General features: G+C 42.1%; 1 protein-coding gene across 5 annotated transcripts; it reads right to left on the bottom strand.

Moving 5' to 3' along the window:
• Positions 1–69,766: 69,766 nt before the first annotated feature.
• ube2q1 (ubiquitin-conjugating enzyme E2Q family member 1) lies at positions 69,767–136,985 on the bottom strand. 5 transcript variants are annotated; one of them, XR_009654870.1, is made up of 14 exons: positions 136,384–136,985; positions 113,337–113,441; positions 106,984–107,106; positions 106,843–106,899; positions 102,474–102,629; positions 95,159–95,243; positions 89,511–89,571; positions 89,306–89,396; positions 84,799–84,857; positions 84,436–84,484; positions 84,126–84,221; positions 80,658–80,724; positions 72,363–73,076; positions 69,767–71,469 (listed from the first exon to the last, which is right to left on the bottom strand). XR_009654870.1 is itself a non-coding variant. In XM_060923330.1 (13 exons), exons 1-13 carry the CDS (start codon positions 136,540–136,542, stop codon positions 73,045–73,047), a joined length of 1,140 nt encoding a protein of 379 aa, XP_060779313.1. In that variant the 5' UTR covers positions 136,543–136,985; the 3' UTR covers positions 69,767–73,044. The 5 variants fall into 5 exon arrangements, 4 of the variants coding, with proteins under 4 accessions (XP_060779313.1, XP_060779311.1, XP_060779314.1 ...); XM_060923330.1 differs by having other exon boundaries at positions 69,767–73,076; XM_060923328.1 differs by lacking the exon at positions 72,363–73,076.
• Between the last annotated feature and the right edge of the window lie 7,194 nt (positions 136,986–144,179).

Raw genomic sequence — 144,179 nt, 5'->3', positions numbered from 1 at the left:
CATTATCTCTAGCCGCTTTATCCTTCTACAGGGTCGCAGACAAGCTGGAGCCTATCCCAGCTGACTACGGGCGAAAGGCGGGGTACACCCTGGACAAGTCGCCAGGTCATCACAGGGCTGACACATAGACACAGACAACCATTCACACTCACATTCACACCTACGGTCAATTTAGAGTCACCAGTTAACCTAACCTGCATGTCTTTGGACTGTGGGGGAAACCGGAGCACCCGGAGGAAACCCACGCGGACACGGGGAGAACATGCAAACTCCGCACAGAAAGGCCCTCGCTGGCCACTGGGCTCGAACCCGGACCTTCTTGCTGTGAGGTGACAGCGCTAACCACTACACCACCGTACCGCCCCCCCCATCTGACATTTTAAAGAAAATTAATTCTTCTCGAACACTGTTTGGTCTCCGAAAATGAAAGTTTGATTTTTGAAAATCTGTAACTACTTTTACTTAAAATAAGTTTGAGAATAAATCCGCTGGAGGATCCCTTCAAGTCAGACTGGTTGATGATTAAGCAAAGGTGGACAGTAACAAAGTACATTTACGGTATTTGAGTACTGTACTTAAGTACACTTTTTGAGTATCTATACTTTGAGTATTCATTTTTTTGGAAACTTATGACTTTAACTTCGCTACATTTAAAAGACAAATATCGTACTTTTTACCCCACTACATTTCTATCAAGGTCCTCGTTACGATGAAGCAGCTTTGAAGATGGATGTTTTTTGTTTTCTTTTATAAAACGTGATTGGTTTTTTTCTGCAGGTGACACGGAGATAGCCGATCAGTAATCACTAGGGTCACGTCACGTCCATAGACTGGATAAAATTTCTCAGCAGCATTATTTGAACATGATCAGTTGACGGCAGAACGGAAGGATGCGGTTCTTCTGGAGAATGCACGCTCTCGTGGCCATACCTAGAACCCATGTTTCAGTTTTCAGAAAGGAATAAAAGATTTGTTTCATTTTAAATATGTTTTTGCTTTGTTCCACCGTCCAACCTGCGGAAGCATATTGAGGTACAGTATGTAAACATTTTATTCCAAGAGAAAGCTTGCAATGAAGTTGTCTGTGCTTTTAGAGCTAGCGATAATGTTGCAATAGCTGTACAGTCCGGTTAGTCAAATGACTTTCTATGGATTTGCCCGCCAAGTTGCCGTAGCCTTGTCCACGGCTAACGTTTACACATAGCTAGTTAACTTGGACACTTAGTTAGCATGTAAAAACAGAGTTGCGTTAACATGAATAACATTAACTTTAGCATAAGCTTGCCAAATAAACAATGTAAAAATCTTTCTTTTCTAGTAACGTTAGCTACCCAATATGATTTCGAGTTTGAAAAGCGTTTGCTAGCATGCCAGGTAGAGCTTCAGCTCTACAGGTTCTACAAACTAGTCAGTAAATCCAGTCAGTTGCTTCAGAGGCATTAGGTTTTGTAAGCGTTATAGCAATAATACAACAATGCACTGACAGGAAATGTACTTTTAATACTAAAGGCCCGGTCCCACTGCACTTACGGATGCAAAGAGGATGTAAAACGTAAAAAAATCTTTGCCATCCGTTGGAAAACGCTATGCATCCGTTGTGTACTCATTGCATACGTGCTTCATACGCTCTATCCATCGAGCATCCGTCCACTGTGATTTCATCCGCGCAAAAAGTTTTGAGCTGCACAAAACTTTTAGAACGGATGAACTTTCCGCCGTGTACGATGTAAATCCGCGACATATACGAGCAACAAACGTTCTATGTCCGTTATCATCCGTTAAACGTCTGCTGTATCCTCTCTGCATCCTCTGGGCATCCTTGCAACTCACATCCGCTGCAGCTGAAAACGGAAAGAGGGAGGAAAGATAAGGTACATGAAACGTCTATTCATCGTTAGTAGCACGGAAATAGAAAGGATGTAAGCGTATGCATCTCGTATATAAAGTATTCAAAACGGACAAAGCGTTTATATCTGGGATGTATCTCGTATATTTAGGATGTCTGGAGTATGTCTAGAGTATGTAGAAGGACACCTAGCGGACAATCGATATTTTGTATAAAAAGGGGGAGAAAATCATCTAGTAGTAGAGATGTATCGATGTAGCCGCCAGCATGTCTTTCCGCTTTATGCTGACGGCGTGCGTGCTGCATCCCTTTATATCCGCGGAGCAGACGCAATTCATACCCCCCGCATGCGCAGTGAACGGTCTGCATCCGATATACATCCGCGCAACATCCCCTTTGTTTCCGTTAGGCGTACGTGATGCATCCCCTTCATCCGCAATGCATCCGCTCTTTCTGCTATGCGTCCGCTTCTCAGTTATCACCGGTAACCCCTTCGGAGCTGTCATCCACTTCCATCTGCTAGGCTTCCTATGAACATGCGTTTAACATCCCCGCTATATACTACCCACGTCCGTTCTTTTCCGTTCTGTTTTCGCAAATTTTTGCCAATTTTGTCCATTTCTGGAGCGGATGAAAACGGATAGAGCCACCCCCGAAATTTTGCTCGTCCGCTGTGTCCTTTTTGCATACGTTTTGTGTCCATCAGCCAGTGGGACCGGGCCTTTAAGTATTTTTAAAAGCAAGTACTTCAGTACTTTAACTCAAGTCAAAATTTGACTGGACAACTTTCACTTGCATCATTTGACCAGTGGGATCTGTACTTTGACTTAAGTAATAAACTTGGGTACTTCGTTCATCTCTGCAATTAGGGAGGAGATGAGGAAGTGGCGTTTGCATGGTGGTCGATTTCATCACTAGTGGAGAAAAAGATGGGAGCAGAAGGGAATTTAGCGAGGTTAAGTAGGAAGAAAATGAAACTGAAGCGTCTAGCTAACTAATTTAACAAACCTGAAGTACCTAATTGAAGCAGCTCATTAGCTAGCAAGAGAAAGAGAAAGCTTCCAACAAAGTTGTGCTTTTAGAGCTCGCGATAATGTTGCAAGAGTTATGCAGTCTGATTAGTCAAATGACTTTCTATGGATTTGCCCACCAAGTTGCCGTCGCCTTGTCTACAGCTAATGTCAACACGTTGCTAGTTAACTTGGACATTGTGATGTGATCCTTCTCAAACTTTGGTGATTTTATAACTATTTATTCAAACACCCATTTTCATGTTCGATACCTTGTAAGTGAGGAAGAATCCAATTCCAGCATGTAGTGGAGCCATTCAGAGTTAAGGTCCTTGCTCAAGGTTTTCAGCTCTGGCTCTTTGACACGTCAGGGATTTCAACTCACAACCTTCTCGCCACCAGGGCAGGACCTTCACCTCCATTTGTGTTACATGCTGTATATAATTTTGTAGAATTTCCCCATCCACATGAGTATTCCCAGCTCTACACACCATTTGCCCATTATAATTCAGAGCTGTGCCTTCAGTCAGTCAGTCAGTCAGTCTCTCTCTCTCTCTCTCTCTCTCTCGTGCATCTATTTTGGTTGCTGGAGGCACACACACAGGTAAGCAGGAACATTAAGTAGGTCAACAGCACAATCAATGAGGTGAGATAGGATCTCAGGCCTGGCGGTCCGGTCCAGCGCTCTAAATTCTCCTAACTATGTTTTCCTCCTCAAGAGAAAGCCAGACAAAGACAGAGAAAGAGAGCGAGCAAGCGAGCGAGCAAACCTTCTCAATCTGGTGTAAGTCATCATATACTGGCTCTGTCATTTCTCCCTCCTCAGAGACACGACAAAGTCACGCTGTAACACTTTCAGAATCAATTTAGAGTTTGGGGCGGCCTGCTCTCTCCATGTTGTTAATCCCAAAGTGACTTTTAAGATTAGACTGCGAGGAAAGTAATCGATTTTATACGCATGGGCTGGAGGATGGGCTCCAAGAGTTACGAGAGCTTCTCAGGGGATCGAACGAGAGATGGAGGGATGACAAAGAAATGTTTTTTCCCAAAAACCAAAACACGACATGGAACACTGACGTGTCCAATTGAAATATATAAATGCTGTGGGATTTTATATATTAGTTAGGATTTATTAAAAAATGACACCGGACACATTCATCTGTGCATGTTTATTGCAACGCGATAAAGCCAATGCTAATCAATAATCAAAGTTGAAATATGAAATTAAAAAAAAAGAAAAAAGAGACGCGTGTATTCATGGAGACGTGTGTAGAGAGACAATAGGGATACATTATCAAAGCTGAGCAGCAGAGCCAAGGGCATTTATTGATCGGCCTGGGAGAAGCTTTATTACCACAGATGGTGTGTGAGAGAAAGAGAGAGAGAAATGCTGTAATGTATTCGTTGGCAGGTGTGATGCCTGACTGATCATGCGCATTCGTCACCACTGTAACGTGGGCCTTATTAACATTAACGCCAGTCCAAACAGTCATGACATCAGGGTTTTTAATCTGACATAAAAGCCCACTCAAAGCACATCAGCCAACTAGCATGATGCCATAAAGAACTGGACAGGACATTAAAATGGCCTTATTCCAGTATTACATGATTATTTCTTGAGTTTAATGCATTAATAATAATAATAATAATAATAATAATAATAATCCTCACTGGAATGAAACATTTCTATCAGTGCCAGCCGAGGGTGTGTTTTATAATCCCACTTCCACCCATTCCCGAAAGACTTCTGACCAATCCTGTCTGCTCCAACAGTTATTTTTATTATACCCACCCTCTATTTTCTCGTAAGATTTGTTAGTTCGGTTTCCTAAAATATACAACAATTTAAGCCAGAGTACATCTGAGCAGGATGAAGCAGTTCCTGGCAATAAATGAATGAATTACTGGAAAGCTTTCTGTTGTTGTATGACTTTCATATCTGACTGCCAGCTCCCGCCTGCATGAAAACTTTAAAAAAATAAATAAATAAATATTACGGGAGAATGAGGAGACTTGGGACAAGTTTTCAGCTTTTGTCGATGGTGTGAAATTCATACTGCATTCGAGAGTAATTACTATACCCTCTTATCACAACATTAGTCTCTTCGCTTGTCACATACAGTGGTGCTTGAAAGTTTGTGAAACCTTTAGAATTTTCTCGATTTCTGCATTTGACTTAAAACAACATCAGATTTTCACACAAGTCCTAAAAGTAGATAAAGAGAACCCAGTTAAACAAATGAGACAAAAATATTATACTTGGTCATTTATTTATTGAGGAAAATGGTCCAATATTACATATCTGTGAGTGGCAAAAGTATGTGAACCTCTAGGATTAGAAATTAATTTGAAGGTGAAATTAGAGTCAGGTGTTTCCAAGCAATGGGATGACGATCAGGTGTGAGTGGGCACCATGTTTTAGTTAAAGAACAGGGATCTATCAAAGTCTGATCTTCACAACACGTGTTTGCAGAAGTGTATCATAGCACAAACAAAGGAGATTTCTGAGGACCTCAGAAAAAGCGTTGTTGATGCTCATCAGGCTGGAAAAGGTTACAAAACCATCTCTAAAGAGTTTGGACTCCACCAATCCACAGTCAGACAGATTGTGTACAAATGGAGGAAATTCAAGACCATTGTTACCCTCCCCAGGAGTGGTCAACCAACAAAGATCACTCCAAGAGCAAGGCGTGTAATAGTCAGCGAGGTCACAAAGGACCCCAGGGTAACTTCTAAGCAACTGAAGGCCTCTCTCACATTGGCTAAATGTTCATGAGCCCACCATCAGGAGAACACTGAACAACAATGGTGTGCATGGCAGGGTTGCAAGGAGAAAGCCACTGCTCTCCAAAAAGAACACTGCTGCTCGTCTGCAGTTTGCTAAAGATGATGTGGACAAGCCAGAAGGCTATTGGAAAAATGTTTTGTGGACAGATGAGACCAAATAGAACTTGTTGGTTTAAATGAGAAGCGTTATGTTTGGAGAAAGGAAAAAAAAACAAAAAAAAAAAACACTGCATTCCAGCAGAAGAACCTTATCCCATCTGTGAAACATGGTGGTGGTAGTATCATGGTTTGGGCCCATTTTGCTGCATCTGGGCCAGGACGGCTTGCCATCATCGATGGAACAATGAATTCTGAATTATACCAGCGAATTCTAAAGGAAAATGTCAGGACATCTGTCCATGAACTGAATCTCAAGAGAAGGTGGGTCATGCAGCAAGACAACGACCCTAAGCACACAAGTCATTCTACCAAAGAATGGTTAAAGAAGAATAAAAAGTTAATGGTTTGGAATGGCCAAGTCAAAGTCCTGACCTTAATCCAATCGAAATGTTGTGGAAGGACCTGAAGCCAACAGTTTATGTGAAGAAACCCACCAACATCCCAGAGTTGAAGCTGTTCTGTACGGAGGAACGGGCTAAAATTCCTCCAAGCCGGTGTGCAGGACTGATCAACAGTTACCAGAAACGTTTAGTTGCAGTTATTGCTGCGCAAGGGAGTCACACCAGATACTGAAAGCAAAGGTTCACATACTTTTGCCACTCACAGATATGTAATATTGGATCATTTTCCTCAATAAATAAATGGCCAAGTATAATATTTTTGTCTCGTTTGTTTAACTGGGTTCTCTTTATCTACTTTTAGGACTTGTGAAAATCTGATATTGTTTTAGGTCATATTTACGCAGAAATATAGAAAATTCTAAAGGGTTCACAAACTTTCAAGCACCACTGTATACTGGCCTTCAGGCTTCACATTTTCTACCATTAATTTTTGCAGGGGGACACGAGACATTGAAGGGAGACGGGACATAGTGATGAGACATGGAACAAAAACAAAATACCTAGCTTTATCCTATGTTTAATATTTATTACCTCGCCCGCTACGAAGTAAGCGAGGTAGGTATTGTTTTCGGTCGGGTTTCTTTGTTTTATTGTAAATGATATTACAGGGAAATGGCTGGACCAATCTTCATGAAACTTTCAGGATCGATGGGCATTGGTCTCAAATAGAACCTCCAACATTTTGAGGGTCATCCGGTCAAGGCCACCAAAAAGGTCAAAATCGTTTTTGTTTTGTCTACTTCCTCATATAGAGGCGCTAGCCACTAGGTTATCATACTGTAAGAATGTAACGATTGCGCATGCACATACACATGTTGCGATTAAAATGGCCGGTGAGTGTATACAATTCAGTTCACCATTCAAAATAAACGGACTAGACTAAAGAAATCGCTTTCAGACACGTTTATGCTTATTACAGAGGGGAAAGTGCATTCCACTAAGCTCTAGCGCCGGGCCATTTCCGGGAAATAAGAGTTTGGGTCATGGCGACAGCGCGCGTATGTCAGCCTTGGTTTGGAGGTTTGTTTCGAAAACTGTAAGAGGCAAGAGTAGAATAATATAAAGTACACACACACACTTGGTATATTTTACTTTTGTGATTTTGAAATTGTTCATTTTTTGGATTACGCATCATTTTTGTCGCTACTGCCTCAAAGAGTAAATATACGTATATGCTATATTTACTGTATGGACATGGTATCAGAAATTTTTTTGTAATTTATAAGCAGTAGCCACATATACCCATAGAGTACCTATTTTTTTCGCGATATCTTCCTTCATATTCATCATAAGTGCTACCGGGCGAGGTTTGTTTTGCCTGGCAGCACTTATTATTAAAACATGTAAGTTATGAACTGTATGAACACAGTGCTGGTACAGTGATAGAAAAATGTCAGTTTACCCAAAACCTGACTCGACAAAACAGTTCCATTCTCAAGAAGGAATGAATCCTCAGAGCTTTACGTTCTTATTGATGCATGAATTTGTCAATTCCATTTACATTATATTACATATTGTACTTTGTTACAGTCCGACAGCAAAATTGGTTTGGTTCCCATCCATCCATCCATCCATCCATCCATTCATCCAGTACCTATAATGTTTATCCATCAGGGTTGTGGGAGAAGCTGGAGCTAGCTGACTTTGGACAAGGGGTGGGGTACATTACAGGCATTTAGCAGATGCTCTTATCCAGAGTGACGTACAACAGGACCCTGACATACCCACAGCAGTGAGCAGCTCAGGGAGCAATTGGGGGCGAGGTGCTTTGCTCAAGAGCACTTCAGCCATTCCTGCTGTTCCAGGGAATCGAACAGGCGACCTTTTGGTCCCAACGTTACTTCTCTACCCTGGGCATCCTGGACACCCTGGACATGGCCTAGACCCTGAGCAGGTATTACATTACATTATATGGCATTTAGCATATGCTTTTATCCAGAGTGATGTACAATGACGTACGGTACATCCTGGGCAGGTCAAAGTAGTTTGGTTTCAGTCCCAAAATGACACTGCTTTAGAACCAAAAACTGGTAATAACTCAAGCAACATGGGTTATATTCATGACTGGCTTAAAAAAAAAAGGAATGTGAAGAGTATTTCTGATAAAAATAGTGACAAAATAGGGGTGACATGGTGGTGTAGTGGTTAGCGCTATCGCCTCACAGCAAGAAGGTCCGGGTTCGAGCCCCGTGACTGGCGAGGGCCTTTCTGTATGGAGTTTGCATGTTCTCTCCGTGTCCGCGTGGGTTTCCTCCGGGTGCTCCGGTTTCCCCCACAGTCCAAAGACATGCAGGTTAGGTTAACTGGTGACTCTAAATTGACCGTAGGTGTGAATGTGAGTGTGAATGGTTGTCTGTGTCTATGTGTCAGCCCTGTGATGACCTGGCGACTTGTCCAGGGTGTACCCCGCCTTTCGCCCGTAGTCAGCTGGGATAGGCTCCAGCTTGCCTGCGACCCTGTAGAACAGGATAAAGCAGCTAGAGATAATGAAATGAGATAGTGACAAAATAAATCTTGTAACTTTGGGGTAGAAGAAAATTGCACTGATCAGATTTGAGCTGCTTCACTGGTTCCCTTGCCAATGGAAAAGGAGGTATATTTTCTAACCTGCCCTGCCCTTGAGGCACCTCACAGTTCTTCTGTCAGCGTCAGAGTTTCTGCATGTTTGTCAGACCCTGTGTGGTTATTTATTTAATTCACTCAAGCACACATACGCTGGTTTCACTGCACCTGATGTAAAGTGACGTGAAATGTAGCTAATTGAAAGGCAGTCTGCCATCTAATCCCACTCGACAGCAAATCTGCTCTTAGCACGCTGTTAACTTAGCTTGCAGCATGACTTGAGACCCGAGCCAAAATATTTCCACCAAACAAGGCTGAAGGTCCTTGTGAATCGATCGCCTTCCACTTGGTTTTGAGAGGGGATATTGTTTTTATGCTGGTCGAATGTAAGCGGAAATCACTTGCATTTTAAGGAAATGACAGCAGTTCCCAGAAGTTTTCATAGATCTGTTTACTCGCATTTCACAGCGTACAAATGATGGATTGTAGATATTTAATTTATAATGGAAAATGGAACTAGAGAGGGAAAAAAAAACAAAAACAAGTGGCTTGAGTTATACTACTGAGACGTACCAACCAGAACATATGAGCCAGGAAAAAATATAAAACTAAACCTATTCGCCATCTTTCAGAAAGTTACGTTTGTTAAAGTTGTGAGAACAATGTTGTAAGGTAACTGAAAAACAAACATCATGCATGAAGGCTGCAAGCTAAAGGCTAAAGACTAGCATGTAGCTGTTAATTCGTTGATAAACTATTGGAAACTATCAAACCATTCAACTAAACTATTGGAAATATCAACATTTCAGGTGGGGTTTACATTAGACCGTATCAGCGGATCATCAGATTAACGTTTTTAAAACGATTAGTGTGCACACAGCAACACCAATACACGATTTGCGTGCACACAGCAACGCCAATACACGGATACGCTCGGCTCCGCAGGCATCCTGCGCTCCAAATCACTCCGCCCTGAACAGCGAGTGCCCTCTGGAGGGTGCGCACTCCGGCCCTGCGCAGCTCACAGAGCGCACGAGTGGAGCGCACGAGCAGTGATTCGGGACTGAGCCGCTGTGTGTGTGATCCCGGCGCATATCACTTACCACTTGCAAGTGGAAGGATGGCAAGCCTAAAGACAATCATAACTACACAATGGGCAGTATTTGCATCAGTATTTGCAGTATTTTCATACTTTTATACTCTTTAATGAAAGGTGATACAAGGCGGAAGTCCGCGCCGTTTTTCAGCAGTCGCGTCACATGACCAGCGCCAGCGAATCAGGAAGGTGGATGTCACAGTGACGTTGGCCAATGACGACGCCAGCTAGAGCTCAGCACAGCGTATCCGTGTATTCTCAATGTTTACACAGCACCGGACCAGACACGATCTGGATTGAATACGTGGACCCTGGCGGATTCCCGTTTCCCGGCGTTTTAATGTAAACGGACAGTGCAGCCGCGAAGAAAACGAGACAGATACGGTCTAATGTAAACTTGGCCTCAGTGAGGTCTGTTGAGAAGTTCTGAAGAACAGCTTCCAGTTTGCTAAAAACGAGACTTCTTTTATGCGAAGCATCAACCGCTAACCTAAATTCCATGGGTTTTTCATACTGAGGAAATGTCAGCATTGCATCACAACCTGTGAACTTCTGTTCAAGCTGTCTGTCAAAAGAAAACCACCATCCTCATGTTTACCTGTCATGTTTTTTTCCCCGTCAATAGTAAAATCAGGCGAGATTAAGTGTGAGAGAGAGGAAAAGATAAGGGAAAAAAAAAAACACAGACACATATGGCCCTTTTCCACTACCCTTTTTCAGCTCACTTCAGCTCGCTTCAGCCCGACACGGCTCGCGTTTCGACTACCAAAAACCAGCACGACTCAGCTCGTTTCAGCCCTGCTTAGCCCCTAAAACTCGCACCGTTTTGGAGTGGGGCTGAAGCGAGCCAAGCCGTGCCGAGTGAGGTTGGGGGCGTGAGCAGACACTCCCCTGTGCACTGATTGGTGAGGAGGAGTGTCCTCACATGCCCACACATGCCCCGCGAGCGCGCTGGGATCTGTAAACACCGCAAACCCGGAAGAAGAAGAATTACGAGAATTTCTGAAGCCTTATGCGCCTCGCCTCATCTATACGCTCTTGCCAGTATCTGTTGGCGTTGTCGGTGACAACAAGCCACAGCACCAAGACCAGCAACACTAACGACTCCATGTCCTCCATGTTTATTGTTTACTATCCGGGTCGTGAGACTACCGCTTAAAAGCTCACTGAATCAGTGACATACAGAGCATCGTGGACGAGTTCGCGGAGCGCAAGGCTCGTCGTATGCCCTTCAAATAATGCGCGCAGTAGGCTATTGATGTTTTATTATGAGCCATGTACAGTATGTCACCTGTTTTTCTGTTTCTGAGTTACATGCTCGTTTGAAGGACTTAATGTACAAAATAACATAGTTGCACCCCGTAGTGTGGAAATTGGTAAACACAGTGCATTCAGTGAGGTTTGCACCGCCCTCCTTTTATTTCTGACTCTTCCTGTCACCGTTGCAACCTCTGAGCGCTCATTCGTATGCCCTTCAAATAATTTGCGCAGTATAGGCTATTGATGTTTTATTATGAGCCATGTACAGTATCCTAATGTTTTTTGTTTCTGAGTTACATTTTCGTTTGAAGGACTTGATGTACTAAATAACATAGTTGCACCCGGTAGTGTTGAAATTGGTAAACACCGCAGTTGCGGACATTTTGTAGCCTAAAATGATGTTATGATAAGCTTTAATAAAGGGCCCGGTCATTTGCCCCGCCCCCGGCCCGGCTCTGACTTGTTCCGCCACTGTCACTGATGTCACTGTTTGCGCTGCTTAACGACATCACGTGACGTCCACCCACTTTCGCTAACTCCACTCAAGGTGTCCACCCACTTCCAGCCAGCACGGTTCAGCGCGGTTGTAGTCGAAATGCAACTCCAACAGCCCCGCTCAGCTCGACTCAGCTCGATTCAGCACGGCACGGCTCAGCCGCGTTTGTAGTGGAAAAGCGGCAATAGTGAAGAACAGATCAACGACTGGTAAAGCGCTTAGGAAGGATGTTTGAAGTTTGGCGTGGTTAATCATCCTTTCTTGTAGCTGAATTACGGTATGAAGGACGCAGCTCAACATGGCCGAGTCGAAGGCATACAAAGGCGCCGCTGGCAGCCGCCATGCTACTCATGTCTGACCAGGGAACACAGCTCAGATAGGGCATGGTGAGAGAAACTGGGAGGGGGGGGAAAAGAGAAATTGAGGCTATTTGAGGATCCATTATCCATTATGAGGACGGGAAGAGAGAAAGTGCCCTCATATCCAGTAATGAAGGGCTGAGGGAAGAAAAAAAAAAAAAAAGAGAGAGGTGGGGGTGGAAGAGGTGACGAAGAGCCTTAATTTGTCTTAATGAAGTCCACTTTTGCTGACAGAGGAACCCTGGTTCTGAGAAAATGAAACAATAGAAGGAAGAGAAGGAAGCGAGAGAGAGAGAGAGAGAGAGAGATGCAGGGAAAGTGGACACAAACACCTGCATAACTTTGGTTTCTACAATAATAGCCCAATCCTATGATTGTATGTCTAGAAAATGACTTTACCATGTGGAATATTTGAGCTGGAGGCTAGATGCTTAACCTGTCTAGCGCTGTTAGCTTTGGGTTTAGTCATTCTATGATTCATGAGTCCCATAAGAAGCAAAGCCTTTATTCGTCTCCTTATAAAAGGAACAGCTCAGCAAAAAAAAAGAAAGAAAAAAATATCAAATAATCAGTCTTGTAAATCACACAGATCCTGTGTCCAGTGTTTGCTTCTTTAGTCCTGCAACAGAGCTACAAGGCTGAGAGAGAGGCGCGCAGGTGCTAAGATGGCGGCCGCGTGTATTTTAATTCTCATCTCATCTCATTATCTCTAGCCGCTTTATCCTGTTCTACAGGGTCGCAGGCAAGCTGGAGCCTATTCCAGCTGACTACGGGCGAAAGGCGGGGTACACCCTGGACAAGTCGCCAGGTCATCACAGGGCTGACACATAGACACAGACAACCATTCACACTCACATTCACACCTACGCTCAATTTAGAGTCACCAGTTAACCTAACCTGCATGTCTTTGGACTGTGGGGGAAACCGGAGCACCCGGAGGAAACCCATGTGGACCCCGGTTGAACATGCAAACTCAGCACAGAAAGGCCCTCACTGGCCACGGGGCTCAAACCTGGACCTTCTTGCTGTGAGGCGACAGCGCTAACCACTACACCACCGTGCCTCCCGTATTTTAATTCTGCTTTTCATATTTTTATTTCTCAGGTTCGAAAGAGTTTTAATTTATCCAAACATTCTTAGCTCTTCATTAAACACCAGAAGAGGCTATTTGTTGGATTCGGGTAGAATTAACGAGTTGCTCAGGACACCGTTTTCTCATTTGACTGGTTGGATTGTACATCATCTTGCTGACTATTGCTTCTACACTGCAAAAAACTGAAGTTGAGGAGAAAATGCCTTAATACTAGTGAAATTATCTTGCCGCATGGACAGACATCTTGGAATAAGTTGGTTACAATCTAGAACTAGTTTTAATAAATGTCAGAGTTGGTGTCGTGTATTCTTCTACACTGCAAAAATAATAGCTTAACAAGTGAGAATATCTTGAATAGAGTTGAAACAATCTCACATTTCCTATTAGAAGAATACAAGACACCAACTCGGAGATTATTAAAACTAGTTCTAGATTGCAACCAACTTATTCCAAGATGTCTTGTCAAGTAAAATTATCTGTCCATGCAGCAAGATAATTTCACTAGCATTAAAGGAGAACTGAAGGCAATTTTTATCATCAAAATTCTATTTCTCATTTTATTAAATATAGGAATGCATTTTCGATCGCTGTTTTGTCACTGCTATAGCAAGTTATGAGTGTTTGAAATATGCTCTGTAATATATCTCAGTCCATATGTCAAAGCAATGGCCGTAAACGAGATTGGTCGAGAGCTGTGCGAGACATCGTAGGACGGAAATAAAACGTACAGCGGAAATCAAAGCGACCAACATCTGCCAACGTTGTCAAAAGACGTGCGCGCCCTCTTTCGAATGCTGACGTAATCAAGCCGGAAGTTTTGTTTGTTTTGACGGCAATCAGGAAAGTTTGAAAAAAAGTAGGCAGTAATCGTCACTTAAACTCGTTTTTGTGCAATATTTCGTTTGGAAAACAGTTTTCAAAATGGCGGCGCTGACACCTGGCTGACGCTTCACGTTTCGAAGTCTCGTACAAGTCTCGTGAAGATCGCGCAGATAAGCGACGCCTGCCCTGGACCGAACGAACTAAGTTCAACACGGCTAAAAACCGAATAGGCCGATAATATAATATTTAATTGTAATTAGTTGCCAATACGAGTCATGATATAAGGTTAATAAAACCGAAAACGTAATTGAATAACACATTAATTAAGAAATAAAGCAAGTTTAAAAATGACTTCAGTTCTCCTTTAAGGAATTTTCTCCTCAAATTCAGTTTTTTGCAGCGGACGCGATAGGAACTGGTCAGATCTGGATCACAGATGCAAAGATGGAATTGCGATCTACACAAGGACTAATTTGGACATCATGGACGTTTATAGATCGAAACTCTAAGAACTGATATGTTTAAGATATGTCTGAGATTACCCTCGGGACATTTGCTATCCGTGTGTGGCGTCTGCCATCCACCTAAGCCTACATACCGTACCAGACCTCAGACTTTTTTGCAATACCTTGTTCATGTGGCGGACAATGTGTTAGATAAACATCCTGGAATGAGCATCGTTACAGGTGGAGATATAAATCAGCTTGACCCAAATGAACTGTGTTTCATGACTGGATGGTATGCTCTGGTGAATTTCCCCAACAAGATGTGACGCATGCTTCGATAATATCTTTACAAATCGACCAAACCCGTTTAGGAAACGCGTTCCGGATACTATAGCGACAAAAACGGATCACGCAGCTGTCATACTAACAGCGGGGACAAAACTGAAACCGGTTTGCCAAAGGGTCCGTATTCGTGATCAGAGGAAACATCGGAAGGAGGATTTTGATCTACAAGGCAAATGCAGCTAACAAGTAACAGGAAGCTGAAGTCACCCAAAAGCTTTCATGTAAACGTCTGCCTCAGTCAAATCACATCCAGTATTTCAGTAAAGCCTTGCAGGCTTGCTGGCATTCTTTAGATAACAGGATGATTTCTAGTAATCATTAAATGTAAACAGAACTTCAAAGTGCTGCTGAATGCTTACGGGGCAGCCATCTTGGACAACCAGAAGCACAATTTGTTATTTTTTTTCCGCAAGAGGCAGAGTTAAATAAAAACACAGGATGATAACAGTTAAGGTGGAATCTGGATGTGATATGGATGGTTAACATTGTTGTTTGACACCAGCTGAGCAAATATTCAGGGAAAACAATTTGGCTACTTGTGCTAATCGTTAGCCACATTAGCCTTGTGGCTCAAGTCCAAAACTGATGAAGCAAACTTTGTTTTGCTCTGAAGGACAGCGGAGGTTAGAAATAAGACTCCAGGGGTCTGTTGTCTGTTTGTGGATTACCGAGTTAGCTGGCTCGGATTGTTGATGATTTGACACAATCCTGGATTTGTCCATTGTTTGAAGCTCTTGTTGGACCAGTACGGAAACTCAGCCCTACTCACGAACAGGCTTATTCAATGTAAACAAGACTGGATTCAAAACAGAGCATAAACAAGTGTTGCCAGGCAAAACAAACCTCGCCCGGTAGCACTTATGATGAATATGAAGGACGATATCGCGAAGAAAATAGGTACCCTATGGATACTGCTTATAAATAAAATTGTTTTCTGATACCATGTCCATACAGTAAATATAGCATATACGTACATTTACTCTATGAGGCAGTAGCCACAAAAATGACGCGTAATCCAAAAATTAACAATTTAAAAATCACAGAAGTAAAATATACCAAGTGTGTACACTTTGTTATTCTACTCTTACGGTTTTCAAAACTGAAACCTCCAAACCGAGGCGGACATACACACGCTGTCGCCATGACCAAAAATCTTATTTCCCGGAAATGGCCCGGCGCTAGAGCTCAGTGGAATGCACTTTCCCTCTGTAATAAGCATAAACATGTCTGAAAGCGATTTCTTTAGTCTAGTCCATTTATTTTGAATGGTGAACCGAATTGTATACACTCACCGGCCATTTTAATCGCAACACATGCATGTGCATGCGCAGTGCGTGATCGTTACACTTACATTCTTACAGCATGATGACATAGTGGCTAGCGCCTCTATACGAGGCAGTAGACACAACAAAAATGATTTTGACCTTTTTGGTGACCTTGACTGGATGACCCTGAAAATGTTGGAGGTTCTATTTGAGACCAATGCCCGTCAATCCTGAAAGTTTCATGAAGATTGGTCCAGCCGTTTTCCCGTAATATTTACAAAAAAACCTGACCGAAAACAATACTTCGCTTTCTCCATAGCGGGTAAGGTAATAAAGTAACCAAATCTTGCACAACCATTCTAATTTCCTGATTCAGCATCCCATAGCCATATTTTAAACCAATCTGTGCATGTCGTTCTATACTGCTTGCAAGAAACAAACCTATTAATGGCCTCTTCAAGCTTGTTAATCATCTGCCAATCTCTGAATCAAGGTTCTTAGTCTGAATATAACTACTCTCTCCAGGCAAAATGAGAGGGTACATTATCTCAAACAACTCAATTACATTTGAATTTACCACGATTAGTCACGCATACGTCATTTTATCTTGGATTTTTGAAGCCAGGAATGGCATAAGCTTAGCGACGGGATGGAAAGGAGTCACTAGTGCAACCTTATCATGAAGCATGGCCACCAGAGTTGAGCATAAACATGCTAACTGAGCGCTATTCATTAAATGTGCTCATTTTTTTTTTGGTGAACATTGAACTAAATGAAGGTTTGAACGATGCCAATACACCAGAAGTACGGATAAGAGGCAAAAATTAAACTTGCGTATTGTGATGTGAAATAAAACTGTCTCAGGATTACACCTTGGAAAATGATTATAAAATATAACCATCTTGATTTTCTTTCACATTCCTTGCCTTGATCAGTGTTGTTTTATGGCGATGTGCTCCTCGTGACATGACTGATTTGCTTTATATCAATAAAGTAGACTCCAAGGGCTTTCTAATGGGAGGTGAAACTTGCTATTTTAATCGCTGAATCACTTAAAATTTTCACTTTGGATTCAAAGCAGCTTGTTAAAAAAAAATTCAGAAGAAATAAACACATTCATTTTAATCTGTGAACTGTAAGCTCACTCTTTTTAAGTGTGAACTTAGACAACATTGATGGACACCTTTCTGGACATTTGATACAATAATCTATGGACACGAGTGTTTTACTGGGAAATACGCCACTTGTATTTTTCATATGAACTCAATCCAGGACATGGAGAACCAAAACCGTGACAAATCTCTGTGCGTCACTTGTGAAGAAATCGATGAATTGTTTTGATAAGTTTGGGGACTTTGTTTATGAAGGTGTCTATATAATAATAATAAAAATCATGTTACATTAATGGCATTTAGCAGACACTCTTATCCAGAGTAGCCTGGGGAGCAGTTGGGGGTTAGGTGCCATGCTCAAGGGCACTTCAGTCATTCCTGCTGGTCCAGGGAATTAAACCAATGACCTTTTGGTCCTAAAGCTGCTTCTCTGACCATTTGGCTTCCCCACATGTTGACTTGAAAACATTTGTGGAAGTGCATCACGGCACAAACAAAGGAGATTTCTGAGGACCTCAGAAAAAGCGTTGTTGATGCTCATCAGGCTGAAAAAGGTTACAAAACCATCTCTAAAGAGTTTGGACTCCACCAATCCACAGTCAGACAGATTGTGTACAAATGGAGGAAATTCAAGACCATTGCTACCCTCCCCAGGAGTGGTTGACCAACAAAGATCACTCTGAGAGCAAGGCGTGTAATAGTTGGTGAGGTCACAAAAGACCCCAGGGTAACTTCTAAGCAACTGAAGGCCTCTCTCACATTGGCTAAATGTTCATGAGTCCACCATCAGGAGAACACTGAACAACAATGGTGTGCATGGCAGGGTCGCAAGGAGAAAGCCACTGCTCTCCAAAAAGAACATTGCTGCTCGTCTGCAGTTTGCTAAAGATCATGTGGACAAGCCAGAAGGCTATTGGCAAAATGTTTTGTGGACGGTTTAAATGAGAAGCATTATGTTTGAAGAAAGGAAAACACTGCATTCCAGCATAAGAACCTTATCCCATCTGTGAAACACGGTGGTGGTAGTATCATGGTTTGGGCCTGTTTTGCTGCATCTGGGCCAGAACGGCTTGCCATCATCGATGGAACAATGAATTCTGAATTATACCAGCAAATTATAAAGGAAAATGTCAGGACGTCTGTCCATGAACTGAATCTCAAGAGAAGGTGGGTCATGCAGCAAGACAATGACCCTAAGCACACAAGTCGTTCTACCGAAGAATGGTTAAAGAAGAATAAAGTTAACATTTTGGAATGGCCAAGTCAAAGTCCTGACCTTAATCTAATCGAAATGTTGTGGAAGGACCTGAAGCGAGCAGTTCATGTGAGGAAACCCACCAACATTCCAGAGTTGAAGCTGTTCTGTACGGAGGAACGGACTAAAATTCCTCCAAGCCGGTGTGCAGGACTGATCAACAGTTACTGGAAACGTTTAGTTGCAGTTATTGCTGCACAAGGCGGTCACACCAGATACTATAAGCAAAGGTTCACATACTTTTGCCACTCACAGATGTGTAATGTTGGATCATTTTCCTCAATAAATAAATGTCCATGGATAATATTTTTGTCTCATTTGTTTAACTGGGTTCTCTTTATCTACTTTTAGGACTTGTGTGAAAATCTGATGTTTTAGGTCATATTTATGCAGAAATATAGAAAATTCTAAAGGGTTCACAAACTTTCAAGCAGCACTGTACATCTAGTCCACTTTTTAGTTTACTCAAGTATACTTTGTAGTATACTGGAAATATACTATTGGTTTACTCGTTACACACTTCTGGTCCACTTTTTAGTTTATAAAAGTATACTTTATAGCATATTGAAAATATATTATTAGTTACTGGTTATACAGGGAGTGCAGAATTATTAGGCAAGTTGTATTTTTGAGGATTAGTTTTATTATTGAAAAACAACTATGTTCTTGATGAACCCAAAAGACTCATAAATATCAAAGCTGAGTATTTTTGGAAGTTGGAGTAGGGCTTTCTTAGTTTTAGCTATCTTAGGAGGATATCTGTGTGTGCAGGTGACTATAACTGTGCATAATTATTAGGCAACTTAACAAAAAACAAACATATACCCATTTCACTCATTTATTTTCACCAGGGAAACCAATATAACAACTCAACATTCACTAATATACATTGCTGGCATTCAAAAAAAACAAAACAAATCAGTGACTAATATAGCCGCCTTTCTTTACAAGGACACTCAAAAGCCTGCCATCCATGGATTCGGTCAGTGTTTTGATCTGTTTGCGATCAACATTGTGTGCAGCAGCAACCACAGCCTCCCAGACACTGTTCAGAGATGTGTACTGTTTCCCCTCCTTGTAGATCTCACATTTGATGAGGGACCACAGGTTTTCTATGGGGTTCAGATCAGGTGAATAAGGAGGCCACGTCATTAATCTTTCTTCCTTTAGACCCTTTCTGGCCAGCCATGCTGTGGAGTACTTGGATGCGTGTGATGGAGCATTGTCCTGCATGAAAATCATGTTTTTCTTGAAGGATGCTGACTTCTTCCTGTACCACTGCTTGAAGGAGGTGTCTTCCAAAAACTGACAATAGGACTGGGAGTTGAGCTTGACGCCATCCTCAACCCGAAAAGGTCCCACAAGCTCATCTTTGATGATACCAGCCCATACCAGTACCCCACCTCCACCTTGCTGGCGTCTGAGTCGGACTGGAGCTCTCTGCCCTTTGCTGATCCAGCCACGAGCCCATCCATCTGGCCCATCAAGACTCACTCTCATTTCATCTGTCCATAAGACCTTAGAAAAATCAGTCTTGTGATACTTCTTGGCCCAGTCTTGACGTTTCATCTTGTGTGTCTTGTTCAGTGGTGGTCGTTTTTCAGCCTTTGTTACCTTGGCCGTGTCCCTGAGTATTGCACACCTTGTGCTTTTTGACACTCCAGTGATGTTGCAGCTCTGAAATATGGCAAAACTGGTGGCGAGTGGTATCTTGGCAGCTTCACGCTTGACTTTCCTCAGTTCACGGGCAGTTAGTTTGCGCCTTTTTTTTTTCAACGCGCTTCTTGCGACCCTGTTGACTATTTTGAATGAAGCGCTTGATTGTTCGATGGTCACGCTTCAAAAGCTGGGCAATTTTAAGAGTGCTCCATCCCTTTGCAATATATGTCACTATTTTTGACTTTTCTGAGTCCGTCAAATCCCTCTTCTGACCCATTTTGCCAAAGGAAAGGAAGTTGCCTAATAATTTTGCACACCTGATATAGGGTGTTGATGTCATTAGACCACACCCCTTTTCATTACAGAGATGCACATCACCTGGTATGCTTAATTGGTAGGAGGCTTTCAAGCCTATGCAGCTTGGAGTAGGCCAACATGCATAGAGAGGGTAATGTGGTCAACATACTCATTTGCCTAATAATTCTGCACTCCCTGTATATATCTAGTCCACCTTTTAGTTTTGAAGTATACTGCAATTACCCTTCTCGGGTTTTTTGATGAAATTGTAAAAAAAATTCACATGTATTTTGGTGATGGCGTATAATGACAGCTGGTATGATTCAAGTCTGTCACAATGTTCTCAGCGTTGTTTTCAAATTTGTTAGCAAATAAAATAAGAGAAATGTTGATCGGTTTCTTTGTGGGTTAATAACACTATGTACATAAAAGAGAAGTTTAAATTCCAACACTGTTAAGCTGTTCCACAAACTTATGGTCCACGTAGGTTCAAGAGATGGGATTTAAAACATGCTGCCGTATATCACAAAGAAGCCATACGTGTGAAAAAGAAGTGTTTTAAAGGCTACTGTCAAAAGGATAAGCACAACTACAGGGCAAGTCCACTTAAAAATAAGGCACAAATGTTTCAATACTTTCGTTAAGTATATCTCTTGATCAAAAGTTTAAGCTTAAAGTGCATATCCTGGACCAAATTTAGCCATCTGTCTACAGCAGAAAAAAATAAAATAAAACGTGTCTGGAAAAATCCCAAGGGAGTCTGGAGCCAGATTCGTGACGTCACCTGCGGAAGCGCCAGCAGGCTGCGAGAGCTTTGCATGGTTTCAGTGCACAGCCTGTGTAGACCAAGCGCTCCCATTTCTCTCTCATTGTCCAGTCTTTTGGGAAATGATGAGTACTAATCCCATCAAGATTGGTGTTGCTACACCCTCCTACGATACATCTGTTAACCATTTTAATAATTACGCGATAACGTTGAAGAAATTTGCAGAAAACCACCAGGTCGTTTTCTCAAACAAACCAGCGCTGACGTAGGATTCAGAAGGCGGCGTCCCGCACGTGACGTCACGAAAATCAATGTTTGCCGGGAAATCCAAACGCCAAGTTTTTTCAAAAGCGGACCAATTCGCCTCAAATGGCTTGATTTCAACTGAATTTTTCTGGTATTGCGCAAGGTAAAAAAATTGCACAGAATGCAGAATGTTACAGATATTTGACCAAAGTTTAATACAAAATAGGAGAATTACATTGATCTTACTCCTGAATTTACCTGTGATATGCACTTTAATATACTTTTCTATATACTTTTCAGTATCTCTATCTCTGATAAGTAAATAAAAAGTAAACTGAAAGCATACTCTTATTTTTTAGTTTAAAAGAAGTATACTAGAAGCACACTTGAATAAACTTCTTTTTTGTAAGGGTAGTTCAGCCTGTTTGGGGATTGTTCCTCCATTTCCTCTTTCCTTACACCTTTGTTTGTATGTCACGTGCCGTGTCGTATTTTTTTCGTATTTATTTTTTTTACACTGACACCTAATTTCCACATACATATGAATTTTATGCCTCCAAATTGAGTTGTCAGGAAGCATCCATGGAACAATGAGATCTGGATGCCTTTAGATCATCAATCAGGAATTTCATTCGCCTCGCAAACGGAGTCCTTCTGACCTTCTCCTTCGCCAAGGATGGTTGATAGAGCATCGTCCCTGCTATTGAAGTGATCCTATTAAGTATACCCCCCACCCCACCCCTCCACAATAGAGTTCATCAGCAAGAAGTACAGGAGCTATCTATCTCTCCACAGGAGGGGACACTGCAGGCCATTTCTCTCACTCTTTCTCTACAGGGTATATATCTTCAGTAGGGTGGATGGCATGCGAATGCTCCAGTGGCTGCCCAAGGAAAGATAGAGTGAGGGAGGTGAAAGCATCACGCTGTGTTGGGGCATGTTAGCAGATTTGACTTCATATGGGTTGTGTGTAACTGGTACTGATTCAAGACAATTGATTTGCCAACAGTGCGGTGTGTTTAATTACGGCTCGTTCTGTGTAATTCCTTGGACGACCATTTCTCCAGGAAACATAGATATATTAGGGATGTAAGTGAAAATGAATACATTACTTGGATTGAAGAGATGGTGTGTTCTAAAGTAAGCACATCTCTTAAACAGTTATTCCACGAAATCGAGTCGGACATGAGCCAATGAGGCGCGTAGCACCAAGTTGGCTATAAACCATGTACGACGAGATTGAGTGGAATAACTTATTCTATCCACATTCAGTGGATTTTGAGAAATGGAGCATTTTTATTTTTTGCAAATTTGATAAATAAAAACTTTACACAAAGCTTCCAACAAAATTGTTTCCGCATAGAAGCACTTTATTGCCAGGTATGTTACACACACGAGGAATTTGACTCCGGTTCGGCTTAGCTTTCATAGTACAGACAGAAAGAAAGAAAGTATAGGAAAAAAACAAACAAACACACAGAGAGAGTCTCACTGCAGTGAACTCCAGGGGGAGAATCACGTTTCTACAATGACAGCCTTGAAGGCAGTGCTGGCTGGGAGAGCCAAGATAAGATTGGAATTTGTTTAGACTTAAGATGGGTAGACGTGTCCTTTTTTGCTTAACCCGCTTGTCCATTCTGGCCACCAAAATGATCCATTTCTCTTTGCAAAGCCATCAACTTCTCCATGATGTTATCAATGTTGCGACTCAAGTTCTAGCCACAGTTTGAGTGCCGACAGCTCTGCCCACCGCCTCAATCATGTCGGGCAGCTTTGTGGGGCTGTGAACAGCTGCCACCGTTAACTGATTTCCTCGATACACCAGGGCAATGCCAAGTCCAATCAGCAAAAATCCTGTGATCATGGTTCCGAATAGGTAAATATCCTCAATTGTCCTCCACGGAAAGAATCGCCAAGCACACCACACGCCACTTCTCCCAGGCATCCATGGTGTATCCGCTGCAAACGTTCCGGCAGGACAGGCAGGTTCCCCCGAACCCAGATTTCTCATCGAGAAGATCGTGTCAATTGCGTGAAGTGACCAGTTGATCAAGTCCATAATTTCGATTCGGAGAACAGTGCAGGAAGGGTCTCTCTCAGACAAGACAAGTCCGCAGAAGCAAAGCAGGAGAGAGGCTTGTCAGGAAGGGAGAGGCTGAGAAATGAGAGATAAGTGGAAAAAACACCCACACATTTCGCTCCTATCAGGACCGGAATGTGTAGGCATTAAAAAAAAAACCCTCAGCGCAGCATTCCGTGAAGCACGGAGAAGAATTAACACAACAATTACACAAAAACATAGAATGTACGAGAGAGCAAAGTCCCATGGCAGCCGTCTGTGGCGCCATCTTGGATGGAATGTAAACAAACCGGTGAAATAACAGTAGCAATTTGTGAAAAATGCAATAATTCTTGGGGAAAAAAAAAAAAAAGATACGTTCTTACCATCAAATACTTTCATTCCATATTTTGTTGCTTTCTTTTTGTATTTTGTTTTCGAGTAGAGTTTTTATTTCATCTTCGGTTGGTTCAGCGACACGGTCCGCCGTTTTCTTTTCTTTTGACAGTTAGCAAACCAACTTAAAGGTGCATTACTGCCACCGACTGGGCTGGAGCATGGAACAGGAGATATTGGGGGGGGAACTATATTGTTTTATTTAGCTATTTCTGTTTCTTTTAAATACTCGATAAACTGATACCTGACTCGATGTGCTCTGCCATTTTGTTTTTCTCTACTCATGATATATGAGCTGATATCCTAGTAGTAGAGTAGCCAAATCAGAGCGTGCGATTGCTCATATCCAGTGATATATTTTGTACGTGGATACAAGTGTTTTACTGGGAAATACACTACTTGTATTTTCCTTTACGAAATTCATCGCGGATATTTTACGCCATTGACGTCACTTCCAGCGTTTTCCTCCCGACGAGATGAGTGTTGTCAAAATGCCGAACTGGTCCAGAATTAAAATTCCTTTGATTAACTTGTGGTTGTTTTTTTTGTCTGGCTGTGTCCATATAATATTAAAAAAAAATTACATATTCTTGCTTTGCTCAGTCTTGATGTATACATTCACCACTCGAAGATGAACTTCATATCTTCGCGCAACTGTGTAATATCCGTTCTCTCTCACACACACACACACAAACATATATACCGTACATTTATATTTTACAAGCTAGCTTGAAAGGGCACCAGTGTGACACTACAGGCCAAAGGGACCGGGACTGGGAGGTGTTTACTTGAGCATGAGCGAAATGAGTGACCATGAAGCTTACGGGACAAATAATAACAAAAACATGTCTGTTCTTATTAACTGCCTTGTCGGATCCATGGTGCACATCGGGAAATATCCATGATGAATTTAGTAAGGAAAAATACAAAGTAGTGTATTTCCCAGTAAAACACTTGTATCCATGTACTCAAAGTCAAAGAGTCCCATATACGTTTTTCGTACGTACGTTGGGGAGTGCCTGTTAGAGAGCACACTCTGTCTAGGCCGTCAGCATGGTGAGGAAGGGTGGCCAGTTCCTTTCCTCGCCGCCTTTAACTTCCCCAGGTCCCCATTCACTGCTGGGTGGACAGGAGGCGAGCCCCAGATCACCGTCCGAGGCGAGGCTCGAACCGGGGACCGTTCACTTAGTGGGCTAGCGCTCTAACCACTTGGCCACTTCGCCTCTCCACGTACTAGACTTGTAATTTTTTTGGCTACCAGAAATACAAAACTATATCATCGGCAGGTACAAACAAAAATATTTTCTGCATGAGTGGGATTAAAAAACAGTTCCTATCAAACGGAGCAGAATTATGAACTCGAGTGATGTAGCTGAGTCTGAGGAATTGTTCTCCAACTGTATTCCCCCCCCAGTGATTCTAGGGCTGTAGGTTCACGTACAATGCTACAAGATGTCTTTGTATGTTGTCGCATAATAATTTCCCTTTCACTGGAATTAAAGAACCCAAAGTTGTTCCAGGATAACAATGCGCTGTGCATAAAGCGAGCTCTGTGACCTCAACCCCACTGAACGCGTCTGGGATGAACTGGAATGTCGATTACCAGGGACGTCACTAGGTTAGAGAGACAGGGGTAGCTTAGCACCCAGAGGAGAAAAGGTATTGTGCGCGCGCAGCGCGCGCCGAACATTTTTCAGAGCACCTACTAAGGCTGTCAATCAATTCATTATTTCAAGAGCATCACACCTTGGGGACACACTTCCCACCATTTCTATTCTATTTTAAAATTGCTTTCATCATTTAATTGCTTGCTGAAGCAACTTCACCAGCTAAACTACAAAAATGTGAAAAAAACAATGGTAGGTGTCATGCATTCCTGCGCAAACTGAAGAGGGCAAGTGCTTCACAAATCATCATGTAAACATTCTACAGAAGACTCAATATAGCCTAGGTAAAGTTAAGCAAATGCAAACCACTGACATCAAATTACAATCTCACCGTGTGTGTCTGCAAATGAAAGCATAGAATTCTGACTCTCTGCAAACCCAACTCAATGGAAGCCCGCACCGCGCCTGCTGCAGAATGCCCGCGTAGTTTTTTAAGTCCTACTAGCCTACCACTCGACGTGACGCTTGACACAGAGCCAATGAGGAGGAATCATAACGATATTAATAATATTGCATTAAACAATAAATAAGCAAGCAGAAACTGTTGTTCGGATTAACTTGCGTTCTTGATGGCTCATGTTCAGTGCTTTACTGCCTTTGTTTTTTTTTGGGAAAAAAAAATATATATATAAATAATTTAAAAAAGGGCAAAAAATATAGGGTGGCTTTGCCATAAGATAGGGTGGCTGGAGCTACCCTAAAATGGGTCTGGCAACATCTATGTCGATTACTGAAATGCCCAGTCCTCCTTGTCCGACATCAGTTCCTATCATCAGTAATACTCTTCCGGCTGAATGGACAAATCCTCACAGCCATGCTCTAAAATCTAGTGAAAAGCCTTCTCAGGAGAGCAGATGTTACTATAACAGCACAGCGGGACTACATCTGGAATGAAATGTTAAACAACAAACCAAAATATGAATGTGATCGGTGGGTGTCTACAAACTTTTGGCCATGTAGTGTATATTTGTAGATTATAATTTTCACAGCAAGTCATGTTACGCAGACCGCTCCTAATCCTGTATTTACAAGATTTGACACATCATAAAGCAGAGAGGCTCTTCGTAATCTGGATATGAACATGTGGCAGGCTGGAATATATTGTGATCTGCACAAAGGACGCTTTTGTAATCATAACAAAAGGCAGCTTGCAAAGAATACCGTGAATAATCGGTCAATTAGAGCACACTGCGTCTTAAAGAAAATGAACGAGGTGGAAAAAGGGACCTAATAATGCAAAGCAGCACGGTGCGGATTTCCATTCTCTGCTATCTGGGGCAAGGATTTCCTGAAGCTTCTCTGTTTTTGCCTGCAGCTAGTGTTAAACATTTCTTCGCATGGATGTGTGTGTGTGTGTGAACGCTGCTTGAAAAGTTAACACCTTGTTATCATCAAAGCTGATCTGTGCTACAGATTCAGATGAAATTCAGTAAGTAGGTGAAGGCTTGCGTTAAAGGAATGTGCAGTAGAGTGGCACTTGATTGAGCTTCAGTGATCGGCGCTGTACCATTTCCACCTCGATGTTAAAATGAATGCTCAAAAAAAAAAATCTAATTTCAACATCAAATGCCAACAAACACGTCAAGGAGAAGCCCTCGGGTGTAGGAGTTTTAAACGTATCATGCTTTCACACGTCAATGAACAAGCACTAGATGCACTGCTGACAGAATTAACAAATCAACTTTGTTATGGATCAGAGCGTAGTGAACAGGCGGGTGGTTAGATAAGAGTGAGACAAATGTCTTTTACTGGATTATAAAAGAGTTTGAATCATTGACAACCATTCAAGTCAATATTTAAATAATATTGGCTGGCTTTGAGTGGTATATCGGATACAGTGGGGCAAAAAAGTATTTAGTCAGCCACCAATTGTGCAAGTTCTCCCACTTAAAAAGATGAGAGAGGCCTGTAATTTTCATCATAGGTACACTTCAACTATGAGAGACAGAATGGGGGAAAGAATCCAGGAAATCACATTGTAGGATTTGTAATGAATTAATTGGTAAATTCCTCGGTAAAATAAGTATTTGGTCACCTACAAACAAGCAAGATTTCTGGCTCTCACAGACCTGTAACAACTTCTTTAAGAGGCTCCTTTGTCCTCCACTCGTTACCTGTATTAATGGCACCTGTTTGAACTCGTTATCAGTATAAAAGACACCTGTCCACAACCTCAAACAGTCACACTCCAAACTCCACTATGGCCAAGACCAAAGAGCTGTCAAAGGACACCAGAAACAAACTTGTAGACCGGCACCAGGCTGGGAAGACTGAATCTGCAATAGGTAAGCAGCTTGATGTGAAGAAATCAATTGTGGGAGCAATTATTAGAAAATGGAAGACATACAAGACCACTGATAATCTACCTCGATCTGGGGCTCCACGCAAGATCTCACCCCATGGGGTCAAAATGATCACAAGAACGGTGATCAAAAATCCCAGAACCACACGGGGGGACCTAGTGAATGACCTGCAGAGAGCTGGGACCAAAGTAACAAAGGCTACCATCAGTAACACACTACGCCACCAGGGACTCAAATCCTGCAGTGCTAGACGTGTCCCCCTGCTTAAGCCAGTACATGTCCAGGCCCGTCTGAAGTTTGCTAGAGAGCATTTGGATGATCCAGAAGAGGATTGGGAGAATGTCATATGGTCAGATGAAACCAAAATAGAACTTTTTGGTAAAAACTCAACTTGTCGTGTTTGGAGGAGAAAGAATGCTGAGTTGCATCCAAAGAACACCATACCTACTGTGAAGCATGGGGGTGGAAACAACATGCTTTGGGGCTGTTTTTCTGCAAAGGGACCAGGACGACTGATCCGTGTAAAGGAAAGAATGAATGGGGCCATGTATCGTGAGATTTTGAGTGAAAACCTCCTTCCATCAGCAAGGGCATTGAAGATGAAACGTGCTGGGTCTTTCAGCATGACAATGATCCCAAACACACTGCCCGGGCAACAAAGGAGTGGCTTCGTAAGAAGCATTTCAAGGTCCTGGAGTGGCCTAGCCAGTCTCCACATCTCAACCCCATAGAAAATCTTTGGAGGCAGTTGAAAGTCCGTGTTGCCCAGCGACAGCCCCAAAACATCAGTGCTCTAGAGGAGATCTGCATGGAGGAATGGGCCAAAATACCAGCAACAGTGTGTGAAAACCTTGTGAAGACTTACAGAAAACGTTTGACCTCCGTCATTGCCAACAAAGGGTATATAACAAAGTATTGAGATGAACTTTTGTTATTGACCAAATACTTATTTTCCACCATAATTTGCAAATAAATTCTTTAAAAATCAGACAGTGTGATTTTCTGGATTTTTTTTCTCATTTTGTATCTCATAGTTGAAGTGTACCTATGATGAAAATTACAGGCCTCTCATCTTTTTAAGTGGGAAAACTTGCACAATTGGTGACTGACTAAATACTTTTTTGCCCCACTGTACATTCCATTCAGCTAGCATGATATTGAACGAGTCGAATACGAGTAGCTGAATGAAATATATCTGATATACCACAAAATAAAGCAAGCCAATATTATTATTATTATTATTATTATTATTATACATACGCACTTGATGGAACAATTATAGATTTTACAAATAATTAACAGGGGGTTACTTACCAATATCGAATGCTGATTCTGATCAAATGTAATTCAATAGTCCGTTGATCCAATGTACAAAGTCAAAATTCTAACAATAAAAATGGTCCAACTCCAAAAACACCTGTTTTTCTCTTGTAAATATGCGCGAAGAATATCTAATGGCATTTTGGTAACCTTTCAGGTGTTCAACGCATCCTTCTCTTTCAAAATTCTCTCAAAATCTTCTGTATTTAACAAAGCAAGCCTGGTTGCCAGGTTTGTTTACAAATCGTCACAGTCGCTCGCTAGCATGGAAGTTCTACATCTCTGATGTGTCTTTTCCAGTTTTTCAGTGTCCGTTGGTTTGTTTTTCTCTTGTAAATAGGCACGAAGTATATCTAATGACGTTTTGGTAGCCTCTCAGGTGTTCAACGTGCCTTTCTCTTTCCCAGCAAACAAAGAAATGCTTCTGTGCATGCGTAGCAGAAAACTCTCATATTGAATATTTGCATAATAGTTATAAAAACATGGGGGAAAATATAAGATTAAAAAAAAATTAGCTTTCTGATCCACACTGAACAAAACTTAGCAAGTATAAATGTATTGAACACAGTCGAATTTATCTAATGTTTCTCATTTTGAGATGCAAAAGTTAGATAAGTATTTATTTCAAGCTTGAAATGATCTTGTGTTATTTACTGTGGATCTGCCTGCTAAATGAGAATTTCAAAAAAAGAAAAAAATAATGAGAAATAGTAGGAAAACTAATATGCGAGGCCTGTCATCTTCTCTTTTTTATCCTCTTAGAAGTGTAAACACCTCATCTGTGACCTTCAGCAAGTGAAGCATGGTATGTAAAAACACCCCCCGGGGTTTCTTTCTCTGTCTCTGCTTAAAAAAAAAAAAAAGGGGGGGGGGGGGGGGGGAGCAATTTTATACCTTAACAAAATAAAAAATAAATAAATTAAAAAAAGATCTCACCATGCAGTCGACAGTTAAGAAATTTGCATTTAAATTTAATGGACTGGTGTTTATTGTCTCCTTGCTGTCTAACAAAAATGGCCCCGAGGTCACACTCAAGTTTAATAATCTCAAAGTCATATTAACTTTTCAGAAAAAAATAAAAACATGCTTGTGGATGTGACAACACCTTATAAAAGACCATACCGAGAGCTCTTGTTTCTGTTAAAAAAGAAAAAGCCCACACAAGTTCATTAATCATCCTTCATTATTAATAATTACAAGACTCGGCTGATGTAAATCGAGAGGGAGGACAAAATCAGTTAATTTCAAAGAGCAGTTTAGAATCGCATCAAAAACCTAGAAGGGCACATGGTAGAGTTCATATCTCTGCCAAGACACACTTTATCAACATCAAAATCAAACTAGATGGAGACTGTGACTAAAGTCACAGTAATTAGCGCTAGCTGTTATAAAATGGGACGTCTGGTCACTGTACCCTATAGATCCGGAACGGTAAGAGATAGAGTGACATTAGTGAGGAAATGTTGCTTCCTGCTATCTATCTATCTATGGGCGGCACGGTGGCATAGTGGTTAGCGCTGTCGCCTCACAGCAAGAAGATCCAGGTTTGAGGGCCTTTCTGTGTGGAGTTTGCATGTTCTCCCCGTGTCCGCGTGGGTTTCCTCCCGGTGCTCCGGTTTCCCCCACAGTCCAAAGACATGCAGGTTAGGTTAACTGGTGACTCTAAATTGACCGTAGGTGTGAATGTGAGTGTGAATGGTTGTCTGTGTCTATGTGTCAGCCCTGTGATGACCTGGCGACTTGTCCAGGGTGTACCCCGCCTTTCGCCCGTAGTCAGCTGGGATAGGCTCCAGCTTGCCTGCGACCCTGTAGAACAGGATAAAGCGGCTACAGATAATGATTTTATATATATATATATGATTGTAAAAAAATGATAAATTGAATTATAAGTGATTGAAAAAAATCCTGTTTCTCCATGGATCATTCCAGATCAGTGATCCAGATCAGCACCAAAAGTCATAGCAAATGTAATTCAGCCCAGAGGTATTCTTCATGTGAAATTTGGTGATGACTGGTTGAAAACTGAGGGAGAAATAGTGTCCTAAAAACATTATAGGAGGATAATAATAATAATAATAATAATAATAAACAATAACAACTAGATAGATGGATATTGTGACAAAGTCACAGTTCTTTGTGCTAGCTCTTACAAACCGGGACGTCTGGTCACCATACCCTATAGATGCGGAACAGTAAGAGACAGGAGAATGACGCTTAGTGAGGAAAAGTTGTGCCTTGAACAACAAAAAAATAATAATAAATCATGAAAATTGACAGTTATAAGTGATTGAAAAAAAAAAAATCCTGTTTTTCATGGATCATTCCGGATCAGTGGTCCGGATCACCACCGGACCACCACCACCAAGGTCATAGCAACGTAATTCAGCCCAGAGGTATTCTTCATGTGAGATTTAGTGATGATTGGTTGAAAACTGAGGGAGAAATTCCATCCAAAAAAAGTTATATAATAATAATAATAATAATAATAATAATAGATAATAAATAATAGAATAACTAGATAGATATTGTGACTAAAGTCACAGTGATTTGTGCTAGCTGTTACAAACTGGGACGTTTGGTCACCGTACCCTATAGATCCAGAATGGCAAGAGATCGAGAATGATGCTTAGTTGGGGCAGAGTTTTTCATGGATCATTCTGGTTCAGTGATCCAGATCAGCACCAAAAGTCAGAACAACTTAATTCAGCCCAGAAGTATGTGAAATTTGGTGACGATTGGTTGAAAACTGAGGGAGAAATAGCATCCTAAAAAACATGAGGAGAATAATAATAAAGTAGAAAGATCGAGTGAGTAACAATTTGCGTGACTGCTGCTAGCGCAAATTAATCACTTGAACCGAGGATAATACTAAAGCTGTACACCAAATTTAATCCAAATCCGTTCACTACTTTTAGAGTTACATTGGGAACAGACATAATAATAATAAATACTGGATGTGCATGCATATCCAGATTTGCATCAAAATCTAAATCAAATCAATTGTTCCTTGGCCCATGGCTCGCTTTTCTTCCAAATGATCAAAATCCATCCACTACTTTTTGAGTTATGTTGGGAACAGACAAACAAACAGAGCTGAAAACATAACCTTCTCCAACACAATTGGCAGAGGAAATGATAGCAGTGGGATCCTGAGTGGTGTAACTAAAAAGGTACGAGACTGAATCCTGACGATGCCACAGCCATCCATTGCGAGGAATCCAAAATCGCAAAACTGTTGATGCTTTCCTGGTGTCATACTCCATCTCCGCAGAATCACGAGCCAATCATGCAAACAAAGGCAGTTAACACTTTCCTCAGAGTCTGAACACCTTTGGGGTGCGTTAGAACGTTGACTGCACTCCAGGATCTCGTCCATCCTCAGTGCCTGACCTTACTAATGCCCACACTAAAGATTGGAGGCTGTTATACAGTAGCAGCAAATGGGGGGCGGGGGGGGGGGGGGGGGGAACTATATTAATGCCCATAGATTTGAAATGGGATGTTGGGAATGATGGTCTGGTCAGGTGTCTATATGTTTTTGTTTTTCAGAAACGGTGTAGAAGAAGAAGCCGCCTTTGTCACACGTACATTCAAGCACAGTGAAATTCCTTCTCTGTATTTAACCCATCTGAAGCAGTAAACACACACATATCCAGAGCAGTGGGCCGCTATGCTACAGCACCTGGGGAGCAGTTGGGAGTTAGGTGCCTCGCCCAAGGGCTGTCCCATATTAACCTAACCGCATGTCTTTGGATTGTGGGGAGAGCATGCAAACTCCACACAGAAAGGCCCTCGCCGGCCGCTAGGTTCAAACCCAGAACCTTCTTGCTGTGAGGAGACCGTGCCACAACCGGGTTAGGGGCCTTGCTCAAGGGCACTTCAGCCATGATACAGAGGGAAGAGAAAGTGCTGTTCATTCATTCACTCAACTCCCTTCACATTTTTCCTGCCAGTCCCGGGAATCAAACCAGCGAGCCTTTGGGCCATGGCTACCCCATTCATTTTTGCTCTTAATAAGCTGTTATGCTGTAGGGTATTACTAGCTAGTGGGTCAGAATTGGAAAATAACCAAATTGGCTGAAAATAGCAGGATTTAAAAATTGTATTTTCTATATTTTAGAATTAAAGGAGGTCAAAGAGGTTCTTTAGATAGCAAATTTGACATTATTTGTAGTTTAACACCCAAGAACACTTTTTCCCCCCCCTCATGTGAATATCACCAGCGGTAATTTTTACGAGTGTTACAGTACAGATCTTACAGCAGCAGATGGATAGGTTTAACTAGAATCTGCCATCAGCGAAAAATTCATTGGCCATGATGGATAGACCATAAATGTCCCCTGTGTTTTAATTTATCTCGCACTTTACAAGCAGCTCACAGTGATTGGGATAATTAGCTGAGTGCTGGTTTACTCAGCTCAGCCTGATCCATGACACCTGCTGCCACATTACCGACTGTACCTCAAGCACTGGTTTCAGGCGCAGTCTGTGAGCTGTCTTCTCATAAGAAACATCGCCTTGTAAGCAGTGACAGCTTTCTGTTATGAAGTGCGCTGGGAATAAGCAAGGAACCCATCAGCAATACATTCTGCACAAGAGCGTTTAGCCATTTCAGCTTTGCATACCATTATGTGAATTACTCATCCATTTCTGCTGACTTCATTCATCTGCCTTCGAAACCTCATCATTTTTCCATTAAGGACAAGTTTGTTGGCATGTCTCACCTCTGCTGGTTGGTTTTCCAGCACTTGCTAGATGGAAGGTGTAAACATGAGACACGTTTGTGATCTGTGAAGACTCGTGCATCCTGAAACTGATTTGTATCTCCAAGTACCAGGAAAAAAACAAACATGAAAAGATAAAGAATGAGCGCGTTGAGAAATTCATGTGAACATTGGAAAAAAGTCAGAGTGCCGCCCTCTCGTCTCGTACAGTTCTGTAATTACCCACAATTCCCTGCAGGTTATGCTAATGACCATTGGACTATTAAGTAGGCTATCTATATGCACAGACTGTAATGGATTTGCTCATTATTTATTGTTAATGTGCAAATGCTCTCTCATGATGAGGGGAACGAGATGGAGCTGAGTCTTGTATGACAGAGAGAGAGAGAGAGAATGAATGAATTCCTCGAGTGCACACTGAATCATGGCTATCATTTCTGAAATCATGGTTGGTTTTCTTCTAGCGTTACCACTGTTTGGATTTAATGGAACATAATATAATTAGAAGATAAAATCCAATTAAGCCAACTGCCATTAGAGCAACAGTACAAAAGACACTTGTTGGACTTTTCACTTGACTTTAAAATAAAATCATTTTTATTATTGAAAATTAAACACTACCTTGAGATGGGCAGTTCTTCAGACCTTCTGTATTTTGTAGACCTTTGTCAGCAATTACAGCCTCAAGTCTTCTTGGGTAAGTCTCTCCAAGCTTAACACTCCTAGATGTGGGCAGTTTCTCACATTCGTCCCGGCATTACATTAACGATGTTTAGTAGACGCTCTTATCCTGAGCGACATACAACATACCCAGAGCAGCCTGGGGAGCAGTTGGGGGTTAAACTGCTCTTGAGCAAGGCACCTAGCCATTTTTGCTAGTCCAGGGAATTGAACTGGCAACCTTTTGGTCCCAAAACTTCTCTAACTACACTGCAAAAAATAAAAATCTTAGGAAGTTTATTTGTCTATTTTCAAGTCAAAACATCTAGCCACCCTTATTAGAAGACATAATTGCCCAACAAGCAAAACCTCATTTAGCTAGAAAAGCTAGTTCTTAGACAGTCCATCTTGAAAATCTTGTATAGACAAAATGTCTTGAAAAAGTCTTATTTGGAGCACCTTTGAAAATAAAACAAGTTTTTTTTTTAAAACAAGTAAGTACATTTTGGACATTTGTCAAATGCGGTTCATCTTGTTTCAAGAAAAAAAAAAAACAAAGTATGCTTGTATTGGGAATAAATGAACTTTACTGAAATCAGGCACCAAACAAAACAAACAAACAAACAAACAAACAAACAAACAAACAAACAAACAAACAAACAAACGTCAGTGCCCCCAAAATGCATTGTTGCTTTGGCGTTGTGTAAGCACCAAGTCAAAATGCGTAGACCAGGGCTTTTCAAAAAGTGTGGGGCGCCAGAGTTCTTCGGGGGGGCGCAACATGAGAGACAAAATGGATCGATTTTTAGTACCTAAAGCTACAGGGCGTGAGGAGACGGCCAAGCAAAAAAAACAGAGCCTCCAGGATGTTGCGATTTGCAACTTCAGCGCAAATTCAACCAATCCCCGCAACTTTCCCGCAAATTTGACCAATCGTTGGCGTCGTCTTGAGGTGACATCGACAAACTACCTTCCACCTTACTTCCGGATGTCTATGTTCAAGAGAAGCAGCATGCGCACAGTGTTGCCAGATTGGGCGGTTTCAAGTGCATTTTGGCAGGTTTTGAATATATTTTGGACTGGAAAACGTCAGCAGTATCTGGCAATATTGCATGATGTGCGAGTCAGTGTTTATGTAGGCTTAAATTCTGTTACTGAAAGTGTGTTATGTTTACAGTGAAGGACTGTGTGCACTTTATTTTTTTACTTAATACAAGAAATTAATGGATGCCAACATTTTTGCCAAAATGGTATTTTATTTTCCATTGTTTAGGCAGCTTCAGCATCATACTGTGAGATTCTGTTCAAATTGTTTTTTCTTCTATGAAGCCTGAGCCATTTATTTTATTAGTTTATAATTAATTGTTTAATTTAGTCTTCAGGAGAGACTGCCTGCACACAGTACTAGTATTAATAGTTTTTTTTTCTTACATGAAAGCTGAGGCATTTATATTATATTTTAAGGTAACTTCATGTTGTGCTGTGAGGTTCTATGCACTTTAACTTTTGAACCAACAGGTGCATTTAGATAAGTACAGCCTATTTTTCTGCATTTTTGTAGTCCTGGTAATCTTTTATATTGGTAAAGTTGTTTATAGGACCATTTCTCAGTGTCTTTTCGTTTTTTTAATCAATAGTTTTTCAGTAATAACTTAATATTTAACATATCACTCAATTTTAATCACAAAAAGAGAAAATCGCAACAATTTCTTGCAACTTTCACTTCCTCCCGCAATGTAATCGCAACAAAAACCTAAACACCGCAACTTTCATCGCAATTTTTTTGGAAACCCCCGCAACATCAGACATTTTAGCCCGCAACAATCACAAAAAAGACCCGCGGAATCCTGGGGGACTGGAAAAAGAAGGAAGTATGACCACGATTATTTAAAGTTTGGATTATCATGGACTGGATCTGAAGATGCTCCACTGCCACAGTGTGTTGTCTGCCAAGAGGTGCTAGCTAACGATGCTATGAGATGTTTAAAATGTGTAAAACAAGATGTTTTAAAAAGCACAGATGTTTAAAATGTGAAAAAGAAAAAAAATAATGTGTACAACAACCTTTTTTTTTTTTTTTTAAATACGAATGGAACATTAAGTATAGCAACAACAAAAATTGTAAGTGGGGGGGGGGGGCGCTGTTGTTTATTTGCTCTCCAAGGAGGGGCTCACTCTCCCACACTTTGAAAACCCCTGGCGTAGACGTTTGGGTCATCTTGCATATCCTTAGTTTACTGCAACTGTTTACTCAGTCATTCAGATTGAGATCCTTCTAGATGCTGTACATACTCTAGACCAGACAAGTGCCTTCAAAAAGTTTGAGTAAGTGGAGGGCGTTTTAGTGAGGTCTTTTTGGAATGCTGTGAGCTAAGTTCAGTGTTTTTTTTTTTGTGTGCCTGATCTTGTAAACCCCTCGTACACTGCACTGTTGCTTTGGCGTTGTGTAAGCACTGTAAGTCAAAATGCATAGACTTTTTTTTTTTTAATTATTATTATTTTGGTGCCTGAGGTCCTGGGGAAGTGGAATCTTCAGAGATGTTTTAACGTTTGAATGTTGAAATGGGGAAAAAAAAAATAAACTTGTTGCAATGCTACACGTGTCGTCAACTTGATTCAAGATAGTCTCTGGTCTCATATCTAGAGTATTTTACTAATTACAGGTCACAAAAGGAGAATCTTTTAAGCTAGCAATGCTTAGTTGTAGAATTTAACAATCCTAATATTAGTATATTTATCTTAAATTCAGTTTTTACTGCTAAGACTTTGTCATGAATTTAAGTGAAATACCCTTAAAATGAAATAAATAAAAATGACTTGAATGGCTAAATGTAAGAAGTACGATCTTGTTATAAGAACTATTTTGAGTGAATCAGATCTCGCATAATAAGTTCCCCAATCTTATTTTGGAATTATTTCATCTAGAAACAGGTTAGATTTTTCATCTTACTTTAAGAAATCTTACCAAGTCAAATTTGACTAGTTCATTGGCAGATTTTTTTCACCTGATTCAAGCAAATATGCTTTGTTTTAATCTTTTATTTCTTATTTGAAAGGCCAGTTTTTGCAGTGTATTAGGCCATGGCTTCCCCTAGCAGTTCCTCTCAGGCTCAATCAGATTGAATGAGGACTATCTGCCATCTTCAGGCCTCTCCATGGTTCTATGGGGTTCAAGTCTGGGCTTTGGTTGGGCCATTCAGAGACATGTCCCAAAGCCACTCCAGCATATGCTGTATGCTTCAGTTATGTGGCATGTTGTTTTGTTGAATGGTGAACCTTCAACCCAGGCTAATGTTCTGTGCACTCTGGAACAGGTTCTCAAAGACTTCGCTGTATTTGGCTGCATTCATCCTTACCTCAGTTGCAGTTGAAGAGCAGGACACTGTAACCCTGCTATAACAAACTCCTTGGGGGACGTCCATATAGTTCATTATACCGAAAAGTTCGTAATACTGAAATGGACACCAAACACTCATGGTGCATGCAGAATTTTAGGCACATTCTCCTTATCATGAATTTCTCTTTCCGAGTCACAGTTCATTGACCGAGTTAAAGGATCATGAACGGAGGCAATGATTTCTTCATCTGTTATGGAAGTGACGGAGGTTAATGGTGTATCGTTGTCAGTGTCCACCCATTGACTCGCTCTGTTTTCTAAGGCTACATCCACACGACAACGGCAACGAGATGTTATTTAAAAAAAATATTGCGTCCACATGGGCAACGATCAGTAAAATATCAGGTCCATATGGCAACGCAACGCTTGCTGAAAATGATGCAATACACATGCCACACCTCTAGGGGCACTGTAAGACGGTCCCTTCGGAGACACCAGAACAATAGAAGTAAGGACGCATGCGCATAAACTATTATGCGCGAGACTTCATATTAGCCACAAAGTCAGAAAAGTCTGTTCGTAAAATTACATTATAATGACCAAATACAATGAAAAGTATTTTCCAGTCTCACCTGTGAAAGGTAATCCCATGTGATCTCGTTTGGACGGTAAACCTGTTGGTACAGTTAAACGCAGCACATGAATGAGGCATCTTTATTCTCCGCTTTGACCCATCCAATATGGCGGCGAGGATGACGTATGATTCTACGCGGAAGGCGGCGTCTTTAATGGTCCGGAATAAATTGAATGCTACACGTTGATGGATTTGTTCTTCTACACCCTTTTTGAGGAATGTATTGTAGGACTTAAACCAACATCTGAAGAGGTGAGATCGCTCCTTTTTTTCCCTATTTTTGCTGGCGGGATTGACTCTGCCCTAAGGGCTATTCTCTCACTCTCACTTTGCACCATTACACAATAAATATTCACAGTGAAAATATTTTGTAAGCGCGTTTCATGAACCAAGTTATAGGATTTGTTGACAACTTGCATCGAGTTCATTACACTTCTACCCGGCGTGAAGCACTCACAGTCATGTGGTTGTGACGTCATCGCAAACAAATCCGTTCTACTCATCCAGATGACTTCGCAACGGCAACGTTGCCAGATCTTTCCACTCTGGAACCCGTTCTCAAAAGATTGCGTTTTGGGGCACCCAAAACGCCGGTGCCGTGTGGACGCCAGGCCGAAACGATAAACAATTGTATCGGATTCACCTGAATCCGTTGCCGTGTGGACAGGGCCTAAATCTTCACCATTCAGTTCATTCATGTACAACAAGTCACCAATGATGTCATTTATGTCGTGCCGCAGGGCTGGGTGGGGCGTAGGGTATAAAGACACCACTAGTCCACTTTAACTAGATGTGGAGTTTAGCAGGATCAGCAGTCATTTCATCCTTTTATCAATCCTTTGATCACCACTCTCGATAATTGTTAGGTGATGGACACCTAAGTGAAGCTTGTTAAGCCTTTATGGCGTTAATGCGTATTGTTAACTTCACTGCGGACTTGATTACTTCTTGTTCATCTCTGGTGGGAAGAGGAACGCATGGCTCAGTGTATCATGTAAACAGGTGAATGACAGATGTAACTGCAGGAAGAGAGTGTGTTTATTTACAAACAGGTAGCCAAACAGTTAAAAAAAAAACATAAGACAAAAGCAAGTGAAATGGGCAACGGTCAAGCAAGGAAGAAAGAGAATGGCGGAGTCAGAGTCCAAATACACAATGTCAAAACCAGAAAGGCAATACACAGACACAAGGCTTGATAATGTGAGACACTAGGTACAGCATGTATACTTTGCCAGGTCTTTGTGTTCAGAAAGTCCCTTTAAAGCGTGCGCTGTGATTGCGCTCTAAACTGGAACAGTGCATAATACTGGAATTAGTCCTAACGGTGCTGCGCACTCCGAGTGCCCATACGCATGGACTTGAGACAGTGATATATTTTTTTTTGAAGATTCCGAATTATCGTCACTAAAGGTGGGGGACATGAACCGAGTTTGTTACATGCGAAAGTTCGTAGTAAGAGAGTTCGTTATAGTGGGGTTACATCGTATCGGGTTTTGCCAGACATAGCACTCAGAGTTCAGCCAAAGGAGATTATTTTTTTGTCTTCTCAGAGCAGAGAATCTTTTCCCCCATGCTCTCAGAGTTGCTGAAGTGCCTCCCCACATGCCTTTTACTCTGGAGTAGATTCTGTCTAGCCTCTCTACCACAAAGGCTTGACTGATGGAGTCTTTCGAAGATGGTCATCTTTGTGGCAGGTTCTTCCATGTCCCTGGAGGACTTCTGAAGGTCTGTTGGAGTGGCCACTGAGCTCTAGCTCTAGTCTAGTATTGATGGTATGCCTTTCTAAATCACGTCCAATCAGTTGAATCTGTCACAGGTGGACTTCAGTCAAGTTCAAGAGCCATCTCAAGATAATCAAACCAAACAGGATGCACCTGAGCTCAGTATGAAGGGCTCAAACACTTTGATTCACAAAACTTGAAAATAAAGTTTTTGCTTTGTCATTATTGTGTAGAATAATGCCAAGAAGTGTATTTATTTCCATTTTAATTGAACTCTATCCCTAAAACCAATGGCGAACAGTTACTGTTAGAGCTGGTACTTCATCTCAGCCAAAACTTGGCCAGACACCAAAAAAAAAGGCAACAGGGCAAAGGATTTTGCAAGGGATTAGTGGCAGGCCACTCCATTGTGTGTAGCAGTTGATGTTGATTTAAAAAAAAAAAAAAAGTACCTAACTAAATTACATCAGGAAATGAATACTTAAAGGAACAGTCCACCGTACTTCCATAATGAAATATGCTCTTATCTGAATTGAGACGAGCTGCTCCGTACCTCTCCGAGCTTTGCGCGACCTCCCAGTCAGTCAGACGCGCTGTTACTCCTGTTAGCAATGTAGCTAGGCTCAGCATGGCCAATGGTATTTTTTGGGGCTGTAGTTAGATGCAACCAAACTCTTCCGCGTTTTTCCTGTTTACATAGGTTTATATGACCAGTGATATGAAACAAGTTCAGTTACACAAATTGAAACGTAGCGATTTTCTATGCTATGGAAAGTCCGCACTATAATGACAGGCGTACTAACACCTTCTGCGCGCTTCGGCAGCACATTGATACAGAGCTCAGATATCAATGCGCTGCCGAAGCGCGCAGAAGGTGTTAGTACGCCTGTCATTATAGTGCGGACTTTCCATAGCATAGAAAATCGCTACGTTTCAATTTGTGTAACTGAACTTGTTTCATATCACTGGTCATATAAACCTATGTAAACAGGAAAAACGCGGAAGAGTTTGGTTGCATCTAACTACAGCCCCAAAAAATACCATTGGCCATGCTGAGCCTAGCTACATTGCTAACAGGAGTAACAGCGCGTCTGACTGACTGGGAGGTCGCGCAAAGCTCGGAGAGGTACGGAGCAGCTCGTCTCAATTCAGATAAGAGCATATTTCATTATGGAAGTACGGTGGACTGTTCCTTTAAGTACGAGTGAAAAATGTGTGGAAGAAGTGTCTGGAGGCAGAAATCTTAGTTTCTCGGTCATTAGCCTGTGCTACTTGCTCTCGATAGCACTGGCTTGACCACTATTAGCATTCACTAACATGACTGATGAACGCTACACCAGCTGGAAGGTGACTTCACTGCTGCGCTGATGGTGCCAACTCATGGGTAAGCTTGCATTGGCCTTCGAGAAGGCCTCGGGTGATCAATTTTTGGTTCCTCTCACTATAAATCAAAATCTGATTGGTTACTTCATCCGTCATTTCCTTCATAAACATACACTGCCATGGCCTTCTGTCCTTGCAATGAAGTCCTCACCAGTGAGTGAGCCAGCTCTAAAACTCTTCTCAGCCTAGAGACAACAAACAAAAATCTCATTGGATAACTCCATTTTAATGTTTTCAGGACAGTAACCCTTTCATTTCTGAAGCAAATTGGATAGAAAATTATGAAAGAATGAAAGCAATTCAACAATGAAAGAAATTAAATACAACATTTGAAATGCTGATATGTTTGGACCTTCTCTGAAGGCCTAGAAGGCCCTGATGGTTCCCCTCTGCCTAAAAATGTGAAAAAAAAGAAGGCATACTTTCTGAACTCAATGTATGAACTACAGCTGGGTGACAAATTCTAAGAACTTCAATGTCCCTTGGCATTGATTCTCCAAGTCCCTGGAACTAAAAATATTCTGATTATGGTGGTGGAGGATGCTGTGCACAACACTGCTTCAAAATCTCCCATTGGTGTTCCATTGGGTTGAGATCTGGTTATTGCGGCCATGGTATATAAATTTACATAATTTTCATCAGTCAGTGAGTCTTTGTGATCTATGAATGGGGCGGGGTCATCCTGGAAGATGCTATCTGGGACTGTTGAGAAGATATTCTTTGGTTGATGGACCACTTTCCATACAGTTTTAACCCTGACACTGGTATTAGTGTATCAGGTAGAGTGTGTTGCTGGTGGGATTCCAGCTAAAGCTGGCCCTGTGGTCAGAAATTGATACTGAGACAGAAGAGAATGAATAGCACACACACAGAGTGCATGAAAAAAAAAGAACTCGTCTTGATTTGTACCCCAGACAAAGTAGACCAACAAGGAAAGTGTAACAAATAAGCACGGTACTGATTCACTTGTATTACTGTAATGAGCCACCATGCAAACATCTATTCAGCAGTGGACATACAATGGGTGCTTTCCATTAAGGGACAGGGTAGATGGTGCAGAGCAATGGATGGGATGGACAACTTTCAGTAGTTATACGTCTACAAAGTGTTTTTCTATCCACATTCACTGGATATGAGCAATCACACACACTCTGATTGGCTACTCTCCGACAAGGATATCGGCTCATATACCACGAGTAGAGAAAAACAAAATGGCGGCACGTGTTGCTGACCCAACTGAGGACTAAATAAAAACTCAAACAACCCCCCCCCCCCCCCCAAAAAAAAAAAAAATGGAATAAAAGTATTTGATAGTAAGAACGTGTCTATTTTTCAAGAATGATCACCACATTTTTCACAAATTGCTCCCATCATTTCACCGGTTTGTTTACATTCTTCATCTTTAAGTATTAAAGCTTGTTGAATTTTTTTTTCTTAGACTGGTTCAAAAGCTCAAAGAAGTTTGAAAATTACAGAACTGAAATGTCCAAGGAAGAATTAAATAAATGTCTAAAGCTCTTCTATACGACGGCATGACAGCAAGACTTTCTACAAAACAAACAAACAAACAAAAAAAACACCACAAGTCAATTTATGCAGCCATCAATAGGTTTTAAAGAAGTCCACCTAAGTGGAAATTATTTTGTATAAAGGTTTTATTTATTGAATTTGCAAAAAAATAAAACTAAAAACGCTCCGTTTCTCAAAATCCACTGAACGTAGATAGAATAAAACAGTTATTCCACTCAATCTCGTCGTACATGGTGCTATGCACCTCACCAGTGTTGGGCAAGTTACATCAAAACTGTTTTTGCATTATTTACTACTTGTTACTGTCATTTTAAAATAGTTACATTACAATATTACTGTATTTAAAAGGTAAAGCATTACATTACTATTGCATTACTTTTAAGTTACGCTCACCAAAATAACTGGAAGTATGGATTTGGCAATCTAAATGTAGCTCAAGACACTCAATTAGCTCATCACACATCCAGTGGAAGGTGATGTGGTATCTGACTGAGCTCGGCTTATGGTTAAAAACACTAGAATATAATAGCCACAGTGACGGCTCATGGCACAATACAAGGAACAATCATCGCAAGAACAGACGAAAGGTGAAAGTCTGGCAAATTGTGATAGAAATACTGGAACTTTAGGCCTATTCATATTAACATTAATTGAACTGTATTGTATTGTAATGTCTAAAGATATGACAGGATACAAAATTAGCATTTCTATGCCTTTATTGTTTTCAAGTTTACAGCATTAAGCATAGTTTATGCTTCATAAAAAAAAAAAAAAAGATTAGCCTTAAGGGATAGGACTCCATTTCAGAAATTTAACAAAAATGAACATATTATGGCAAATCGTAGCCTACAATAAAACTGGCCTGAAAAAAACCCACAAGCCTTTTAAATCACAGCTAGACAACGACTATTAGCTATATGAGGTGGGGTTTACATTAGACCGTATCAGCGGATCATCAGATTAACGTTTTTAAAACGATTAGTGTGCACACAGCAACACCAATACACGATTTGCGTGCACACAGCAACACCAATACACGGATACGCTCGGCTCCGCAGGCATCCTGCGCTCCAAATCACTCCGCCCTGAACAGCGAGTGCCCTCTGGAGGGTGCGCACTCCGGCCCTGCGCAGCTCACAGAGCACACGAGTGAAGTGCACAAGCAGTGATTCGGGACTGAGCCGCTGTGTGTGTGATCCCAGCGCATATCACTTACCACTTGCAAGTGGAAGGATGGCAAGCCTAAAGACCATCATAACTACACAATGGGCAGTATTTGCATCAGTATTTGCAGTATTTTCATACTTTTATACTCTTTAATGAAAGGTGATAAGGCGGAAGTCCGCGCCGTTTTTCAGCAGTCGCGTCACATGACCAACGCCAGCGAATCAGGAAGGTGGATGTCACAGTGACATTGACCAATGACGACGCCAGCTAGAGCTCAGCACAGCGTATTCGCGTATTCTCAATGTTTACACAGCACCGGAGCTGACACGATCTGGATTGAATACGTGGACGCTGGCGGATTCCCGTTTCCCGGCGTTTCCAGGCGGTTTAATGTAAACGGACAGTGCATCCGCGAAGAAAACGAGACAGATACGGTCTAATGTAAACTTGGCCTGAGGCTACCCAGTCACATTTCGAAAAACGGAATTAGAAATAACAAAATCAAAGTGCTTTTAATGATATTGAAGTGCTTAGACCTATTAGCCCTCAAAGGAAAGGCAGCTCAATCACTTTAGTCTGACTTCCGACCAGAAAAAAACAAAAACTCAGTTATACAGGACAAAAATGTAAACAAACTGTCAGCATATCTTCAACAACATACTCCGCCACAAGTCTCCTAACCTCCTGAGGCTGAAGTAGCATCTCAGAGCGGGAAAATGTTAATTTTGGCTGCTTTGTGATTTTATCACCACTCTCATCCTCCGCTTGCCTCCTTGCTAACTTCATGCTACTATGGCACCTCTGGAAATGTTGAGTTAAGTTACTGGTGCTATTTCGGGAAGTGGACAGTTCTTTAGGTTTAGCACACAGTGCATTTGACTACGATGTTCTTCACATCCTTATAGTAATGGGCGTATGCCCATCTGGAGAATGTGCTATCCGCCGTTAGATCAGCTGTAGGTTCACTCATCTTTCTCCTGTCTGACTAGCCTAAAGGAAAAAGAAGTGAAAACATTTTGCACGGACGTTTCGCCTCTGCTGATCTTGCGTGATTTTGGCGAATTTGTATGAAGGAAAAACCCCACCACTTCATTCCGGGTTAAAAATGCATTGTAACGCGCATTACTGACATTTGTACCAAGTAAAATATTACCAAATTTTTCTCTGTAATGCCTTACATTACCGCGTTACTGCAAAAAGCAATGCATTACAGTAATTCGTTACTTTTGTAACGCGTTACTCCCAACACTGCACCTCACGTATGACTCGATTTCATGAATTGTTAAATGGAATGCATTTTTATGTAAAGAATACCGCAATATCAACAACGCAGTGGTTTGATGTAGCCCAAGCCTGAAGATGGAACGTCAGTGAAACAAGTTTGTTTTTTCATCCTAACAAATTAAAAACAGATAAACGAGTGCACGAATATAAACCATACATGTCAACCTATACGGATTGTCCGGAAATTATACGGATTTTAGCTCATTTTGAGGGCGTACAAACAAAGTCTTACGGATTTTCAGTATTTTCTGATCTAAATTTATTTTGTGTATCTTACTTGAACATCGTCAGCTGATCGCCGCAAAAACATACAAAAGCTCGATTTATAGACAAAGAACAGCGTGTATGCAGGGGCAGATAACCTAGACTACGTGAAACCGGATGTTTATTCCTCAAGCCTCGTGCAGTATCGCGACTGCAAGACTTCGCTCGTTCCGGTCATGCGCACAATCTGCATTTAAACGCGCCAAATGGTCATTGTTTGAACGATTTTCTCATTGTGCAGAGCGACATTGTTTCCACCGGAGAGATTTTGAATAGCGTCTGCTGAGTGAAAGAATGGGAACACCGAGAAAGAAAGTGAGATATGGCGGGCGGTAGCTTCCTGAATGGAAGGAGACATTTAATGGTGTCATTGTTCAGGCGAAAAATGAGGAGTACGCGCACTGCACAGTTTGTGTGCGAGATATAAAAGTTGCGGCGTCTGGAGTGTATGACGTGAAGGAACACATGAGGTCCAAACTACATCAGCGAAATTTGCACCAGAAACAGAATCCGCCGCAAATAACGATGTTTGCAAAGCCTAAGACCGATGATCAACCAACAAGTTGATAAAAGTTTGGTGCGATTCGAAGGCTATAAGGATTTTATGGATTTCTTCCTCTGATACTACAGGTGGATGCCCAAAGGGGTTGACATGTATGATAAACTTTGCAGACAAAAACTACTGACAAGATTAGGCTCCACCTCCACAATCCAGGATGGCCTGTAGAGTGTCTATAAAATGATGGACGGAAGGTGCATCCAAACACAAACGTACATTCTGGACTGGAAGTCAGTTCTCCAAAAGGCTTTTCCCTCCCAGCAACTCAAAACAATTTTGCTCAAGCCATGGCTTAAAGCTAGACGGCCTTTCGATTTCATAAAATCAGTGAAATTTACTTCTCTCTGAAATTTCGTCATTATGATACGTTTATTTCTGTAATAGCTCAAAATATCAGGCCATTCTGTGGCTGGGAAGGTATTTAATTTGAGGGGATTCCCGAGCAAATAACGTGCTTGAAATAGCCCAGTTTGCGCAGTCAAGCAGACAGAGGAAATCCGTGTGCTGCGCATGCACAGGTTTACCTTTGACCATGCACTGACGGTTCCATCATTCTGTCGCTAAACGAACAGCTGATCACACCGAGGTGCTCGCTGACTGCAGATATTTATTAGTTTGGTCCTGCGTTTCCTTTCCTTCACAACAATGTCTTTTCTTCTCGTTTTCTGTTACTGTCGGTCTTTCACGTTACATTCGCACGCTCACATCCTCCATTTCTCTCTCCTGTTTGAAATTTGTATCCCACAATTCCTGTGAAGATTCTCAGTCGTCCAGGTTATAGTAACTGTGGGTGGTAAAAGAAAGCAACTGGACTTGCTTGAAGATTCTTGAAGACGTTTCACCTCTCATCCGAAAGGCTTCTTCAGTTCTGTCTGACTAGTAGGGAGTATCAGGTATTTATCCTCTCGTGGATGAAAAGCTCATCTAAGGTGTCGTTGAGTCATCCTAAGAGCAGAAAAAGGAACATAACGGACAAGGAGGATAACAGGAACAAACGCAAGAACATGGTCATTCCCTACATTTCTGGTCTATCTGAGAAACTCAGGAGGATCTTCTACACAAACAACATTCCAGTACATTTCAGACCCAGTAACACCCTGAAGCAGAAACTGGTCCACCCTAAGGACAGAATAGCCAGACACAAACAGGGCAACGTAGTGTATGCAATTCAGTGCAGTGAGGAATGCACGGACTCATATATTGGGGAAACAAAACAACCGCTTCACAGGCGCATGGCTCAACACAGGAGAGCCAGTTCCTCAGGCCAGGACTCTGCTGTCTACCTTCATCTTAACAACAAAGGACACTCATTTCAGGATTGCAACATATGCATTTTAGCCAGAGAGGATCGCTGGTATGAGCGAGGAGTTAAAGGCCCTGTCCACACGGCAACGGATTCAGGTGAATCCGATAAAATTGTTTATCGTTTCGGCCTGGCGTCCACACGGCACCAGCATTTTGGGTGCCCCAAAACGAAATCTTTTGAGAACAGGTTCCAGAGTGGAAAGATCTGGCAACGGTGCCGTTGCAAAGTCGTCTGGATGAGTAGAACAGATTTGTTTACGATGAAGTCACAACCACATGTGCTTCACGCCGGGTAGAAGTGTAACAAACTCAATGCGAGTTGTCAACAAATCCTATAACTTGGTTCATGAAACGCGCTTACAAAATATTTTCACTGTGAATATTTATTGTGTAATGGTGCAAAGTGAGTGAGTGAGTGAGTGAGTGAGTGAGTGAGAGAGAGAGAGAGAGAGAGAGAGAGAGAGAGAGAGAATAGCCCTTACGGCAGAGTCAATCCTGCCAGCAAAAACAGGGAAAAAAAAGGAGCGATCTCACCTCTTCAGATGTTGGTTTAAGTCCTACAATACATTCCTCAAAAAGGGGGTAGAAGAACAAATTAATCCATCAACGTGTAGCATTCAATTTATTCCGGACCATTAAAGACGCCGCCTTCCGCATAGAATCATACGTCATCCTCGCCGCCATATTGGATGAGTCAAAGCGGAGAATAAAGATGCCTCATTCGTGTGCTGCGTTTAACTGTACCAACAGGTTTGCCATCCAAACGAGATCACATGGGATTACCTTTCACAGGTGAGACTGGAAAAATACTTTTCATTGTATTTGGTCATTATAACGTAATTTTACGAACAGATTTTTCTGACCTTGTGGCTAATATGAAGTCTCGCGCATAATAGTTTATGCGCATGCGTCCTTACTTCTATTGTTCTGGCGTCTCTGAAGGGACCGTCTTACAGCGCCCCTAGAGGTGTGGCATGTGTATTGCATCGTTTTCAGCAAGCGTTGCCATATGGACCTGATATTTTACTGATCGTTGCCCATGTGGACACGATATTTTTTTTAATAACATCTCGTTGCCGTTGTCGTGTGGATGTAGCCAAAGAAGCCATTTTTGTCAACCTGGAATGGCCATCACTGAACAGAGGTGGCGGTCTAAGACATCGTTTTTCAGCCACCTACAATGCAGTCCTTGGCACACTTCCCAGACAACTGAATGCACACCAAAACCCAGCTGTTTTCAGCGACTCACAAGAGGACAGAGAGAATCAGCATTCCTTTGATCACCTTAACGGGCAATCCATTGATCACCCTAACGACTCTCGAGGCCGTTCACATCCAGCCACCAGTGACCCACACCAACAGGATGACTCAACGACACCTTAGATGAGCTTTTCATCCATGAGAGGATAAATACCTGATACTCCCTACTAGTCAGACAGAACTTAAGAAGCCTTTTGGATGAGAGGTGAAACGTCTTCTAGAATCTTCAAGCAAGTCCAGTTGCTCTCTTTTACCACCCACAGTTATCCCACAATGCCTTGCGCGAACGGGGAAAGCCCACCACGTGATACATGATATAGTATCTAGAATCGGGTCATGGTGAAGCAGGAAAAAAACAGAGAATTTAGGGCCATGTGGCCCTAAATTCACTCATTGTTCTATTAGGGGGGAAAAAAAAAACCTAAAAATTGGAAGCCTGTGATTCAAATTCAGTAGCTTTCGATCCACTAAACAAAAATAATTGGATGTCGGAAGAAATTCTTTTTATGACCTACACTTGAAAAATCTGAAAGGCAGTCTATCTTTAATCCCTTTTTTTCTGAAAGCATTATTACTCTCACACCCCAAGTATCTTCCAAGTTATTTGTACAAGTAAGAAATAAAAACGAACTACTGCACCTTAAACACTACATTCACACTGCAGGCTGAAGTGACTCAAATCCGATTTTTTCGCCCATATGTGACCTGTATCCGATCTTTTATTGACAATATGAACGACACAGATCCGATTTTTTCAAATCCGACCCAGGCCGTTTGGATATGTGGTCCTAATTCCGATTCCTATCCGATCTTTTCATATGCGACTTCAGTCTGAACCGCCAGGTCGCATTCATCCGACTTACACGTCATCAACAAGCCACAAACGTCACTATTCTGCGCTGAAGTAGGCGGCGGGTCTCTCAAAAAAAGTTACAACAACATTGCTTTGATGTTCCTTTGAACGGAGGTTGCAGTCACTACCCCGCAGAACGCCTGAGCCAAAACCCTTGCCCTCTTCCTTCTCAACCTCCTCCTTAACATCAGGCTATTGTGCATGTTCTGGCTCCGTCGCAACAACAACTGCATCATCGCCAGGTACTCCATGCTGGCTACTGTCATACACAGGAAACTTTAGGTTACTTCCGTAAACACTGGCCATGCTCACTGAGTGCGACGTCGTCGTATCCTGCAGTGCGCATGCGGAACACTTTTAGGTCGCTTTTCGTTCATACTGAGGATCACATACAAGTCGCATATATTTGTTAATGTGAACGACCTCACAAAAAAAAAAAATCGGATTTCACAAAAAAATCGGAATTGAGCATTAAGCCTTGCAGTGTGAACGTAGTGAAAAAGGTACATGATGTAGGACATGTCTTTTTATTCCTTTAAAATGTTCTCCATATCCTACAAGGTATTAGTCCAAGTTGGGGGGGGGGGGGGGGGGGGAAATGGTGCAACCTTGAAAATTCAAGGCCGCTGAGATACAAAAGAATTTCATCCACAGCGCACTTTTGTCCTTTCATACGTCCTACACGCCCTCTATGCTTTCTCCGCCCCTTTTTCTTTTTGCACCCTTTGTTGTAATCCTGTGGTCTCCATCTCACCAGTGCCTCTCAGATTCCTGCCCATTTGTGCTGAAACCAGAGATGCATTGCGGGTAGCGAGCATTCGTAAAATGAAAACATGATCCGCTTCCAAGTCTCTGGAGTCATGATAACAGCACAAACTCTGCCATCCAACCTACTTCCTTTAAAATCGCAGCAGTGGCCTTGTGGCCTTTTTTTTTTTTTTTTTAATTTTCAGGACACACAATATTTGATCACAACTGTACCACATCACTTCCATCCATTAACTATATTTGATTTCCACACACAAGGCACACAAATGGGGGGGGTTGGGTAGATGTGAAAGAGGATGACGGAGATGAAATGGGCACCATTAACACAATTACCAGTAAACTACGACGCAACGGGGCAAAGCTCATTTCAGAAAAAGGGTTTAGGAGTAATCCTATGAGAAGCGTGCACTTTAAATGCACTTTGGTGTCCGATACCAGTCACAGGTTTGCGAAGAATGACTGACTCGATATCTGAAGCCATATTCGTGTTCAGCGGTGTCGCAAAATACTTCGTCGTCTTACATAGATCCATCGATCTGTCAGCTTTTACTATATTGTTTAAGCCACATCTTTAATATTTATCAGCCAGTCAGAAATGCAGAAAACGCAGGCACGATCTGAAGAGCTGCTTGAGTAAGAGATCTGCTTCAAAACTTCTCAGTGCTCTAAACACGCATTGAAATACAGATTGAGACCCCATTAATATTTACACTCACTGCGAAGCTGCAGAAATTGAATTGCCAACCTGGCCTTTTACAGTAATATATGCATCCTATCTTCTGCCCATGACACTGCTGAGCTCGGGGTGGCGAGCCGTGAATACATTTAAAGCAAATTTATGAAAAAGCAACAAGCTGAAATGACCGTGAAGGTCATTCCGTAAGCGCTGTATCCTGCAATTACATGGCTGTGGAAGCGCTGATTTGCGTATTTGTATAGCAGCGAAATGAGGTTCCTTTGTGGAAAGACACTTGTATTAAAAACCTCAACCAGCAGTTAACCATTTGAGAGTGAGCACAACATAGCAATTAGCCGCAAAGAGCCAGGCAGGATTTTCTTGTTGCTCTAAAACACCAGTGTTCACTTTGGCAGCTAAATTGGATTTCGGTTCAGTTATATTTTCCATATTCATCTTTTTAATTGATTTTGTCGATAAAAACTGCAGCAATTAGATTCTAGTCCAGTTAAGCTGAAAAGATTTTAGGATTTTTTTCCCCTCTAATAAGTTTGCCAAAAAAAGCAAAACGCCCCAATTCGTCAAGTTTTAATTTGCTCCTAAATGGAATTACAAACCATTTCACAAAAGTGCATTAACATCACTGCTTTGTGTTACGTAGCATGGCGGTGCAGTAGGTTTCATGGCCGTCTCACAGCTTTTGGGATCCATAGCTCTGCTTACCGTCTCGCAGGTTCTCAGGTTTCCTCCCCAAACGGCGATGCTAAACCGGCCTTAGGAGTGAATGATGCCCCTTTTCCACCAAAGCAGTTCCAGGGCTGGTTCGGGGCCAGTGCTTAGTTTGGAACCGGGTTTTCTGTTTCCACTGAACAAAGAACTGGCTCTGGGCCAGAAGAACCGGTTCCAGGCTAGCACCAACTCTCTGCTGGGCCAGAGGAAAAAACCGCTTACGTCGGGGGGGAGCTGTTAAGACCAACAACAAATCGCAAGACCACGAAAGGTCGCCATTCTTAAGCGACGAGAAGCAGCAGCTGTACAAACGCGAAGTCATCCATTATTATTATTATTGTTGTTGCTGCTTCGATGTTCGCGCCAAGGTTTATGCAAACGCAGCGACGTAACTGACATATACAGCAACATAATGAGGTGGCTCCCCTTAGCACCGCGAGCTATGGAAACGCAAACTGGTTCTCAGCTGGCTCACAAGTTGAATGAGTTGTGAACCAGCACCAGCACTGGCCCCGAACCAGCCCTGGAACCGATTTGGTGGAAAAGGGGTACGAGTGTCCTGAAATGGACTGGTCAATCCTCCTGCCTTGTGTCCAGTGTTACCAGGATAGGCACCTGAAAAGTCTTCCTCAACAGGAATGATTAAGTTTAGGTCATAAAAAGAATTTTCCCCAACATCCAATTATTTTTGTTTAGTGGACCGAAAGCTCCTGAATTCGAATCACTGACTTCCAAATTTTATTCATTTTTTTTAAATAGAACAATTAATAAATTTAGAGCTACATGACCCAAAATTCCCTGTTATTTTTTCCTGCTTCACCATGACCCAATTCAAGATACTACATCATGCATCACGTGGCAGGCTTTCCCCGTTCGCGCAAGGCATTGTGGGATACAAATTTGAAACGACGCGAGTGTGCAAATGAAACGTGAAAGACCGACTACAGTAACGGAAAGAAAGCAAGAAGAAAAGACGTTATGCGGACCAAACTAATAAATATCGGCGCTCAGCGGTTCGTTTAGCGACAGAATGATGGAACCGTCAGTGCACGCTCAAAGGTAAACCTGTAGATGTCAGCTGACGTAAAACCCAAAAGAAGAAGCAGCAGGTAAACCTGCGCATGCACACATGGACTTCCTCTGTCTGCTTGACTGCGTGAAGCGAGCGATTCCATGCACATTATTTGCACGGGAATCCCCTCAAATTAAACAGCTTCCCAGCCACAGGATGGCCTGATATTTTAAGATCTTGCAGAAATAAACATACATCACAATGACCAAATTTCAGAGAGAAGTGAATTACTCGAAAGGCCGTCAAGCTTTAATGAAAGTTTTTCGATGGGTAAAAATGCCATACGTGTAACACCTGTTCTCTACTACATAGCAGCTTTTTCTTTTTCTTATTCATTACTTGGTGTACACTTGATAAAATGAGTCATTTCATTTCATTTCATACTTTGCCATCAGTTATACCAGCTGCTCCAGCTCTCGGGAACAGGGTGGGCCAGGGAGATTCTGTGCAAGGCAAGTTATTATAAATATACAGTATATTCAGCAGAAACACGACATTTCAGACAGAAGACCTTCGTCAGCTGGGACTGTGGCAGTGATGATGCTGTTGGCCCATCAAGCAGTGGTAAAGGTGATCAGCTCATGTGTGATGCTGATAATTGGAAGAGGCAAACTCTAATGCCCCTTTTCCACCAAAGCAGTTCCAGGGCTGGTTCGGGGCCAGTGCTTAGTTTGGAACCGGGTTTTCTGTTTCCACTGACAAAGAACTGGCTCTGGGCCAGAAAAACCGGTTTCAGGGTAGCACCAGCTCTTTGCTGGGCCAGAGGAAAGAACTGCTTACGTCAGCGGAGGGGCGGAGTTGTTAAGACCAACAACAATAAGACCGCGAAAGATCGCCATTTTTAAGTGACGAGAAGCAGCAGCTGTACAAACGCGAAGTCATCCATTATTATTATTATTGTTGCTACTGCTTCTTCCGTGTTGTTTTTGCTTCGATATTCGCGCCAAGGTTTATGCAAACGTAGCGACGTAACTGACGTATACAACGACGTAATGACGTGGCTTCCTTAGCACTGCGAGCTATGGAAAAGCAAACTGGTTCTCAGCTGGCTCGCAAGTTGAACGAGTTGTGAACCAGCACCGGCCCCGAATCAGCCCTGGAACTGATTTGGTGGAAAAGGCGTATATGCCAGCTGGTTTCATAAACCCATCCATGGCAAGGATAAGTTGAAGTATCACAAACAAATCCTCATAACACAAATTTTCTTTCTTGATCCCTTTTGGGCGGGCCTGGGCCAGGCCTATGATTGGGCGGGCCTGGGCCAGGCCTGAATTCCTTCTGTGGAGCTGGGCCTGGTTAATTGTGGCTAGCTAGATGCTACAAAATGTAGTTTTATTTCTAGACACAAAATATGTTACATAAGAAATAAAACATGCTGGTGGTGTGCTGTTAAAGAAAAATGATCACTGATGACGTAGTATAATACTAGTACCACTCAACCACTTATTGTCCAGTGACAGCATTAATAGCGTGTTTTACTCCTCTTATCACACAGCAATTGGGCACCGATTACAATTTTTATTTATTTACTAATGAAATGTCACTTCTTTTTATCAGTTTATAATTACATTTAATGCTGTGGATCATCCACACACCACAAGTTAGTTCCTGTTATTACTTATCTCCCCCCCCGTGATGTTAATAATTATTAATTAGTCGCTGAAGGCGAGGTGAATAATCATGGAGACAAAGTCGAGGTTATTATTCACTGAGCCTGAGGCAGATAATTGTTAGTCTAAATACACAAGCGATTATTTAAAAAAAAACCCCACCCATTTATTTCAAACTTCAAAAGTGGCACGCAAACGTAATAAAGGTGCGGCGCAGATTTGTGTCAACTTACCAACGCTGAGTCACATAAAATACGTTGTTGTGAAATGGATAAAATAAAATCAGAATTCCACTTTACCTTTGAATAGTTTTAGACCAAACTTCGGAGCATCTTTAATGCTTGTAGGAACAGCAATTTCTTTCGTCATTTGTAATTCTTCCTCACTTATGGTGACAAAGCGATAGGCCGCCATTTTGCCGAGTCGCTCGAGGCAATAATCGAGAAATAGTCTCGACCAATCAGTGCACGCGATTTGCTGTGTATTTATACTCAATGCAATAAACTCAGCGAGACCATCAATGACTGCGTAGCTCACTCTAGCCCAGAAGGAATGATCTAAAATGGACCACCTTGCGCAATAAATGTTGCCAGCTATACACACACACTCTAGGAATACCAACCTATTTGCCAGAAAGAATTCAAAACGGCGAGGAATTGACTGGCGATTTTTGTTGAACTGCTCATTAAAAAGTGCATATTCTGGACCAATTTCGTGTTTTTTTTTTTTTTAATTTGAAAGAATGTCCCTTTACGCACTCATCCAGAAGGGTAATTTTGCACAAGGCCATGTGTCTACAGCAGGAAAAATAAAAAACGCGTCTGGAAAAATCCCAAGGGAGTCTGGAGCCAGATTCGTGATGTCACCTGCGGAAGCGCCAGCAGGCTGCGAGAGCTTTGCACGGTTTCAGTGCACAGCCTGTGTAGACCAAGCGCTCCCATTTCTCTCTCGTTGTCCGGTCTTTTGGGAAACGATGAGTACTAATCCCATCAAGATTGGTGTTGCTACACCCTCCTACGATACATCTGTTAACCATTTTAATAATTACGCGATAACGTTGAAGAAATTTGCAAAAACCACCAGGTCGTTTTCTAATAAACAAACCAGCGCTGATGGAGGATTCAGAAGGTGGTGTCCCGCACGCGACGTCATGAAAAATCAATGTTTGCCGGGAAATCCAAACGCAAAGTTTTCAGAGGCGGACCAATTCGCCTCAAATGGCTTGATTTCAACTGAATTTTTCTGGTATTGCACAAGTTTTTTTTTAACACAAAATGCAAAAAATGACCGATATTTGACCAAAGTTTAATATAAAATAGGAGAATTACATTGATCTTGCTCCTGAATTTACCCGTGATTTGGACTTTAAGGCTTAATTAGTCCACTATTAACTTCATTAATAATTGTAATCATGCAAATCTAGGTAGATGCTATATGCACCCCAGGCAGACCTACCTTCCTGTCAAAAAGAATAAAAATCAGTGAAGAATTGAGAGCGAAGAAGCGATTTTCGTGAAATGTGGACGCCGCCGGACGACACGATGGCGCAAGCTCATCGCCTGGCAGCTGGATGAGCTAATAATCTGTTTATTGAGGAAAATGTCCTTCGATTCAAATCAGAGATTTAGAGTACAAGTAAATTTTCATTACGTCTTAGGTCAACAAAATCAACATTGTTAAAAATAATTTTGGATCTGGAATTTTTTCAGCCCGTCAGGAAAAGGCATCTTGAAATTAAGGGACCTTGAAGAAAAATTCTCAAAGAGTTGAGGAAACGTCAAACTTGAAATCCTGAGATTCTGTGCAGATAATTAACGCTTTTAACCGAACAAGAGAAAAAACAGGAATTGATTTGCTGAAATTCTCACCTTTGACCTCATCTATTACTTCTCCAGGAGTCAGCCATTGCTAGATCACTTGGAAAGTTTGAGATTCTCACTTCGGTCTACTGACTACTACACTGAATACTAACTCTCTTAGGACGTCCCCAAACCGATAGGACTCGTAATGAATCTGTACCCAGTCATTCAGAGCAGCAAAGGCTCATTTCTCCATAGGAGATGAAGTGCAGGTCTGGATAAATATATACAGCTGGTCTGGACGAGCGGAAAGGCTCTCGGCACAGGATGCATGACCTGCTGGCTCGCATTCGAGTTTGTCTCACACACGCACCTAAATTGAATTTGATGATATTCAATTCACAAAAGCAAAACAGCAAGCAGGATCTGAGTCATTGCAGTCCGAGCCACCAGGTCCTCATTGCTGTGATAATGCAATCTCTGCGAGTGACGGCCTCGCTGAGACTAAACAGTGCTGTTGGAGCAAATGAGTTCGTACCAGAGCGCTGTTGAACTGTTGATGTAGAATTACGTGGACAGTATTTCTGGCTCTGGACAATAAAACAGGTTTATTTCAACGCACCTGTTCTAGTTAGCTCATCGGACCATAAGGCCCAGGAGTCGTCATGGCGTGGCGTCTGTCCGTCGTCCACAATTCAGTTAAATCTCATCTCCGTCAGTTCTCTACGGATTTCCGTTCCGATCGTTTTGCTTGAAAGAACTCGTCACTCTGCACAAAAACTTGTTCGTTGTTTTGTCTATTTTTTTTTTTGCTAACGAGTTACTAATTAATCCAAATTAACGCATTTTCCAGGCCTCTCACGAGAATTGTAATCTCCCTCATTTCTCATCCGATTCCAGTTCTGATTGATGTTTCGGGTCGATCTTCCGTCGAGGAACAAAACTCGGCTGTTTGTTAATTTTCCTGTCGTAAATAATTTGACAACTTTATTTTCAGTTAAATCGTGTTTCCTCCCTCCCTCAGTTCGCAATGGATTTCAGTTCTGACCGTTTTATTTGAAAGAACTCGACCTTCTGCACAAAACTTGCTCATTGCATTGTCAATTTTCTGCGAACAAATTAGTCATTAGGTCAATGTAACACATTTTCTAACTAGAATTGTATCTCCTCTCTCATTTATCATGCAAATTCAGTTCTGATCGACGTTTTGGGTCGATCTGCCCTCGGGGAACAAAATTTACTTGTTGATTTTCCTGTTGGAAACAAAATGTCGTGGAGGTTGGTCCTCGCTCACATTTCAGTTCTGGTAGTAGAGTTGTTTTGATGGCAGGCCAGATGAGCTACTACGTCCTTGACGTATTTATTTAAGTAACATCTACAGGGGTGGCACGGTGGTGTAGTGGTTAGCGCTGTCGCCTCACAGCAAGAAGGTCCTGGGTTCGAGCCCCGGGCCGGCGAGGGCCTTTCTGTGTGGAGTTTGCATGTTCTCCCCGTGTCCACGTGGGTTTCCTCCGGGTGCTCCGGTTTCCCCCACAGTCCAAAGACATGCAGGTTAGGTTAACTGGTGACTCTAAATTGACCGTAGGTGTGAATGTGAGTGTGAATGGTTGTCTGTGTCTATGTGCCAGCCCTGTGATGACCTGGCGACTTGTCCAGGGTGTACCCCGCCTTTCGCCCGTAGTCAGCTGGGATAGGCTCCAGCTTGCCTGCGACCCTGTAGAAGGATAAAGCGGCTAGAGATAATGAGATGAGATGAACATCTATAGGAACATGTACCATAGCCTCTCCCTCCACATGAACGGATTGAATAACACTTTTTGGAAGGAGTCTCCAGAGTCAGGACTTCATAAACTTGGAGGTAAAGCTGTAACAATGCTTTCCAACACAAGAAAGGCAAGGACGAGGAAGAGGAAAAAAAAAACCCGCAAATGATACCAGGAACTTATTTCACAGACATTCCACATCACGAGAAATGGTTTAAGAAGTAGGACATACACCCATCCACCTGCAGTTTTATGCGGTTCTCTAAATCAGCCGATCCCTTGACAGCAGCACGATACATCAGACCATGCAGATACAAATCTAGAGCTTCAGCTAATGTTCAAACATCAGAAAGGAGAAAAATTGTGATCTCAAAGTGTGACTTTCTTTCCACTGTGGCATGGGTGTTGGTTTGAGCCAGATGGACTGGTTTGAGGATTTCAGAAACTGCTGATCTCCTGGAGTTTCCACACACACACAACAGTCTCAGAATGGTGCGAAAAACAAAAAAACCTTGAGTGAGCAACAGTTCTGTGGGTGGAAACAAATGCCTTGTTGAGAAGAGAGGTCAGAGGAAAATTGCCAAATTGGTTGGATCTTTTTTGCCAGGAAGGATACAGTAACTCATAGCAACTCTTTACAACTGTGGTGAGCAGAAAAGCATCTCAGCATGCAGCACCAGAAGACCACATGGATTTCACTCCTGCGGCCAAGAACGGGAATCTTAGAAATCAACAAGTTCTGATTAAAGTGGCCGGTGAGTGTAGAAAATGCTAGCATTTGGAAATTGCGTTAAAAAAAAAACCCACTTTATTTAGTTGTAGATGTTCCACAACAATAAATACAAGACAAGTTATTTCCTGTGATCACTTAGCAGCGATAAACGGTCATTCCTTCACCAGGTTCTCTTTTAATAGTCTTGAAATTAATAAGACATGAAAAAAACAGAGCTTGTCATGCACTTGAAAACCCATAAGACTTCTCAGAAAACATACTGGCCATGACAGAATACTAAAACTGGAGACTCCTTCCATAAACGTTTCAGAAGCAACTCAAATTACAGAAATAATCAAAATGGAATTACAATCCCATTTCCAGAAAAGTCTGGATATTTTCCCAAAATGCAAATAAATAAATAAAATCTGTGATTTGTTAGTGTGTGAACCTTTATTTCACTGACAAAAGTCAAGATTTTCATAGTTTAACTGACCAACTCAATTGTATTTTGTAAATATAAACAAAGTTCGAATTTGATGCCTGAAAAACACACACAAAAAAAGTTGGGACAGAGGCAAAATAAGACTGAAAAGTTTATAAAATATTTAAGTAACACCATTTCGGAAGATTCCGCAATAAGCAGGTTAATTGGCAACATGATTGTGCAAGAATTGTTAGTCACTTCAAAAAGAACATTTCTCAATGCAAGATTTTAGGTCGTTCAAAATCTACAGGACATAACATCGTGAAATGGTTCAGAGAATTCGGAGACAATCGCAAGTGCATAAAGGATGACGTCAGAAACCACTGTTCAATGTGCATGACCTTTGAGCCCTCAGGTGGCACTGCCTGAGAAACCGTCATGCTAATGTGACAAATATAGCCACATGGGCACGGGAGTACTTCGGAAAACCGTTGTCCCTTAACAGTCCGCTGCTGCATTCAGAAATACAGCCTGAAACTGTATTACGCAAGGAGGAAGCCATTCATCAATTCTATACAAAAAACACAAACCCTGATGTCTCTGGGCCTGAACTCATCTCAGATGGAATGAAACAGTGGAAACGTATGATGTGGTCAGATGAGTCCACATTTCAGCTCGTTTTCGGGAAAACCAGACGTCGAGTTCTCAGTGCCAAAGGTGAACACGACCGTCCAGTTTATCATCAGAAAAAGGTGCAAAAGCCAGCATCCATGTTGGTATGGGTGAGTTGCATGTATGTGAAGGTACTATTGATATATTGGGGCATATGCTGGGATTTTAGAGACATTCAACAAGGTAACATCTCTTCCTGGGAAGTCCATGCTTATTTCAGCAGGACAATGCCAGACTTCATTCTGCACAGGCTACAACAGCATGGCTTCGTAGACAGAGTGCGTGTGCTTGACTGGCCTGCTGGCAGTCCAGATCTGTCTCCTACTGAGAATGTATGTAGCATCATTAAGAGGAGAATCAGACAACCATTACCACAGACTGTTGAGCAGATGAAGTCTTGTATCAAGCAAGAATAGACAAAAAAAAAAAAATCCAATTGCAAAACTGCAACAATTAGTCACCTCAGATCCCATATAATTAAGAAGTGCTATTAAAGGAAAGGTGATGTAATCCAGTGGTAATAATGCCTTTGTCTCAACTTTTTTTGAATGTGTTTCAGGTATCAAATTCTAACTTGGTTTATATTTTTGCAAAATACAATTAAGTTGGTCAGTAAAACTACTGAAAATCTTTTATTTGGACTTTATTTAACTGACAAGGTTCACACCAACAATTCACACTTGTTTCTATTGCTATAGCAAAGGGAGAGAGCAGTCACCCCACCTAGCCTCGAACAAAGAGCCTGGCTCTTTGGCGTCGTGGTCAGGGTGCAGGTTTGCCACCCCACAGACCTGGCTTCAAGGCTGGGTGGGGTGACTGCGCTCCCCCTTTGCTACAGTTGGTGTCAGAAGTGGGATGGCTTGCCGTGAAGCAATTGGAGGTGTGCCTTGTGTGAGAGCCATACAAGGGACCCCCCAGGATGGGTGACCCCTGTGTGAGGGACCCAGAGATGGGTAAAGCACGAGTGTGTGGGGCACCCCGGCATGGGAGAAGTATGGCTGGGGGATGCGGGACGGATGTCTGTGTACGTGAAGCACACGGGTGCGCCTCCCGAAGGGGAGGGCAGTGTGACGGAGTGCCCATCACTACGGTCGAGTATGTGCTCCGAGTGCCATACCAAGGAGCCTGGTTCTTTGGCGTTGTGGTCAGGGTGCAGGTTTGGCACCCTGTCGACCTGGGTTCAAGGCTGGGTGGGATGATTACTCTCTCCCTTTGTTACAGTTGGTGTCAGAAGTGGGATGGCTTGCCATGAGGCCATCGGAGGTGTGTGCGAGCCATACGAGGGACCCCAGAGATGGGTGAAGCACGAGTGTGTGGGCCACCCTGCCATGGGAGAAGTACACCTGTGCGCGTGAAGCGCACTGGTACGTCTCCCGAAGGGGTAGGCAGTGTGACGGAGTGCCCATCGCTACGGTTGAGTATGTGGTCTGACTGCCATACTAATGAACCTGGGTCTTTGGCATCATGGTGCAGGTTTGGCACCCTATAGACCTGGATTCAAGGCTGGGTGGGGTGACTGGTCTCTCCCTTCGCTACAATTGCATTTTGGAAAATACCCCAACTTTTCTGGAAATGGGATTGTATATGGTTTCCTTTGTTCGATAACATTTTTAAATCTAATTTCTATTCATCTTAGGTAATGTGGATCATCTGCCAAAACACCTTCCTGTGACCGAGTCATTTGTTATTATAGCCAGAATGATCATGCAAGCTCCTGTTGTGGAAAATGAATCAAAGACCTCCTGACTCATCGGATTTGAGATTTCAAGAGCGATGTGGTGGAATGGAAAATAATCAGCTTCAGGGTTGATTATTTCCATTTCATTTTAGGCCATGTCACAATCCTGCTATTGATTCTTTTCCCATCACAGCACAACCAAAAAAAAAAAAAAGTTTTATTCCTGCCCCATGGATCAGCAAGAATCAGAAAGTGGTACAGTATTCTCAGAGGAACAAATGTCTCTCTGCATTTTTATTTCTAGAATATTCTCGCATCAGTGAAGCTCCGCTCAGCTCAACTCTTTGGTCTGCTATTTGTTCCATCCACAAATAGAACAGGATAACATGAGGAAAAACCCCAGACATGATTAAAAATTAAGACGAGTCTCAGGCATTTAATGAAGACTCTTTGAAGGCTTTTCCTGCCAGTGGTCAATAACGGTCGCCATCAGCACAACCGTCTCGGCCATAGCCAGGGCTGATTTCAATAATTAGCAATTAACCTCTTTATGCAGCTCTGTGGAGAGTCGTTCCAAACTCCATGGACTCCCCCGACAATGGCGATACACCATGTCTGTCTGGTTTGCTTACAAGATTTGGGGCTCAGAAATACAATTAGCACGATCAGTGTTTTATGGTCTCAAATGTACTTTCATTGTCTCCACGGAGCCGGCAGCATCTGCTGAGGGACTGATGCTTTCCTGCTTGCATCCCCCCCCAAACCAACGTGTGCAAAACACTCAGGGGATTTCTGAAAGGAAAGATACTTGGAGAAGGGCTAGAAGTAATAAAAGCCTGATATTGGTGTGGTAGGAAAAGTAGATGTAATAGGATTTGTAAAAGGATTGCAAGGATTTTCCCAATATGTATCATCTGGTATAGATTCACTGGAATCAAGCATTTCATTCATTCAGCTTCAGGAAATGCTTTATCTTGTTAGGTCGGGGTTGAAGTGGATCTGGGAACACTGAGCATGAGGCTGGAAGAGACCCTGGATGGATCATTTACATACTCCTTCACACAGAGGGGAAACTGGAGAACCTGGAGGAAACCCACTTGGCTCTGGGAAGAAATTATGAAACACCACACAGACAGACAGTAACTCCAGGTCACAATTATTTTAAGTGGTGACTCAGAAGCTGTGAGACAGTAACACCATTTATTTTACTCCACAAATCCAGATCTCGACCTCCCTTAAGCAAGATAGAGGCAACCATATTGAAGAAAAGCTTACTCGATTTGGCATAAAAGAAGAAACCTCAAGAGGAACCGGGCTCAAAAAGGAAGCCATCATCCTCTGCACGTTGTGTCATGGGATTCTGAGGTATTCGAGTGCAACAGTGCTTGGGTTATTCAGACAAAGTGTGAACAATACACTTGGACCCCCCCCCAAAAAAAGGGGTTTGGATTTGAAAGTGGCTGTGCAGGAAACCATCTGCAAAAGAACCCGTCATAGGGTTAGCTCAGACCACCAAAGGCAAAAATGAGCAGAGGATAAAAACATGCAGAATGTTATGACATGAGAATAGTGTAATATTTCATGATGATGAATGTAATTGTACATGCAAGTAGAGCCATTGCAAAGAAGCAAAAGGAACCAGAGCATGAGAGATCTATCAGATTCAAGCACCGGTGGTATATCAAGGAGGTCCAGAATTTAACAAATTAGGTTTGATGTATAGAAATGTGAACTTCTGTAAAACTCGGCGAACGCTATTTCTGGAGATTCGAGCCTGAGCTCAGGTTACCGTCTGTGTGGAGTTTCACATGTTCTCCTTATGTCCATGTGGATTTGCTTTGGGTTCTCCAGTTTCCACCCACCGCCCAAAAACATGCCACATGATACTTGGTGTAAATGTGCGTGTTCATGGTGCCCTGTAAGGAACTGGTGTCCTATTGAGGTATTTCACCCGACGTCACAGGGTCACGTGACGCCCCGGTGTCCGCCATTTTGAACGTCAAGCTACATACTAACGCTGCAGACAGACAGGGAGAACCAGCTTGAAAAAAAACATGTTACAGACACCGAGAATAGATTAATTTGTCAGTAAGCACTCTATAAATAACCATGGTGTTTGCTTGTTGTGCTGTGGGCTGCCACAACAGACAGGGACAGCGTGCAGGACGCTCCTTTTACCCGTTTCTAGTGATGGGAATTTCGGCTCTTTTGGCTCTTCTTACTATAAGGAGCCGGCTCTTTCGGCTCCCAAATGGCTCCTGAGATTTTATTTTTGATTTAATTGCTGCAATTAACTAGTTAATTAATTACATTATTTATATTTTATCAATAGGATGTTTTCCATTTTATTTTTTAGTTTTTGTAGCCATTGTAAAGCTTTGTAAAGTATAGCAGTGTAACAATGTTCTAGCTATAGAAATAAAACTTACTTACCAATTAATAAATTATTTTCTCACAAACATAATGCAAAACTGTTATATTACCAATATAAAATACACAGCTGATTTTCCCCTCCTCAGGTGCCTCACAGACTCCTCTCCCCTGCGCTCCACAGCTTTAAGCATTACACCAATTTTCGTATTTTCGCAGCTGTGAATGACATCAACCCCCCCAACCAAAAAAAGTAGGCGTACACCATGCTACTTTTTTTCCTTTGAATGGTAATAGACAACACAAAGACGCAATCGGACAGCAACTTTTTTTGTGAAAGTCTCTCTCTCTGAGGCACCTAAGGACAAAAAACTAATTCGGCTCCCCAACTCGGCTCCCACCGAAGAGCCGGCTCCCGCCGTTCACTTCAAAGAGCCGGCTCTTTGAACCGGATCGTTCGCGACCGACACATCACTACCGGTTTCCTACTGACCCAGACAAGAGGGCCAAACGGATTGCAGCTGTGAAGAGACAGGATTGGGAGCCAACAGAGTACTCCAGACTTTGCAGTGATCATTTCATTTCAGGTTAGTTTATCAGTTAACGCAATTTTGATAAAATATATAGCAAAAAGTAAATGGGTCAGTGTTTGTTAACCCATCTGAGCAGTGAAACAAGGCAGTGTTAATTTGTCTAGGGTTGCATGTAGCAGACATCAGACATAAAACGCAATAACAGAGGCTAGAAAGAAACGGGACACAGAAATAAATAAACAGGGCTCCATACCAAGGCTGGGTACAGTGTTTGTGATAAAAGACAGATCCAATTTAACACGACTCGCAGCTTACTTTCTTGTTAAAATGTGCAAAGGTCTCCACCATCTCATACCACCTTGCACTGAAGGACTTAAGCGTGCCGTCCAAAATGGCTGCGTCACGTGAGTGAAATACCTCAATTCAGGGTGTGTTCCCAGGACAGGTTCTGGATTCACCAGAATGCTGAATAATTGAGTAATAGCACTTTCAGGAAATGGGTTCTTTGCTCCCTTGAAATATTTAAAAAAAAAAAAAATCCGAGAACACAATATCCCCTGCGACAATATATCGCAAACGAAATTGCAACGTGTATTACTGTCCTAGAACAAAGCCTTTTGCCAAGTTTCATGAAATTCGTCCAAAAATTATGAGAAGTTGATTTCAGAAGGTGAGAACCCTCTCCGGGACGGACAGACGGACTTCACCACGACATAATCCCCCTTCAAGCCTTTCGGCCAGCGGTGGATAATAATGCTGAATAATTGAGTAATAACACTTTCTGGAAATGGGTTCTTTGTTCCGTTTAACAAAAAACCCCAAAAAGTTCTGGCTTGGAACACTTTCTGATCAAAAGCCACACTAATCATAAGGTTCTACGTACAGTAGAACCTTTATGGTGTCCCTTACAGACACAAGCAAAGAATTCCAGCTTCAGTATGCAAATTTCGAACTATATTTTTATTTGTAAATAATTTTGCAATTTATTTCACTCCCCCACACACTTCAGTAGTACGAGCTATTTTGTATGGAGTCGTGATAATCGATTTCAGTTCCAGTACAAAAATGCATAAAAGGTTCACTTGGGGGTGGGGGTTAATACTTGTAGTGCTTTGCATAAAGTTTGCATCCCTAGAAACTAGCATTTTTTTTTTTTTTATTAACATCAGCTTTGGTAATATAACTAAATTTGTTGCTTGGGTTTACCAATACAACAGTTTTGTTTTTTTTTTTATAATAAAGTGGAGCACAAGTTGGACAGTTGGTTGCTCAGTTGTTTCTCGGCCAGCTGTGGGTTTCCTGGGTCATTAGATCATGCAGAAGAAATGTGACATGTGGAACTACTCACTATCCAAAGCGTGTATGAAGCATGGTAATATGGGAATGCAAGCTGCCAGGGGAAGTGGATCATGTACTTTATTTGCAAAAAAATTATTTAAAAAAAATGATTTTCAATTACCATTAAACTCAAGCTAGGGCGGCACGGTGGTGTAGTGGTTAGCGCTGTCGCCTCACAGCAAGAAGGTCCGGGTTCGAGCCCCGTGGCCGGCGAGGGCCTTTCTGTGTGGAGTTTGCATGTTCTCCCCGTGGGTTTCCTCCGGGTGCTCCGGTTTCCCCCACAGTCCAAAGACATGCAGGTTAGGTTAACTGGTGACTCTAAATTGACCGTAGGTGTGAATGTGAGTGTGAATGGTTGTCTGTGTCTATGTGTCAGCCCTGTGATGACCTGGTGACTTGTCCAGGGTGTACCCCGGCTTTCGCCCGTAGTCAGCTGGGATAGGCTCCAGCTTGCCTGCGACCCTGCAGAACAGGATAAAGCGGCTAGAGATAACGAGATGAGATGAGATTAAACTCAAGCTCAGACATCTGAATGGACAGAGTCAACATGTCAGTTGACGTCAGCGTATTGTATAAATGTCTGGTGTATTTTCTTCTCAAGAGTTGAGAGTAAACAACATGTCGAATTTGATGTATTCTCCGACAATTTATAACCATTTTTGCAAGGCCCAAGTCTCGATTAGTCTCAATTACTTCCAAGTGGCTTGTGTTCCTTTTCTACAGAAATCCTCTAATTAAACAATTTTCTTTTTCCTCGAAAGAGTGCTTATAAAGCATCCAGCTAATGTACATGCACTCAGATCTTGGACTGTTCCTTTTTCTTGGAAGGGTCATGAACCATAAAGACAATCTGAAAAAAAAAAACCCCACAAAACTCTTTTTGGCCTTCTTGTGGTGAGTAAGAGAGATCATTTCTAATCTCCTACTTTTTGTCATCACCATGAACATGCAGATAGGAAGCAGTAGTAGAAGATAAATGGACAAGTAAATGCTTTAGATCCTGGTCAGGGTGGATCCAGAGAGTGTATCCTGGGCTGCCCGGTGAAGTGGGATGCCAGTTAATCACCAGGCACTGGATATACATGTGCGCACACACCTAGTGGGACTTTACTGAAGCCAGTTCACCTCCTGACATGTTTTTGAGAGGTGGGAAGAAACCACATGAAAAACTCCACCACAAACCAGAGCTCAGGACTGAACTGGGAAACGTGGAGCTGTAATTGAGCAACTGTACCACTGGAAACTTCTCATAATCCAATCAAATCCTGATGAACCACATTCCAAACAGTAAGTATTTACCAGCCAAAGGAAAAATTCCTTACGGCAGAATAGAGTTAAAATTAACCTAGAACAAGAATCAACAAGAGTGCTCGGAGCACAATATCTCCCGCTGGCAACTGTATCTATGCTCGGAGTCCTTAATACACCCTTGTGAAATTGTCAAAGTACAAGTTTGGTAATCAAATGGCCCTTTTCCACTACCCTTTATCAGCTCACTTCAGCCCGACACGGCTCGCGTTTCGACTACCAAAGAACAGCACGACTCAGCTCGCTTCAGCCCTGCTTAGCCCCTAAAACTCGCACGGTTTTGGAGTGGGGCTGAAGCGAGCCAAACCGAGCCGAGTGAGGCTGGGGGCGTGAGCAGACACTCCCCTGTGCACTGATTGGTGAGGAGGAGTGTCCTCACATGCCCACACACGCCCCGCGAGCACGCTGGGATCTGTAAACACCGTAAACCCGGAAGAAGAATTACGAATTACAAGAATTTCTGAAGCCTTATGCGCCTCGCCTCATCTATACGCTCTTGCCAGTATCTGTTGGCGTTGTCACCGACAACAAGCCACAGCACCAAGACCAGCAACACTAACGACTCCATGTCCTCCATGTTTATTGTTTACTATCCGGGTCGTGAGACTACCGCTTAAAAGCTCACTGATGTCACTGTTTGCGCTGCTTAACGACATTACGTGACGTCCACCCACTTTCGCTAACTCCACCCACTTCCAGCCAGCACGGTTCAGCGCGGTTGTAGTCGAAATGCAACTCCAACAGCCCCACTCAGCTCGACTCAGCCCAACTCAGCACGGCACGACTCAGCCGCGTTTGTAGTGGAAAAGCGGCAAAAGGCTGTAACTCTGGTAAAATGCGACTGAATTGAATGCACCGTGTGTATAACAAAGAATCCTGTCAAGTTTCGTGAAGTTCCTCCAAAAATTGAGAGGAGTTGGTTTGAGAAGGCGAGTACCCTTCCCGGGCCGGACATCGCCACAACATAATCCCCCTTCGGGCCTTTTGATCAGCAGGGGATAAAAACCCAATATTAATAAATCATAAAGTCAACATGCACCAAAAAAAAAAAAAAGCCTGGAAATGGACGCCAGTACGGAAGCCGAGAGGCGCCCTTCATATAATCCCTTTTTTTTTTATTCACATTGTTATCCCGAGATAACGACAATTCATTCAGGATCTCGAGAAAACACCACAACTAATTCAAGATCTCAAGAAAACAGCTGAGAAATGGTTCATTCAGGTGCGCCAAGAGACTTGCGATATGCTGACTTTGGGGCCATTTCTCATTCTGTATAGACGCAACTTTGGTCATTAGAATGTCTGGAATAATCGATCACCGAATAAGGCAATATTTTGATCAGGGGTTGACACAGGGAGAGATTGCGTTAAGTCTTTTAATCAGGGATAATTTCAAAATTAGTCCGCGGCACCTCCGCAGAAGACTGGCCCCCCTCTCTCTCAAGGCATCGTAAAAAGCCATTTCTGCTCTGTTACATGTCTGCCAATTTCTAAGTCTTCGTTGTCTGACCCACAGGGGCCGCAGCTCTGCTACAAATCTCAGCTGTTTTCTCGAGATCTCGAATTAGTTGTGTTGTTTTCTCAAGATCCTGAATTAATTATGTCGTTATCTCAGGGGGATAAGGTGAATTAAAAAAAAAAAAAAAAAAAATTACATGAAGGGCTTCTCGCGGCTTCCGTACGCCAGGAAGTTATTTCAGCTACAACATGATTTAAGCATGTGATGCGGATGTGAAGTATTGTTTAAATGAAAAAGATACTAGTTAGTTTTTTTTTTTTTTTTCTTTTTTATCAGACATCTAATTTATTGGGTTTGTTTACCTGACATGTTTCGACGTACAACTTCCGTCTTCCTCAGAGTGTCACCGGATGTTAATTGGTGACGCATCTTTTATCAGCTGCTGTTTCTGAAGGCGCACAGAAGATAACAAACACCAGCGCTGGATCAGGGAGGCCATGGAGATCCGTAAGCGAAGCCCGAGGACCATCAACCGGGATGAGGGAGCATACATGCTCTCCCACACCTGGAGTGCCATCTTGCAGGGGACAAACAGACAGTAGAAGGCGTGACCGACCTGTCAAACCAGACAGGAAGGCCACGCCTTCAGAAACAGCAGCTGATAAAAGATGCGTCACCAATTAACATCCGGTGACACTCTGAGGAAGACGGAAGTTGTACGTCGAAACATGTCAGGTAAACAAACCCAATAAATTAGATGTCTGATAAAAAAGAAAAAAAAAAAAAACTAACTATATTTAATATAAGACATAATGAACGTAATCGAATGAAAAAGATACTGTTGTGCGTAATCACTGTCCTGTACATGCAGATGTGTTCTATAGCTGCAAACGCAGTAAAACCACTTTAGACAGACACTTGTTTATTAGCAAGAATGCCTCGTTTCGTTTTTTTTTTCTTTCAGATTCCTGCCACTCATTTCCTTTTCTGGCACCCTATCCTATCCTCATGTCCTCTGAAGCAGGAGCTAAGATGCGAGCGAAGGAAACAATGAGACGCATCTCATGTATGTTTCTTTTAAATGAGACCCTACTGCCATCTAGTGGACAAAATGCGATATAGAGAAAGGGGGAGGAAAAAAAAATTCTTAAAATTCTTTATTCATAAACTTGATGCAAGTTTACAAATTGTATGTACAAGGTCAAAATTACACGATGGAAAATGAAAAGCAAAATAAAACCAATGCATGCTAACAGTGCATAACCCCCTCAATTCCCCGACAGAAACCAACCAGAACTGCGCAGAGTGTTTCAGTGAAGATTCAAAAATCACTACACGACTTACACTTAAACAAAGGTAAATCAAAATCACTCTGGACATTTGTATACCTTTCTCCATATAATTCTTAATGAGACATGGGTTACGCTCGGCCATGACGGCGAAATAACATGTCGCTGTAACAAAATGCCCTGTTCGCACTATTGTGCGATTCCCTCGTGAATTTTTTATTTTTTTTTTGGAGTGCACAGATGTAGCTCAGGCTGCTGTAGCACAGTTAAACATGTTGAAGCAAACAAGAGTGTTACAGGAGTTAGGGTTTAAAAGTGTATGGAGGAAGACGAGAGAAAAGAAAAAAATAAAAATAGGAAGGGGGTGGTAGGTGAGGTCAGGTCAGCTCCACCAAAAATCCAACAGCTCGAGTTGTCCTATTATGTGAGGTTTAATTATTATGACATCACCTGCTGTTCTCGATCTCACCGACACACCCGGCGGACAGGAGCAAACACGCCTGCGAGACTGTGGCGATACGGTCGACCGTTAAACTAAAAACCACACTGTGTACAGCCACAAAATCTGCCTTTCCCAAGATCCTTCGCAACTGACTAACGTGTGCGAGATGCCAAGTCTGCGTGCTTAGAATAAAACCACTACAGCGCTGGGAGAGAATCGCATTTCAAATTAATACGTTGGGATGAAAGATCTTCGGGTAAACAGGTCATCGCTCTCCCGGATATTAAAAATCGTGCGAGACGTAAAAGAAAACTCCACCCTGAAACACGTTTCTATTAAAATGCTTAAAGATTCCGGTGCTTGGTGGTGTGTTTTTTGTTATTCCTGCTATTCCGTGGTCGTCTTCGTGCTGAGGTCGTTGCTAGTTGAGTTCCAAACGAGGAAAAAAAAAAACCCTCAAAAACAGGATGGTCTGGTTAGCTACGAAAATCAAAACGAGCTCATTTATTTACTCACTGTTTTCCAGTCATATTAATGAGAAAGCCAGCGGAGACGCAGTACAGACTTCGGTGCAAATGTTGGACTCCAAGTTCAAGAATTCACCGCGACTAGATGACGACGACGGAGGAGTTACGTCAGAGACTCGGCTCGATTCATGACTCATGACGCTCCAAGCTGAAGATCTGTTTGAGCAGAGTGCACAGATACTGAGGCGAGACAACTGGACAGACTACAAGACTAAAGCGCTGCTGCACTGGTCTCTGAAGGGAGAAACGAAACGAGGGCCAAATCCCGCCACATCGCTATCAGCAGAGTCGAACGGCACTGTGGGTCAGAAAACTGTTAATCAAAGTGAAAGAAAGCTGTTTAAACAAAAAACAGACTGTGATTCGAAAATAAACCTTTGGAGGGAAAAAAATATATACATATCACATGTTCATTATTATTATTATTATTATTTTTTTTTTAAAGTCAGTCATTCAGGGTGGATTTTCCCTCCAATAACAGGTTAACGACTTTAGGTTTGGGGATAACACACTACACCTTTGCCATTTCACCTTGCCGCAGAGATCATCAGTATTGTGTCCTCTTCCTGGTGCTGCCTCCTTAAGCCACCTTAAAGAACAAAATGAAATGAGCCACAGCCTTGGTTTAAATTCGATAAGCCACCGATCAACAGTAACAATGAGCTATTTAAATGGTGCAAACAACAATAAGGAAGGCGGCCAAAAAAAAACCAAACCCAAAAACGTCCAGTTGGATCACATGGTGCTGTCTAGCAAGGAAAGAAGAGACGCGAGTCTTAAATAACGTCCCTCAAAGGGGAGCATTTGACGCAAGATGGCAAAATTTTACCCGACACCCATCACCTTGATGAAAACACGTGTTATGAAGCAAGTTGATCAGGAAGCTGAAGATTCGAGCGAGGTCGTAAAATCGGTACGTCTACAGCGGCATTAAAAGGTTTTTTTTTTAAGGCAATAATGGTCATGTTAAAGATTTTCCCCTACAGGATTGGAACAGGGCATCATAAATAACAACTTTGATCATTTTGTGGCTTTCGTTAATCGACTTGGTGTAACCTCACTGACTGCTTAACACTTCAACCTTGCTATGTGCCCGAGTTGACAGGGGGAAAAAAAAAAAAAAAAAGTTATACATAACGATGATGTCATAAACACAGCAGGAATCACACTGGTTAAAGAGGAATGGTCACAATTGCAATTAATGACAGCGTAAGCCACACATTTCCATTCTCATGGGGGGGGGAACCAAAAAAAAACAAAAAACAAAAACAGCAGTAGTCATAATGTGTACATAAAACATGTTTAAGATAATCCTTTCGTCAACATGAGGACATCCATTAAGTAAATTTATCCTTATTCTATTTGCGAGATAAATCTTCAGACGGACGTTCCACGCTATGCAGGCATGTTTTTCAAGCGATCCGGCCCCGTCTGAAAGGCAAAAGTTCAATCTCTGCGATACATCTTTAGAAGTTTACTTACAGGCGCAAAAATCGTTCATTTTGATGACTTTACAGTGAACTAGTCCAAAGTGCCTGGCCAGAGTTTCAGCGCGACCAGGAAAAAGCTCCAAAGAGAACGAAAGGATGGAGTACTGATGGCGTTTTAAACTCCGTCTCTTTCATTTAAAAAAAAAAAAAAAGGGGGGGTTTCTTCATTACCAAGTGTTGATCCTCCACCCAAACCTAGTCTCTCCCTTTCTCCATCACGTTCTCATTTAAACCTTAAGAGAAAATAAGGGAGGTTCGGCTAAGTGCTGAGATCCAAAAGCCTGTTGTGAAGGAACCTTGGCGTTTATGCAGGATGGCTCCGATCGCGGGACGTCCATCCATGAAGCGAGAGGTCACGGGCATCGCTCTAGAAATCTGCCGGATTAAATTCCACTCTGCCAACCAAACAGCCAAAGAGAAAGCAGGAAGAATGGAGAACAAGCGGGAGACAATGACGCGTAGTATTGAGAACGTGGCCGAGGAATACGTTTTACCCGTTAACTCTCCAAGCTCACTCGGTTCAGAAGTCTATAATCCAGACATGGTGGATCTCCAACTAGCAAGACGATGAGAGATGGGGGGGAAAAAAAGGAGGTAAAAAAAAAAAAAATCTAAAAAGAACAGCTGTTGACTCCAATACATTCTGTCCTTGTTGGAACGAGCAGACGTTTTTCTTATCCATCTTCTTTGGGTGGTGTGTACCAGCCTGCAAAGATCAGTCACACACACACACAACACTGAGAAACCAAACAGACTGGTCTGGAAATTTTCAATGCAAAATAAAACATTCGGACATAAACATCAAAACACAGCGTCTCTGTAGTGCTCTAACGAAACCTGGCACGAACTCAAAGCCCTGCGTGGCAACGTACAAGCCCTAACAACCACCTGAAATGATGCTACGCACGCAGCTCCTACTTAGTTACTACAACCCCAAATCACAAAAAGTTGGGATGGTATAGAAAGTACAATTTTAAAGACATCCCCCCCTCCCCAAAAAAAGGGGGGGGGGGCGGGGCGGTGCTCTCAACGTACTTTGTTTCATTGCAGACAGTATGAACCCAAGAGATTTCATGTTTTGTCTGGTCAACTTCATTTCATTTCTTAATACATTTTAAATACACATCTCCGTTCCTGCGTTTCAGGCCTGCTACACATTTCCCCCCCCCCAAAAAAAAAGGTGGGATGGGAGCAATTTAGGGTGAGTAATGAAGTAAAACAATTAAATAACGATGTGATTTGAAAACAGGTAACCGTAGGTCATAATTTGATCCAAAGTCAGCATCCAGGAAAGACCTACCCCGTGTCTGAAATCGCTCCCTACTCACTATGCAGTGAGGACGCCATTTTGTAGTGCTGTCCGAAACGATAGAGACGATTATGACACTTTGAGTGCAGTATCTCAGGCATCCCGCAATGCATCATGAAAAGTAGTGTACAACCCTATCCCATCATGCATTGCGGTCGCACTGAAAGATATCAAATTAAAAGTCTCAAATTTGATTGAATAAAAGGCAGCGGCAAAGTATTCAGCCTTGATTTAAAAGAACTGAAAGATGCAGGTACTTTATTTATTAACGTGAGACATACGCTCAGTATAATATGGATTTTTCGCAAAAATACATGCATACATTAGACCCCGAAGCCGCCGCCAGGCGCCGCTAAAACCGCCATTTAGAATTTGAGCCGCCGCCAGCCAATAATTTTGTAAGCCAATTTGAGCCACTATCTAATAAAATTTGGCTGAGCCACTAAGAATTGTGTACATCAAATAATGGGTTTATCCACATCATGAGCTACAAGAAAAGTGACACAAACATGATCAACTGTACACACTAGTAGTAACACAATAGAGACGTATAGGCATACACTGTAGAGATTTAGAACTGATATCACAGCACAGAGAGCCACCACAAGCTTGCCGTTGTGACTACCTGTCTGGCTTCCCGCCCCTCACACCGTTACCACGATACACTGGGGAACCCGGGAACCCACCCAGAGCATCAATCGACTCCGATATCGACGAGATGGCTGCATTCTTTGCCGCTGCTGAGGGAAAGTGTAAAGGTATTTTTTTGTTTGCACGTCCAGGTTTTTCCGGGATTGTCCCGGTTTTTTTGTGGAAAATGGAAAATGTCCAGGAAAATGGAATAACCTTCCCGGGACACGTTTTGTCCCGGTTTTTTACTTCCTCACATTATCCCCCATTGAAATAAACACAAATCATTAATGTTTCTCGCAGCCACTTAACATATTAATAGTTTTCACGTAAGCGGGCATATTGTAGGCAGCTACTTGTGCGGCCTCACCGAATGTTTGCGCACGCAGCCAGTCGCCGTTGCTAGGTGATCGTGGTCAATACAACGGCGGCCGCGCGAAATCAAAGATACTGGAATACCGTAATACCAAACAATAGGTGAGAGTTCCCTTGGTCGGTGCGCGAGTAGGCTGGCTGTCTACTTCCTATGTTCTGATTCTGATAAAGGCTGGTTCTAAAGCCTGGGCCAATTTCATCAATAAATGAATCATTAAATAAATCATTAAATATATCAAAAAAGAATGCCTGAACACTGGCGTGAGAAATGAATAAATCAGTTGTCCCAATAACATAGCACCTCTCTCTTGTGATTAAAACAAAGGATTAGGGCTATTTGGTATGATACGGTAGTCTAACTTTTAAAGTTCAGTTCTCCAGAGAAAAGGCTAAAACAACAACGAAGCAGACTGAGAGAAATTATATTGATTATATTTGTATTATTTTGATTTGGAAACGGAATGGGAGGAGAGACAGACGATGAGGGAGTCGGACAGAATGAAGTAGAAGATCCGGTACCTGTCAAAAAGAAAAAAAATATATTGTTAAAAAAAAATATTGGCGTCCAAATAAGATCATTCCTATATGAAATTATTTTTTGTAATAATATTTGTGGTAGTGCCCATTTAAGGGTTAAGAAGACAAAATGAATTTTAACTAAACGCCTAACTGCACCAGTTGAACTGTTCTATTTTTAAACGTGAACATTCACATAAGGCATAAGGCATTGTAGATGTGCGTGTCCGCAGCCCTCAACCCCCGCGCTCGTACGTGCGCGCAGGCGCGGCCGCCGACCGATGTGTCCCGGTTTTTTACAACTCAGATGTGGCAACCCTATTCACATACTTCGAGATTGATAAAAAAAAAAAGTACTCCACCACTCTACTTTCATCATAGTAAGATAGCTGCCAGTCCTTCACTGGTCATTGCTAGTGAGAGTAGATAGCTGGATGCCTTCCTCGAACAATCCAGATTAGCTTATTATTAGCATTGAACTACAATCTTGCTAGATTTATATTTACAATGAAGTAAGAGACCAGGGGACCTGTGGTAATTTGCTATTTATTCCCCCCATTTGTTTGATCCGTTCGCCCGGATATATGCCACACAGTGACGTCCAGTATCAGCCATTTGTAGCCATAAACATTTTGGTGGCTGCAGCAGCCATTAAGGTTTTGGCTGAGTCAGCTAGCCAGCCAATAATTTCATCAGCCAGCCATTATCCTGAAAACAAACGGCTTCGGGGTCTAGCATACATGGTATTTACCAGCTGGGAGGTCCGTATGATGAAATACCGTGACCGAAGTCTTGAAAGTACTGAGCGAGGCCTTCTGGGCCGAGGTCAGTATTCAAGGCCGAGGTCACGGTATTTCACCATACAGACCGACCTTAAGCTGGTAAATAATATATATATTTTTTCTTTACCAAATTCTAACAGAAAACGAGAGCGCCTGAAAGGGAAAAACGAGCCGAGCCGCCATTGTGAATCTTCGTTCACGGCTGTAATGCAAATGGCTTCCTCCTCGGTATACAAGTGCACTTCCATGGCAGGAAAAAAAAAAAAAAAAAACTACATTTTGCCACCTATGTAGTCCCCTATTTATACAAAATTGAGTCATTCAGGATTCAGCCATGTTTTTGCTCGACCAAAGTTATACAGTATTATGACCTTTATATTACATAAATAAAAGCCATTTGGTGAAACTTTGAAGAAGAGATTGTACTGATTTAAAGTTCTTACCGAACGTAATATGTATTAGGATAACATGGCCCAAAATGGTTCTCATTAACTGATGAGATCAAACTGTTAGCAAGTTAGGAGGTTTTTAGCTTTCTCCTAAAATGGTTTCTTTAATTTTGTCTTCCTCAGGGTAGTAAAACTCGCTTTCGCTGTGAACACTGTCGTTATCGCTATCCATGCTGTAAAATTAATGCTATTCTCCTGAGAAATGCTGGCAAAAATTTATAAGATTTTTGATAATCTGATAAATAAATCTTATTTTTAAAAAAATGTTGACAAAAAATGCTACTATGTTGTTTGTTGTGAATGAGCGAGTCGCCAGAGGTCCGTAACTGGGGGCCGTACCGTAGGATACGGACCCACTTGCCAGCCAATCAGAGTGCAGGATTTGGACCGCGAAAAAAAAAAAACGTATTTATTTTTGAAAACCCACCAGCTGACTGATCTGGCACGTTTCAATTGTGCGACAGTAATGACGTAAATACCAGCACGATGGACTAGTGTCCGAAAGCGGGTTTTTTTCCATTTTACCAATGAGCTCACTATGGACCCTTTTCACGTGACGTTACGACAAACGCGGCCGCCATTTTGGACATGTACTACCAGTAGTTTACCACAGCCAGCATTGAGGAACGGCAGCAAAGAAAGTTTTTACTTTCAGCAAGACTTCCATCATGCCACTATATTGTTGTGTACCTGGATGTAGTAACCATCAACAAACAAGGCAAGGGTTATCATTTTATCGGATCCCGACGGAGAAGATGGATAGCGGCCAGTAACAGATTGGCAGCCCTCGGCATACCAGCGCTTGTGTAATGACCACTTTGTTGGAGGTAAGATGAATAAAATTAGCCAGAAAAGGCATTACATTGCTGTTAACATTCTGTGGCGGCGAGTGTGTAACCAAATAGGCTAAAATAACCCATTGTAACCTCTTTGTTCTTCTGTAGTAGCTATTAGCTAACGACATTAGCTAGCGTTGTGTTCCTTTGCTGTTGGTAGACTGTAGGACAGATCAGAGGCAGTGTCCTACAAACAGTGCTTAATTTGAGGGGGAGCAAGCCAGAGCGCGCTCCGGAACCTCGGGCGTTGGCTCCGGCAGCTATTTACACTGGATCCAGTGATCCGACACCTCTCTTGACTATGTAACAAAAAAAACAAAAACAAAAAAAAACCACGATTGTCTTTAGGCTTGCCATCCTTCCACTTGCGAGTGGTAAGTGATCTGCGCTGGGATCACACACACAGCGGCTCAGTCCCGAATCGTGGCTCGTGCACTTCACTCGCGCGCTCTGTGAGCTGCGCAGGGCCGGAGTGCGCACCCTCCAGAGGGCACTCGCTGTTCAGGGCGGAGTGATTTGGAGCGCAGGATGCCTGCGGAGCCGAGCGTATCCGTGTATTGGTGTTGCTGTGTGCAGACGAATCGTGTATTGGTGTTGCTGTGTGCACACTAATCGCTTTTAAAGACGTTAATCTGATGATCCGCTGATACGGTCTAATGTAAACATGGGCTAAGTGTTCAAAACAAGAGGTACATGTATTTGTCTCTTAAATCCAGGCCGTTCCCTGTAATCTGTAACACTGGGTTGGAGAAAGTAATGGCAAATAGTGAGTGCTCAAACCATAGAAGGGAAACTGTACACAGCGCCAGGGCAGTGTGATGGTATGTCTACTTTTAGATTGTGTTAGCTTATCAATGAACACACTCGTCACTCGACGAGTTTCACGTCTTTACGACGGATACTTAAATGTGTGTTAGGTATTATTGTTGCAGTCTAAGCAGTCATTGTAGCAGCTAGATGAGCGAGAACCGAAAGGGTCTGTGCCATAAACCGTTATTTCTGTACGCCGTTGCTAATGTGTCGTTACTGTTATTTCTGCCTCTGCTCGCCCTGTAAATGCCCTACGTCGCTGGATAGCGAAGGTGTTTTCTGCATCTCGCTCCTTTTTCTTGTATGTTCTCCGTTTGTCGCCTTCCTCGCATTCAAACCAATTCGAGCCGAAGTCTGCTACATGTCCAAAATGGTGGTCGCGTTTACGAAGGTCACGTGACTGAAAAGGGTCTATATTGTCCTGTATAGAGTAATTCCCTCTATAGGGAGTAGTGAACGAGTGAGCAATTTCAGACACAGGGCTAGTCTTCGAGGAGCAAAGATGGGCTGAGGAGCTCCATTTAGTCAAATGCGTGAGAAAATTATTCAACTGTTAAAAAACAATGTTCCTCAAAAAAAAAAAAAAAAAAAAAAAAAAAAAAGATTTGGATATTTCACTCTCTACATTGCATAATAAAACAATTCAAAGAATCTGGAGGAATCTCAAAGTGTAAAGGGCACAAGCCTAAGCTGAACACCCATCATCTCCAATCACTCAGATGGCACTACCTCAAAAACCATCATTCATCTATAGCTGATATAACCGCATGTATTGTGGTGAGATGAATCAGTATTCCAGGTCTTTTTGGAAGAAATGGATGCCGTGTGGTTTGGACCAAAGACGAAGAAGACCATCCAGACTGTTATGAGCAACAAGTCCAATGTCTGTCAGGGTATGGGGCTGTGTCAATACCCTGAGCAACCTATGCTGCCTTCAAGACCACAGCTTTTCCAGTGATATTTCAACAAGACGATGCAAAACCACATTCTGCACACATTACAAAGGCATGGCTGTGGAAGGAGAGGGTGCCTGTCGCCTCGGTCCCCGATAAAGAATGGGTGACAATGACACCGTACTGTTGCGCAGCTTAAGACTTGTTTGCAGGAAGAATGGGACAAAACACCTGAACACACTCCATTACTTGGTGTCTCCAGTCCCTAAACATCGTTTAAGTGTTGTGAGAAGGAATGGTGACAGAGTGGTAAATGGTTGACTGTCCCAACTATTTTGAAATGTGTTGTAAGAATCAAAACTGAAATGCGTTTATTTCTGGGAATTTAAAAAAAAAAATAGAGGTAAAACATCAAATGTGCTGTTGTATTGCTTTGAGTGGAATACAGATCCAAGATTTGTAAAATCAAAATCAATCATTGTTTTCAGTTTCAATTCCAATATACCATCCCAACCTTTTCTGATTTGGGGTTGTATTTACTTTCAGCCAAGTCAGCACCAGGAGAATTCAAACTGTTGTACAGACTAGTTTAAATGTAAATCACTACTACTACTTTATTATTATGGGCATGTAATTCTATATTGTGTGAAAATAAATCACGATTCAAATGAAAAAAGTGTGTGATCAGGCTGTGTAATCTTAGTTTTTCCTTGCTGCAATTGTGTTTAGACAGCAGAGGGCACAATAACCAAAAAAAAAGGCAGGAATACATGTGACTTCATTACAGGGGGAAGTAACACAGCTCTCACAAAGCTCTCACAAAGCTCCACGAAAATGTGAAAGGGCTGTTGTGTGATTTACTTAGAAATCAGAGCTCTCTTTTTATAAATGGCTGAAAACTAAAGAAAAGAGACGCAAAAGCAGGTAGTACAAATATTCATAAACAATTAAGAAAAGGCCTATTTGTTATTAACTTATTTTTAATAAAAGGAATATTTTTAGTTAATCAGCCATTATATTTTACTCCAACCTTTACAAAATGTGGGTCAATAATTAAAGTAAATGATTTTTTAAAAATAAAATATTTAAGTTGATAAATAGGAAAACATTTCTTTGTTTGGCGATAAGTTTTTTTCCCCTTCTCTAAACATCGTGGGGAAAAATTGAATCGCGAACCCAATATTGTGAATTGAGCCCAATCATTACATGCCTACTAAATTGCTGCATGAAGTTTTAACAAGGGATGCATTGATTGATATTTTCAGAAAGAGTATTGTACAGCGTAGACTTTTTTTTTTTTTAAACTACATGCTTGTGCATACTGATACCAAGATACTACATGCTTGTGCATACTGATACCAAGATACCCGACATGATGAGTATAAAGCAAATCAGGAGCATCGTGGAATATTTTATTTGACTCTGTTCATGCTGGTTGCATGCCATTTAAAAAAATAAAAAACCCACACTCCAACGGGTGAGCTGCACCTTGACTTGTGAGCAAGGTGTGCACGTCTCCGTGCTCGCAGTACTGCACTGCTCCCATAATCATTTTCTTAACAAGACTAATTAAGATTTACAGCAGAAAGAAGATTCCATTCCAGCTAACATTACACCGCACACGCTCACCTCAACCTGAAACTTAAAAAGGATAAAATCTTATTTGAATAACAAAAGAAATAGTTACCATTCTTTTCATGGATCTGTACCAGTGATTTATATGACTGCTGTGCTCTGGCAAGATTGTATTGGTTCTAGAAAAGGGGAAAAAAACAAAAAAAACATCAAAATGACATCACAGGGGAGAGAGGGGGAAAAAAAAAAAAAAAACACTCGTAAGAAAATTAGAGAAACACTGCAATAGAAAATATTCTTTCTGGCTAGAAGGTTTTCTGTAATGGACCAGCAAGCTTTAGATTTTTCAGTCAAATGTTATCTTTAATTTTTTACGAAGGAATTACACACATCAGGACATGCTGTTCTAAGAAAATAATTAAACAAATGGGTTGGTGTGAGCTTGCCTTATGTAAAGCAGAGTCACTGTTACCACCTTGAATTTGATCGTTTTCCAATAACAGCATGTCTCTCTCAATGTTAATTAAAAAAAAAAAAAAAAAAAGTGCTCTGAGAGCACAATATCCCCCGCTGTCAACTCTGGTAAAATGCGACTAAATTGAACAAAATTGCAATATGCGTATTGGCGACATACACTACCGTTCAAAAGTTTGGGGTCACTTTGAAATGTCCTTATTTTTGAAAGAAAAGCACTGTTCTTTTCAATGAAGATCACTTTAAACTAATCAGAAATCCACTCTATACATTGCTAATGTGGTAAATGACTATTCTAGCTGCAAATGTCTGGTTTTTGGTGCAATATCTCCATAGGTGTATAGAGGCCCATTTCCAGCAACTCTCACTCCAGTGTTCTAATGGTACAATGTGTTTGCTCATTGCCTCAGAAGGCTAATGGATGATTAGAAAACCCTTGTACAATCATGTTAGCACAGCTGAAAACAGTTGAGCTCTTTAGAGAAGCTATAAAACTGACCTTCCTTTGAGCAGATTGAGTTTCTGGAGCATCACATTTGTGGGGTCGATTAAATGCTCAAAATGGCCAGAAAAATGTCTTGACTATATTTTCTATTCATTTTACAACTTATGGTGGTAAATAAAAGTGTGACTTTTCATGGAAAACACAAAATTGTCTGGGTGACCCCAAACTTTTGAACGGTAGTGTATAACAAAGAATCCTGTCAAGTTTCGTGAAATTTCTCCAAAAAAATTGAGAGAGGAATTGATTTCAAAAGGTGGACTACCGTTCCCAGGACAGATAGACATTGCCACGATATAATCCCCCTTCGGGCCTTTCGGCAGGGGTAAATTGTGAGGGAAGTTGATTTCAGAAAGCAAGCACATCTTGATGAAAAATTGTCAAAGTTTGTTAATAATCAAGGGCATAACTCTGGTAAAATTTGCCCACATTAAATGAAATTTCAATATGCGTATAACGGTCATATAACAAAGCCTTCTGCCAAGTTTGGTGAAATTCCTCCACAAATTGTGAGAGGAGTTGATTTCAGAAGAACGTACACCCTCATGGAATTGTCAAAGTTATTTAATCGAGGGTCAAAACTTGGGGAAAATCTGCACAAACTAAATTAAAATCGCAATTTGCGTATTAACGTCAAAGAACAAGGCTTTTGGGCAAGCTTCGAGAAAGTCGTCCAAAAATTTGAGAGAGGAGTTGATGTCAGAAGGAGAAAACACTCGTGAAATTGTCAAAGTATAATTTTGTTAATCAAGGGCTGTAACTCTGGTTTTAAAAAAAAAAAAAAAAAGGGACCGAATTGAACGAAATTGCAATATGCGTATTAGCGACATATGACAAAGAATCCTGCCAAGTTTTGTGAAATTCTTCCAAAAAGAGAGAGGAAGTGATTTCAGGAGGTGAGCACCCTTCTCAGGATGGACGGATATCGCCACGACATAATCCCACTTTGGGCCTTTCGGCCAGCGGGGAATAAATAAATAAATAAATAAATACGGGCTGTAATGATATGCGTATCGAAATACGCAGAACCACGATCCGTATCGCGATACAAGAAGGCAGAATCGCGGTACACCCTTTCAAACTTCTCCTCAGCCCAAAAACAGAGGCGCTTCCAAACTTCAATTTATGAATACTTTTTATTTAAATTACATTTTAAACTTACTTAAATTACTTTTATTTTTTTATATCTATTAGTAAGTCGTTTTTTCGCCGACCTGCGACAATCTTCTGCGAGTCACGCAACGTCCACACTCGCCACTGGCAGAGCATTCATTTCTTTTAAGCGGTCGCCATTCTGGTTGCGACGCGGGGAGCGAATCTGTAAACAAGCAGCTCATTGGCTGGCTAGGTGTGCCACAAGCCAATCACAATCACTAGACCGGAAAGGCATGCAGTGTTGCCAGATTGGGCAGGTTTAGGTGCTTTTTGGCTGGTTTTGAACATATTTTGAGGTGGAAAACGTTAGCAATATCTGGCAACACTGAAGGCATGTCTGCTTGGGCGGAAGCCTTCTGCGGCAGTTACATTTTGACACGCGAGCAATGTTTCACCATAAAAATTCCGTAATTTCCATCTGTTTTCCGCGATCACAGAAAATCATTGGCCCTATGAGAGTGAGACAGTGAGAGAGCCACCCCTCCCAAAAAAATCTTAACGGATTTACACGATTTGGAAAAATGACTTTTTCAGAACCGAAAAAAACAGAGCTTCCGGCTCAACAGTATTATTTTGAGAAATAAAACAGTCTTTGGATATACATTTGTTCATTTTTGCATACATATTACTCATTCTCTGCAGTGGTCGGAATTATTTATTAAATAGTTAATGTAAGTAAGTAAATGTTAATAAGCCAAATTTACTACTTTAAATAAAATAAAAAAAAATCGTGGGCGTATCGAATCGTGGGTCAAAAATCGCGATACGAATCGAATCGTGAGTTGGGTGTATCGTTACAGCCCTAATATATATATTAAAAAAAATAAAAATAAAAAACGGCATGTCAGCAAACACAAGGAAACGCGAAGCCTTCTGTCCTGAAGACTCATGTGTCAGAAAACTTACAGCTTTACCTCTGACTACACCACATTATTAAAATTAAAAAAAAAAAAAAAGGGGGGGGGGGGGGGAGGTTCTGATTGGTTAAATAACCTAAATTACAAGAAACATACATCAAAATACCATACATAGCCTACCCGTCATACAATTCCCCATGACTACAGATACAACTTTTGTTCTCTAATACTTTCCAGCAGCTTTGTTGTATAACCTGGGTTCGTCATGAATCGACTTTGAATAAGACCCCTTATTAAAATGCATGCATTAAATGTAAAGCCACGTCACTGTTCCCATACTAGACTTGGAAAGCCGGAGATAGCACCGGGACTGTTGTCGAAATCATGAATAAAGAAGAATCGACAGGTGTTGCTTTTGGTCCTCGGTGCTCCGACTGCTTCTTCCTTGTTCAGTGAGGAAACTCTCGTGGCTGAATAACGTGCTCTAGGCTCCTGAAAGCCCTAGCTCGATGTCTTGGAGACCCAGAAATAGAACAAAAAAAAAAAAAAAACTTGCAGTCCAAGAAAACATGTGTGGAGGAAATATAGCTACCTTATTGGCTCCAAATTGCACTCTGGCTTTTCCTTTGACTAAAGTGGCGTTAATCTGCATGATGACCGACTCGATGGAATAGGCACTGCTCCAGCCCTGTAACGAACAAATCAGTGCACATTTCAAACAGCGACACTATCAGATGATTGAAAGAGCTTGTATCGTTTGGTAAATCTAGACAAGGTGAATGAACAGGCCTGTGAGGAATGCAGTGTGATAATCCAAGAACTCGGGTCATGTAAAGGAAATGAATTGCGGCTTTTTTTTTTTTTTTTGGACAATGACGCCAGAACTTTAAGGTATACCACACCTGCTTGGTGAGTAGCTCCATGCACAGGGCCCCTCCTCCAAGGACATAACTAAAGCAAACGGCAAAACAAACAATCATTCATTCATTCACACTGGACGGCTAAGAAACTCATGCCTGGTTTAACAAACAGTTTTCAAATGTGCACGTTATACAAATACAAAAATCACACAGCATGTGACCTCGTACTGGATTATTTTAACATACCGATTTACAATAGGTATCTATTATGATTCAAGCGTGAACCTCGTAGGCTTTCATAAGACAGGAAAAACCACATCTGTCCTTTACGGTACATGCTAGAAAGCGTTAACCATGCCAGCACATGATAAAGATTATGAAAGCAAAACATTTCTAGTTACTCACCCTCCTGATAGCACAGGAGAAACTACTCGTACAAATGGTGGATCAAAAGGAAAGTTGTCCTGCAGAACAAAAACAAATAAATAATGAACTGTAATATTTTAATATTAAAAAAAAAAAAAAACAGCAACAAATCATAACCAGCAGCCACAAGTTGTATCTCCAGGTCAGAAAGGACAGGTGTAATCAGCGTTCACGCTGGGTTCTGAAAAATATTCCTTCGCTCGGTCTGTGTTATTACCACCTTGCCCGGGACGAGGTATTGTTTTCGGTGGGGTTTCTTTGTTTGTTCGCAACGTTACGGGAAAACAGCTGGACCAATCTTCGTGAAACTTCCAGGATAGATGGCATTGGTCTCAAATACCGGTAGAACCACCAACATTTTGAGGGTCATAGTCACCAAAAAAAAAAAAAGTCAATCATTTTTTTCGTGATATCTTCCTTCATATTCATCATCTTTACTTCAATTCCAAAATGCTCATCTTTCAGTTCTGCTTCCACTGATATGCTACATGGAGTATCTCTTGTAGTTTTCTTCGTGACTGGGGGTCAAGGTGATTGCGAAAATTTGCATATTTTCCATTATAACTCGAAAACATCTCTCCGTCTTTAACCGTTTATCGTTATCAACATATAGACCCCTTTCACATGACGTCACCGCGCCGCGAGATTTTGTTAGGCGCCATATTGGAAGACCAAGTACATGCACTCACAATATAAAACAAAGTACGAGCGAGAGTAAAGTGACACGATGGATGATAATTCGGGTTATGTGAGTACATTACCAGCTGCAGAAAGGGCACGGTATGTGGAGAAACTGGCTGTGATTGATGGGTTTGATAAGACTCGTGGCAAGGGAGAATGGAAACATAAGGAGGACCGGACACCAATTCTGCCATTTGTTTGCTACCCAGACATTGTAAACTATTTGTTGTTTACACCCAGTGCCTACACTCAGTGTTCGAACTATGCCGATATTTTCGGGGGGTCCCTTTTTTTCCCTTGGGGGGGGGGGGGGGGGCGCTTGCGCTTGTCTCGGAGCGCGGATCTCCAAACACATGAGAAGCCTATCTTACGCACATATCACGCGGACTCCACACCTCCACACACGCATCGCGTCTGAAGTCATAACTCATCAGGGGAAATCGTGTCCGCATTGGCATGTTCAAAAAACAACCTCACGTCAACAATGATACCACACGCAAGGAAAAAAAAAAAAAAAAAGTCAGGCTACTCAACAACCAACCTGGCAGCAGCGAGCAAGCCCCAAACAATCCTAAATTATTATTATTATTAAATTGTAGAAGTCTGGGAGGCGGGCGGCACGGTGGTGTAGTGGTTAGCACTGTCGCCTCACAGCAAGAAGGTCCTGGGTTCGAGCCCCAGGGCCGGCGAGGGCCTTTCTGTGTGGAGTTTGCATGTTCTCCCCGTGTCCGCGTGGGTTTCCTCCGGGTGCTCCGGTTTCCCCCACAGTCCAAAGACATGCAGGTTAGGTTAACTGGTGACTCTAAATTGACCGTAGGTGTGAATGTGGGTGTGAATGGTTGTCTGTGTCTATGTGTCGGCCCTGTGATGACCTGGCGACTTGTCCAGGGTGTACCCCGCCTTTCGCCCGTAGTCAGCTGGGATAGGCTCCAGCTTGCCTGCGACCCTGTAGAAGGATAAAGCGGCTAGAGATAATGAGATGAGATGAATGAAGTCTGGGAGGCTTGCTCCTCATACAGTTATCAACTTGGGGACAATTTAGCATGTTTTAAATCTGAATTTCTTGCGTTTGCTTACCTCAAAAAGTGTCCGCAGATCATGCACAGACTTATCCATTATATCCACAGTTTTTTGCCAAGTCTCACACAGGTTTCTTTCAAGTCTACTGCTGGGCCAATAAATCATAAATAAAACAGCTCAGATTTGTTTGTTTAAGTCGTTTGCCACTCCACTTTATTCTCGTGGGTTCACCTACCGCTGCCGTTATTTCCCCCTAATCACGAGTTTGTTGGTCTTCCAAAATGGCGCAGGGTCTGTTTACTTCCGGTTTCGGGTGACGTCAGTGAAAGGGGTCTATAGGAAGTCGTATATGGGCTTTCATTTGGCACCATGACCTTGTTTTTTTTTGTGCGTGTCTGTTAATCTAGCATCTAGACGGTTGCACCGTTTGACTTCAAATTTTCAGGGTAGATGGGCAATGGGCTTTAGGATTACCTGATTAAATTTTGGGGGTAAAATCGGGTCAAGGTCACCGGAAAGGTCAACCTTTCGGTCAAAATAACATTTTCCATTATAACTCAAAAACGGTTGCTGATAGACAAACGTTTACTATTATGAGCGTATAGGAACTCCCATATGGCCTTTCATTTGGCACCATGATCGTTGACCTTTACCCCCTTTTCCACCAAAGCAGTTCCAGGGCTGGTTCGGGGCCAGTGCTTAGTTTAGAACCGGGTTTTCTGTTTCCACTGACAAAGAACTGGCTCTGGGCCAGAAAAACCGGTTCCAGGGTAGCACCAACTCTCTGCTGGGCCAGAGGAAAGAACTGCTTATGTCGGGGGGGGGGGGGGGGGGGGGGGGGGGGGGGGAGTTGTTAAGACCAACAACAATAGCAAGACCGCGAAAGGGCGCCATTTTTAAATAAGCGACGAGATATCATGGATGTAGTAAAGCAGCAGTCATCCATTATTATTATTGTTGCTGCTGCTTCTTCTTCTCCGTGTTGTTGTTGCTTCGATGTTCGTGCCAAGGTTTATGCAAACGCAGCGACGTAACTGACGTATACAGCGACGTAATGACGTGGCTCCCCTTAGCACCCCGAGCTATGGAAAAGCAAACTGGTTCGCAAGTTGAACAAGTTGTGAACCAGCACCAGCACTGGCCCTGAACCAGCCCTGGAACTGATTTGATGGAAAAGGGGTACTTGAAAGGTCAAACTGAAGGTTTTCAAAGGGATAAAACCTGACAGCTGCTGATTAAGAAATATTACCATTATCAACTTACAGGTATAAAATAAGTGCTGCCAGGCGAGGTTTGTTTTGCCTGGCAACACCCGTTTCTTACTTAGTGAGTGACACAAAGTGGACTTAATACAGGTTTATACCAACCAAACTGGCGCAATTCAAATATTTGTACAGATACAGCTAGGCCTCTGCATTTCATATAAAACTTGGACTCCACTCCAGCCTCCAATAAGAAACCCGTGATTTTTGGGCAGCCTGTGCACCATCAAGCTAAAATAAACCTCTTTCGTTGAAGGTTATTTTAGCACGGGATTATTCAAAAGAGCCATTAGGACTCGCTTGAACTTTGTTGAGAAGAATTTTGGAACAACCAACAGTGAAGGAACCTGATTTTCACGTCCATTTACAAACCGAACACAGAATGACACCGCGTTTTACATCATACGTTAGCCACGAGGACTCAACACACCACGCCCCCGTCAGCACTTTCACTTTGGTGTTTTCTTTTTCCTTTTCTTCTTTCTACCGACCCCTGTATGACTGACACGGCCCGATATGCTTGGGGCTCTGAGTGCGCCTCCCCGTAACTGTTTCAGCCCTTAAATCATCTTCCGTGCTTGAAGAAGCTCGCCCAAAAAGCTTGGTCAGCGTCATTTTTGGTTCACGCAGAGATAATTACACCGCCACACCAGGCCGATTAAGCGTCACTGCGATTAGTCAAAAGCTTGGCGCTCATTTGGTCGTTATGTGGAGTCGATTTTTATTGCTCGCAAGCACGTGCTCAGTGTTTACACTCTGGCTTCCCGTCGTCTTCACTGGGGTCAGGTTTCAGCAAACGGAGGGATTTCTACAAAAGATGACAAATACGTTCGTCACCGTGACGACTGCTCACAATTTTCTCTTCGTCGCTGATGGATTATGTTTTGTCGATGACGAGCGCCAGCAGGAGGAACCCTGTGTGATAAAGGATTTGACAAATTGAAAAACGGCGTGAACTATTTTGCTGCAAACTATGCAGCCTAACACTCGTAGGCAAGTACCATCCACCTCCGTCTGCGTGTATGAGCTCGCAGATGCTGACGATTAACTAGTGTCCAAGTGATTGACAGGCGAGAGAAAGCATGCCCCTCTCAGCCAGACAGCACAGCTGCTTTTGGTCTCCTGGACTCCTAGCTGTGGCAATCGAACTCAATCTTCAACGCTCATGTGTTAGGCGCCAACACTGCATTTTTTTTTTTTTTTTAACCATCAGCTGGACAAATGCATGATTGATCAGATCGATTGTTTTTTTGTTTTTTTTCCCCCCGTTGATGGCTTTCAGGGCTCAATTACTTCAGACTCGTAAATAACAAAACAACCGGTTCCACAGCGAATAGAGAAATGGATCAGATGGTGAGTGGGCTGAAATCCTTGCAATTTCATGTTGTTCATGTTAGTGCTTTCTTCTCTCTGCACATTCAGAACCGACAGCGCGCTGATGACTCGATGTGTACGGAGGCAAAAAAAAACAAAACAAAACAAAAAAAAAAACAAAAAAAAAACACACAACCCACAAGACTCACTTTGTATGAGAAATTGAGAAGGATGTAATCCATGCCTTCCTTCTCTTTCAGCACTTGAAGGTCACTGTGCAGAGGGCTATCTGGATCAACTCTACTCAAGGAAAACAAAACCCACAACAATAAAAGTGCTTCGCTCGTTCTCACACCATGTATATATTGATCATGCCAAAAAAAGGAGCTCCAAATATACAGGAAAGATCCTTACGTTCTTAGCTTGACGTGCCACTCGTATAGGCTATCGTTAACAAGCTCCACTGAATAGATACCTGCAAGAAGACAGCAAAACATGAGCTGTAGTTCTTCACTCATTAGTACCCACACACACACACATCATAGGCTTAAGGGTTGTTTTACAATCAGGATACGCAAGCTAAAAATTACATTTAAACACTTATCTTCAATATCAAAAGGCTTGACTAAATACACTTGGTTGTTTATTGTAGCCCTGTGATAGCTCTATTTACCATGCAAAAAAAAAAAAAAAAAATTGGTGATAACGTTATTTTTGGTGAATGTATGGCAATATTTAGCAAAATTACTCGTGTCATTTAGAAAAAGTGCTTTTTTCACCACAGGTAGCTCCAAAAGTGATGCGCTTAAATCATTCTTTATACCATAAAACAAATATTTGGTTCCATATCATTGGACACACAGTTATGTTGAATGCCAGTAAGTTTTCAGACTATTTTGATCAAGTTAGTACAGTGGGGCAAAAAAGTATTTAGTCAGTCACCAATTGTGCAAGTTCTCCCACTTAAAAAGATGAGAGGCGCCTGTAATTTTCATCATAGGTACACTTCAACTATGAGAGACAGAACGAGAAAAAAAAAAAAAAATCCAGAAAATCACATTGTCTGATTTTTAAAGAATTTATTTGCAAATTATGGTGGAAAATAAGTATTTGGTCAATAACAAAAGTTCATCTCAATACTTTGTTGGCAATGACAGAGGTCAATCGTTTTCTGTAAGTCTTCACAAGGTTTTCACACACTGTTGCTGGTATTTTGGCCCATTCCTCCATGCAGATCTCCTCTAGAGCAGTGATGTTTTGGGGCTGTCGCTGGGCAACACGGACTTTCAACTCCCTCCAAAGATTTTCTATGGGGTTGAGATCTGGAGACTGGCTAGGCCACTCCAGGACCTTGAAATGCTTCTTACGAAGCCACTCCTTCGTTGCCCGGGCGGTGTGTTTGGGATCATTGTCATGCTGAAAGACCCAGCCACGTTTCATGTTCAATGCCCTTGCTGATGGAAGGAGGTTTTCACTCAAAATCTCACGATACATGGCCCCATTCATTCTTTCCTTTACACGGATCAGTCGTCCTGGTCCCTTTGCAGAAAAACAGACCCAAAGCATGATGTTTCCACCCCCATGCTTCACAGTAGGTATGGTGTTCTTTGGATGCAACTCAGCATTCTTTCTCCTCCAAACACGACAAGTTGAGTTTTTACCAAAAAGTTCTATTTTGGTTTCATCTGACCATATGACATTCTCCCAATCCTCTTCTGGATCATCCAAATGCTCTCTAGAAAACTTCAGACGGGCCTGGACATGTACTGGCTTAAGCAGGGGGACACGTCTGGCACTGCAGGATTTGAGTCCCTGACAGCGTAGTGTGTTACTGATGGGAGCCTTTGTTACTTTGGTCCCAGCTCTCTGCAGGTCATTCACTAATGCCCCTTTTCCACCAAAGCAGTTCCAGGGCTGGTTCGGGGCCAGTGCTTAGTTTGGAACCGGGTTTTCTGTTTCCACTGACAAAGAACTGGCTCTGGGGCCAGAAAAACCGGTTCCAGGCTAGCACCAACTCTCTGCTGTGCCAGAGGAAAGAACTGCTTACGTCAGCGGGGGGGGGGGGGGGGGGGGGGGGGGGGTGCAGCAGAGTTGTTAAGACCAACAATAATAACAAGACTGCGAAAGGTTGCCATTTTTAAGCGACGAGAAGCAGCAGCTGGACAAACGCGAAGTCATCCATTATTATTATTGTTGTTGCTGCTGCTGCTGCTTCTTCCACATTGTTTTTGCTTCGATATTCGCGCCAAGGTTTATGCAAACGTAGCGACGTAACTGATGTATACAGCGACGTAACTGACGTATACAACGACAATGACGTGGCTCCCCTTAGCACCGCGAGCTATGGAAAAGCAAACTGGTTCTCAGCTGGCTCGCAAGTTGAACGAGTTGTGAACCAGCACCAGCACTGGCCCCGAACCAGCCCTGGAACTGATTTGGTGGAAAAGGGGTATCGGTCCCCCCGTGTGGCTCTGGGATTTTTGCTCACCGTTCTTGAGATCATTTTGACCCCACGGGGTGAGATCTTGCGTGGAGCCCCAGATCGAGGGAGATTATCAGTGGTCTTGTATGTCTTCCATTTCCTAATAATTGCTCCCACAGTTGATTTCTTCACACCAAGCTGCTTACCTATTGCAGATTCAGTCTTCCCAGCCTGGTGCAGGTCTACAATTTTGTTTCTGGTATCCTTTGACAGCTCTTTGGTCTTGGCCATAGTGGAGTTTGGAGTGTGACTGTTTGAGGTTGTGGACAGGTGTCTTTTATACTGATAACGAGTTCAAACAGGTGCCATTAATACAGGTAATGAGTGGAGGACAGAGGAGCCTCTTAAAGAAGAAGTTACAGGTCTGTGAGAGCCAGAAATCTTGCTTGTTTGTAGGTGACCAAATACTTATTTTACCGAGGAATTTACCAATTAATTCATTAAAAATCCTACAATGTGATTTCCTGGATTCTTTCCCCCCATTCTGTCTCTCATAGTTGAAGTGTACCTATGATGAAAATTACAGGCCTCTCATCTTTTTAAGTGGGAGAACTTGCACAATTGGTCGCTGACTAAATACTTTTTTGCCCCACTGTATGTAATTGTGTCAAAAAAAAAAAAAAAAAGTCCTCTCCGAGACAGCTAATTTTTCAATATAAAATAACGTATCTAAAATGATTATTTTCATCCTAAAATGTGGTCAAGACATTGGGACATAAATATTAGAGACAACTAACACAAAGCTTACAGCCTTATATTTAAAAGCACTATGGAAGTAGTGGATTCTGAACTGTCAAAAAAAAAAAAAAGTCCTCTCCGAGAATCACTTCATTTGTTTCTCCCCGCCCTGCTTAAAGTTACACTTAATCATCTTTATCTTATAGTAGATTACACAAAACTACCATACACGTGTCAAAAAATTACCTGAAGTCTGTTCTTTAACTTGTCCTTCACTTAAAAACTGGTACAAGAACCAGTTTGAATTTTGGACCCCTGTGACACAAACTTTATACCCTGATTGTCAAACAACCCTTAAGCTAGCGAGCCATGCACCTGTTTTTCTCCATGGCCAAATTATCAAAAAAAAAAAACAGCCATAAATCCCCCAACATGGCCTATAAATTTTATCCCAACCCAGGTTAAGCCAAATTTTGTCGTTTTGTGAAACCATTTTGTGCATTTCTGTCGACAATCAGAGGTTTCCCTTGAGGCGTGGCCGGCGGGCGTGCTTTCAACATATGGAAGTTCAATCGAGAAAATCAAATTTACCGCCAAAAACGTCGCGTTTTTATTCTTTAAAGCGAGGCTTGAATGGAAGCAGAATACTACAAGTTTTGAGAGCTTCGCCGGTGAAGCTCAGCAGGTCTAGAATGATATGAAGATAAATATCTTCAAGCTTTTCCATCATACAAAGCCTGATAAAGTTTGAGATATTGACACAAACTTTATACTTTGCACTTTGTGTGCTCACTGCCAAATATTAGTTTTTAAATTACCTAAATTAGAAGAAACGTAAAACTAGTCACTCCGGAGTCGGAGCGCCGAGCACGCAATTACGCACTCAGAAAAGACTGTTCACATGGTAACGCCATGATGATCACTTTCGCTCGTTTGGTTTCGATTGGTTCCTCTTCCGCAGCACTGTGATATTATATGGAAGATCCACACCGGTGGTATTGATCTTCGAGACTGATGATTCTGTTATGGCTTATAAATTAGTCAGTTTTAATTTCGGTGTTAGGTCATTGTTTCAAGTGTTTTTTTTTTTTTAAAGAATTCATCTCAATACTACGACCCTGCCCGTTTTTTTTTGTACGTGTTGTGTTTACATTTGAAATCTAGGTTTTCATGTTTTGAAAAAAAAGTTTGATAAGTGCAATATTTACCTGTGTGACTGTTACCCGTCACGATATTATCTGCAACATTAACGTAACATTTCTGATTTACCATTCTGCCACTGTTTTACACTTGTGTACCACGATTTCATTTTTAGTATTTCTGTTGAAAATTTTTCCTAAGTTTCTGCCACATCAGTTAGCCAAGATTTACATCATCTTAAATAGTACTTTCATAAACTACCATTATTGAATTTGTATTATTTACAGCATTGACATTTCAAGTGACTACAGGAACACTTTCATTTGTAACTTAATTTCACTTATTTTTAACTTTTAACTTATTTTTACTTCCAGTGTTGCCAGACTGGGTGGCTTCCTGCCCAGTTGGGGGGTTTCAAGTGCATTTTGGCGGGTTTTGAACACATTTTGGGCTGGAAAACGTCAGCAGTATCTGGCAACACTGCTTACTTCCGTGTATACGTTCAAGAGAAGCAGCATGTGTGAGTCAGTGTTTATGTAGGCTTAAATTCTGTTACTGAAAGTGTGTTATGTTTACAGTGAAGGACTGTGTGCACTTTTTTTTTTTACTTAATACAAGAAATTAATGGATGCCAACATTTTTACCAAAATGGTATTTTATTTTCCATTGTTTAGGCAGCTTCAGCATCATACTGTGAGATTCTGTTCAAATTTTTTTTTTTCCTTCTATGAAGCCTGAGCCATTTATTTTATTAGTTTATAATTATTGTTTAATTTAGTCTTCAGGAGAGACTGCCTGCACACAGTACTGGTATTAATAGTTTTTTTTCTTACATGAAAGCTGAGGCATTTATATTATATTTTAAGGTAGCTTCATGTTGTGCTGTGAGGTTCTCTGCACTTTAACTTTTGAACCAACAGGTGCATTTGGATAAGTAAAGCCTATTTTTCTGCATTTTTGTAGTCCTGGTAATCTTTTATATTGGTCAAGTTGTTTATAGGACCATTTCTCAGTGTCTTTGTTTTTTTAATCAATAGTTTTTCAGTAATAATATTTAACATGTCACTCAATTTTAATCACAAAAAGAGAAAATCGCAACAATTTCTCGCAACTTTCACTTCCTCCCGCAATGTAATCGCAACAAAAACCTAAAAAACACTGCAACTTTCATCACAATTTTTTGGAAAACCCCCCACAATATCAGACATTTTAGCCCGCAACAATCACAAAAAAGGCCCGCGGAATCCTGGGGGGACTGAAAAATGAATCGCCTGCTTTCTATGAAAACTTCTGGACCCGTCTTGTGTCTTCTTGCGAATCTTTGAATTGTCCCGTCATCTGATTTTAATAAAAAGTTATACAAGACATGGCTTTATTTTGAATTCCTATTCCACGTAGATCCATCATCATTTTTTTGTCTGCTAATGTACACTTTTGGGGGGAGGGAGGAGGGTTGCTCAAAAGTCTACTCTTTGTAGACTCATGATAAATGATGAAAATTATGGATGACCCCCAAGTTAGCAAATAAAATATAATTTCACACTTAAAATTAATGCTTACTTTGAGTTCTATTTAAGGCTCAAATGCAGCTCCAGAAGTCACCAGATTGCACCAAAAAGATTTAATTTTTCCTGGGGAAGACCCCCCACCCAAGTTACACTCCCTATTTTCAGAAAAAAAAAAAAAAAAAAACACACCCAACCTTCCCGATCATGTCTAAGCCTCTGATATATATTTGATACTTGTATCATAAAGGACTTGCCTGATTTATAACTCTGAGATCGGTAAATCTCACGAAGTTCCTTCATTAGACGATCTGATGCTTGGACGGAGCCCGACACTGCTCCCTGCGAAGCAAAACACAAAAACACAGGCGTGGTGATAGCAGAGTTAGAGCCACAGCTCAGCTCACGATTTTAAACTACTAGGAAAAGGACTGTATGAAGCAAACTAACTCTGTGCTGAGCCAGGCTTATTTCAACAAGGAAGTCATTAGAGTTACTAGCCTGATGTGTACTTTGGGACAAACCTGCTCCGGGGAAGGCTAATGCTGAACATGAGCTTAATCAATTCTACTAGACAAGCCATGTGACATCACTGTTGAACAATGTTCTATAATTACTGCAAACCTCACACATCTATTACTATATTATGCATAATGCAGCCTTGATTTAACATTCGGAACATGAGGTAAGGTTTGTGTGGGTAAAGCCAAGTAAGATTTGAACCCCCCAATCAAGTCCGCTCCCTTCTCCACGAAGCTCCGCCCCCAAAACTCACAGTGGCTCGGCTCGATTTACATGCGAACTAGGTGGTGTTTACATTAGACCGTATCCGTCTAGTTTTCGTCACGGATGCACTGTCCGTGCACATTAAAACTCCACAGGCGGAACAACTTGAATCCGCCAGGGCCCACATATTCAACCCAGTTCGTATCTGATCCGGTGCTGTGTAAACATTGAGGAACGAGGAAACGCAGTGCTGAGCTCTAGCTGACGTCGTCATTGGACAACGTCACTGTGACGTCCACCTTCCTGATTCGCTGGCGTTGGGATCACACACACAGCGGCTCAGTCCCGAATCACTGCTCGTGCGCTTCACTCGCGCGCTCTGTGAGCTGCGCAGGGCCGGAGTGCGCACCCTCCAGAGGGCACTCGCTGTTCAGGGCGGAGTGATTTGGAGCGCAGGAGGAAGCGCTGAGCCGCACTGAGGTTTATTTACACATTTCAACCTCCTTCAGGCGCTTAAACTCCGTGAGAACATGAACATCACAGACAGGTGTGTTTATCTGCTGGAGAAGGTGTTCGCTTGCCATCCTTCCACTTGCAAGTGGTGAGTGACTTGCGCATGCCCGATATGCACTGGGATCATGTGACGTGCCGTCTAATTAGTCATGTGATTAGCGTATCCGTGTATTGGCGTTGCTGTGTGCACGCAAATCGTTTTAAAAACGTTAATCTGATGATCCGCTGATACGGTCTAATGTAAACACCACCCTAGTTACCTTTAGCAAATGAGTGTCATTTCATCGCTTTCAAGAGCACTCAGGCAGACAATCATCTGCTTGAAAGCCAAGTTTACAACTCTTATTAACATGCAACTTTTCAGAATGATTTAATAAAACATTAGGGGCGTGTCTATAAAAACGACTGACAAGAGACCAATCCAGATACCAGCACACATTCCAGACAAAAAGACTTATTTATTTTTAAAATATTAGTTACCCACCACACTTGTTCCCAGAGAACGGTTTCAACTATTAGTCATTATTCTATCCACATTCACTGGATATGTGCAACCGTGTGCTCTGATTGGCAACTCTACTACTAGGCCATCAGCTCATATACCATGAGTAGAGAGGAGGAAAGAAAAAAAAAAAAAAACGGAGTGTGTCGATAAACCAACCAAGGACAAAAACACCCTCCACAAAAAAAAAGGGGGGGGGGGGGAAACAAAAACACTTTCAAGAATTATTATAGGATTTTTCACACATTGCTAGTCATTTCGCTGGTTTGTTTACATTCTAAGCAGAAATGCTTTTTATTTATTGAATTTGCAAAAAAAAAAAAAAAAAAGTTGTTTCTCTAAAAATCCAGTGAATGTGGACATAAGACAACTCAATCTCGTCATACATGGCTCATAGCCAACTTGGCGCTACATGCTTCTTCGACCATCGGCTCATGTCCGACTCGATTTCATGGAATAACTTGTACACCATTTCTACATAATTTTCCCCGTGTACTAATAAGAAAATGAAAAATGACCAGTGCATCTTTTAAAAAAAAAAAAAAAAAAAAAAACCCCGGACCACATGGCCTATATATTAGTATAGCTAATCGTATGGGGCCGAGTAAAATTAAGGATCAATTTCACGAGTGATTTCAAAGTTTTGAAAATTGCCAGAGTCGCAAAGTGACGAGGGCAATTTCAAAACTTCGAAATCACTCGTGAAATTAATCCTTAATTTTACGAGGAACCGTACGATTACTTGTTTATAATATATTGGGCCAAATTCATACTTCGGAAGCCATTCAAGTTCACAGCATTTGTCATTCACGTTTTCTGAACCAATCTTGCACGTTTGAATCAGTTTCGAAAGCGTCTTTCATCATGACACGACACGAGGATTTTGAAAGCGGTTTACAAGATTTTATTGGAACTTCTTTACAAAAGCCATTTTGTTGACAAAATTTGCTAACCAAGCAACGAACTAGCCAATAGCATTTTAGAAATACGGCCCCGTGTTAAGGAAAAAAAAAAAGCCCTCCTTAATTGACCAATCAGAATTGATGCATTTGGCCCCATGTATTATAAGAAATTAAAGCGCCACTTTCTCTTACATTTCTAATACACATATATAAGATTTAAAAAAAAAAAAAAAAAGTTATGCAAGAGGTTACAGTGTAATCCACATGCCTGGAATTGAATTATAACAACTCGAGTGTATGAAGAGACTATAGTGCATACAGTGATCGGTTTTCGAGGCACAGCATTATCCACTCAAACTGAATTTCTCTGCACATCTTGGTCACTAGTACATTTCTTCCTCAGTAAACAAAGGTGGAATGATTAGTAACCAGACTTTTACTGCGAAGAAAATCCTCTAGCACAGGGCTTTTCAAAGTGTGGGGCGCGCCTCCCCTAGGGGGCGCCAGAGTTCTTCAGGGGGGCGCAACGCGAGGAAAAATAAACCAGAATAAGTGACTATTGCAGACATTTAGCGAACTTCAGCTAGCCTTTGCCAGAGACAAAATGGATCGATTTTTGGTACCTAAAGCTACAGTGAGTGAGGAGACAGGGTCTGGGCCAAGCAAAAAAAAGGAAGGAAGGAAGTATGACCACGATTATTTAAAGTTTGGATTTTCATGGACTGGATCTGAAGCTGCTCCACTGCCACAGTGTGTTGTCTGCCGAGAGGTGCTAGCTAACGATGCTATGAGATGTTTAAAATGTGTAAAAGAAAAAAATAATGTGTACAACCATTTTTTTTTTTTTAATTACGAATGGAACATTAAGTATAGCAACAACAAATATTGTAAGGAGGGGGGCGCTGTTTATTTGCTCTCTGAGGGGGGGCTGACTCTCCCACACTTTGAAAACCCCTGCTCTAGCAGATGATAATGGGAAAAACAGGAACGCAAACGTAAGGTGTGACGGCTACTTAGTAATACGCAGCTCCAACATAAACTTGTACTGGCCAAACAGACCACAGTCCCACCCACCTTTATTCTACTGCCTTACAAGACCGGAAGCTTGGGCAAATTTCACCAAATAGAGTCAGTGTAAAGCAAAAATCACAGTTTTTATGCTTTCGCAAGCTGGCTTTTCTACGCGGCAAATTTTATTTTATTTTATTCATGAATTCAGCTGTGGCTGACAAAAGGTCGGCGTTAGGGCCAAACATGAATATGAACGAGTGTGACCTCATCGAACAGCGATGTAGGGACACACTGATAAAAAGTCTAACATATCTAAACGTTTTGCATTTTCTTGCCAAGCTTGAGGCCCACTTTACACGGGGACGGTCTGAAACAAAAACGCAAAAGTCCGTTTTCGTTCTCACTTTTTTTCCGCGTCTACACGACCGTTTTCAAGGAGGAAATCTGCGTCTATACGGTGACGCATAAATGTGTGGAATTCAATCGGATGTGCATGCCAGGCGGCTAGGTGGTGCTGTGAAAGACCTCCGCTATGTCTGCACGCATGCGCAACGTCTTCCGTCTTGTCTGATCTGCACATCTGCGCCGCGAAAACTTTGCCTACTCTGGCTATGGTAAGTAAGAAAGTAAGTAAAAAAGTAAGAGCATACTATACCCGCCTCTGTTCATTAACGGTATATGTGCAGATTCGGTAGAGATGTTCGAAGGACTCCTGGACGTTTATTAAAGCTGCCAGAGCAGCTTGAAGGTCCGTTGGATCGATGTAATCAGACATGCTCTTACTTTTTTACTTACTTTCTTACTTCCCGGGCTGGCATGTACAGTATATGACATATGTATGATGTAAACGCGTACCCGACGTGAGCAGATCCGAGCAGAGTTTCGCGTATTGGGTAGTTTAGACGGATATGCAACGGGGGCTGTTTTTAACTTATCCACTCTGGAAGGCGTTTTCAATTTTTTCCGTTTTTCAGCCTCGGAAACGCCGTCCACGTGTAGACGAAAGGCACTTCCGATAAAATATTTAGTCGTTTTTACCCGACAGCGTCCTCGTGTAAACGGGCCCTGAAGACTAACGTGTTCCTTGATGTTTCTTCCGTCACCATGACCGTCCTCCCGGACACCACGCAAGGACATGAACGGTGATTGGTCGGGGTCAAACCTGTAGTATTACCTACCAGGCTCCTGACCGGTCAAGAATTTACAGGCTTATCCGCCATGGCGACTATCATGAAAGAAAAACGCGTCACGTAGTCTGGTCCCGGCATTAGCCGAAAAAGAAAAGCGTAGTTTACAGACGTCTCATGCATCGCTCTTGGAAGTAGTCAGAAATCATAAACGCTGGGGTGATGTTGAGACCTCATCATTAAGATGGTTTGCCTTGCCCTCAAGACAGAGTCCTGATTTATTACTTTCCCTGCTCCCTTCATTTTGATTGTTAAAATATGCAAAGCAGCTGGTTTATGCATCCCCCCCCCCCCCTTTTCATAAAAATATTCAACTAGGTTTGCACTTCTCCTTCTAAAAGCTATAATATATTTACATTTCAATTTTACCCTCTGCTCATGTTCATTATAAACCCATAACCTCAGTGGAGTAATTTATTTCAAATCAACATGTGAATTTGGTCTACTTTTAAATAACTCCTACGAATTGGTGCCCAAAAAAAAAAAAAAAAAGTGAATATTTTGTTTCTCTCAATTTTTATTTTTACCTTTTACACATCGAGAATATTTTCTATGAAATGGCTCCAAAAGCTTCACCACCACTCAGTTTCCCTTTTGTCATGATTATGTTTCATAGACTTAGTGCTGATGACACGAACATGACTCTATGCAATTTCTTAAACTATACAACATGGCAAACATGTTAGATTTCTGTTATAATTACGTGAAAAGAAGCTGTTGTTACGCAAATATCCAACTTTTAATTGCACAGCGCAAGAAAACTGGGTCCGTGGCTCGCGGCCATGTTGTGACGTCAGCGGGAGAACACGCTGCGGTTCACTGGCTGTTCTAACCAATGGAAATGGCGCATGAAAACGCCGGTGAACTCTCTAGTGCTAGCGCTTCCTCTTCTGGGAGTCTAGAATTGTGTTGATCTCTTCCGAATAGAATCTATGATAGCCTACCCTCTTTACCCTTTGCCTCTCGTTGCTAGGCGGCAGTTACATGAAAGCCGCAAGCTTTCACAAGCAAATACATGACTGATATCACGCCGACTTTATGATTACATTTATTATCATGTAGAATCTATGCCATTTCACAACACATGTTCTGACAGGAGGACTGTCTTTGGATCCGGCATAGCTACTAGTAGACTCCCTCCGGAATACTGGCAGTGTTGCCAGATTGGGAGGTTTCCCGCCCAGTTGGGCGGTTTCAAGTGCATTTTGAACATATTTTGGGCTGGAAAACGTCAGCAGTATCTGTTGCCAGATACTGCTGACGTTTTCCAGCCCAAAATATGTTCAAAACCCACCAAAATGCACTTGAAACTGCCCAACTGGGCGGGAAACCTCCCAATCTGGCAACACTGTGTAGGCACTGCTGATGGTAGTAACACACGTTTGTGCTGAACTGAACACCCAAGAGATTCCTTTAAGCTGGGAAGGGTGTCAAAACAATCCAAATCGAAGTGTTCAGAGCACAGGACGGATGTTGGTGAGGGCTCCCACTTGTCACGAGTGCGCCTGACTTGCTTCACCCACTTCGCATGCAGCTCGTGATCTCTGGGAAACTTGAATAAACTTACCCCATCCTTGTGGGTTTTGGAGCAAAAGCCGGCAACACAACGCGAAGGCATAATAACTATATATAAAATAATGTATAATAATATCTAATAAAAATACTAATAATGATAAATTGAACACCTGTCGCATCAACAACAAACTGGTAAGTTAGGAGGAAGGTTCTTTCGCTGACGTCATATAGCTCCTCCTCCTCCGTCTCCTGGGTGCTGCAGCCCCGTCAAATTTGCCCAAATAGCCGCGTTTATCATCATAACTTGTAAAATAGGCGCCTTCGTGAATTAATATATGGATCATTGGGAATTACTTTTTAATGTTATAAAACATCGCCAGAGATGTCAAAAACGTGTCATCAGCACTTTAAATTAGCAATTTAAGTATGCTTGGTAATTATGCTTGGCAGTAGAGGGAGGGGAGAAAAAAAAAAAAAGTAGCGTATATCCTTTTAAAGAGGCTTCTTTGTGATTACTTCTGCAACAGCTCATCAGACCATATTACATATTGCACGTGCGAGTCTCAATTACTACAGTCTGACCCAAATTGCAGGAATGGGTCACACACCATTTTCCTCGTAGAGTCTGGTGTGATCCATCTGTTAATTTAAATGAGGTCTTTATATAAAAAAAAAAAAAAAAGCCTGGATTTTATTAGTTCGCGTCGTTGACTGCCCATCTTGGTCGCTCAGCCGACGAAGCGTTCAGAAAGTGCAGGAGCAGCCGCATGCTAAATCTGCATAGTCGAATCGATGGTAATAAACCTGCAAGTCTTACAAGGGTGCTAATCTCCGAGACGTGTTCTAGCATTGCAATAAGCAACTTGAATATAAACGGTCTGCTCAGCTTTGTAGCCTTAAAGGCACGACAAAGGGCACGTGTTCCAGTTTCACTGTGCGTTTGGCACAGCCTGCATTGTTAAAAAAGGAAACAATTCAATACTGTTACAAAACTAAAAGTACAACGCTAGCGTGGACCGTATGATCAAGGAAAGTCTATTCTAGATGTTTGCAGTGTCTGCTATTGCCATCGTTCGTGAACGTACCTTTAACGTTAACCCACCTATATGACATTGTAGACACAGGCTCAGAGTCAGCGTCATTGCTATAATGCATCACAAACATGTCACAGTGTTATCCCCTTTAAACCCACAAAGCAGAAGAAAGGTCACCTTACCGAATGAGCACTTACGTTCAAGTGGTCCTGCCTCTGGTTCTTGCGGATCTTTTCAAGGATAGCCAGGTTCTCTTTCTCGATGCCGTCGTCCTCAGACTTCTTCCCATCTACTGGCTCCTCCTCTTTCATCTCATAGTGATCCAGCTCCTCTATGTCCTGATGACACCACACACACCAAAATTAGGGCTTAGAAATCATGAACGACAACAAAATACAACACCATCTTCAAAAATTAAATCAAAATTTTTTTTAAAAACCCTTTAGTGCCAAAGACTGCGTTGTACTTTAAACACTTTGGGCTGTGCCATTATAGGAAAATAATCACTGATATGATAAATGTGATGCAGTTGTTGCTACACCAAAGTTGATCATTTTCCTCGAACAGCACATTTCAGTCTTATACAACAGCAATTTACGTGCAAATATTTATTGGGGTCTGAGGGTATTTTCTGGCACGCTCCAACCGTCTTCAATGTCAACAAATCTAAGCAGCATTTGCAAAGTCATATGACTTTTTGTGGATTTCGCTACAATAATACCTATGTAGTACGTACATCATGATTGTACTTTATTATGCAAAAAACAAAAACACAACAACAGATCAATGTTGTTGTAAAACGCAGTTTTAGATCTTGCGTTCTGATGGTTTTTGTTTGAATGTGTGTAAAAACATGACCTTACCTATTGTGTCGAACCACTTTGGTCACTTGAGGCGATTCTGTTCAGTTTTAGGAATGCATCAAGCACAAACTTAAATGTGCTCCATTAATTTGGACAATTAACTAACCATCAATAAAAAAAAAAATAAAAAAAAAAAAAAAGTGTGTCCTATTGTTTTGGGATAAAGGGTTGGCAGTAGGGGGGTATTTAATGAGAAGGGTAAAAATTTCCATTCCATTCAATGAGAAGAGTGAAACCCCCTCCCACTGCCAACTCTTAATCCCGTCAGGTCAAGTGATCAAAACGGTTCGTCCCAATGGGCAAGGTCATGTCCCCCCCCCCCCCCACACACACACACATTCCGACACCGTTCTAAAACCGGTTTTTACAACAGCTTCATTTGACTCTTCAGTGAGTCTTGAAATTAACTCTTGTACTATTTTCCTAAGTTCAGAGCCACAACCAACTTTGTTACACAATTACTCTAATTTTGCTCCCATGCCAAATTTTACACACCAAACTCAAAATCGAGCAAAATTAACTCTTGCAGGAAAATACTTTTAACTCCGGAAAAATTGCTCAGTCGTTTTTCCTGTATATGCACTGCAGTGCACGCATAATCAACCGATCTGCTCGTAATAAATATTTACACTTACTTGAGTTGATATTTGGCTGGATAAAGTCAAATTAAAAAAAAAAAAAGGAGGGGGGGGGGCACTTAGTGTTGCAGTGCTCAAGATTGAACTGAATCGCTGTCCTGAATCATCCAAAGCGCATAAATTCTGTATGCCATCTCGCAACAAGTTTTACCTCCAAATAGCCTGAACTGTGTCTAAAGGGGTGTTCACACGGCAACTTTTACTCCGGTGTCGCACCGGGGCTGCCCCGGTAGAGCGTTCACACGGTACAAAGTTATACCGGTGTAGCCCCTGAAAGCTGCTTAAACCGGTGCAAATCTAACCCTGCTCGGGAGGTGGTTTAAGAAATTTACTCCGGAGTAAATGCTAGTTTGCGGGGCAGCACCGATATAAAATGGGACGTCTGAACGCTACAGGGGTAGACTCGCTACGCGTGAGGAGAGTTGATTACATACGAGCATTGCATAATTTGCATCCTGGTATTTTGCGCTTCCAAAATGGCGAATATCAACAACAGAACTGCGTGTCTTCAAGTGTTGCCAGATTGGGCGGTTTTAAGTGCATTTTGGTGGATTTGAACATATTTTGGGCTGGAAAACGTCAGCAGTATCTGGCAACACTGGTGTCTTCATCCACGTCGTTTTCCTGGCGCTTGGTGATGCCATGACAAGCGGGAAAAGGAAGTACATTTTCACGCATGTGCATATTTCATTTCCGCATTATTACGATCGTATAGCACGGTCGCAAAAACTGCCGTGTGAACGCAAGTGGAGCTGCACCGGTGCTAACACGCTTCTCTCTAGTAAGCAGGTTTGTGACGTGTGAACGCTCCACAAAATTTACACCAGTGTAAGATATATCGCAACAAAATATATCGGTGCAGCATCGATGCAAATATGTGCCGTGTGAACACCCCTAAACAGATTTAATCTCGTTTACGGTGGGCGTTCCCACCGCGAAAGAGAAACCAATCGAAACTGAAAGAGTGAAAGTGATTATCATGCCATTACCATGTCAGTAGTCTTTTATAAATGCGCAAGTGGGTGCTCAGCGCTCTGACTTGTGTGACCGAGTAAGGTGATAAGTTTTCTCATCTCATTATCTCTAGCCGCTTTATCCTGTTCTACAGGGTCACAGGCAAGCTGGAGCCTATCCCAGCTGACTACGGGCGAAAGGCGGGGTACACCCTGGACAAGTCGCCAGGTCATCACAGGGCTGACACATAGACACAGACAACCATTCACACTCACATTCACACCTACGGTCAATTTAGAGTCACCAGTTAACCTAACCTGCATGTCTTTGGACTGTGGGGGAAACCGGAGCACCTGGAGGAAACCCACGCGGACACGGGGAGAACATGCAAACTCCGCACAGAAAGGCCCTCGCCGGCCACAGGGCTCGAACCCGGACCTTCTTGCTGTGAGGCAACAGCGCTAACCACTACACCACCGTGCCGCCTGTGATAAGTTTTATGTTTCATCTAATTTAGGTAATTTAAAAACTATAATATTTATAATATCGTGGGCACACAGGAAAGTGTAAAGTTTGTCAATCTGTTTATTATGCTTGTATGATAAAAACTCAAAGGTATTTATCTAAATACATGACCTACTCATTCTAAACCTGCTGAGCTTCGCTGGTGAAGCTCTCAACCCTGTCGAGTTAAGAATGGCATTTAATGATTGTCCATTTATAATTAATAATGCGGAACATCCATGGGGAAAAAAAAGTTAGTTCCTGTTATCGTACAAAGAAAGTCATTCTCTGACCCTTCTTGAAATTAAGACCAAAAATACATTCATTGATAAATACACACACACACAGCTTGTCATGTTAAGAAACCAGAACATGAAGACTCTTGTGGCAGTGCTGACCAATCAGATTTGAGAATTCAAAGGATCATTCGCGAAAGATGATGCTGTATTCCCAGAAAATTCATGCTGGCGAGTTAAATAATGGGAAAACTCATGAAAAAGTTTGAGTGTCCAGAAAATATTCAGAGCCCCTCATGTTCTCATTTCGCTCGACTAAGAAATTCATTTTACCTCCTCGTTCAGGAGGAATTCTCGAAGGCTTTCCAGAAGGTTTCCAAATGTTTTGTCTATAATTTATTAAAAATAAAAGTTGACAGGATAGGCTAAGTGTTAAATCAGTCCTGAGGAAATATGACCTTGCGAGTCAATGACCATGCACATGTTTAACTGGGACAAACGGGAGATATTTTACGAATACTTAGCCATCTAGCGAGCGATTTGGAATGATATAAAGCTCTGCGTACCATTCGATCACGTTTACCGATTAGATTCATACGCCCTCGCGTTTTAAATGACAATTATGGAGCTATTCATAAAAATGATTTAAAGGTGCGTTAGGTTAGTCCCAGTCTCTGCCACGCCCCCCCCCCCCACACAAAAAAGTGCGACATTTCAAATGGTTCCACCTACATTCATCAAAGCTCCGCCTCCCCACACCCCCCAGGATCTTAAATGGCCCACAGAGCAACTATAAAATGCCTGATGGGAAGCGTATCCAAATACAAACAATCCGGACAGGAAGTCAGTTATCCAAACAGGTTCTCTCAGTGACTTAATACACTGTGGCTAAGGCGACGGCTGAATGAGGGCTTTTTTTTTCTCCTCCTTTAAACCATGTCCGAAATAGCTTTCGAGTTATTTGTACAAGCGAGGCATAAAAACAAACAACCAACCACTGCACCTTTAAAGGTGCGTTAGATAAGATTAAGATTAGCCCTTTTTTTTTTTAAACCTCATTAAGTTCACACCGCCATTTTCTCGCATTGTCACGAAGCGCCACATAGTGTCTATAAAACACCTGACAGGAAGCGTATCCAAATACAAACTATCCGGACAGGAAGTCAGTCATCTCAGCGGGTTTCTCACAGACTTTATAAACTTTTGCAAAGGCCGCCATTGTTCGTCATATTCTTCATATCTTCCAGGTTATTTGTACAAGTAAGGAATTTAAAGAAATCGACTCCTGCGCCATTAAATTGTTTTGAGAGGTACTTTAAAGGGGAGGGGGAAAAAAAAGGAAAAAAACAACTGCACCTCTCCCATGTCTTCTTCCTCTTCCTCCTCTGAAGTTACTTCATCTGTAGTACCATGCTGCATTTATTAAAAAAAAAAAGCCACAATTAATAAAAACAAGACTCACTGCAATCGTTCAGCTTTTTCGTCAGGGCTGCGTACCTTTCTTTCTTGGTTGACAGGGCCAGTAGGGAGAGGCTGATCCAGCATCTCTACATCAGGATGCTGAGGTAGATTATACAGCCTACACAGGTCACAGATCAGCCTCTTCAGCTGCTGCAGGAGCTGCCAGATGGGAGAGGAAAAAGAAAAACCCACACGTTTCAGTGATCGTCAATTAAGTCGCTATGCTTATTTACTGAAACACAAGCTGTCTTGTAAATGAAAGCGAAAAAAGGACTTCTTGATGATTCTTTTAAGTCTCAACACAGCTAAATGATGCTCATTTTCCGAGCTCATGGACAAATGATTCTTCGCAGGGTAATGCAGCTCGTATCTAGGGATCGACCGATATGTTTTTTTTCAGGGCCGATACCGATAATTATGGAATTGGGATGCCGATAACCGATATGTGCAACCGATAAATGTAAACATTACAATTCACATGAAATTAAACATAGCACACACTGACACAGACCTTCATAACCATGAAATGTATGTTTAATTGTAAAATTGAACATGAAATTTTGTGCAGGGAGATGCCAGCAGCATTTGTACAATAAAGTCAAACATTAGTTAGAATAAAATGAGAAATTAAATAAAATATTCACCAATAAAAAAATAAATATCACTCCCTACTATATTACAGCTCACCATTTTCAGTGGAAAATAAATGAAAATACACTCTGGATTCTTCTACACTAAGAACCAAGTAAGACTTACCAACTTCAAGTACTTTTTAAATAACAAATCAAGTGTAGGGAGCTGCCTGCAGCATTTTTTAAAAAGTAAAATCAAACAAAGTAGGCTATCACTCCCTATTATGTAACAACTTAACAAGTAACCATCTACGGCTCTGCTCCTTTAAGAGTATATCGCTTTCCGAATCAGAAGCGCTAGCGAGGAGAATCACTTGCGCAAGAATTATAAATACTAGTCACACCTGGCTTGTTTAAATGTTTAAACAGCGCTTTATAAAGTTACCCAACATACACAAGTGCAACGCGCTTTCTGAGCACGAGTCACGTCATGAAGTTTACTCATCACCATAACAAATAGCCAGTAGGCTTGCGCTAGCCTACAGAACACAAACACTACGTTTTATTTCGTCTTCTCCTGACCGCCTCTCTGTGTGGCTGTCATTCTACTGTTCGAGTAGAACTACTGACACATTCACAACGTTTCCAGACGGGGATTTAAAAATGACTGCGGCCTACGTTATGCTGGGGACTGCTTACCATGGACAACATTACATGTAGTTTCAGCGAGACTAGTTGGTTGTAGGCTAATTCAAGTGCTTCCTTCCGTAAGCTAAGTTTGCCTGGCTACACAGATGCAAATGGACAATTTTAACGAGTAGTAGATGAAGAATGTCAACATAGAATGATGTTGTGCTTTTGCAACTTGTGTGTTTGTGACTTATTGCGACAAAAGCAGCGCGTCCTTACCCTGAAGTGGGATCCGATTCTGCCCGAGTGCCCGTACGGGCGCCTTGAAACAGTTCAGAGTGTTTAGCTGCGCGTGTCGATTGGCTATATCTCTTGTGCCAAACAAATCAGATGTTGTGGTGGGCGGGACCGTGTTCTTGAACTCAGAGAGGAGAGTGTAGGAAAGGACGTGCAGTGACAGTCGCGTTAGGAACGAAATGACTGCAAAAAGGCATGTTATCGGCATATCGGTGGAAATTATGGCCGATACCAATAACCCTAAAAATGCAGAATATCGGCCCGATATATCGGCCAGGCCGATTATCGGTCGACCCCTACTCGTATCACGCCATCACAGCAGCATCAGGCAACCTTTCCCCAGGATGCACAAGAACGTGAAATGGTCTACACCAGACAAACTGAGATAACATCGAATAAAACCGGAGTAGTCTAAATAACTGCTCTTTTTGGCCCGCGCACAAAATTAAAAGGCTGTACAGTGGGGTTTTAAAACGTCTCAAGAGCTTGACTGCAGCAGCGTTCGCCCCATCAGCAGTTTTCTCGACTCCTGGGATCGTCTCGCCTCGCCTCGCTTAGTTCACACGCCATTTCGCAAAGCTTTTCTTTAGACTGCGTGTTATGAGAGTAGCCTCGGGAAACTCGATACTGATCCTGAATAATCTAGCAAACTTGTGGTTCGTCACAGTGCCGGGTCGTGCCGCGGCTCGTCCTGATGTTCACAAATTCATCAGAAAGCTACGGAAGCCGAGAGAGGCCCTTCATATAATCCTTTTTTTTTTTTAAATTCACCTTGTTATCCCGAGATAACAATTAATTCAGGATCTCGAGAAAACACCACAACTAATTCGAGATCTTGAGAAAACAAAACCGTTATTTCGAGATCAAGAAAACAAAACAATTATTTCATGATCTCGAGTAAACAGCTGAGAAATGGTTCATTCAGGTGCGCCAAGAGACTTGTGATATGCTGACTTTGGGGCTATTTCTCATTCTGTATAGACGCAACTTTGGTCATTAGAATGTCTGGAATAATCGATCACCTAATAAGGCAATATTTTGATCAGGGGTTGACTCGAGATCATGAAATAATTTTGTTTTTTCGAGATCACGGAATAATTGTCTTGTTTTCTCGAGATCTCGAATTAGTTCGTGTTGTTTTCTCGACATCCTGAATTAATTATGTCGTTATCTCGGGATAACAAGGTGAATTTAAAAAAAAAAAAAAAAAAAATTATATGAAGGGCCTCTTGCGGCTTCCGTAGAAAGCCTATTTGGAGAAGAACTTTTTTTTTTTTTACAGCCAGTATGTCCCAATTTGGCGGCACGGTGGTGTAGTGGTTAGCGCTGTCGCCTCACAGCAAGAAGGTCCTGGGTTCGAGCCCCGTGGCCGGCGAGGGCCTTTCTGTGCGGAGTTTGCATGTTCTCCCCATGTCTGCGTGGGTTTCCTCCGGGTGCTCCAGTTTCCCCCACAGTCCAAAGACATGCAGGTTAGGTTAACTGGTGACTCTAAATTGAGCGTAGGTGTGAATGTGACCGTGAATGGTTGTCTGTGTCTATGTGTCAGCCCTGTGATGACCTGGCGACTTGTCCAGGGTGTACCCCGCCTTTCGCCCGTAGTCAGCTGGGATAGGCTCCAGCTTGCCTGCAACCCTGTAGAAGGATAAAGCGGCTAGAGATAATGAGATGAGATGTCCCAATTTACAGCGCAGGCATCAAATAGAAAAACACACAACGCATTTCACTTTGCTGCTTTGTGATCTCAGGCCATCCTTAAAAAAAAAAAAATCCGTTTCCTGTCCACCAGGTGAGCAAAAAAATTTTCAGTCGGGAGGGATATATATATATATATATATATATATATATATATATATATATAAGGGCTGTAACGATACACCCAACTCACGATTCGAATCGCGATTTTTGACCCACGATTCGATACGCCCACGATTTTTTAAAAAAATGTTTTTTTTAAAGTAGTAAATTTGACTTATTAACATTTACTTACTTACATTAACTATTTAATAACAAATAATTCAGACCACTGCAGAGAATGAGTAATATGTATGCAAAAATGAACAAATGTATATCCAAAGATTGTTTTATTTCTCAAAATACTGTTGAGCCGGAAGCTCTGTTTTTTTGGTTCTGAAAAAGTCATTTTTCCAAATCGTGTAAATCCGTTAAGATTTTTTTTTTTTTTTGGGGGGGGGTATAGGGGTGGCCCTCTCACTGTCTCACTCTCATAGGGCCAATGATTTTCTGTGATCGCGGAAAACACATGGAAATTACGGAATTTTTATAGTGAAACGTTGCTCGCGTGTCAAAATGTAACTGCCGCAGAAGGCTTCCGCCCAAGCAGACATGCCTTCAGTGTTGCCAGATATTGCTAACGTTTTCCACCCCAAAATATGTTCAAAACCAGCCAAAAAGCACCTAAACCTGCCCAATCTGGCAACACTGCATGCCTTTCCGGTCAAGTGATTGTGATTGGCTTGTGGCACACCTAGCCAGCCAATGAGCTGCTTGTTTACAGATTCGCTCCCCGCGTCGCAACCAGAATGGCGACCGCTTAAAAGAAATGAATGCTCTGCCAGTGGCGAGTGTGGACGTTGTGTGTGACTCGCAGAAGATTGTCGCAGGTCGGCGAAAAAACGACTTACTAATAGATATAAAAAATAAAAGTAATTTAAGTAAGTTTAAAATGTAATTTAAAAAAAAAAGTATTCATAAATTGAAGTTTGGAAGCGCCTCTGTTTTTCGGCTGAGGAGAAGTTTGAAAGGGTGTACTGCGATTCTGCCTTCTTGTATCGCGATACGGATCGTGGCTCTGCATATCGCGATTTCCATTTGCATATCGTTATAGCCCTAATATATATATATGGATAAGAAATCACAATGCTGTGTTTGCTTTTTCTTTCAGTACTTTATTACAAAAGCAGACACATTTAATAAAATGACAGTTTAATCAACTGAAACTTGTACAAAAACTAAGTTAGCATTTTAAATGCTGACTGCAACATTTGCAAAACTTTTACAAAAGGTACTTAAAATGTCCGACACACGGACTTTTTGTAGTTCTAAATCGAGCGTTAGGCCTAGTTCGGATGAAATCACACTATTAAAATGATCACTGAATGATTTGTTTTTCTGAATCTTTACTATTTTGTTGTTCGCTAGAATACCATTTTGCGATTTCACACTTAAGCAAATGTTTGAAAACTCCGGATCTCCTTCCTTCATGGTGGCTGCCGTTTTTTTGTGCCGCACGGCGCATGCGCAGAGCTGATTCAGTTCAGAGTGCGCGCGCACTCGGCGGAGGCAGTAGCGTGTCGGAGGGAACAGAAGCAGAGATAACGCTTATTTTGTCTCTGGTAAACTAGTCTTCTCTCGTTCAATTACGTGCTGGCATCAAAAGACACCGTTGGTTGTAAATGAAACCAAACTGAGTGGTTGGAGTGTATTTTCATACACAAATGGAGAAATGTTCGCTGAGTGTGTAATTGTGTAGCCCCACTGCAGACTGTTGTCGTTGTTAATTCATAGCATGCTCAGCTGCGTGAATGTGTCATGCATCGAAAATAAGAGATTTACCAGCCAGGGACGCCTCATGATGCAATACGCAAGAAAAGAAAGAAGATTTACTGCCATTTTACTTTGTATTTGAGTAAAGTGAATAAATAAACGGTCTGTGGAAAATACATTTAATCCTGGGAACTGCGTGCACAGGAGTTTATTTTGTGTTTACTCCCCCCCGGCTGGCTACTTATTTGTCATGGCTGGCTAGTATGAGCCTTAGTGGAAAGCCCTGGGAATGCGGAAATGTGAAGTTCGATTTTAGATTTACGAACCTGAAAAAAAAAAAAAAAAAAAAAAGTCAAAAAACCGACGTTAAAAAAAAAAAAAAAATTCAACCGCACAAACGGCACTCACCCGGCTGGTGGACCGGAAACAGAACATTTTTTAATAATGGCCTCACAATGGGCCTCATTTATCGATATTTTAGCAATGTAAACGTTTCCGTAACTACAAACTGCTGATCTTTGCGCTCGCGTGCTGATGGTGACACGTAAATTCCCAAGCGTGCTCGCAGCACGGCTGATTTACATTCATCGCGCCGACGAAATGCGATACAAGCTGACGCTCACACAGCTGAAAAATGACAAAATGGAGGATACGACAGGGACAAAACCTTCCGGTTAGTCCGCTCCAACACGCAGACGCGCTTCCTTCTTTTCAACGGCTAGTTATAGGCAACTTTATACAATCTCCGAAGCTCTTTTTAGATACGCGCGTCCGAACTTAACATTATACACGCTTTCACATGAAGGCATGCGTGTAGATAATTCCTACCCACTTTTTTTGTGTGTTTAAACGATTTATGGTTAAATTTATTTGCATCCAGTTCGGTCATTAATTAAGGCCACTGGTTTTAAGGCCCCATGGATGACAACCAAACCTACACGACGGTGTCTTAACTGCAGGATCACAACACAATGCGGCACACGTTACTATTTTAAGCATGGGCTAAAAAGAAATCGATATCTGCAGGGATATTTTTGTCCGTCACACCAGCGTCGGCTTCACACAGCACTAACGTGCTGAGAAAAAACACCAAAAAATAAATAAATAAATCACCACGCTGCCACGAGCCAAAAGTTTGAAGGAAAGCGAGAGTCTCAGTCTGATGCTTGAGCTAGAACTTCAAGTGTCCAAATAACCCCAGCGCCGCTAAGCTGCTACAGATGGGCCTGCGAGCGAAGCCTTTAACCCTCTTTGCTTTGAGGATGATGTCTCACACCTGACCCAGTACTCGGACGCCAGGAGAGGAAGGGAAGAAAAAATAAAATAAAATAAAAAATACATCACCCTGGACTGTACGTGTATGTGTGACAATAAAATAACACTCACCAGAGTATTGCCTTTTCTTACATCCTCCAGGCGTTCCAATATTTGGGTCAGACTTGGGTCATCGGAGTCCACAAACCATAATGGAGGCGTTGAAGGATAGGATTCCTATGAGAAAGACAAGAAATTTTTATGAACTTTTCAAGACATTGCCAAGATGATGCTTTCATCTAAACCGGGGAACAGGGGCGCTGCGCCCTCTTACTCTCGGCAAATGAGATGATTGAACCCAGAGTCACACTTGCGCCATGCACTAATATGCTACTGCACAACATGCAAGCTTTCTCAAAACGATCTTTTCTCCGTGAAAACATCCCAGCAACACCACGTGACAATGTGCCTGATCATCAAATTAGGGATGTTAACCGATGACCGTTTGACCGGTGGTTGACCGAATCAACGTCAACCGGTTAATTTTTTTTTGGTTGTCGGTTAAAAAAAAAAAAAAATCGTTTTGAAGCTGCCGATTTTGGAACGGAGAACCTGGAATTCTGTGTTGTAAACGCTTGGGGCATGCCATGCGGTGTAAGGACGACAGCTGACAAATCAGAAACACCCATTCAGTCATGTCCCGCCCCAGTTGAAGACAGCTGCCACTCGGCGAAAGAAAAGTGTAGACACAGGCTTTTTAGCTTACAAATTACTAGGGCTGTAACGATATGCGTATCGAAATCGCGATACGCAGAGCCACGATCCGTATCGCGATACAAGGCAGAATCGTGGTACACCCTTTCAAACTTCTCCTCAGCCCAAAAACAGAGGCGCTTCCAAACTTCAATTTATGAATACTTTACTTTTTATTTAAATTACATTTTAAACTTACTTAAATTACTTTTATTTTTTTATATCTATTAGTAAGACGTTTTTTCGCCGACCTGCGACAATCTTCTGCGAGTCACGCAACGTCCACACTCGCCACTGGCAGAGCATTCATTTCTTTTAAGCGGTCGCCATTCTGGTTGCGACGCGGGGAGCGAATCTGTAAACAAGCAGCTCATTGGCTGGCTAGGTGTGCCACAAGCCAATCACAATCACTTGACCGGAAAGGCATGCAGTGTTGCCAGATTGGGCAGGTTTAGGTGCTTTTTGGCTGGTTTTGAACATATTTTGGGGTGGAAAACGTTAGCAATATCTGGCAACACTGAAGGCATGTCTGCTTGGGCGGAAGCCTTCTGCGGCAGTTGCATTTTGACACGCGAGCAACGTTTCACCATAAAAATTCCGTAATTTCCATCTGTTTTCCGCGATCACAGAAAATCATTGGCCCTATGAGAGTGAGACAGTGAGAGAGCCACCCCCCCAAAAAAAAATCTTAACGGATTTACACGATTTGGAAAAATGACTTTTTCAGAACCGAAAAAAACAGAGCTTCCGGCTCAACAGTATTATTTTGAGAAATAAAACAGTCTTTGGATATACATTTGTTCATTTTTGCATACATATTACTCATTCTCTGCAGTGGTCCGAATTATTTGTTATTAAATAGTTAATGTAAGTAAGTAAATGTTAATAAGTCAAATTTACTACTTTAAAAAAACATTTTAAAAAAAATCGTGGGCGTATTGAATCGTGGGTCAAAAATCGCGATACGAATCGAATCGTATCGTGAGTTGGGTGTATCGTTACAGCCCTACAAATTACTATTCTGTTTTTTTTTTTAATTATTATTAGAAGGCACATCGAGTGTAGTCCTGCCTTGGCCAGTGCATTCTGAAAGTATGTTTCGGTCTGTAGCCAACAATGCATGTTATTGCAGATCATCTCTCTCCACACAAACTAAAGGTGCAGATGCCGACTTTTTCACGGCTGAATCGTGCAGATCCGATTTTTTTTTTAAGGGGGGGCACTGGAGTGTCTGAATAATTTCATCAGAGTAAATTCTGTATTAAAATTATTAAATAAGCAAATGCCGTTGAAATTATTCAGACGCTCCAACGCCCCCCCCCCCCACCAAAAAAAATAGGATCTGCACGATTCAGCCGTGAAAAAGGCGGCATCCGCCAAAAGGCGTGCCGTTTGCATCCCTGTTAAACTCATAGGTTAACCGACTTTAACCGGCTAATGAGGCTTGGTGGTCGGTCAAGATTTTTTTTTAGTTTTCGCCATCCCTACATCAAATACGTTATAATTACTCCAAAAATATTCCAAAATCATAGTAGATACACCGTCAGACGGTGCAAAAACCATCCGAATTGGCGGTTTCCAGACCGAGTCGCCATGTTGTTTAGTTGTCGCAAATGCTCTCGCGAGATTTGACGTAGGTTACATACAAGGTCAGCTGACTTGTCGAGCGAGATTTCTCGAGACTGAATGACCTTTCACCCACCGGCGCGGGAGCTTTTGACAGAAGTAGTTTGCGAGTTGTTTCTGTTGACACTTGGGTGTTTAAAGATGTCATCCCGCTGCAGAAAGCCAAAGACTGTCCGGGGCGGAAGACGACGGCTTCTTTTTTCCTGTCACAAAGCGGATAAAGATGTTTCCGATGGCGAGATCGCGACAATCGAGGGATCGGTCCATGCCCTCATTGGAGAACGCTCCAACCGAGCGATGTGACAGCGGCGTCACGGAATCCGTGACGAACGAAGACCAGACGTCTTGCTCTGATGAAGGCACCGAGTGTTCAGTGGAAAAGCAAAATGAGAAAAAGGCCGAGTTCCAGGAAAATTTTTTTTTTTTAAAGCGCGCTCACATTTTTTGCATGGTTTCAAACTTTATGATTTGGGTTGGATTCCAACTTGACAATGTTTACTTTTTTAGTTTCCTTTTAAAGAAAATTTTGCTCTGGAATTATTTTACTTTTCTTCATTTTGAACAACTAACTACCTTATTCTAGTATAAGAAAACAGATTTCTCTGATGAATGTTTAATACTTCGTAAGTTTGATTCATTTGAATTATAAATTCCAATTTGAATCATGAGGAATTAGCATTATGCGTAATTTGAATTTTGAGGTAGTAGAATTTGAATTAAGTGTTGTTGTGACAGGTTTATTTTCTTTTTCAAGGTTGACAAACAATTTGTTACAATTTCCCTCTCAACCTCAGAATGTCCCATTGTAGCCTCAATTTTTCAAAGGCTTCGCACGACGGAAGGGGGAGGGACCCCTCGCACTAAATTTTCCTAGAAAATCCCCTGAATATCACCACTGTTGATGTAGATTTAGCAAAACAAAAAAGGGGAACAAGAAATAAGAACGACACACTTGCAGTTTCACAGCCAATCATCACAACTGAATGAAGGATTCACAGTATTACTCAAAAAAAGGACACTGTTTGAAACCTCAGACCGAAACATCGCATCCTGATAATGCGACATTCGAGAGATCAGGAAAGTCTCCTCAACCCCTAGTTCAGCCCGTGACGTCACTGGCAACATGGCGGCTCACACGGTCGTCAGTAATTAAAGCAGTTGAGTGATTTATATGAGTTTATAGTGGCATTTACTTTACGTCAATCAACACGCGTTGGTTATCTCTATAATGCTGACTGGACAGTTCACGGTTCTGAGAAAGCGACGACGTTATCATCTCATCATGAATGTCAGCTGGCTGGCTGCTTGTGAACATTATAAACTCATTCATGGAGGCATCTACGCGTACGTAATTCCGAGTTCAGTCTTTCCACGTCCGCATGAAAGACGACTTGCTAGAAAGAACACCACAACGTGAATCTCTTTACCGTCTGTTATTCTTTCATTTGTGCACACAAATAATACACCGACCATTGTTTTATGATACGCTGACATCAGTTTGTCTGCATATGATGGGGGGGGAATAAATCCAAAATCTCATATGTCTAAGCCTGATGAGATTCAGGTTTCCAACATCTACGAACTAGAGATGAGAGAGAAAAGGGGGGGGAAAAAAAAAAAAGTGTCAGCGGTTGAAGATATATTAAGGTGCTCTACTCCAGCACCTCAAATATACTAAATAATTCACTGTAAATTAGTCAGAGTAACACAATGACAATACTCACTGTGATAAATTCAAACAGGACTTAAAAAAAAAAAACCAAGAAAAACGATCACCTATATCCCCTCGCCCTATATACCAAGTTTCAAGATATTATTTGTCACATTTTTCAAGTTCTGCTGCAGGAAACCAACCCTACACACCTCTTTACACTGACCTCAGCAGCCCATGGCATAAACCCAACGGATCTTTGGTCCAGGTGAGCTAAAAATTAAAATTTCCCACAGTTCTTAGTATCAAAAGGCACATATACATTACTTAATCAACACATATACCAACTTTCAAGACCGTACCACCAGCGCTCGAAACTAATGATGTCCCGACGTCCCGGGGACCATAAAAAATGTCATCGGGACACAAAATTATCATATCTGGGACAATCCTGGGATATTGGAAAAAAATAGATCTAGAAAAAAAGTTCTACATTAATATTATTTGCAAAGCCGTAACACGTACGTAGACATTCACCTAATTTGTCAATTTTAATTTTAAAACGTTAACAGCGAAAAATACATAGTAGCTACAGTTTCGATGCACCTGCATCCGTAGGCTACAGAGCAGCGCATTCTGTTCTAGAATCTTCGGCCGGAGTCCGCATTATATGGACTTGGAATGGAATTGCTACCGCACACGCTGCGCCGACTCTTGCCAGAACAAAAATGCTGAAGTGGTTGAAGCGGACCGACCGCGGGGAAGAAACTGAAAGCCCAGACATAACGTCTCCGGGACCTTCAGGATCCAAAGTGTCATCGCCTGGTCTGCAGGCAACGCTAGCAACTGAATGAACTTAATGAACATTGTTAGACACGTTATAAAATACAACAGGAATGATGTGGATGATATTGACGGAAGATACCGTTCAACAGAATAAGTGAGTTTTCTTGGTGTCTTTCTAGTTCAGAAAGTTTAGTCAGTCAGCAGCACAACTAGGCTCGGACCTGCCACTATGCTGATGTTGCTAACCCACGTTTCGGCAGCGAAAGTTCATAAAATGGATAACGGAAAGTTCATAAAAATGGATAACGGTAATGGTGAAAATTATAAGTTGGCCTTATAAGTGCCAACAGATATTCAAGGTATAAGTAGATGAAACGAACATAAAAGGGGTCTTATTTTCAACTAAAGTGTACTGCAGATGTAGGGAGTTGAAACATTTTCTGAATGAGCTAGTTGGCCCCTTTAAATAAACGGGTATCTATTCATACAGTGAGATCGCCAAAGTTTAATAAACTGAAAATGCAATAACTGTAATTTTGAAGTAGATGATGTATAGGACATGTGTCGCTTGTGTCTTGTGACTTATTGTAAAAAGGATATAAAGGGTTCAAAATCGCATAGTTACAAATATAATAGTAACTTCATATGATAATATTAACCACTGGTTATTTCAGAGAGGAAAAAAATGGGGACACTATTGCTTCCATTCGGGACAATACAACACAGAATTCGGGACCACTGGGGGACACAAAGAAAAAAAGTTAATTTCGAGCCCTGCGTACCACTCAGTTTTCAAGTTCTGCTCCGGAAACAAAACCTGAGAGACGAAGTCTGAAATTGTTTCCGTGGAAACATGAAAAATTTTAAAATTCTCAGGATGAAAAGGCACATCTACATCACCTTGTTAACATGCATACCAAGTTTCAAATCCGTATTATGAACAGTTTTGGATATATGCTCCGGAAACGAACATTGCTCTTAGAAACCAAGTTGAAATCTATTTTCAGGTAAAAATTTTGAAAAAAATTAAATAAAATATACCATGGTTTTCCCCAAAGCGTTTTAGCGCATCGGGCCCGACACGCTTCCTCGGCCTGCCGATACGCTTAGTCGCTTTAGCTAAAATCCGATAGGCTTAGATTTATACCGATACGTTAAATTTCCTACCCACAAGTAACTAGATACATAGGAGAGCAAATAACAGATCCATTTACATATTGATTGATATTTGTGTTCAACAAGCGGTCTTTTTTTCCAACGTCTGTCAAAGTAATATGTCCGCATGGTATGATGTACAGGCTTTCGTCTAAACGGGGGAACAGGGGCGCTGCGCCCTCTTACTCTCGGCGTGCGCCCCCTTACCGACTCCGTGAAAACATCCCAGCAACACTACGTGACAATGTGTCCGATCATCAATACGTTATAATTGCTCCAAAAATATTCCAATCATAGTAGATACACCGCCAGACGGTGCAAAAACAATCCGAATTGGCGTTTTCCAGACTGAGGCGCCATGTTGTTTAGTTGTTTACTTGTCGCGGCTGCTCTCGCGAGATTTGACATGGGTTACATACAAGGTCAGCTGACTTATAGAGCGAGATTTCTCGAGACTGAATGACCTTTCACCCACCGACGCGGGAGCTTTTGACAGAAGTAGTTCGCGAGTTGTTTTTGTTGACACTTGGGCATTTAAAGATGTCATCCCGCGGCACGAAGCGGAAGAAAGCCAAAGACTGTCCGGGGCAGAAGAAGATTACTTCTTTCTTTTTCAATGTTGACAGACAATTTGTTACAATTTCCCTCTCAGATAGCCTCAGAATGTCCCATTGGAGCATTTTTCAAAGGCTTTGCACGGCGGGGGGGGACAACCGGCACCACCACCCCCCCCCCCGCTTCACTCCCTCGCCATGGTGAGCGCCCTCATACTAAATTTTTCTAGAAAAAACCCTGATGTAAACAAACTAATCTGTTGGCTAGGCCAAGACCACGTGTTCAAACCGTCCAATAAAAACATCGAAAGAAAACATCAGACATCCCGGAATTTTCCGATTCATTATAAGCGATCTCGTTAGCTGCCGATGTCGTCCCCCACCAGACGGGTAAAGCCGAGTGATTTTAATAAAGTTAGGAGAAGACTTGCTGGATAATTTGATCCACATCAGCATGGATGACCGCGAGATGGACTATGAGAGGGTTGGCCAACACTGGGCCAAGCAAAAGCCGAGGAGAATTAATCTGCTTTAAAGGAGTAGAAAACTTTAATTCATTAGTTTGGGTTTGCAGAAAGATTATGTACTTACAGTATAAACACTCTCACGAAGTGAAGTTGTCCAAACGTGTCAAATATACTGTAGCATCATTTCAAATAATAATCATCAGCATTTTGGGCAGTGTGATGTCACTGGGATCCATTTAACAAACGAAGGCTCCGGATTATTCTTTTGTTAAAGGCTCAGTGACGTCACACTGCCAAATACGCTTATCATTATTATTCGAAATTACGCTACATTTGACATGTATTAACAAATTCTCTTCATGAATGTGTTTAAGTACATAATCTTTCTGCAAACTTAAACGTATGAATCAAGTTTCCCTTTAAATATGTTTTAATCTTAATCTAGTCCATTTAATAAAGTGCCAAAATTTAAACTTTTATAATATGCAGTTGCCTTACTTTTCTTTTCAGTGCATCTTAGTTATACATATATTACGGTAATTGCATCAGAAACATTCTAAATCATTAGTTATACTACTACAGCAACTTATTTTAAAGTAGCAGGTCTTGGGTTCAGATCCCTTTATGATCAACAGGAGGTCATGATGATCGATTCTCTTCATTGGGTTGCATAAGACGAAGCAAACCACTGTTCATGTTCTCATGCACATTTTTGCTACAACACCACTTGATGATGGATAATGAAGGGATCTTTGTAGATTTTCAAATCTATCATATACCTAAATAATCTATAACAAAACAGTTTAACGTGCATGTTGAACTTTAAGGTGAAATTTCAAAACGTGTATACATTAATACTATTTAGGTCAGAAATCATTGAAACGCTGGTAAAATCTAGCCTATAATCATGGATCTAAAACCTCTCAGAGACCCTGAAAATGCCCCCGGACTCCCCCACACACAGTTTCGCGTTGCGCCTTTGGCGTTCGCTTTCGTGCTGTCGGCGCTCAATTGTCTGTGTATCATCATGCCTGAATTTAGGGCTTTAATTTTTTTCTGGGGAAAACATCCAAAATAGCAAAAGGCAGCAGTTCATATGTTGCTTGATATGTATACAAGATATCGTCAGTAGGGCTGGGTTCAAAAGATCGATCCACGATCCAAAAATGTGTGGATCGATCTCTTCCAGGTGGCTATGGACCCTTTTCACGTGACGTCACGACAAACGCGGCCGCCATTTTGGACATGTACTACCAGTAGTTTACCACAGCCAACATTGAGGAACGGCAGCAAAGAAAGTTTTTACTTTCAGCAAGACTTCCATCATGCCACTATATTGTTGTGCACCTGGATGTAGTAACCATCAACAAACAAGGCAAGGTTTATCATTTTATCGGATCCCGACGGAGAAGATGGATAGCGGCCATAAACAGGAAAGATTGGCAGCCCTCGGCATACCAACGCTTGTGTAGTGACCACTTTGTTGGAGGTAAGACGAATAAAATTAGCCAGAAAAGGCATTACATTGCTGTTAATTATGATCTGGCAGCTATTTACACCGGATCCAGTGTAAATAGCTGCCGGAGCCAACGTCCGAGCTAGCGAGCTAGCGCTGGCTCCGGAACCTCGGACGTTGGCTCCGGCAGCTATTTACACTGGATCCGGTGTAAATAGCTGCCAGATCATAATTACAGTAAACTAGTAAATACAGTTTTCTGCATCTCGCTCCTTTTTCTTTTATGTTTGTCGCCTTCCTCGCATTCAAACCGATTCGAGCCGAAGTCCACTACATGTCCAAAATGGCGGTCGCTGTTACGAAGGTCACGTGACTGAAAAGGGTCTATAGAGATCTTGCAGTCACGTGACCGGAAAGTACACAGCCGCCATCTTGTCGGTAAAAAACACAGCTGAATACTGCTGCACTCGTGTACAGAATGGATCAATTTCAACCGACGGACTACACGGCTCATTTTTCTAATGAACAGATAACTAGATATATGTCTAAAATAAACGACCTACAGATTAGTGACCCTTATCGCTTACCGGACGTAGTTTTCACGACCGTGTCAGTGGTAATTGAACTGCCAGCGGAATACCCAGACGTGTATAATTACCTCATTAACTTTCCCCTCGCTGTTCAGTGGTGAAACACTGCTGCTTATAAATCTCTGGACAATTATCTTTACAGAAATTCAGGATTTGTCAGCGACTCAGATGTGGCATCTTGTAAACAAGAAAATAATCCTCATTGGACGGGTAAGTCACTTAAGTATTGAGTATAGCACTGACCAGCCGATTATAGAATAGAATAAGGTAATTCCAGCTGTAATTCCAAATCGTCCGTCTTGTTTACCATGGATCTGGCGTTGGAGAGATAGAGGCTTAGCAGTGGAGGTTTGAGTGGCTGTTTTCTGAGCTTAGTCAACAGGCCGGCTCTGCAGCCTCGCTTTTGCTTCCGCTCCCGACGCCGCCTCCTTCGCTTTGCTTCCGATAACAATCCACGGAGACCCCGCTGGTCTCGCTATCTCGTCCGGAATGTTGTGCATGCGATGGAAATCGCTACAAACCGTCATTTTCTGCTGGAAACCAATGTCCAGTAAGTCCATACGTTTGTAGTGGATATTGAAGTCCGGTACAGACGAACAACACGCAAAAACACACAAAAAACAAACGTGCACAGGTAGGGAGAGCTTGTAGCCGCAGCCGTTGTAGTAGAATTGTATATAGTAGGGCTTTCCAGAAGAAAAGGTAGAAGTAAAAGCAGAAGTAGAACCAGAAGTAGAAGGCGGAAATATGGCGTTTGACCGATGGCGTCTGTCACAATCTGGATCGGCTGTGACGTCACATGCAAGTGCTCCATTGGCACCATTTTCTCGACCGCGCAAGGACCGCGATAGAAAGCGGGTGCCGGCAAACGAAACCGAAACTTAAGAACGCGAGATGGCTGAAGCTGCACAGCTAAAATCACCGCCTGGCCTGAAAGCTGATGTATGGCATTACTTTGGATTCAAACGTTACGAGGACAGAGACGAACTCGACAGAACAAAAGCAGTGTGCAAACTGTGCCACATAGAGGTAAAATATAGTGGCAATACAACCAATCTCCGCAACCGCTTATCCAGGCACCACGCCGACACAGTTTCAGCTAAACCTGCGGCGAATCAAACTGCACTGGAGAAGGCATTTGGTGTTAAATTTCCTTCAAATTCTCAGCGTGCCTTGAGCATAACCGAGGGTGTCGGAATATTTATTAGTAAAGACCTACGCCCCTACAGTGTCGTAGAAAATGCTGGATTCAAGCTACTGGTGAAGAGACTGGAACCACGCTATGTCCTGCCCAGTCGCAAACATTTGAGCGAAACTTATCCAAGAAATGTATGCGAAAACAAAAGACACGCTTGCACATTCGCTGAAGTCTGCCGAGAGGGTGGCGTTGACCTGCAACTGCTGGACCTCAAGAAATACCGTATGCACAAACACATATGGGGCTGTTCCTGTCAATAGGGACAGCTTTTACTTTAAAGTGACAATCCAGCAATATCCAAGTAGATCGATATCGGATCGTGACCTTATGAATCGGAATCGAATCGATCCAGGAAATCTGGATCGATTCCCAGCCCTAATCGTCAGTAGTTTTAAAGATATGGACCGGAAATGAAAATGCGACTGGATGGACAGAACCAGTTTCTATATCTCCCGCCCCCCCCCCCCAAAAAAAAAAAAAAGTTACTGAAAGATAAGAAAACAAAAAACAAACCAAAACACATTCCTCATTACACTATTTGATGCCATCAAACAAATAATAAAACAAACAAATAAATCCTTAAACCTGTGTGATGGGTCTGTCACTGTCGTATGGCGTGAATAGAACACCTGGGGTGTGCTGCTATCGGAAAACAATCAACGGTGGTGCGACGTTACAACGACCACCTCGACGTATAATGTGGAACAGCCACAACAAGTTAGTTCGTCATCACTTCCATTACAGCAGAGACATGCAGTACTAGGTGTAACGATACGTCATGACATGATGCAGCGCAACTCAAAAACGCGTGATCTCAGCATTCTATTAATTATACATGCCAGACAAATATAAAGAGAGCACGCTGGTCATGTGACCACTTTCAGAGACAGCGTCCAGGACTCCGGTTTCATTCCCACGATGGGAATTGTCTGCATTTGTGACTGACAGCGCCGGATTGCAACAACTAATACGCGTTACACGGCAGGGCTGAACGATATATCATTATTGTATCTATATCTAGATATGAACATTCAAGATATTAATATCGAAAAAGCAACGATATAGATTTCCCCTCCCCGCGCTCGCCCTGCATGTACAGCTCTGGCAGTCACAACAGACATCATTTTTACGATTGCCCTTGAATGCACCGCCAAGGCCAGCCAACCACAAACCTTATTTCATGCTTGCTGTGGATCGACAGCTGAAGCCAACCAATGACAAACACATATGAGGGCGGGAGCGAGGGAGACAGACGCGCGCGCACACTACAGACACAGCGGGGCGAAAGAAAGAAAGGGCGAAAGAAAGAAAGAAAGGGCGAAAGAAAAAGAGCGAAAGAAAGAGCGAAAGAAAAAGAAAGGGCAAAAGAAAGGGCGAAAGGAAGAGCGAAAGGGCAAAAGAAAGAAAGGGCAAAAAGAAGAAAGGGTGAAAGAAAGAAAGAAAGAAAGAAAGAAAGAAAGAAAGAAAGAAAGAAAGAAAGGGCGAAAGAAAGGGCGAAAGAAAGGGCGAAAGAAAGGGCGAAAGGGTGAAAGAAAAAGAAAGGGCGAAAGAAAGGGCGAAAGAAAGAAAGAGCGAAAGAAAGAGCGAAAGAAAGAAAGAGCGAAAGAAAGAAAGAGCGAAAGGGCGAAAGAAAGAAAGGGCGAAAGGAAGAAAGGGCGAAAGAAAGAAAGGGCGAAAGAAAGGGCGAAAGAAAGAAAGGGCAAAAGAAAGAAAGGGCAAAAGAAAGAAAGGGCAAAAGAAAGAAAGGGCAAAAGAAAGAAAGGGCGAAAGAAAGAAAGAAAGAAAGGGCGAAAGAAAGAAAGAAAGAAAGGGCGAAAGAAAGAAAGAAAGAAAAGGGCGAAAGAAAGAAAGAAAGAAAGGGCGAAAGAAAGAAAGAAAGAAAGGGCGAAAGAAAGAAAGAAAGAAAGGGCGAAAGAAAGAAAGAAAGAAAGGGCGAAAGAAAGAAAGAAAGGGCGAAAGAAAGAAAGGGCGAAAGAAAGAAAGGGCGAAAGAAAGAAAGGGCGAAAGAAAGAAAGGGCGAAAGAAAGAAAGGGCGAAAGAAAGAAAGAAAGGGCGAAAGAAAGAAAGAAAGGGCGAAAGAAAGAAAGAAAGGGCGAAAGAAAGAAAGAAAGGGCGAAAGAAAGAAAGAAAGGGCGAAAGAAAGAAAGAAAGAAAGGGGCGAAAGAAAGAAAGAAAGAAAGAAAGGGGCGAAAGAAAGAAAGAAAGAAAGGGCGAAAGAAAGAAAGAAAGGGTGCGAAAGAAAGAAAGAAAGGGCGAAAGAAAGAAGAGTGCGGAAGATAATGCGGCCGGTGGCGGTGCAGAATCTGACTTGGTGCCAAAACATAAATCATCCTCCATTATTTGGAGGCATTTTGGATTCAAAAAGGACGATGTTAACCAGGGTGAGGTGTTGTGCAGGTCGTGCTTAGCAAAAATTGCGATGAAGCAAGGTAGCGCAACAAACATGTTTCACCACCTGAAACGACACCATCGCGTGCTGCACGAAGAGTGTATGAGAATGAGAGAAACACCGGGGACTTCAGTCAGCCCAAAATAAGCCAAAGCAAAGTCTGATCGCTGATGCGTTCAGTAGCGTTACACCGTACGAGTCGACGTCCACCAGACGTAAAGAAATTACAGACGCTATAACATACCACATTGCAAAAGACATGTACACAGTCTCGAAAGAGGGCTTTAAAAAAAAAAAAAGGTTCGGACTAGGGATATTAACCGATGACCGTTAGACCAATGGTTGACCGAATCAACGTCAACTGGTTAATTTTTTTTGGTTGTCGGTTAAAAAAAAACAAAAAAAACACACGTTTTGAAGCTGCTGATTTTGGAGCGGAGAACCTGGAATTCTGTGCTGTAAACGCTTGGGGCATGCCATGCAGTGTAAGGACGACAGCTGACAAATCAGAAACACCCATTCAGTCATGTCCCGCCCTCCCGCCCCAGTTGAACACAGCAGCCACTCGGTGACAGAAAAGTCTCAAAAAGCATCAGGCTAGACTTTTTAGCTTACAAATTACTATTCTGTTTTTTTAATTATTATTAGAAGGCAGATCGAGTTTAGTCCTGCCTTGGCCAGTGCATTCTGAAAGTATGTTTCGGACTGTAGCCAACAATGCACGTTATTGCAGATCATATCTCTCCACGCAAACTAAAGGCGCGGATGCCGACTTTTGGAGGGAAGGGGAGAGAATGAAATGACAGCGGTGTCTGGAGGAGGAGTGACAAACGCAGCTCATGTCTGTGAGCCAAGTCGGTGACGGCTTCAGAGCAACTTCAATACCATGCAGTAATGGCGTGTTGATATTGGTAACGGCGTTATAACGATTGTAGCTAATTAATTAGATTACCCGGCGTCATAACAGCCTTTATTTTAACGCCGTTATTCCCATCACTGAATGTTATGTACTTCTTCTAGCACTTGACTTTATTTTCAAAGCCATCATGGCCAACTGAAACTGTCTCTCAGCTGGAGCCATTTGTCCTCCGCTCCAATACAAACCCCTCGACATCAGTGCCGCGTTTCACTAAATGTTTCGCGCTGTAGAAAACGTAATGTGAGTGGAGGGCAGCGACTGGGACGGAATGTGCGGATGCTCGCGGTTAGATTTAGAATAGATTCTAATAATTCCAATTCTAGAATTTTAAACTCATAGGTTAACCGACTAATGAGGCTCGGTGGTCGGTCAAGATTTTTTTTTTTTTTTAGTTTTCGCCATCCCTTGTTCGGATGCTGAACAAGCGTTATAAAATACCATCCCGAACACATTTTAATCAAGCGGCCATTCCGAAACGCTATAATGAACGTTGAATCCGAGCTCCGTGAAATCGATCATTTCGCCACAACCACGGACCTGTTGTTAAAGCAGAGCTGCAGTAAAATGTTTGATTTGTAATTTATTTATTCGTAATTTATGTTAATGTTGATGATTGGCAGTGAGCTCTTAAAAATAAAACTGCATTTTCCACATTTTTTTTTGTACTATGATGTTTTTATTTTTCTGAAAAATGCTTGGTTTTCACCGAACCCGTAGTCATATCGTATCAATAATCGAGATATCTGGCATGAATATCGAGATATGAAAGTTTGTCCATATCGTTCAGCCCTGTTAAGGCCAATTTATGCTGACAACCCAGTCCTCGCAGATAGCATCGCAGACAGTGTCTGCGTAGCCCCCCCACCTTCGCAGACGCTCTGCGCGCACCTCCCAAAAATTGTGACCACCGCAGAAGCCTCGCAGACAGCGTCGCAGACAAGAGGGCTCTGATTGGTCCACTCTACATCCGCTGTACACGCACTTCCGCTTCCCTACTTTCCCGGTTTGGTTTGTTTTCACGACCGGCATTTTTAAAAACACGAGCGAAGATGGAGCAGCACGAAGAGCGGTTGATCGAGGAAGTACGTACATCTATACGACTCCAGTTCTAGTCATTATAAAAAAAAAAAAGTTCTAGTCATTATAAGTAACTGGAGGATAAACACACCACTAACCACACCCACCAACTACTCCTAGCGACTTCGCGCCCCCTTGCGTTGTGCCGGTGAATAACATCGCGCACGCCTATTACTCCCCGCTCAACGATAAATTACAACTGTCTGCGAAAAGCTATCTGCGAAAGCCTTGTCGCAAGAGCATGCAGAGGCCTTTACACGGTTAAAAAGAGCTCTTCGGTAACATTTCGACAGCACCATCCCGACGCCTACACTGCCTGAGAGAGGGGCTTGGGAAATGGGACACTTTAGCCGACTTTGGAGCTCGATTTCTGCGACTTGAGCTCGTCGTTTTTCAAAAGTCCCCAGATCACAAAGTTGGTTTATTCCATCAAAATATTGGAAAATGTATAAAGTTAATCATTTATTTTTAAGATAAGGTGAAGCTGTACTATGCTGTTTTGCACTGCTTATGGAAAAAAAAACTTGAATCGTTGCAGTTCTTTAATATTCAAATTTTCAGCTAAATGAGTCGAATCGTATCGTATCGTTACACCCCTATTAAAAACAAAAGTCATTCCTTCATCATCCTCTCACAAAGTAAATTAGGCCAAAAACACAGCTTGTCAAATTACTCAAAACGCTCTCCCAGAGCGGAAAAGTTCAAGCTTTGATGGTTCACAAAATACGAAGGTCACAGGCTACGGATTACAGAAATATAATAAAAAGGATACGAAGTACTTACGGATTTTACCACGGACGCTAATAATTTACAGCTCGGTCATGGGCGTTTCAGTATATTATGGACTGGTGACGGATTTCATACGCATGATTAATTTTACTGACGTTGCTCCGAGTCCGAGGCGACACGGATGTCACAAAGACCGTCTCCACGGTGACGCTATTAGCTGATGGTAGCCACATGACGGAGCTAGAAGCGCCAGATAAAGTCGAGCCAAGACTAATGCTGCTTTTCCACTACCAACGCGGCTGAGTTGGGCTGGGTCGAGCTGAGCGGGGCTGTTGGAGTTGCATTTCAACTACAACCGCGCTGAACCGTGCTGGCTGGAAGTGGGTGGACACATTGGGTGGAGTTAGCGAAAGTGGGTGGACGTCACGTGATGTCGTTAGGCGGCGCAAACAGTGACATCAGTGACCTTTTAAGCGGTAGTCTCACGACCCGGAGAGTAAACAATAAACATGGAGGACATGGAGTCGTTAGTGTTGCTGGTCTTGGTGCTGTGGCTTGTTGTCACCGACAACGCCAACAGATACTGGCAAGAGCGTATAGATGAGGCGAGGCGCATAAGTCTTCAGAAATTCTCGTAATTCTTCTTCTTACGGTGTTGACAGATCCCACCGTGCTCGCGGGGCGTGTGTGGGCATGTGAGGACACTCCTCCTCACCAATCAGTGCACAAGGGAGTGTCTCCTCATGCCCCTAGCCCCACTCGGCTCGGTTTGGCTCGCTTCAGCCCCACTCCAAAACCGTGCGAGTTTTGGGTGCTGAGTGAGGCTGAAGCGAGCCGAGTCGTGCTGCTCTGAGGTAGTCGAAACGCGAGCCGTGTCGGGCTGAAGTGAGCTGACAAAGGGTAGTGGAAAAGGGCCATAACTAATCGGCAGATGAGTCTTTGTTTCCATGTGACATCATAACTAATTACGCATGAGCCTTTGAACCAGGAGTGGGCCGTGTTGGAGGATAGACGCAAACTCGAGCGGCGCGCATTTACGATAGAAGATATGCTCGAGAGGTTGCTACTCTCAAGAATTCCTTGCGTTTCTTCACCGCTGTAATTGAATGTGGGCGCAACTATAAAATTCCAGCAGTTATAAATAATCAAGGAGAAAAAAAAAAAAAGTTTTATTGATAAAATAAACGTGTGGGTTTTTGCTTTCTCGTCGCTTAGATCAGCCCAGTTTATGTTGGACAGCCATCGACGTCCACGGAGCGTAGACGTCGATGGCTGTCCAACATAAACTGGGCTGATCTAAGTGACGAGAAAGCAAAAACCCACACGAGTCTGTAGTGAACATTTTTATCAATAATAAAAGTGCTACAAGCTAGTTATTAAAGAAAGATCGCAATATATAAGAAACACTGGATCGTTTAATAGCCTGGTCGTGCAGAAACTCGCCGCTGTCAAACGTGACAAAGCCGTGATCTGACGAAGGCTTTTATGATGATTTAAAAGAGCTGGATATAATTTTCGATGCTGCTGCTTTTACTTTGCTTTTTCTTTCCGTTAAGGAAACCAGCTGATCGACAGGTTTACAGATCCAGACTGCGCTCCAACACACACAAAATCAAAGATGGTCGCTACTAAAGCATGCTCGAAATGTGAGAAAGAAACGCAAAATCATTGAAGAATCTTCCCAAACGATCACAGAGTCAATCGAACGAGATTCAGGTCCATGCACGGCCTCCTCGTCCGGTGAGTGCTCTTTTATCACTAAATGTTATCTAGTGTGTTCGATACCAGTCTTTTGAAGCAGTCAAAATGAACCTTTTTAAAACAGATTCGAGAAATGATGACAAGCTTCTAAATGAAGCTCCTCTTTACCTTCCAGTTTATACTCTTGCCACTGTACGCATTAGGGCTGTGCGATGTCCCCTTAATTGGCATCGACGATATTTACAGTGCAAACATCGCGATGGACGATCATATCGTTGGGGGGGGGGGGGGGGGGGGGGGGGGATTTTAATACCACATTATTAAATATATTATTATTATTAAAAGTATTAGATACTCATCCGAGGCTTTGGCACGTAAAGGGAAAAAAGCGCTAGGTGATGTGGAATATTTGGCCTTGATAATGGATATGTGGTCCAGCTGCAACATGATGCCCTATATGTCAGCTACCGTACATTATGTGGACCGAGAGTGGGCAATGCAGTCCAAATGCCTGCAGACGAGTTTCATGCCAGACACATATTCAGCGGACAATTTAGAAGACGCATTGCGCGAGACACTTGCCGAATGGAAAATAGAGGAGAAAAAGATCGCCTGTATAACAACGGGGCGATTATTGTCACAGCCATCAGGCAATTGAAATGGCCGTGGTTAAGTTGTTTTGGGCACAATTTGAACCTGGCCATAACCAACTCGCTTGCGCAACAGAGGGCCAGTACAGACCGAGCGTTTGGAGTTTGCCGAGCAGTCAACACTGCGTTTGCGCACAGCTGGCTTCGGAGAAATGAGCTGCGCAAAGCGCAGGTGGAAATGAACCTCCCCGAGCACTCACTGATCACGGCAAGATATTAATCTGCTCTAACAATGAAAGACTAGTATTCAAACTAGGAGAAGAAACTACACTTAAGCTATTACTCATTGTTTATTTACACCATATCAATTGAAGATGCGTTTCGGCCTTTAGTGCGCACTTGAACGTGCTAATTTTTCCAATTTATTAGTGTTTGAATTATTGCACCAGCTTTTAAAATCATGATTTAATATTGTTTTTTTTTTTACTGTCTTTACATTTATCAGAATCACCTTCATTCTTCCATTTGGTTTGACATTATGGCTTAGAGTGGACCATTTTGAGTCTGAAAGTAGGCCTGTTTACCAGATTAAAGTTATTTGACTTCTGCCGAAGTCTGCGCTTCACTGCCGTTTGATAAGGTGCAATATTTCCCGACTGTTAATAGTGGCTATTTGTTTGAACATGACAAATTTTACATTAAAAGTATAGTGTAGAATAAAAAATGAAGTCAAAATTTATTATTAGTAGCATACTGTATTTGTGTAACCACATGTTATGTTCACTAGCACATCCCTGCACCATAGCCTACGTGAACAAGCGGTAATAGGATATTACTTTATAATGAATTATATAATTATGCATTTATAATTATGTGTTATATAATATATTTATATATTAAACAAAACTAACTAAACTAACAAAAACTAACTTTTTAGGTTAAAAAGGCCCAGATGATACTGTATATGCATGTTTATGACCGGAGGGGGCGTGGTATCACGATGGTGGCTCTCCATCGTGATGGATGACCACCATCGTCGATGGACGATGGCATCGTCTATCGGCACAGCCCTAGTACGCATGTGCGTATAAATCCTCCAGCATGGCGGCAGTCGATGACCAGCAGTTTTGGTCATGTGGTTGCAAACGAAGAATGCACAGAGCACAACTCTGAAACGCCATTTTTGTGGCTGCTGCCTCATCGACGCAAAGCCACGATGTCATTGCGCTGTAAGAACGAGTGTAACGATCGCGCACTGCGTATGCGCATTACAAACCACCAGAACGGCGAATCGTGATCTCGCGTTATCAAAAGGTACACAAGAAGCCACGATGTCATCGCGTTGCAAGAACGAGTCTAACAATAGCGAAACTTCGTAACCAATCGGCACTTATCCTGATCAAGTTCGATTACCTGTTCCACTTCTTGATAAACTTCGGAACCGATCAGAACCAGAAATGAAATAAGAGAAACCTGGTTATAACTACGTGGTATCGGAAGATAATCAAACAAATAAAAAGATGAACGAAATTCACCTCATGGTTCGCCAGGGCTGCTGATTCGATATCAAGTATGTAGTGTATTTTAAGAAAATTTACCTTTTGTTTATCACCGCTTTTGTTTGGTCCTTAAAAACGAAAGGGTTTGTACTTGTTTTGCTAAAAGGCAGTCAAGTTTATGTATTTCACCCAAAGACTGATATAGAAAGTAAGGATTGGGTAGCAGATGGTCACAAGTATTTACCTTTATAATAAAACAGGATACAAAATATGGAGTGGTTACGGATTTTAATACACAAATGTTAGTAATTTACGGAATGGTCCCGGACGTTTCGGTACATCACGGATCTGTTTTGGATTTCATCACGGATTAAACAAATTAAGAAGTCGAAAACAACAGGATGTTTGCAGGAATTGGTCACGTGTCAGTTTTCCCCGTAGCGACAAGCCCGTAGTGGGCGAGCTAACTTGACGTTCCTTGGCAACCATTAAGAGTTTGACTGGCAATGCTACAGTAGGCAATCCATTTCTAGAATAGCTGTTTACACCTTTTCTACTGTCTTTTTTGACACGGATTTTCATGTGTACTTGGAAAAAGTTGGTGGTTTTAACTTCTGTCATAAGTTAAAGCAAATCATTGGCCGTAAAAGAGTTTTTTGGACTCGAGTTGGTCGCCGCCGAAAGAAATTCGCGTGCGAAATGGCGGATTTCTCAGGTATGTTTTTAACTTATAATAACCGCTCTTTTTCTACCTTTTATTTATCGGTCGCTTATCGTGTGAAGATTCTTGAAAATAAATACATCTGTGGATGTGCTTTTAGCCGATAAGAAGCAGATTTGCTCCCCGATGATTCGCTTTAACTTACGACAGAAGTTAAAAACAAACTTTTTCCAAGCACGCACGAAAATTCGGGTCCAAAAATAAATAAATAAAAAACAGCTATTCTAGAAATGCAAGGAACGTCAAGTTAGCTCGCCCACCACGGGCTTGTCGCTACGGGGAAAATTGACATGTGACCAATTCCTGCAAACGGCCTATTAAATGTCTGGACTGCTGAATTCGTAATTAAAACATCTTACCTGCATTTATGTTTACGAATTTACGATGGATATTTCACAGAAAAGAAAGAAAAAAACCCCTACATATCCGTGAATAAAAGATCCGTACTTCGTATTATATTTTTAAATCTTCTGTGAATCTGTATTCCGTGACTCGTCCGTATTGTATAATTTACTTCTGACTATTACAAAAGCACCAACAATGGAGACTTCTTCCAAAAATATTAACCCTCTTTTGCCCACCGACAAGCCCGTGGTGGGCGAGCTAACTTGACGTTCCTTGACAACCATTAAGAGTTTGACTGGTGATGCTACAGTAGGCGATCCATTTCTAGAATAGCTGTTTTTACCTTTTCTACTGTCTTTTTTGACGCGGATTTTCATGTGTACTTGGAAAAAGTTGGTGGTTTTAACTTCTGTCATAAGTTAAAGCGAATCATTGGCCGTAAAAGAGTTTTTTTGGACTCGAGTTGGTCGCCGCCGAAAGAAATTCGCGTGCGAAATGGCGGATTTCTCAGGTATGTTTTTAACTTTATAATAACCGCTCCTTTTCTACCTTTTATCGGTCGCTTATCGTGTGAAGATTCTTGAAAACAAATACATCTGTGGATGTTTTTAGCCGATAAGAAGCAGATTTATTCCCTTTAACTTACGACAGAAGTTAAAAACAAACTTTTTCCAAGTACGCACGAAAATTCGGATCCAAAAATAAATAAATAAAAAACAGCTATTCTAGAAATGGAAGGAACATCAAGTTAGCTCGCCCACCACGGGCTTGTTGCTACGGGGAAAACTGACACGTGACCAATTCCTGCAAACGGCCTATTAAATGTCTCAGGGATGCAAATGGCGCGCCTTTTGGCGGATGCCGCCTTTTTCACGGCTGTCTGGGAGACTTGTGTGAATCGTGCAGATCCGATGAGGTTTTTTTTTTGGGGGGGGGGGGGGGGGGGGGTTGGGGTGTCTGATTATAATTTCATCAAAGTAAAGGCCTCTGCATGCTCTTGTGACAAGGCTTTCGCAGATAGCTTTTCGCAGACAGTTGTAATTTATCGTTGAGCGGGGAGTAATAGGCATGCGCGATGTTATTCACCGCCACAACGCAAGGGGGCGCGAAGTCGCGAAATCGCTAGGAGTAGTTGGTGGGTGTGGTTAGTGGAGTGTTTATCCTCCGGTTACTTATAATGACTAGAACTGGAGTCGTATAGATGTACGTACTTCCTCACTTCCTCAATCAACCGCTCTTCGTGCTGCTCCATCTTCGCTCGCGTTTTTAAAAATGGCGGTCGTGAAAGCAAACCAAACCGGGAAAGTAGGGAAGCGGAAGTGCGTGTACAGCGGATGTAGAGTGGACCAATCAGAGCCCTCTTGTCTGCGAGGCTTCTGCGGTGGTCACAATTTTTGGGAGGTGCGCGCAGAGCGTCTGCGAAGGTGGGGGGGCTACACAGACACTATCTGCGACACCGTCTGCGAGGACTGCGTTGTCAGCATAAATTGGCCTTAAACTCTGTATTAAAATTACTAAATAAGCAAATGCCGTTACAGTCCATGAAACATAGGAAGTATAAGTATGAGAAGAAAACAGTAAATCAGAAAGCTGCGCACGTAAAGCCAATTACGCAACTTACGTTGGACTGATGGAAATCCTTGCGCGTGCAGTGAAGTGCAGCCAGCAGCAGATAACGGCGCGCAGCTTTCTGATTTACCGTTTTCTTCTCATACTTGTACTTCCTATGTTTCATGGACTGTAACGGCATTTGCTTATTTAGTAATTTTAATACAGAATTTACTTTGATGAAATTATAATCAGACACTCCAACGCCGCCCCCCCCAAAAAAAATCTCATCGGATCTGCGTGATTCACACAAGTCCCCCAGACAGCCGTGAAAAAGGCGGCATCCGCCAAAAGGCGCGCCGTTTGCATCCATGATGTCTGGACTGCTGAATTCGTAATTAAAACATCCTACCTGCATTTATGTTTACTTTACGAATTTATGATCGATATTTCACAGAAAAGAAAGAAAATAACCCTAGGTATCCGTGAATAAAAGACCCATACTTCGTATTATATTTTTAAATCTTCCGTGACTCGTCCGTAGACTCCTTCCAAAAATATTAACCCTCTCTTCATAGAAAACTCCCCCGGCACTAATTTATTCATCAGTTCCTGAACAAACCCCTGTGCGCACTGTTACCACACAAACGAGAACCGGATCACAACAAGCGCTTTAATACAATCCTGTGATTTGTCTTGTAGCCGGAACTACTTTCACAGCTGCTGTTAGTGATAATTAATAACACATTGACCAATCAGAATCGAGAATTCAACAGCGAATTCAATTCTTTTATGTCAAAAAAAAAAAAACCCACACACCTAATATTAGCATTGTTAGCTAGCATTTGTCAGTTCGTTAGACTTATCCCTACTGTGGTAACTGAACAAACAAACACAAAACAAACAAACAAAAAACCCTGCTAGCTATTACTAATAAATAACGTCGATAAATAGTAAAGATAGCTCAGCAGGAATTCAACTCGCCAGCCAATTTGTCAAACAGCTAAATGTCATTCACACATAATCGACGTTTATATGCTAATATGCTATCCATGCTAACAACTAACGCTATTTGTTTACTACATGATATAACGACGGTGCGATTTGAAACAAATCCGAATCAACACCATCGGATTCGGGTTTCCACACAGTGACGCACTTGAATCCCTATTACAGCCTGTTTTAACTATTTTTCCTTCGAGAATCGATAAACTCTTAGCTAACGTTAGCTTCTCGTCTGCTAACGCGAAAGGCCGAGGTACAAACGGCTTCCTCGAACACACATAGTGCACTTAATAGGCAGCGCAAGACATTCTTTCGAAGTGCGCCTAGGCAGGGAGTGAGCACCAATTTCGGACGTGACCCAACTTTTTTTCTTTTCTACGCGAGCGCCGTCGGGGCCAGCAGCACCGTTCGGTTTCTTACCGTGATATTGCAGTGAATAATAAGCAGTTTCTCTCCAGTCACGTTAAACTGGCAGCTTAGCTCATCAGGCTTCCAGTCGATGATCCTGAAGCGTTCGTGGTTCGTGTCGAAAATGGACTCGAGAAACTTCAGCTCGGCCTTCAGTCCCGAAACCGACATCTTGCGCTCATCTCCGGATAAAAAGCACAAGACGGGACCCGATATAGTCACGTACAGTCGAGTCCGAGGTGCTTAAACGAACAATAGAGCAACAAATAAAGAAATATACGTTGTTAAGACAGACCTTTAGCTTGGGAGCTAATGATAGCTAACTTAGCTAGCAGGCTAATAACAACGCCTTCGTTTACTTGGTTCGTTCGGGGTTTTTTTCCCCCCCCCCGCGTCTGTGTTTTGTTGCTGTCAGAGAACCAACAAGCAACCGATTCTGCTTATACAGCACTCATAATGTGTCGCCGAACCAATTCTGCCTGTCCTTCACCTCACCGTTGAATAAACTATCTAAAAAAAATCCAGCCCTGAATACAGGGAACTGTGTATCTCTGACTGTGAGTCGTGGCGCTAAACGGAAGAAGATTCTTTCTGGGGTTTAAAGATGACCGTTCGTCTCGTGAACGCGCATTCCCAGCATACCGTGCGCGCCCATAGCGAAACCAGGCAAAGGACGCATCGCAAATCGCGTCCTAGTGGATACAAAGTGAACTACGTAGGGTGTCAAAGCCATTATCTCAGGCCCATATGTAGTGCACTTACATAGTGTAGAAGGAGTCATTACGGATTCAACCAGGCACGATTCTGTCGAGTCGAGCGAGTTATTCTGGTTTTTTTTTTTTATTTCATTTAAATTCACTCTTAATTGAATGCGTTTATGGCTTGGATAATGTATTTATAATCAATAAATAGAGCGGCGGCTACAATTATCGACACCTTCACGATAATGGCCATTGCAAAAGTAGAAAAGACTTTCATTTACTTAGTGTGTCAGATCACGTGACACCGTTCCACAATTATTGACACCTTTGTCCACAGTTATCGACATCCAGATGATTCATCGCAGGCGAGCTGGAGCCTATCCCAGCTGACTGCGGGCGAAAGGCGGGGTACACCCTGGACAAGTCGCCAGGTCATCACAGGGCTGACACATAGACACAGACAACCATTCACGGTCAATTTAGAGTCACCAGTTAACCTAACCTGCATGTCTTTGGACTGTGGGGGAAACCGGAGCACCCGGAGGAAACCCATGTGGACAACATGCAAACTCTGCACAGAAAGGCCCTCGCCGGCCACGGGGCTCGAACCCAGACCTTCTTGCTATGAGGCGACAGTGCTAACCACTACACCACCGTGCCGCCTTGTCAACATTTCTCTTTTTTTAAATAAGATTTATTGATAAGCTTATCAAAAATCTTATACATTTTTGCCAGCATTTCTCAGTATAATAGCATTAATTTTACAGCATGGATAGCGATAACGACAGTGTTCACAGCGAAAGCGAGTTTTACTACCCTGAGGAAGAAGAAATAAAAGAAAACATTTCAGGTGAAAGCTAAAAACCTGTAACTTGCTAATGCTGAGCAAAAACATGGCTGAATCCTGAATGACTCAGTTTTGTATAAATAGGGGACTACATAGGCGGCAAAACGTAGTTTTTTCCCTGCCATGGAAGTGCACTTGCATACCGAGGAGGAAGCCATTTGCATTACAGCCGTGAATGAGGATTCAAAATAGCATTAATTTTACAGCATGGATAGCGATAACGACAGTCTTTACAACAAAAGTGAGTTTTACTACCCTGAGGAAGACAAAAAAAAACATTTCAGGAGAAAGCTAAAAACCTCTAACTTGCTAACGCCAAGCAAAAACCTGGCTGAATCCTGAATGAGTCCTATTTATATAAATAGGGGACTACATAGGCAGCAAAACGTAGTTTTTTTCCTGCCATGGAAGTGCACTTGTATACCGAGGAGGAAGCCATTTGCATTACAGCCGTGAATGAGGATTCAAAATGGCGGCTCGGCTCGGTTTTCCCTTTCGGGCACTCTCATTTTCTGTTAGAATTTGGTAAAGAAAAAAATAAATATATTATTTAACAGCTTAACGTCGGTCCGTGTGGTGAAATATTGTGACCTGGGCCTTAAATACTGACCTCGGTTCAGAGGGCCTCGCTCAGTACTTTCAAGACCTCGGTCACAGTATTTCACGATACGGACCTCCCAGCTGGTAAATAACATATATGTATGTAGTATTAAGTGAACAAAACATAGTTTTTATTTAAAATTTGTTTTACATAGACTGATATTTCATACAAAATATATTTTATATAAATATATCGATGTCTGTGTTTACATAAATGAGGAAGTAATTTGAATGTTTGTAGACAAATGAACCGATAATGTTCAACCTGTGTCAGAAAATCTTTTTGTTCAACTTTCTAAGTATTTTCATAGATCACATTGTGTTAATCATTCGCCGTTGTTTGTAATAATTTCTAGTTTTCTAGTCTACCAATAAATCTCAACAGGCGATTTACATTATAACTGCATGAAAATCCAGGCCAAAGGTCGCATGTCGTTCCTCGAACTAAAATGTAAAATGTCTACTGATATTGTAATATGTGGTCGATATTTACCACAAACTGCAAAAAAAAAAAAAAATCCGAATGGAATCGAAAAATCTAAATATTTCAAGCATGTAATTTTTTATACACTAGGAATTTACTTCTGGTCTAATTCTATTTATTGGAATAGGATTCCAAATACTCTATGAACATTCCATTCTGTTATGGATCAGAAAAAAATATATAAATCGTAGCACTTTTATTTTTTTAAAGTACTTCATTTACTTCAACAATGTTACACAAAGATCAATATATAACAGTTGTAAATGTCACTTAATTCCACAGGGTGTCGATAATGGTGGACACCGGTGAAAGTGATCACTATTATCAACACCTCACGTGACTTCTCAAACGCGTGCTTAGATTCAAAATGGCGATTGTCAAATGAAAGAGTAAGAAACAAAGTAGGTTTTGATAAGGATCTCATGAAATATCGGTGAATTTGATCAGTAAAAACATGTTCATGATCTTTCCATCGCTTACCTGCGATGATAACGTCTGGGTTTTCCTCAAATTGCTGATCGTGCTAAAAAAAAATCCATCTCAGGTAACGAGCTGTCATTAGATGACAAGTTCAAAGGGCGAGGGGGGTCTTCCGGTTGATTAATTAACCAATAATAACTGTTGTAACTGAAACTCACCTTTGTAAAATTGTTTTTTATTGGTTAATCTGAAAAGGTGTCGATAATTATGGACCGTCGATAATTGTAGCTGCCGCTCTAGTAAATACAATAAATTAACTTTTAATAATAAATAATACTGCCACTTTTGCACAGTTTTTAATCATCATTTATCACAATTCTTGTTTTTAGCACTATTAATACACATTTACATGTACAAAACACACACACACATATAAACACACACACGTATACATAACACAACAGCAGGGTGTAAGATGCTAGCAGAAAGAGCGTATATGGAATGCCATAACCAAGTGGCTGGCATAGTATACAGAAACATCTGTGCTGAGTATAATGGATTAGAAGTCCCAAGGTCAAAGTGGGACACACCTCCGAAGGTGATTGAGAATGACCAAGCTAAGATCCTGTGGGACTTCCAGATACAGACGAACAAACAGGTAACATCAGGAACAAGTGTTGCCAGGCAAAACAAACCTCGCCTGGTAGCACTTTTGATGAATACGAAGGAAGATATCATGAAAGACCTTGTGTGTGTGAACATACTTGGCCAATAAACATAGTTCTGATTCTGATTCTCTACTGCTCTCAGCCAATCAGAACACACCGTACTGCTCTCACACCATACTGTGTGATTGTTACACTCTTACATTCTTACAGCACGATGACATAGTGGCAACCGCCTCTAGATAAAGCAGTAGCCACAAAAACCTTGGCCTTGACTGGATGACTCACAAAATGTTGGAGGTTCTATTTGAGACCAATGTCCATCTGTCCTGAAAGTTTCATGAAAATTGGTCCAGCCATTTTCCCGTAATATCATTAACAAAAAAACAAACAGAGAAACCCTACCGAAAACAATACCTCGCCCCCTGGTGGACTCCTTCCCGGGTGAGGTAACAAACAAAGAAACCCCACCGAAAACAATACCTTTCCCCTGGTGGACTCTGTCTCGGATGAGGTAACAAACAAAAAACAAAGAAACCCCACCGAAAACAATACCTCGTCCCCTGGTGGACTCCGTCCCGGGTGAGGTAAAAAGTAACGAGAAGAATCAAGGGCTGAAAGAAGAATGAAAAAAAGATGTGGAAGATGAAGACAACAGTGGTCTCCGTGGTGATAGGAGTCCTAGGTGCAGTGACCCCCAAACTCGGACAGTGGCTCCAACAGACCCCAGGAACAACATCCAACATCTCTATCCTAGGAACAGCAAAGATACTGTGTAAGACCCTCAAACTCCGAGGACCTGAGCTTGAGGGAAAAAAGATCGCCCTAAGGAGGGGAGAGTGGGGTATCTATCTATCTATCTATCTATCTATCTATCTATCTATCTATCTATCTATCTATCTATCTATCTATCTATCTATCTATGTTATGTGCAGAATAAAATCAGAGGGTTTCTGGTGCACTCTCTATTTCTTAAAAATGCAACATCCAGGTCCAGAGTCCAGGTCCTTGAGACCCCTTAATTCCTTGGGGCCTTGTGTAGTCATTTCTATGATCACTTTGTACTTACACTTGGTAAGGTCTTCATGTTTAGTCTGCCTGCTTGCAATCTAGTTTAAGTGAACTTAGGAGGTGTCTCCAAGAACTCCTGTCCATAGGTGATGTTGCAGTAGTTGCGGAACAGTTGCCTGACATCAGCAGCAATAGTTTGCAGAATGCTAAGACATGGGCAGCTAACGCTGCGGTGACCATGGGAGGGAGTCCAGCCCAATAGATATTTAGGGAGTCGGGCAGTCTCCATCCAAGCGACATGCCCGAAGTAGTGCAATCTATTCACCTGGATAAGTGTACCAAGCTTACAACAGGCAGTCCAAGCATGAAGTTCCCTATTAGTGACATGATCTTGCCAACGTACTTTAAGGATTCTGCGCAAACAGGAATGCTGGAAGCTTTCAAGGCGACATACATGCCGGGTTTTCAGAGCCCAAGTGGGGGAGCTGTACAACAGCAGTGAGAGCACACCACTCTCAAGGATCTTTACCTTTGTGGTAAGGGTAATCCCACGGTTTCTCCAGATGTTATTTAGAGAGTTGAACGCACCCGAAGCTTTGCCGATCCTAACATTGATTTCTTTGTCAAGGAAGCCGTCACTGGAGATAATAGAGCCAAGGTATCTGAAATGGTACCTGCTCCAGAGGTTCGTTATCCACTGTGAGGTCAAGGACTTCATCCTGCTGAAAGGGACACTGATTGTGGAATTTGCCTATCAGCATGCAGTTGGTTTTATTTTGGCATTGATCTTTAGGCCAGCTTCTTTACTAGTGTCAGAGATGTTGGATGTTGCTTCTTGAAGACCATCTATACTGCTGTTAAGGACAGCACTGTCATCTGCATAGTCGAGATCGCTGATGTATACTGCCGGGTGTCGAGAGCTATGGCGATTCTGGAGCAGAAATCCACGCGAGAAGGTTTTCTCAGACAGGGTACGCTCCAGAACCCAGTTGAGGACAATGTTGAAGAGCGGAGGGGCCTGTATGTTACCTTGTCCCGTGCCCGACTTAACTTTGAACCATTCGGTTAGCTTGTCATTAACATCTCTGGCCACACCTCTGGCCACATTTAAGATCCTTCTGAACAATCTACAGGGTGTCCGAAAAGTCAGGGACCAATGAGAGAAAAATTTATTAGGGGGTCACGGTGGTGCAGTTGTTCGCATTGTCACGTCACAGCATGTAGATTATGGGTTTGAACCTGATGGTTGACTTTCTGTGTGGAGTTTGCATGTTTTCGTCATGTCTGCATGGGTTTCCTCTGAGTGCTCTGGTTTCCTCAGTCTAAAGACATGCAATTAGGCCAACTGGCTACTTTAAATTGCCCATGAGTGTGAATGACTGGCTGTATCTCTGTGTTAGCCCTGTAACAGACTGGCAAACTGTCCAGGGTGTATCCCACCTCTCGCCCAGTGTCAGCTGTGATTGGCTCCGGCTCACCCGCGACCCTCAGTGGATAAGCGGTGTAGAAAATGAACGAATGGTATTTATTCTTTACAATATGCTCGACATGTTCACTTTTGGCGGCACGGTGGTGTAGTGGTTAGCGCTGTCGCCTCACAGCAAGAAGGTCTGGGTTCGAGCCCCGTGGCCGGCGAGGGCCTTTCTGTGTGGAGTTTGCATGTTCTCCTCGTGTCCGCATGGGTTTCCTCCAGGTGCTCCGGTTTCCCCCACAGTCCAAAGACATGCAGGTTAGGCTGCTGGGCCATAGAAGGTTCACGCTGCACGCTGCATGCTGCACGCTGCACGCTACATGCGTGTAAAGAAAAGTGGACAAACGTAGCATGACTTGCTCTGGGCCATAGAACGGCGTTCACGTTGCACGCTGCACACTTCACGCGTGAAGCGAGAAATGAACATGCACACTTTTTTCTAGGCGTGAAGATGGAAATTCCAGTCAATGCATGCGGTCACCGCCGCGCCAGCCAATCAGAACGGGTCTAGGGAGATAACTCTATGCTTTCAGGGGAAAACTTCAGAAAAAATATAATTGAATGGTATAATTGAAAAATAGTTCTTCATCGGGATTGTCAAGCAGATTATAGAATGTTCGGTGAAATTCACCACGGGTTTCTCTCAGAAGGAAGTGTTCTCGGCTCCAAATTCTGTTCCTTTTTCTCTTCCTCTGTCTCAGTAAAAGCAGAATGAGGCAATCGTCGTCATCCGAAGAGTCCATATTGTTGGTTACTCGGTCAAAGTAGAACAGACACAACACGTGAACATCCAAGCATGAAGTTTAATGGCCCAGGGTCCGGTTCTTCACGTGAACGTGTAGCGTGTAGCGTGCAGCATGCAGCGTGCAGCGTGAACCTTCTATGGCCCAGCTGCCTTAGGTTAACTGGTGACTCTAAATTGACCGTAGGTGTGAATGTGAGTGTGAATGGTTGTCTGTGTCTATGTGTCAGCCCTGTGATGACCTGGCGACTTGTCCAGGGTGAACCCCGCCTTTCGTCCATAGTCAGCTGGGATAGGCTCCAGCTTGCCTGCGACCCTGTAGAACAGGATAAAGCGGCTAGAGATGATGAGATGAGATGAGATATTTCCATCAGTTCCCGACTTTTCAGCCACCCTGTTTCACTCTATAATACATGTGTGACTTGTTCCTTCTCATCCACTACACACACACACACAAAGAAAATAAAATTCAGTAGACCACAAGCCAATACAAATACAGTCCCAAAAAGCAACAAAAGCCTCTAAAAGACATTGTGGTGCACACTGTGATGATCAAAACAAGCTTTATTTACCCTCGATAGTTCATCCCCTAGGGGTCTGTGAATCACGGCTGAGGAATCCATGGTTTCTTTATTATTTTGTGAGAGTCGTGGAACCAGCTATTGTCAAATGTATTATATTTATTGTTGAGTTGTTCTAGTTATTACCAGCTTGAATGGTTTGTTGAATTGAATGGGTTTAATCCAAACTTCAATAACTCAAAAACAAACAAACAAACAAACAAACAAAAAAACAAGGTAGGCCTATAAATGATACAACCCCAATTCCAAAAAAGTTGGGACAAAGTACAAATTGTAAATAAAAACG

This window comes from Neoarius graeffei, chromosome 6 (genome assembly GCF_027579695.1).
Source record: "Neoarius graeffei isolate fNeoGra1 chromosome 6, fNeoGra1.pri, whole genome shotgun sequence".
In the NCBI taxonomy this organism is placed as follows: Eukaryota; Metazoa; Chordata; class Actinopteri; order Siluriformes; family Ariidae; genus Neoarius; species Neoarius graeffei.
The sequence above is the reverse complement of the archived record's forward strand: the minus strand, read 5'-3'. Positions and strand labels throughout refer to the sequence as shown.

What these genes read in the sequence shown, in the direction of transcription:
- ube2q1 (XM_060923328.1), bottom strand. Translation starts at nt 136,542, where the DNA reads ATGTCGGTTTCGGGACTGAAGGCCGAGCTGAAGTTTCTCGAGTCCATT. An exon ending in TGAACGTAAGTGCTCATTCG is followed by an intron (nt 95,244 to 102,473) that starts GTAAGGTGACCT and finishes TTTGCTTCGCAG; the next exon opens with GGAGCAGTGTCGGGCTCCGT. An exon ending in TTCTCAATTTCTCATACAAA is followed by an intron (nt 84,858 to 89,305) that starts GTGAGTCTTGTG and finishes TTTGTTCTGCAG; the next exon opens with GACAACTTTCCTTTTGATCC.